At 39.2% G+C, this 131,331-nt stretch overlaps 2 protein-coding genes across 3 annotated transcripts; both read right to left on the bottom strand.

Annotated features, from left to right (window-relative positions):
* Nucleotides 1-8,546: 8,546 nt before the first annotated feature.
* LOC309598899 (macrophage mannose receptor 1-like) lies at nt 8,547-40,645 on the bottom strand (the record flags this gene model as incomplete). Its single annotated transcript, XM_082329926.1, has 30 exons — nt 40,572-40,645; nt 38,460-38,858; nt 37,047-37,220; nt 35,893-36,057; nt 35,095-35,211; nt 34,033-34,176; nt 32,652-32,834; nt 32,315-32,469; nt 31,320-31,433; nt 30,477-30,592; nt 29,444-29,596; nt 28,825-29,020; nt 28,314-28,435; nt 27,468-27,555; nt 26,616-26,760; nt 26,204-26,239; nt 25,946-26,115; nt 25,030-25,097; nt 23,221-23,321; nt 21,842-21,984; nt 20,180-20,294; nt 18,836-18,984; nt 17,165-17,267; nt 16,086-16,318; nt 14,295-14,460; nt 13,121-13,273; nt 12,747-12,863; nt 11,140-11,307; nt 9,210-9,251; nt 8,547-8,791 (listed from the first exon to the last, which is right to left on the bottom strand). Exons 1-30 carry the CDS (start codon nt 40,630-40,632, stop codon nt 8,547-8,549), a joined length of 4,341 nt encoding a protein of 1,446 aa, XP_082186052.1. The 5' UTR covers nt 40,633-40,645.
* Nucleotides 40,646-47,148: 6,503 nt separating this feature from the next.
* LOC309598910 (macrophage mannose receptor 1-like) lies at nt 47,149-111,405 on the bottom strand (the record flags this gene model as incomplete). 2 transcript variants are annotated; one of them, XM_082329937.1, is made up of 30 exons in its annotated part: nt 47,149-47,399; nt 47,779-47,832; nt 51,434-51,601; nt 53,543-53,659; nt 57,914-58,066; nt 59,011-59,176; nt 60,245-60,474; nt 61,355-61,457; nt 63,194-63,363; nt 65,281-65,395; nt 66,147-66,289; nt 66,798-66,898; nt 68,742-68,809; nt 69,953-70,116; nt 70,238-70,279; nt 71,863-72,007; nt 72,940-73,027; nt 74,199-74,323; nt 74,824-75,023; nt 76,569-76,717; nt 78,063-78,178; nt 79,536-79,649; nt 86,703-86,860; nt 90,746-90,928; nt 95,844-95,990; nt 98,360-98,473; nt 101,624-101,788; nt 105,297-105,470; nt 107,069-107,470; nt 111,275-111,405. In XM_082329937.1, 30 exons carry the CDS (start codon nt 111,333-111,335, stop codon nt 47,149-47,151), a joined length of 4,386 nt encoding a protein of 1,461 aa, XP_082186063.1. The 2 variants fall into 2 exon arrangements, with proteins under 2 accessions (XP_082186063.1, XP_082186064.1); XM_082329938.1 differs by lacking the exon at nt 111,275-111,405 and having other exon boundaries at nt 107,356-107,374.
* Between the last annotated feature and the right edge of the window lie 19,926 nt (nt 111,406-131,331).

Raw genomic sequence — 131,331 nt, 5'->3', positions numbered from 1 at the left:
CGTGAGCCATGCCTCACACCCGCTCTGCGGCTGAAGGGGCTGTGAATGTCCGTGCCTGGTCTCATCAACAGACTCAGAGTTACAGCAAAGTCACTCACTCACTAATCAAGAGCAGCCCATGACTTAAATGGACAGACAGCTTTCCCTGAAACACAGTAAAAATCATAAGAATATTTTAAACCATAGGGTAAGGAATTACTTTCTTTCACCACTATGTCTGGCCCTTTTTTAGCAATCACAGGACTTTTCCTAAAGCATTACCAGTGGTACGAGATCTTTAGCTCATGTTATCTACAGACAAATTTACAAAATAGGCTGGCTCTTCTAGATATGATTCCAAATTTCTGCCATTCTTATTCTTTATCAGTAAATATATTTATTACTCACACTGGTATGAATGTGGCAGTTTAATTTCAGGTATTTTTACATATAAAAATGTATGAGGACTATTTTCATGAATATTCAGAAGAGGTCCTGTCCTGCACTTTCTGGGCACGTACATTTCCTGATGAAGCCCGAACACTGGGGCACAGAGGCACAGCAGGAAGCATCCATAAACTAAAATGCAGAATGAACTTCATAAAGAATATGCAGTAATTGGCTTGTGAAATGAAATGCAGAATTGAAGATTCTTATGCAAAGAAAGACTGACCAGAGAAAGTTTCCTTTAACGAAAGCAATAGTAAAGGGTAATACACACACACAGAGCTACCACCGTTCTTCATGAAAAGGTGTGAATCTATGTTTTAGTTCTCTGAAGTATATCAGAATAGTCTACCATTGGGCTACTTACAAAAAGAGAAGTATATTTTGCTTCAAAGATGCTTTCTTTTAGAAGTCATCAATTGAAAAACCATGAGTCATGCTGTGTTGGCATGAGAACGGGAATTAAGCAGGATTATAGAATGTCTTTAACTCTGAGGAAAAAAACAATATGTGTCTTCAAGGACACCAGATCTCTGCCCTCTGATGTACAGACCACTAGAAGAATCTTTTCATATTTTGACACTCTCTAAGTTATGCTCCACTGCCCTAAGCTGTTCATTCTGTGGGACATTTAATAGGATGAATTTTTCAGAAAAGAAATTAAAAATTTGAAATGGTAAGAAAAACACAGTGAAGAGTACTGTTGTCAGAAATTATCTTTATACATGTGAAGTATCAGAACATCCAAAGGGATTCAATAGGAAGAAAAAAGAAGTAAGCATGCTGAAGAAATACTAAATACTTTACTTTTTCCAAGAAGTATTGCAATACTATATTTTTTCCTTCCTGGCTTTCTGGGGGCTTATTTATATAGGAAAATAGTGTAACAGTATACACTGAGTGTATTAGCTAGCCTGTTGATAAGTCCCTGTGGATTTTTTTTCCTATTTCATGCAAATCAGAGTAAATCACCTCACATTTACTGCACATCATTAAAATTTGTCTGTTTGAGGACTTACTGTGGAGTAGCTAGAGTACTGTAAAATTCAAACCCAACCTTTAAGGTTTTTGATTAGCCAAAACCACCTCATCAGCTAAGATAGGCTGACAAACCCAAGGCTCTGCCCATCATCCTTAATGGGCAGAGCACAAGACCAAACCTGTTGCTGGGATTTGCCATTCCCAACAATATGTCTTGAGCAGCCAAGGACACATTATTATCCCTAGGCTGTTGTCCTCTCTCCCAGGCAGCTGGTTTACTGGCCTCTCTACCCCAGTAGGAGTTCCTCTGGCCCAGGTCTTGTGCCATATATCTAATGCCTACCGAGAAGGCGGACCAAACACCCTCAGTGGTTTTCTTGGATCCAAGAGCCTATTTTGTGGTTACCTACAGCTAGGAGGGAGAACCTATGCCTTTGTCTTTTCTAATTTGGCATGGCATGGGGGACTGCTACAGGGACATGATGGCTGGGACTGAGTGGTCCTGGAGCGTGTCGTCTTCTTGCTCCCTTTGGTACAGTCCCTGCCATTGTGCTACCCAAGGCTGGCAGGGACAGTGAGTGACATCGGTCCACTTCTGGACAGGGATGAGGACAGCAGAGAGGATAAACCACAGTTCTCAAGCTGGTAGCACACGATTAGACACCACAAAAATGATGTTGATGGAGGGTGCTTGTGATCTCATGTTAGTGGAAAGCTGAAGCCTGACAGTGTTAGCACTGCCCATGTGGCCACCAGTCATGCAGCCAGGAGAGCGGTGCTGCTTCCTACAGTGTTGGCTATGGCTCTTCCCTGCCTCTGCCACATTTTCTGCTCACTTTCTTTACTTTTTTCAGCTGCACAGGCTTTAGCTCATCACAAGTGCATAATCCTGTACGCCATCCTAAAGGCATAATCCTGTATACCACTACTGACCACAGAATTATAGAATAGTTTACACTGGAAGAGACCTCTGGAGGTCATTTCGTTGAACCCCCTCAGAGCAGGGCCTCAAAGCTCTATTCTGTTTCAAAGTTTGCTCAGGACCTTTTCCACCTGAGTTTTCAGTATTTCCACAACCAAGAATGACATTTCCATCGAAAAAATTGTCTATGTTGACACACTAAGTGTGAGAACAGGCAAAAACTGTTTACAAAGTTCACTCTGAATGAGACTTTGTTTGAGCTATCAAAGCCCATACGAATAATTGAGAAAAAAAAAAAAACTTATGAACATTTGGAGTGAATTATGATAAAAAATTAAACTTCTGGAACGGAAATGTTTCTAGTATCCTGTGCAATTTCAGTCAAATTATAAAAGTGCACAAGAAGCAATGGAAAATACTTAAAGGAAGACAATTCGTAGAATATGCTTGTCTCTTGTGATTCTTTAGCTGAATGCAAATAGCTTTCATGCAAAATTTAAGGATTTCCTTCCTTTTTGTCTTATTTCTAGCTTCCTCATTTTTTTTAAATCCCTTCCCTATGTTGTATCATTATGCTAAGTTTTTATATCATTAAATTTCACATCTTCAGTAAAGTAATTATAACATAGCCAGTTTTTAGTGGCATAATCAATTCCCTTTCATTTTTAATCCAACTAAGAATGAACAGCTTCACTGTTATGTGCTCTAAATGTAGCTGCTTTGACAAATAATCAGTCAAAAAGCAAAATGGTCTCCTTTCCCAAGCGTTTGTTATCTTTGTAATGTGTGGAGATTGCACATTTCTACTTTCCCATTTCCTGTTAAAAATTTGTTGTAAACAGATTTAACTCTGAATAGATGCTAAATTTTGCTTGTTTTTAAATGCATCATTAAGTCAGAGTACACAGCAAACTGTGCTTTAACAGAAGCTTACTTTCAGATAGCAGCCTAACGACCATCACCATCCCATGTGGTAGCTCTGAAATTAAAAGTACTATCACCAGGAGCAAAGGTTGCTGTTCCCACCACCTGGTAATAAAAAATGATTTTCTTACAACATGGGGTGCAGGAGAAATCTTTGGGAGGATGGGAGGTGTGTAATCAAGCCTCATTACTATTCCACCTGCCTCCTGACAGCTGATTCAACCCCCTCATTCCCTGACCCGACCGCAGGCATCGTACACCCAATATACCGTTTCTTCTTCCTGTTTCTCTTGCTTCCCGCCACCCCGCCGAGAGCAGACCCCAAGCTGGCCAGATCCAGCAGGTGGAATTATCGGCACCTTTTCTTCAAACTGAACATGTCCCAGGACACCAGAGGCGGTTTTGTTCTCTAACACATTGCTTAATAACAAATGTCTTCACTTTCCACAGTATCTTTGCAGCGAAAGTGCTTGCCTGTAAGCTTTCTCTCAGTGGCTTCTTGGGTTGCAGAACAGCCCATACAGTTCCTCTGTACCTCTCTAGGAGAAACCCTCTCCTTCACCCCACAAGCGGCTTCCCCACAAGTCCACTTTCTGTTCCTCTTAAGAAAACCCTGGTTTCCTTCCCATCCTCTGCACTCCAGCACAATGCCTCAAAGCATCCCCCCACCCTCTGCACGCTTGCCACTCTCAAGGAGGAAATCATCTCCTCATCTTTCTAGACGGCTCTGGCCTGTGGAAGACAGCAGGAGCCAGAGCAAGGCAGAGAGGCAGCCTGCCTTCTTCCCTGATCCCTAGCTCTGGCCTTTCCAAAGAACACAGAGTACCTAGGCAAATAGGAACAAACATACAAATATCTTACACCCTCCATCCCCTCCCTGTCCACACATACCCTCTTCCCTGGTCTGAATGGTGCAGCTGGGCTTCTGGGCCAAGAGTTCGCTTCAGCTGTCTTTTTCTCTTGGCCCTCTCCGATGCAGAGCACGCTCACTCCTCCATTGCTTCCCCATAACCAGGAGTCCTCTCCTCCTGCAGGAACCAACTGTCCCTTGAAGCTCCTGCACATCTCCCAGCAGCATCTGCATTTCCCAGACCTCTGCTTTGCTGAGCCATTGCTGACTGGCCCAGCCTTGCCTGGCTCTGCCAGGAATGGTCAGCACTGCTGGCCCGATTCAAACTTTGGCCTTTCCCTTCAATGTCCTTTTGTCTGGACACCTCACACTGTATTTTTGTACCATCCTCTTACCAGCCTCAGTCTATGTTTCTCACTGCATGAGCCCCTGTTCCTCCCATTACTGAATATTATTTCCTCCTGTCTCCAGAACCTCGGTTCCATCACTAGCCTCTTCTGGTGGGCCACGGAACAACTGCAAGTCCTACATGTATATTCCTAACTATTGACTATAAAGGAGAATTATGTCAACTAGTTCTAAAAGTAGGTGGATGAATTTCATCTAGCTCTCTCGATCAAGAGACTGGATAAAAAGGCAGTATAATGGTTGCACTGTGTGCATCCTCCTGAAATAAGAGCAAATTTTTCCTCAGAGGAGCCAGAACCGCTAACCATATCCTTAAAATGCTTTAGATATTATTTAACAGATAGTGAATTAAGAGTTGTGCCCTGCAGAATGTCATAGAAGGGAGAAAGCTGGATATATCAGATAAGGACACAGCTGAGAAGAGACAGAATGAACCCTAGCTGTCCCTGTGTCCGGATACGGTGACGTCAGGACAACTTTATGCTTATGGAGCAGTTCAAACCTTTCCTATTGACCCCGGAAAATCTGGCTCTTGCCCATTGGAATCTGGCCTGAAGGCACTAGTTCATTTCACAAGTATCTATCTATTCTGTTTTTATTTATAGATCTTTTTTACATTTTTTTCCAAATTACTCTTCACTTCCTTTTTCAGTCTCCCAGTTTCAGAAACATAAATGACAAAATTAAACACTTCTAGTTCATAAACTTCTTTTTAGATCCCTGCTTTAGCCAAGGAACTGCAGCTAATAGTTTCTTTTCTGTTCCAAGTAACTGGTACTGATATTGGCAAATAGTTTCTCTGTAAATTGGTATTCTTTTGGAGGCGGAGGATGTTCCATTCTTCTTTGTACATCTGTCTGCCATGTCTGTGTCACTATCTGACATTACAGAAAGTTACAACGGTGAATTCTTCCACAGCTTTTCCTTCCCTACAGGCAGTTACTACTTCTTACATTGTAATAAGTTCAAGTTGAGAATCAATTACTTTTTCAGCCATGTTATAGTTATAATTTAGGGATATAATGAAAACAGTGTGAAAAGGCAGGACGTTCTCTCTAAAATACCACCTTAATATAGAGAAAGAAAGGGCAAGCAACTGAGAAAGTGGGTCTCCACATCTTGTCTATGTGGAGAGGCATTTCATAAATGCTGTTATGTTGCATGTAAGCCCAAATCCAGAATCTATGTGGAAGCTGGACAAATAGACAAATTGTGGTCCCCCAAACCTCTACAGCAGCTTAACCCTGAAGGTTCCTAGGCCTGGTAAAAAACTTGCTTTTGGCACTAAATTTCCCCCATATCTGTTTCTGGGTAGGTGTCCAAGCACCTCGATGAGCACCTATTTCATACCTCCATATAAGTAGTGTCTTTCAACTAGGTACTAGATCTGTCTCATCTGAGGAGCATTCTTGGAGCAGGTCTATTAGCTAGGATTTGATACGAAATACAGTGGCAGCCACAGCTTTCCTTCAGAAAACTAGCTGCAGGAGATGAATCTGGAATCAGAAACCTGAGAAGAAACATCAACTTTGAGAAGAAAAAGCATTGCACCGGTATGTACAAACCAAAGTTTCTTGTAAATTTCCTTTTCACTGATAGGGGATCAAGATGGAGGGAAATGCAGATCATAACCAGTATTTCTTAGAATGAGTTGGTTTTTTTTTTTCACTAAGCTGTTATTACTAACAGAATCAAGCTATTATAATAAATAGCAAATAACTATTCACAGAACACATTTACTTCTTCACTCGCAGAGTTCGCTCGCAGACAGTCACTCACAGCTACCTTGTTTGAGCAACATTTGGAAACCAATCCCAGCTGTTCACTCAGTTGCAGAGAGCCATACTGGCACTCCAGGGGATTCTCAGGAGATGTCTGGAAAGTCCCTCAGGGGGTCCTCTTCATTAAAGTCCCTCTTCATTATCAGATAGCAGCCCCTGCTGTCTTGGATGTGGTCCGTTATACAATCCTCTGCTGATGCTTGTGTGTGCTAGTAGCCTTGTACAGTCCCAGCAAACTCTTGGTTCAGTTCTCACAGACACAACAGTCTATAAAGCTTATCAGTCCTTGGAAACTTTCACAAACTAACTTCTCATTAGGCACCTTTCCTGTCTGTGGCCTACAGTTTTCTGGTAATCATTTCTCTATCTAAACCTATAGATCCTGTAGAACCAATTCATAGAGAAGGGTCCTTTATGGCAAGTGTTACAATGGTGGATTAATCTTTTTGATCTGCTCAGTGTTGTTAGGATCTCACCTGAAATACCTTATCCACTGGTGCATTGTACTGTCAGAAGGACCTACATACCACAGAGCAGGGTCTAGAAGGGAACAGCAAAAAGGATTAGAGATCTAGAAGACATAGCCAGTGAAGTAAAAAGGAAAGAACCAGTGTTGCTATCAGAAAATATGGAGAGGAGACGTGACAAGAGCTATCAAACATATAAGAATCTGTCTCAGAAACTGCTAGAGCAGTACAGCACATAAGTAGTCTTAAATTACAACACTTTCATTAGACATTTATTAGGGTAAACTTTCAAATGTCAGGGATAAAGAAGCAATGAGACACACTGTTTCATGGGATGGTAAAGACAAATCGCTACTGCCGTTTAAGAACATGCTAGAACAGGAAAAGTGAATGCTCATTTGTGTATAAAAATTTAAGAATCCCATCCCTCCTTCCTGTTATTTTTACTTTTATGATAAATTGTTCTGTTTAAGAAGACACACAAACATTTACTTAGAACCAGCCTTTTAATGGCCATTTAGTGAACCAATGTAGAATAAAAACTTATTTACATGTATTTCATACACACGCAAAACATTTTAATTTAAACACAATTAAAATATGTCAAAAGATTAAAATATCAAAAAATATCAAATTAAATAAGGACCTTTTCTAGACGAAGAGCTTTGAGTCATTTGATTGTTTACATTTGGCATAAAATACACTGGAAAAGTAAAAAAAAAATAACCTGTATGTGAGCTTACTTTTTAGGGTTTATGAGCCCAGAGAATATACCAGTAGACCAGTATGACATGCAATGCTATCAGCTCCATCATGATGGAAGTCTGGAATGGTACTCAAAGAATAAAACAGACTTGGTGGAAAAGACTTTCTAATGATAAGTTTCATTAGGCTTTGAAGAAATGGCTTAAAAAGGTATGAAATCTTCACTGGTATTGGAGATTTCAAGAATAAATTTTATGTAATTTTTTCTGGTATGAATTAAGTGTAATTCATACTGCCTATTCCCCGCCTTTTGCAGAATCCTTTGAGATCCCTATCCTATTATTTAAATGATAAAGTATTTCTATTCACAATACATTCCAACCTCTTATTACAGTTGATCTTTCAATGCTTATGTTACAGGATTACAGCAGAAGAAAAACAATTTACACTTTCCTTTCTACCAGTCATATACAGAGGAGGAAAATGTGTTAATTCAGATATTACAGGCAACATGTAGGATTTCTGTGGGTACCTCAGTAGCAAAAGGAAGATGTGGACCCACAGCACTGGAGCAGGCTGCCTGGCTGAGGCAGGGAGCTGTGGTCCTGCTTCGAGCAGAGACCTGTGCCAGGTGAGCTTGGAGGTCCCGTCCAACCTGTGCAATTCTGCCAGTCTGCGCTGGAGATCGGGGTGGCATTTTCAGGATACCTACAGATCTGGATATACTTTTTGGAGTGTGCTAAGGAGCATATTCTCACAGTTGCCTGTGATGAGCATGGTTCTTCTTGTGCCTAATAGTGATGCTGGACCCATGCAGAGACTGGAACCACTTGAGTGTTCACTTACACAGCGTAGCTCCAAGTCAATGTGTATGCTCAACAGTCCTCCCAGGTACTACAGCTTGTGAGCAGATCTCTGGACCTGCCTTGCAAGATTGCTTGTTCCTGCTAGTACAGAAAGCAAGAAGCATCCTGTGCAAGATGAACTAGAATTTCCATAGGAGAAAATTGCTTTGCCTTAAGAATTCTTGTATTCCAGAGCTTTAATTCCTTTCAAAATCAGGCCCAAGATTACCCTGCTTATTAAACTGTTGCCTGCTCATTTTGTTCAATATTGGTCACAAGACAATTTGATTCATGAGTTCCAGGGTCAGCATCACCACGGTATATGGCACTGTCAAAAGTGGCTGTAATTGCTTGTCGATCACGTCTTTTTTTATAGAAGAAATAGAACGTAAGGCCAGTTCCTGCTAGCAGAAGGAACATCAGTATAACAATCATCCCACCTAAACTATTTGCAGATGAAGCAGCAGCTTCATTTTTTGATGCTGTGAAAGACAAAACAGAACAATTACTAAAAATGGCTAGAGACTGCTATTGCATACAACATCTCCCTAAGTAAACCAAGTGAACTGTAAAAGTACTGAACAACCATAATAGCAGTTAAAATTGATGCATGTTCTGGATGGACAATGCAAAATTGGGCTCAAACTCTTCTATGTTCCTTTTAAAAGGAGCATTATATTGTACTACAGTATACCATTCATAAAGCAAAAAATAGTGCCAATAAGACATCCAGTTTGAGAGAAGAGCTCTCCTTTTAAACAGATTTAAAATAAAATAATCTGTGACAGTTAAATGGGTATTTAAATGAAACTTTTCTGGAAGCAATTTTACTTGCAAATAATAAATGCCTACAAACTTATTGAAATTTCTGTTTAATGGGCTTGTAAGAAACCAACTTACCTTTATTGACAGGTGAATCATGGGTTGGCTCAACTTCAATAACTTTAAAATTAAAAAATATATATATATTATACTCAATTTGCAAGCAACTATTCAAAGATTAAATAAATACTTCATACATAATTTGTACTTTGCATTTCTATCAAATTTAAAATAATCATAGTTTGGAAGGGACTTTAAAGATCTTCTACTCCCAGCCCCCATACCATTGGCAGGGACACCTTCCACTCAATCAGGTTGATCAAAGCCCCATCCAACCTGGCCTCGAACACTTCCAGGGAGGGGGCATCCACAACTTCTCTGGGCAACCTGTTCCGGTGCCTCACCATCCTCACAGTAAAGAGTTTATTCCTAATATCTAATCTAAATCTACCCACTTGCAGTTTAAAACCATTGTCCCTCATTCTCTCACTACACTCCCTGATAAAAAGCCCCTCCTCATCTTTCCTGTAGGCCCCCCATTAAGCACTGGAAGGCTGCTATAAGGTGTCCCCAGAGCCTTCTCTCTAGGCTAAACAACCCTCTCAGCCTGTCGTCATAGGGGAGGTGCTCCAGCCCCCTGATCATCTTCGTGGCCCTTCCCCAGACCCACTTGAGTAGGTCCATGTCTTTCTTGTGCTGGGGGCCCCAGAGCTGAACACAGTACGTGGACATGAAAAGTATACGAAAACATTTTCCCTGACAATTCAGGCTGAATCCATCAAATATTCTTGTTAAAAATATTTGTAAAAAAAAGCCCCAAACTGCTATCTCACTATTAATTGCTTTGAACAGTTTTTTTGGTAGGGGAGACAGATGTTAAAAGTTTTTACACTTCCACAGTGTGAGGCTTCACACTGAAGAACTCAATTTTTTGCACTTGCAAAAGTGAAAAGCACATGTGTACTTAACAGCATTTAAGCTGTATTTTTAGGCAAGTTCCTTTTGCTCCCTCCATTGCTTGGGGAGTATGATTCAGTTAATTGCTTGCAGGACTGGCTGGCTGGGCCCTACAAAGCTCATGGATGACTCCATTGCCAACCTGCCAACATGTGGAGATCCACAAGCAGGAAACTCAATTGATTCCACATTGCATCTATTATATTTGTGCAGTGGATCTGTTTGCCAATGGCAAATCTGGCCTATTTCATACTGTCTCCCAGTTGATGTGTGCAAATACAGCTGAATCCGTGTGTATATGGTGACTCACGCTAGCTGCATGTGTGCAGATTTACATCCTTCACGCTTTATACAACACTGCTGTGCACACAAGGGGGACTCGCCCCAGCCTGTGACACGTTCAGATTTCGTATGGGTTGACATCCAAAAAAACCACAGGGCCACAAGTAACCATTACAAATGAAATGTACTATGCTGTTTGGTTGTCTCGGCATGTCTCCCTATGCCTGTGTCAGCAGAGAAATGAACTGGGGCCCACTGCCCACCCTCACTTGACTCTTTCTGCTTGGTCATCCAGCAGATCCCAGCACACTCCACTGATACTGACCCCACCAGCAACACCTGGTGTTCTTTCTGCAGGAGCTAAGTGACTTTGCACTGCTGCCCCTCAGCTTAGCTACCAGAAGAGTGTCTGCCTTTCTTCTCAGCACTAGTTTAGTCATCTATTCATCATCTACTGCCCCTTACACTCTGACCATAATGATTATGAATTTTCTCCACAGTCTCAACGGGTAACATGTTCTCCCCTACCCCAGGATACAGCAAATGCCAAGAAATCAGTGTTTTCAAACTGAGAGGAGGAAACAGTGACCCAGGTCCTTCTCCAACATAATTCCTCATTGTCCTTAAGAGAAGTTACTCTTGGCTTTGATGGAGATACACATGCATCAGCATTAATGCATAAAGCGTACCCAGTGCATAAGGAGTTTGGCTTGATGTATATTAACCACTACTTCTAAAATAACCCAGTGCACAAAAATTTAGAACTTACTTTTTGGGATTTTGCAAATAAAATTCTGGTCAACGGAGCAGTAATAGTTCCTCCAGGTTCCACTTGAGACATCCATGTCAACACAGTGTTCATCAAAAATTACCGTAGGCTCTCCTTTCTCCCAGTTGACAAATTCTACAGCACTTCTGTCTGTCCATATCCATTCCCCTAAAATTAAAAGTATTACCTGAATGAATGAATGAATGAATTCACTTGAGTGAATGAAGTGGGGAATCATTTCTAGTCTACTGGGCACAATGATATCAGATATGGAATTTATTAGTTGATTAAATTAGCATCACAGAGGGCTCATTTCTCACTCTTTTGACAGCCAGTGGCATTCAGATGGGAGTGTACCAAATGTAAATGCTCACAGACAAAGTTAACTCCACTAGCCTTCAGGGCCATGACTGTCAGTGATGTAAGGAAGACATGCCCAGGCTACCCGAGGACTTTTAGCTGAAGCCTGTGCCCAGGACTCACCTGTGCCTGGGAGCCTTAAGAAAAGCAGAGCACCTGTGTGAGCCACACTCTGCAGTTTAATGATTCAGATTGCTCAGGAGATTTTCTTTACGTGTATATCCAAGATCAGTGAATAGATGCTTTATTAGAGCTGGATTAATCAATTATCTTTACAGACTGAATCAGCTTTCTTTAATAATAACTCCCTGCTCATCTCCTGCTGAGGCCCATCAAGTAGGAATAATTGCCATCTCTGCTCCCTCAAGGGTGTGCTTTCACGGCAGCATATCCTGATATAACTCGCAACTGCCTCAATGCCACCTCCTCCATCCCTGCGTCTGCAGCTGCACTTCCCTCTTGCCTCTGCTTGCACTGCATGTAGGAGTGTGGCAGTGTAGGAACAAATCACTGCTTTTGTACCGCTAGTTTTCAGCTAGAACAGATGAACCTGGCCCACCATGCAACAAGGTGCCTGCCATTGCTGCTGGTGAGAGACAGGGACTTGGCAAGCCATGGCCAAGACCACCCACTGCAGCCCAGTCTAGACTCGCTCTGGAGATGTACCCTCAAAGTCTGCCATGAAAAACAGGTTTCAGAATTACAATGACAGAGAAAACAGGATCAAATTTTCAGTTAAAAAAAAAAAAAAAGCTGAAATATTTTTGGATGAAAATAAAAAGTTCCACCAAAAAATTTATGAAAAAACCCTGAAATTTAGATTAAGAAATGTTGCTAGGGAGCTCATATAAGCTGCTATCCCCTGTGTTGTTTAGAAATAAATTTCAGTTTAAGGCTGTCTCAGCTTTTAATTACAAGACAACATTTTTCTTAAAAGACTAACACTTGTTAAATATCAAGCAATTTGAGTAAAAAAAAGCAACAGGAAACATTTTAATCAACTAACGCAGTGCTAAGCTAGAACCTTTTACAGACTGAAATATACTCTGATTACAGTAAAGATTCAAAAAGCAGAGACCCCTTGGTGCTTTATGTTTTAAGTATTTTAGCAGAAAAGCTATTAAACATTTAACAGTTGATATCTCTCTAATTATTTTTTTAATATGTAGTGTATTAGTATTAATATTTAGTATGTTAGTGTTATTTAGTATTTATTTTCATCTCAATATGCATTGTGAAATAATTACCATCGATATTTTTGAACAATCCTATCCAAAACTTTCTGAAGTCACTTGCAAGGGGAGACAAATAAAGTAAGAGAAAGTTCATTTCGGCTGAATCTTCTATGGAAACCAGAGAAGCACCTAAAAATATCAATTAAATATTATATATAATTTCAGCAAGATTTTCCATTAGAAATGAATTATCTCAGTAAACAATCATGACATGTTTCATGATCGGCTTTTTCATATAATAGAAAAGCTTGATAATAAATTTAAATTAGCTGTAGCTTATAATTGATATACATACACACACATCTATGTATGATCTCTTGGTTCTGGATTAAAAAAGCAAACACACAAACAACCTGTAAAATATCCTAATAAAAAAAGGCACTTACCCATTTGGATACACGTCATGGAAGCATCAGGCCAGCTTTCCTCAGAAGTGGTGTGAACATAGTAGCAATGGCCACGGAAGGGAATCCAAGATCTACCACGCTTCGGTTCAGGACACTTTCCAGGAAGCTGTGGTGGTTCACTAGGGATTAACTCTATTAAGACACACAGGTTTCAGTGGGGTCTTAAAAGCCAAGGGAAACATGTACTCCTGCACCACACATCAGCCTTAACAATTTGACAGTGATTCCAGGAAAAGCAATATCCCATAGACTTAACTAATGCTAAAAGATTGAACTATACACGGTAAACTAGTAATAAACTATACTGGTTGGAGCTGGTTCTCCAATCTGATAAAGAAAGCTTACACCAGTCTAAATGCAATCGTTTTCAGAAAGGCAACTTTTACTTAAAACCTATGAAACACAATGAGGAATGAGTCAGTATATATAAAGGATCTCGGCACCACCACTGCAAGCCAGTGGCTTGTGTCCAGCCAGTTTGTAGCAAGGTCAGTCAGAGAAGCTGTCTGTACCTGCCCTTGTACACACATCCTAAACTATGTAAAGGTAGAATTAGTAGCCTGTTGCATCACCTGATTAAAGCCAAAGCAGAACTCAAATGAATATAAATTTTCTGTGAAGTATGGTGCAGAGATCATAAATTTCATATGTAATTTAAAATACATTTGAAAATTATGTGCAATATTTGAGCTCTAAAGTATCTCAGCAGAAGCTTCCCAGGATCTTATACTTTTAACAAATATGAATTAATCATTTTGGTTGCTACACTGACAGAAGTTTCTTATCTCCCAATATTACAAAAGATACTTTTAAATGTAAAAATACATAATTAATATCTTTATAGTTAGGCTGAAGTTGATCAATTCTGCAGTTCTTGACAAACAAGGATGCAGAAAAGAACTATTGCACGTGGCATGAAATATTGCGGTTGTCTTTATGATGTGCATGTGTTGACTGGCCTGTGAAATGAAATGTCCGGAAATCACTCAAGACAGACTGGATCTGAGAGTTCTTCCTTAATAAAAGCAATAGTTTATGACAAGGCATACACCATCTATCAAAAGCTTTGCATATGTGGAAAAGCTAAATTCAAATAAAGACATTAATTTAAATTTCAGCCTCCTAAATCACATTTCTCCCATTCACATCTTACCATCAGATTGTTTACAGAGAGATAAAAATGTTTCGTTGCAAGATGCTGTCTTCCAAAACCCATCCAAATCTAAATAGACACAGGCTGTGTTCTTATTTGGTTCTCCACTGGCCCAGTTATGATACCTGCTCCTCCTTCTATCTGACCATATATAACGGCCACCAGACTAAAAGCAAATGACAACAAAGATTATGTCACATACAAGAATTAGATTGAAGGAACATTAAGATTGCACTTGAAGGTATGTAAAAATTAGGAAAAATCAGAATCATGGTTTCTTGCACAAAATTAATTTGTCCTCTGTCATGAATACATAACAGTCTGGTACAGACTTCCACTCTCCACAGCAGTTAGGGCAGTGGGCCTACAGATGTTTATTTAGTATGCAATCTATGTTATTCAATTCACACCATCCGTCTCATGCACTAAATGGGCAAAGGACCTTGCAGTAACAAATGTGAATATATAGCTGAAGATTTTATCAAAGGAGTCTATGTATACACACAGATCAAATAAAGATTGCAGAGAAACTATTATTAGCAATCCTCTAACACAGGCTTCTCTATATAGTTAGAAAGCAAACAGAAAAAGCAGAAGTTCCACTGGAGAGAGGAATACTGATGACGTTTTTCATGGGGCATGCACCACAGACCTCTGCCACCCATGCTAACAGAGCTTGTGATAGGTTTCTAGTTCTTGCAAGGACGAGCTCCTAGGAATGAGCTAAGCATGTATTTTTTCAGTGGATTTCCCCACTATTTGCAGAGGATGACCAACATTAGTCACATACATGGCTTCTGTCACCCTGTCCTGTGCAGCCTAGCCCCTTCTTCCTGCGATCTTTGGAGGCAGGCTCCCATCCAGTTCTTTGTGCCAGTTCCTTTCCTTTCCTTTTTCCTTTGAAGTCCTTGGCCACGTTTCATCCCAGATTCCTTTCTAATCCTGGTTTTCCAGTGCCTGCTCTCACTGAAGTTTGGCTCTGGTTCCTCTCACCTCGGCACCTGTGCCCTCTCAGTCCTGTGTCCCACCAAGCTCCAGTTCTACCTCTTTCCTCTTGATTTCGTCACAACTCTGGTTCCACAAATATCCAGCTACATCATCTTTTTTCATGTTCTTTTTACGTGCCTCTAATAGATGCTTACGCTTTCAGACCTTTCCACTCTTCGCTGATTGAGTTTGCTGGCAGTTTTTCAGAAAGCATTGGCTCCAGCTCCAAAAACCAGCCTAAGGTGTCCCCATTGCCAGAGGCCTGCTCCCGCCTCGACACTGCACCTTGCCATTTTCCCTACTGCCCAGCACAAGCTCTTGTAGTGCTAGGCTGTGAGTTAAAACAAAACTTAAAATAACCTCATGAAGAAAGAACTATTTTTAACCAAGGTTGTTTCAGTGGTGTGCTTCACAATGTGTCTTCAGAAATGGCAATGCTCCCCGACATGAGCTTGTGGTAGACTGCGGCGTAGGAAGTGGGAACTCCATAGCCACTTTTACCGCTGAATCCACTGTCTACTGCAGCTACATCCTTGGTGGCCTTTGAAATGCAGGCTGTGGCAGTTCTCACTTACATTATGGCCGAACATTTAGATGTGTAAAACCCCTGAAGTGGAGGGAAGTCAGGTATTTCAGCAAGGTTTTGATGCCTGCCACACGTTCACGGAACTGACTGATAGCACTCACATGGGAGCACACAGTGCCCACATCAGTGGATACTGTCAACATCCGAGCAAGAAATATGGCTGATCTATGCTGATCTAGAGTAGCAGTATCATTGTCACAAGCATTTGAGGGACTCACCGTGTTACTGTTAAGACCAATCCATGCAGGCTCCCCGTGCTTTACTATTTGTAACCACAGGTAAGATTCAGCATAGGGATCCAAAACGCTGGCGAGTTCTGCAAACTGGTCTCTGCAGTTCTTCTGTGCTTCTTCCCATCTCATTTTGTAGTTGATGACTGCATAGCGGTCATCACCATAATTGTTAAAGCCAAACATTGGAACTATGGGTTGAGAGTTTTGCAGTTTGGGGTCTGTAACGAGCAAACAAACAAAAAGAAAAATCATACGCTTTATATTGGCTAGACATATAACACCGAGAGAAAATCTCGTGTACTGGAGTAGCCACGTAATTAAGAGAGGTTGGAATAACAAATTAAGATGTGTCCCAGCTGTCACTGTAGTGATGAAAGCCCTGTTTTCATGTTCTGTGACAAAATTTTCTAATTCTTGTCAGAATGATCTTTTAACATAAATATCTGTATCACCTCCAGAAACAGGCCTTGTAAGCTCTAGACCTTCCCAAAGCATACTGTAATGATGCAGGGCATTAAAGGGAATGATTCCTCCACTTTTTCCATGATATATTAGCATTTGTTGTATTTCTGACAAGGAACAGGGTACGGTAAGCACACCATGAGCAAGCAGAGGGATATAACTGCTGATGATGAAATTGCGTGAGTAAGACTGTAAAGGAAATCAAGCAGGGGAGCTTTTCAAAATAAAGAAGTTTCAGTGCTTTTAAGTATAACAGCAGAATTTCAGTTTTGAAGAATTTACCCATATAAAGACAAAGTACTGTTCTCTCTCTCTCTCTCCCACCTGATCACCAAAAATAGTAAAATACATTATGATCCATAGGTTTGGTTTGTTTGGGTTTTTTTATTTAGTGGTCTAGTCCTTAAAATAGAAAAGGTTAAGAGTTTTTCTGCAAAAAATAAAATGTGTGCTCGTTTTATTAAAATGGTCCATAGTGCATGTGATACTGTCAGAATAATTTCAGTTAAAATAGGGTTGAATATGGCAAAGTCACTTTTAACACCAGTTTGACATAACCACAATAAATCAGCTGTACTAGAAAGTGATGAAAGAAAACTCACCAGAATTTTTCTGGCATATGTAGCTTTTGCTTGTTTTACATTCTTCATCTTTCCATTTCCCTGCCTGTTCAATAGGGTTCTTCATCATAAAGACACAGTCATCCTTCAAGGGAAATGAGATTAACAAGAAAAAAGTGTATAGATAGGAAACATTCTTACTCCTGCTGGATATACAGACTCACCTGTCACATGCAAGCGCACATAGATGAATAATGTGAAGGTCATATACATGAACTCATACAAGGAATGGTCAGGAGCAGTAATATGACAATAAACATTTACAACTCAGCCCTAGGAAAGTTTGTACTTGGATGATGGAGAGAGTTGCAAAGCACAGCACAGAGGCAGGAAGAAGTGTCTGGGGCTATCTGTATGTATATAAACTCTATGTGTGCACGTGAGGGGGGGGGGTGTGTGTGTGCAGGTAGACGTGTGTGCTAGGTCTCGCCCACGGGACATTTCAGCTTTGTTGCTGTTTTCCTGGAGGTTATGGGGAAACTCTCCTCAGCACTGAAGCTTGCCTGGAGAGCTGAAATCCTCTTCCTGCCCCGATCCAGCACTAGGATCCAAAGCTGTCACCACAGTGCAGTAACGTAGAGGTAGTGATCAGAAACAACCTTTTGTGGGGGACACCTCCCAAACCCTTTCCACTGCAACGTGGGCTCTTTACCTTCCTCCTTTTCCTCCCACAGCATGAGGAGCTGCTGCTTGGCTTTCTGCAGCAGGAGGCAGCAGCTCTCCCCGCCTCATATCAGCCTAACCTCATGCTACCTCTGAACCCCCTCAGGGACAGTAGCCCAGATCTTGGCCGCAAGTGAAGGAAGGTGTATGTGGAGCAACTTGTGTAGGGAAATCGCCATAGCCTTCTACAGAAAGCATGCACATGTGTGAGATGGGGAAGTCCTGGAGATCCCAAAACCCAGCTCTAGGCTGGATGGCAGCAGAACTTTTTCCTGGGTTAGCTGGACCCAAAGCAATTCTGTTATGAAAAAGAGAGAAACTTGATAAAGCTAGCACAGGAGTACAGACATAGTACGATCAAGCACAGTATTCTACATTAGCCATTTTTCAATTATTGAATAACACTCAGTTTTGTCTTGCAATTAAACACACAATGGTATAGCAGTGCTGAAAGTTTCAAAGCATGCAGAAGAGATCTTTCAGAAGGAAGATTTGTTAGAAAGTATAGAGGGAGAAGATAAGAATGAGAAAGGAAGATCCAGAGTCTCCTTCTTTTGAAGACTTTGTTCAACGCATTTATCTTAATAATCTCACTGCCAAGAAATGTAAATATACACAGTTATCTGAGTATTTTCATCAAGTCTGAATAACATTCACTGTATCCCAAAATTATAGTTACTGCTATGCTATGGTTTATTTGAGTCTCCTGATCTGTCACAGTGAAGTGAGGGAAATGTTCACTTGTGTGAGTTTTGCATAATGTTTCCAAACATCTGTATGTTTTTTTCTGTCATGAAAAAATTCATGACAAAACACAGAAGTTGAAAAAAATGTGTGAAGGTAGATCTCCCACATGATTACCCTGCTTTCAAAAGCAAAAAAATCACTAAAAATCTTCATAAAGGAAACTTTACAGAAAATACAGTTGTATACATACATTCATCTACCAAAGTCATAATCTTTGGGTGATAGCCAGAAATTAATGTTTACCTTACTATAATAACTTCGGGAACCTTTTGCCCAATTTGTGTAGTAAACTGGGCTTCCATCTGTCCATAAGTATGTGTGCTCCTGATTTATGTCATTCAGTCCAATCCAAGCATCAGTTGCAGCATTTTTTAAGAGAGACATGAGAAAAGCTGAAGGAAAAAGGAAAAATTTTACACGCAGGAAAACTGAATGCACCTTTCCCAACACTGCAGCCTCTAGAGTGCCTGGGACCAGGATGATGAGTTTTGGTTTTCTCTTTTTTAATAAGGTGGTAATCTTATGATAAAAATAAAAAGAATGGATAGTCATCTAATGTTAAAGTCTGAAAAAGTAGTTACAAACTCAAAGATGGGCAAATTTTGATACATAAACTTGTTTTCAACATTTTTAAGGAATTTGTGTGTACAATCTTCTGTGTTGTTGATCATCTGAGGAAGCAGAGAAAATGTTTTAATGGTATTACAGAAATTAACATGAGTACTCTACACCTTGGCACATAGAAAATGAGTGTGCACACTGTGCATTCCACTTTCTTCTTTGGTAACTTCTTTGTTAACCAGACTTAATAACCTGGTTTCTAAACGGGCATAACACAAACAAAACTACTTATTAATGAAGTATATATACTGAGACCTCAGCTTTTTGGAAGCTTAGCTTCCCTTAGCTCCTGCCTAGACTGACTTTCCACTAAAAGACTATCGTTTGACTGTCCTTGCTCTGCTATAGAAAAAAACATAAACATCAAGCAGTGACGGAATGAGCTAGGAGATGGTCCATGTGCAGCCCTCGGGACCGTTACATTTTCTGAGCAAACATAAGGCCTCACTAAAAAACCTGCAACATTCTGAGCAGCAAGACCGGCAGGCTGAGGTCCAGCAGAGCAAGGGCAACAGAGGGAAGTTGGAACTCCAGCATTGGAGCCTTCTGCTGCCTGAGGATACATCCTCCACTGACACCCACAGCATTTGGCTCAGCAGCTAGGTGCACGGTGATTTGTTTTGGATGTTACTCCCTTTGTGTGCTATTTTTACCTGTACACTTAAAAAAATCAAAATATAGACATTTTATATTTGACAAGACCCTAATACAAAATCTTAATATTTGAACAGAATGAATTCCTTTGTACGTCTTATATTAGCCCCAGAGCTATGGTTTTAAAAGTTAATCAAGACACTAAAACCTATGCAAGCATTTTTCAGAAGGTGCAATTTCTCATTCAACATAACTTGATATTAATATTGCATAAATAATAGCATGTATTGAGAAGCTATAACATCTGTTTTAATCTGTTTATTGGGAATTACTCGATGTCTCATCCAGTATCAAAACATTAGTACTTTATACCTTGCGTTTCCTTTTTTGATATAGTAGCCAGGTTTCCTCCAAAATCAATACAATTGTTCCGTGCAGCATGCCATGTCAATGTATCGTTTTCATTAAGGCCAAATACTTTGAAACACTGAAAAAGAGAAGTGTGCCAAAGTGGTAACTGAATGGCATTTGAATTTCCAATGAAAGCATCTCTGTTTGTAACAAACAAGATAAGCTGGATATTTTAAGCAAAAAGGGAGATTAGCTGATTTAACAGTCCTTTCTAGCTTGTCTTCAGGTCTGTCTTTATGAAAGAGAAGATCTATACTAGAAAACTAGCATAAACTTCAATATTTTAGCATACACTTAGAATAAGGAATATGTCAGTCTAATGATTTCAGTAGAAATTATGTTAAAGCTTCTGAGCATACTTCTGAGGTGTGACTTTGTGGGAGGAATGCCTAAGAAACCCTCAGAAAACAAACAAGGATAAGACATGTTATTGAAGCTAAACATCTCAACTTCTGTTGCCCTGTTTGTCATACCAGGTTTGGTTCTCACAGGATAATCACAGAAAGAGAATGATTCTGACATTACAAAGAAAACCGTGAATTTACCATTTCTTGTAATATGATCTATGAAATTTAACCAAGATGTCATTAGACAGCTTTGCCAGAGTCAAGCAACTTAAATGTGCTAATTAAAGCATGCAACTGAAAACTTAGTCAGGCAATTTGGGGAAAAAGTTGGGCAAAAGGGAGGTAGCTCCATGACAGTCAGAAGTGGTGTCTAAACACTTAGCGCAGAGTCAAGGATCGAACCTCTGGAAACTCCTTTTCTAGGAAGTGAGGAAGAAAGAGACATTTTTAACTTGAGAGAGCACTATGAAATGGAAAAAACTCTGAGTTTGTGACTCTTTTCCCCAGGGCTGACAGAGGGAAGGAAAGAGGAGACAGCAGCCAGTGTGCCTCAAAGGAGCTCTATCAAACCAAAATCATATTTTGGCTTAGCCAGAAGAAAGAGAGTGGGAGCTAGATGAGGCAATGTAATCAAGGATTATCTTCATTGCTAGGTGTGTTCTCAACAGTGTACACTGTTATTTTTTAGCTTTTATCACTTCATTGCTGACAATCTATGGAATTTAAATACATACACTCTCTTATCCTGAAATTTTGTGTTTTCAGAAGGCTAAGAGTAATCTTACATAATAAAGCATGGTGAGGCTTATAACTGAATTACTTAAAAACCTTAACAGGTATTTGATTATATAAAAAAACTGATAAATTTGCTCAGGGGAAGGTGCTTTAGTGGCTTAAGAGCCAGTGCATAGTAGGCAAGGGACGAATTGTCCAGGCAACCTGTGACGGCCAGATAAGCTCAGCATAGTAAATGAGAACATACAACAACTCCACACAAGAAGAGTTGCTCAGCCATCCTTGGCAACACTAAAGACTAGCAAAAATACAAGACAAAGCTTTCTTCTTCTATGTCTCATGACCCCTCTCATAACTGCTGTGATCTCAATAGAGGCTATAATTCCTATTTCAGGAATCATATCTTTAGAGTCTTTAAATATACACAATCAGAACATATTTTGTGATAACCAAAAACCCTGCTACAACTGAAGAACTGAACCAAAGATGGTTATTATTCTGCTCTTCTTAAGATACAATATACTGACATTTCATACTGCACCTTGTTATCAATGAGGAGCCAGTCTTCTGGACACCCGCCCTTTGGTGGTGGTGAAGTGGGAGCAACAGTTGGACGAACAGTATTGTTAAGCCTTTCACAGATGAATAACTCAACGCTGCCACAGTTGAGATCATTCCATGTACCTGAAAGCAAATTAGAATAAAAGAAAAACTAAATGCAACTGAGACTGGGATAAAAAGTGTCCTTTCCTAAAGCAAAGCTACCACAGAAAGTAGAACTAGTAACCATTTTTGTATTTATCTCCCCCAGAAATAATGAATATTTTTTATGTATGTTCCTTAGAAATATTCAGGTCTCTAGCAAAATTCAGAATACAAATATTTTGTCTGAGAACAGAAATATTTCAATATTGAAAACCCATAGCATTGCCAAAGGGGAGTTTTAATTCAAATGCTTAATTCACCTCTCTAAGATCACTCTGTCTGTATAAGGTGCTTGGTCCTTGTTACCTTGTTACCTTATTACCTGAGTCATATAGCCTTTTGGGTATCATCCTTTCTCCCTATAGGAGTGTGGTGTAAGAATATAACATTATCACCATCCCGATATTACAGATCAGGAATGAGTAAGAAAGTGGCATTCATTTCATTAGCTGCAGTCAGTTACAAGGTAACTATCTACAGCAGAGCTAATCACATGTTTAATGGAGATATGGTCATTTTAATTTAGTGAAGTTAAGGACATAATTCATCTTATCTTAAAGAAGCTCTCCAAAACAGAACATAGTATTTACTCCCCAAAAGTGTTCACTTCCTCCCACTGACCTCTAACAGAGCCTAGGAAGATTACCTCAGCTATAGATTTTGAGACTAAATATGTTTAAAGTAGAAGAGATTAACTGCTCCAGAGGAGACTAAGTGCTTGGCTAGTGTAGGCACAGTTATTTCCAACTCTCTGTATTAAAGGATATTTGTATTTATTTTAATTAAAATAGTGTATTGCATTGTTTAGTAAGAATCAAAGCCATGCCCAAGCCCCAGATTTTTAGGAACTGCACAAGTGATAACAGAAAGCTGATGTCCTCGAGAGGCAGTCATAAAATGGACAGAGGTTAGAGGAAAAACAATACTGACTCTGTCTGCAGATGGTCTGATACTTAACTGACCTGTTCACATATTGAAATTTTCTGACAAAGCTAGGAATCAAATTGCAGATGTAATCCAATGTGGTAGCTAAGTAGAGTTGAATTTTTAAAAAGTGCATAAATGGAAGAAGACAACATGATTTATTTTCCTATTCTTTTTAAACACTCTATCAAACATCAGCCTGCTCAGTATTATAACTTACCCACCCTTGTACATGCAGCCCTCCCAAGGCTGTGCCACACCATGCAGACTGAATGTTGTTACAGCACCCACCTGTTTGGGTATACATGACCACACAGTTTTCATCATTATTTGCAAAATTGGGTTCATTTGGAGCCCAGGCAACATAGTTCACTGGAGTTCCGTCCATCCATCTGAAAGAAGTCGTTTGGGGGAATAATAATTCTCAGTTGAATTAGTTAATATTTCTTTGTAAAGGACCTATTAGAATTTCCTATGTCCTAGCTTACAAAAACATGTTCTCTGGTGAAAGAAAAACAAGACCTTCCACTTGGAATTAGTAAAAAATATCTTTATGTCAACTGCCTACTCTGTTGACCTGGGCCAGGTCTGAACTAATCATCTCAACTGGTGGTCCCAGCCTTTCTTGGTCTCTGAGCATTGATAGCCTACAAGAAACACCAGTGTAGCACTGGACCTGGCTTTCGCTGGAGCACAGAAACAGAAATCTGAGCCTAGTTTAGTAATTTCTTGGGTCCAAAAGCAATAATATAACATCTCATAGGGTAAGAGAGAGCCTTAAACGACCTACTGGGGACCACTGGGAACCATTTTGTTAAAAAAAAAAAAAAAAAGAAAAAAAAAAGAAAACTTCAATATTATACAGCTAGTACTTTCAGTTGTGCAACAATCATTTGCTAATTTGGTGATTCACAAGTTTATTCTCAAAAAGTAGACAAGAAAAAAGTGAAAAAGCCTCAGTGTGCTGGAAGGAGGAGAGTCAAGTGAGGAATCTGCCAAGAGTGAGAGCCTTCGGACAACATCAGCTCCAGGGCAATTTAGCGTTTTGGAGACTAAGCAACTGTATGTGTGTTTTTGCAAGTAAACTACAAATAAGAAATTCAACTAGCATGCCTAGCTGCTCCCACTTGCAAATCTTCCTGACCTAAATAGGAAAAAACAGTACATAATAAACTGGGAGGAATAGTATAAAGACAAATAGTGGCACCATCATCCAACAGGGAGGAGGATGAAACTAGTGAGGGAGCAAGGGAGAACTGGACAAACAGTGTTTTCTGAGCAGTGGATGTGATGTAGAAAGCAGGAGCTCCAGGAGGTGAGACCATCCAGTCTCTGTAGCTTATGGCCAAGAAAGACATCTTGAGGCAGCAGAAGAAAGACTGAAATGAAGAGACTGAGATTCATCTGACCAAGCTTCAAATCGCAGAAGGCAGCATTAGAAAAAGAGGCAGGGAATGGGGATAGGGGTGGGGATGGGGAGGGGAGAAGAGTGCCACAGGAGAAATACGTCCATAACTCATCTAAGGTGCCGGGGAACGTTTAGGACATTCCCAGGGCACTTTGTTTCTGAAGACATTTGTAGAAGAATAATGACTCCATATAGCCTGAAGCTCTCCTGCCCTGGGCTCTGACAGTACAACCATCTGGAAATTACCTTCCAGACAAGGGCTCTCCAGTATTGATATTTCACCTCTGAAAACACCATGATGCCTCTCACTGCTGGTTTTGAGGGTTCTTTTGCTCTGATCACTTGAATATTCAGTAACATCTGCAAGTACCATCTGAAGCATCCTAGAGACCCCCAACCAATTTTATCTTTCATCTAACAAGGAAAAGGGGATGACACTGCACTGACTGTAAGTGAACATCTCAGCCTCACAATACAAAAGCAGAGTATAGAACCAAAAGAAGGGGGAACAAATAGTGCAAATATTATGGGAGAAGTGCTCCCCTAAGGAGCAGAATCGTATTTCAAAACTTTATGTCAAGAAATGGCTGTAGACAGATTTTGTCAGTCATTGAACTTCAACAGTCTCTTACAGACAATCATGCCAAATATTCACATTATGAGTCTGACAAACTTAGTTTGTTTTTACTTACCGGAATGTCTTGTCAAGGCTCACACTTAAGCCAATATAAAAGCTATTTCCCCAGTCTTTATAGAAAGTCTAAAATACAAAAAATAAGAATTTTAATGAGCTGTAAGAAAACAGCTTTCAAATAAAATAAGCAAGCTCTCAAAAACCACTTTAGTTTCAGTTGTACAATTGCATAGTATGCAACGTGCAGGGAGTTGCTGGGATTATGTTCCTGAACTGCAAAATGCAAAATTTTTCTCCACTTCCCAGTATTTAAATTAAAAAAAAAAAAAAAGAAAGCAGAATGGGATGAAAAAGAAATGGAGCAAAAAGCTATGTTAAGAAGATAAGAACAACTTCTTAAGCAGGCTATAAAACAAAGCAATATTTTTAAGAGTTTTAGGAAAGCATAGTGAGCATTTGCCAAAAGGCTACAAGTAAATGGTAGGGTTTAGTACTTAGTCATGTGGAGGAAAGGATAGAATCATATTTGTTTTTAATAGTATGAAACTATTTCCAAAATAGTATATCATCATCAGGTTATTCTCTTCCTATTAGAAAATATTCTGGCTTAAACCTTTTACTGAAAATCTGAAATCTATTTTGACAAAAAAAGGGAAAAAGCTTTTCTTGAATTCTGTGAAGAGCATAAGTTAGAAAACAAAACACACCCAGTAACTGTAGCTTTCAGCTAAACAGAGCAAGGGTTTTGAAAGTTGCACCCTGAGAGTGTTTTTGAAAGCTGAGGATTTGTCTACATGTAGCAATTTATCAAAATAATGATTAAGGGAAAGCTCCAAAGTAGATAAGCCCATGAAAGGTGGCACTGATTTTTTTTTATGATGGGGACTACTTTCTAGTATTTCATAAGCCAGCTGAAAAAGATGCCTCAGTGCAGGACAAAATGGTGCATTTTTGAAGTAAAACATGTTTCTTACATATTTCCAAACAAAATTTTTTTCACTTTCACTCTCAATGACAGCAAGATCACCACCATTCTTCTTGCAAAAGTCCCTGGCTTTTTCCATAGGCATTGGTTCCTTGCTGAAGTAGTATTCCTTGTGATTATGTATTATCCAGTCATCTTCACTAACAATATATTCATAATCTGCAAGGTAAAATATTAAGCAGTCTGTAATAGAAATTACCATCATTATATGTTAATTTATTTCTGTTATTGGAAGTACAAGACTTACTGAATGTGGAAGTAGGCTCTGGTTTCAGTGGTGCTCCTGCAATGTAAATCAATATCTGAGTATATTATGTTTCTCAGACACCCCTCAATTAAATATATTTATACAGTTGTTAGCATTTTAATTGTAAGGGATAAAATGAGTCTTAAGGGTTACTCAGTATGCTTATTTTTGTCACAGAATTTCTCAGAATATCTGAAAAATGGTGTTACACTCAACAAAATACCATGTTAGAGCTAATCACAAGTTAAGTTTACAGAAACTATGTGTAACTTTATGCTGCTGGATTTCACTTAAAAGCTATTAAGTTTTTCATTGTGCAGCTGGGTCTAATACATGCAGATAGTATGATCGGACCTGGAAAGGATGTTCTTATCTGTCTCTAAAAGTTGATCAAGGAAGAAAGTCATCCCACCTTTTTTTATTTGGCAAACATAGTCCAGCATATGTTCACAAAATAAATCATTCCAGTTCATATTATTGTAGCCATTAAACACGCCACATTTTTCATTTCCATCATAATTATTCGGTTCTCCATGCGCCCATTTTTCAAAATTTACCTATAGTAGAAACACAGCTTTGTTACTATTTTCCTTTTGAAGTGAAAAAATTGTCTTATATCATCCTGTTAAAGAAGAATGTACTTCATTTGATTTCATGGTCTCTCTTGTGCTTTGGTACCAGACCTTGTAAGGAGGACATGACCCTTGCATAGCATAACGGTTTGTCTGTGTATTTGTAAGTCATGTTAGTAAGCCAAGAAGTTGTTGCCCTCTTTGTTATCAGGAGAGATTAAGTTGTCCTGTCAAGCTCTAGAAAAAAAGTATCTAAGTACCTTCCTCTGACCCCTGGGTTGGCGATACTGCTCTGATGTTTCAGACAATCCATCAGTTTTGCCATATGGACTTGGGCCTTGCAGACCTTGATCTACTTAAGATGGTGAGGGCAACAAAGCCTAGCTTGTGCAGACATACAAAATTATTTCTAACAGTAAATGACAAATGGGAATATAGAGATTAGTACAACCAGATTTGCTTAAATCAAGAGAGATATTCCACTACCTTTGGTGTTATTTCTTTACTCTAAATATCATATTGTTATCTATAACTATGAACTATCAAAAGATAAAAACTAATTCCTAGAGTGGAATTGGGTAATAAAGACTTAAGGTCACTTGCGGCTTGTATAGGAGGAGTTGTGAGAGCTGTCTGCCAAGAGGTACATGGAAAATTAGACAAAAAGCTGGAACAATAAATTATTTACTCACTGGTGAGCCATCACTCCATATAAATCCACTGTCGGAGTCCAAGGCACTTAAACCCATCCAGTAAGATAAGTGAAGATAATCTCTCTTTCTGAGTGATTACAAATATAGACAACCAGACACGGTGTAAAATAGAGAAGGAGAATATACATAACTACATTATTGTCAGTGTTTTGATGCTTGAAGTATCATTTGAGACAGTCATATAAAGTAATCATTCAATTAGCATGTGGGGAAAAACATCCTGGCACTGCATGTGGCAGGAAGCAGTGAAACACAGAGCTTCACGGGAAGGATCACAGATGTCATGAGACTCAAATACTGAGTTAAATGAAAATATATTTTAAGGTCTTGGTTTGACCAAGTAGCTTAGGCATCCAAATTCAGACTTGTCTGTACTCACAGGCTATGTTGCTTTAAACATTTATATAAGCACATCAATAGGTCAGGCTTTCCTCAGCCTCCCAATTTTTCTGCTTAACTAAGGAAAGAAAGCAGCACAAACTATTCCTTTAATCAAGAGTATTTCATCTACTGATCAACTAACTACAAATGAGCTAAAAAGGTTTATCCCTTTGAACTAAACTCAGTTGAAACCAATTTTGATGATCCTTTTTTCATTTTTGTGTATGTTCAGGCTACGTCAATGCATAGCACCACCTGCCCAGAGGCCTGTCAAGAAACTCTTTTGCTCACCTATTTCTACCCATTTCCTTCTGCCACTTTGCAAGGATATACACCGTCTTTGCAAAGTGGCAACTGATCACCAGAAATCCTTTATGTCTTTCAGAAAGACCATTTTTTAAATGCTTTTTTTTTTTACAAACGATGGACTGTGCAGATACTTACAAGCCAGCTATTAAGTTTTGTTCTTCTTCACTGTGGATACACGCCAGATCTCCTCCAATGGCTCTGCAAAAATCTCTTGCACCAAACCATGTTTGCATTTTCTCCCTTCCTCCCTGAAAAATCTATAAAAAGTGGACAATCAAATACTGTGTTGGGTATTACAGAAATTTAGAAACAGCATTCTAAGCTTCTATCTTTCTCCTGGTCTCGTGGTCTCTAGTTTTATCACTTACTATTTAATAGTGCAACCATAAGTCTGTGGTCATCTATCAAACTTGATTATTGCAACTTTGCTTTTGCTAACGTCTCAGAGCCTCTGTGACTCCAAACTTCAGTTCAACCTACATACAGCGCTTTCCAGCACTTCCCCAACACACCACCTGGGGATGGCTGGAGACGTTACTGCAGACTACCTAGCAGGCAGGTTGGGTGAAATCCACATTCCATGCATACACAAAACATATTCCCATTTGAAATGACAAGCGTTTGCATTCAGAAGTTAAACACGTACTTTGAAGCAGGAGCTGCTCTGAGGAATGGACTGCCATCCCTCTGGGCACGATGGGAGAGGGGTTGTCGTTGGAGGAGGAGGGGGGGTCACTCCCTCCACCAGCTGCTTGCAGAGAAACATGTTTGTTTCTTCACAGTTCAAAATATCCCATAATCCAGCTGAAGTTCCTGTTATCATGGCCACGCAGCCTGACTCCCTTCCTTCATGAAACATAAAATTTTTAAACCTTATTGATAAATAGCTGCATCTTCTCAAAGCATATGCTACTTAATTATATGTAACCTGTCCCCACTGTGTTTGAATGCCAATAGCTTACAGTAGCTCACGTGCATTGCAATTAAATCATAAATAAATTTTATCAAATTCTTTTTACATTACACTATGAATCACCTATCGAAACCATCAAACAACAAAGAGTGGATGATACCAACAGACACATGCAGTCCCAGGTGGTCTACTGGAAGGAGCTACCATGATGTCTGATTTAATCCCTTGCGCAAACGGAAAGTTGCAATGATGTTTTTGCCATTTTATACCAGCAGTTTCAAAACCACTATTTAGCTTCCAAACCCTCACTTCTTGGGTCCCCAGAGCAGAAACTCACTGGCCCCTGTGGCACATACCGGGCATTCCTGCATTCCAGTGAGTGAAGGTGACTGCATCCCCGCCAGCCCATCTGAACGTCCCCTGCTCCTCCACATCTGAGAGACCAATCCAGAAATACTTTGCTGGATTGAATCCAATTACAGAAGTCAAAAAAGCTTGTTCATATCTGTGAAGAATAAGTACCAAACTGATGTATCACATTTTATCGTAATTTGTTCACTTCAAACAGTTCATTGTAGCAAATCTGGTAAAGGTGATGTGGGAAAAGATAACTATGGATTGAAGCAAGGGTAATGATCTTACTGTTATAGTTCTAATTGTCATATAAATTAATTTTTATTTTGTATCTTAGTAATGTAAATCATGTTTAGAATTTAGAGTGATTCTATTCTCCTTTTGTACTGCACAATGAAAAACACAAGCCAAACAATACTTGTGTTAATGCATATATGTTATTCATTCTGTATAAATAAGTGCTACAGTGTTTTACTGAGCTTTATGATAAGGTCTAGATCTTTAAATCTTGTTACTCTGGGGAAAAAAAATCTACTTTAATTCTAAAAAGGGTAAGTTTCCAGATCTGCCTGTTGCAAAATCCAGAAGAAATAAATAGTTCCATGTTTGTCTGTTTATTTTTAGTTCAATAAGTTTTAAAACAATCTGGTGATTCAGAGCTGTTGGGGAGTTGACTCAATTTTTTAATTCCTGGGGTCAACAATAGTGTAGGTGTGTAGTAGCAATGGTTTAAATGTTTGTATTGATGACATACAAGCCCCTGATGTGGACTTGATGTGTCCACCCCTGATGTGGTGGACTTGGCAGTGCTAGATTAACAGTTGGACTTGATGATCATAAAGGTCTTTTCCAAACTAAATGATTCTATGATTCTATGTATTTTGTAATACTTCTTCAGCTCTACCATAAATTTTCCAGCAAAGGAGGGGTGTCACATGAGACACTGAAAAACTGCAAAGTAGGAAGAGATTTCTGTTTGGCCCTTCCATCCTGGTTGCACGTATGAAAGGACAAGAATTATGTTTCCATACCTGTCTCTCACACTAGCCAGGTAACTTTTGTTTTCTTCACAGATTCGTTTTGCTTCTGAAAATGTTGCTGGTAACTGCCCCACAGAGTAGCAGTAAAAGCCGTGCTTCATCCAGCCCTGGCAGTGTCAAGAGCAGAGATGCACAGAGGGGCTGTCAGATTGCGCAGCACAGTACACTTCCAAAAGCCACGTTAATACCACACCCCAAGTCAAAATTAATTTCAGAAGCCATGAGAAGAAACAAAGAGGATAATCAAACACAGCTTTTGTAACCACAACTCTGGGTCTTGCCCCTTGACAAAGGACACACAAGGGGTCTTTGGGAGCAGTGAGCCGTGGTTATGACTTGGAGATGGCAAGCACGTTCACAGCCGCTTCGCAGCTCCTTGTGTAAAGCCTGCTCTGCCTTCTCATTGTGTAAGTGTAGCTGTTGCAAGAGGCTACAAACAATCAGCAAAACAGTCAGCTCAAATATTCCTGCCTCCTATTGCAGATGGATTGAACTGAGAAGACTGCGTGCAACCCAAGACCAGCGAGTTACAGCATGTGAAAATACTGACATGCTCTGCAGAGAGTGGCTTTTATGGGTGAAGTGACCAGTTCTGCACTAGGAGAGAGATGGCTGAAGTGCACATGTAAGGGAGGGAAAAAATAAGTCGCCCTACATTTTGGTTAAATAAATAAAAAATTTCCCCATTAGTCTGACAAGTATCCATACATATGAATTAACAGTTTTCTAGGGCTCCACCAAGAACAGTAGAAGTAATTGACTTCTGTGGTGCTCACCATCATGGGAATGAAAGTAAGATGCAATGACCTTTTGCTGCTTTTGTTTTACACTTACCTTCTGGCAGCCTGGGTAAGTAACCTCGGCTTCCCCTGCTTCTTCTGCCAAAGGCTTCCTTTTACAGATGTAACCAAGTTTAGTTTCACAAGCACTGTCAGCCCAGGATCCATCCTGAGCATGGTAAGAAGAAATGACAAAGAGAAGTGAAATCTAGAGAAAACCCTGATCCAACAGTAGTATTCATCATCCTCAGAGAGAACCCTTCTCCCTTCATATGGCTGAGGCTGTTTCAGCTCTCTTCCTTGCCCTGATGCTTTCTCCAAAACTCCCAAATAGGGAACACAATAAAGACAGTGAGGGCCACATTTCCTCAGAGGCGAGAGAATGATGGTTGCATGTATTAAAGGTTCAGTGGCTGATGAGAGCAGGAAGGAAACACGCTGTTCCACTTTATTCTCACCAGCACAGTATTTATTATGTTCATATAACCAGATGACAATAGCAAGGAAATGCTGGATAAACTAAACATAAAATATGAAAAATGTATTGTTTAAGTCTTTTTCCGTAGTATTATGATATGTCATTTTATGCTGAGTATAAAACAAGATAAAACTTTTTGTGCCTAATTTTTTGTGCCTCCAGTAATATGAGCCTCCAAAGTAGCTCTAATAAATGTATATTTTAAGTGTTTTGGGGGAAACATAAGAAAGTCCCTGCTCTAAGAATCATACTATGCAGCTATGATCAGTCATGTTGAAGGTGGATGATGTGATACTTCGACCAGTTTCAGACAGGAGATTTGCTGTAACTGTTACAGAGCAGACCAAGTCTCAGTGCAGTGCACTGCTTCTGGTGCTCCACCATACACCTTCCTAGATCTGGTCTCCAGTCTCCCTCCACACTAAGATATTCTGAATTAAACCAAGTTCATAAAAACCTTTAAAACCCCTGTCCCTTTTTTTCTTTTTTTCTTTTTTTTTAGTCACAGATGTTTTCCTTTTTGGGGGCACAAGGGACATAAGAAAGTATGAAAGTGGGAGAGTGATTTTTACCTCTCCCTTCATAACAATGCAGTCTGCCGTATTCCGTGTGTGGGTTGGCTCTCCATGATGCCACTTGGTATAAGTCACAGGTGTGCCATCACTCCATTCGAAATACATTTGAACCCTGAAGTCATTTAGACCAATCCACAGCTCGTCATCTGGCTCTGGGAACAGAAAGGTAATTGTAGGTATGGGTATGTCTTAAAATGGAACAATCACATCTCACACCCACTTTTGACTGAAGAAGGGCTTTTTAAAAAACATTTAAGATCATGGTTATGAAGATTAAATGAATAATAGCAACAGTATAATTCCAGATAAAAAAGTGACCTGCAGGAATACTCACTGTACCCAAGCTGAGACACTGTAAAACTGTACTCCTCAATATTATGAATACTCGCCAGTTCTCCATCTTCTTTTCTACAGGAAGACTGGGCTTCTTTCCATATTTTGGGTGTTCTGTAAATTCTATAGCAGTGACCTGCATAGGCCACCCATTCCCTGGGGCACTTAAAAGTCTTTAAGTCACCTAAAAGAAAATATTTCAAACAATTAATGAGCAGTCCTGTTTAGTGATTTCTTTTACTCAAGAAGAAAATTACCTATACATGAATTTGAAATATTGGAGTACATACTGGCAGAGGAGAGAAGCAAAAGTCTGAGGATCACAAAGAATACAAAACAGATTTTTCCATCCCAGTTATGCTGGGAGCTACCAAAAAACTCTTTTACAGAATTAAATAAATACTAAGTAGTTGGAGCTCCTGCACAGCCCAAATCATGTATCAGAGAGCCCAGACACATTTATGTTATACCACACATGTCAGAAATCCCAGCTGCACAGAAATGCTGCACGCTTTGTTCAGCAGCTATTTCTTGGCATGAATTTCGTATGGCCAACCATCTTCCACTGCTTTGTAGGTTCACATGGTCTGCTCCAATAGAGTAAACTGAAGAGGGCAGGATGCACGCCCAACATTGGCGTGTGACCAACCACATTGTTCAATGCTCCCTGAACATGGTTTTGACCTGTGCAAACTTGCATTCCCCTAGGCAACATCCAGGCACGGCTGGGAGGTTAGCATGGGTCAGAAAACATTCCCAGTAGGCTGTCTGGATGTAGCCAGAATGTACAGGATGCCAGCTATGATGTGCCATTCATCCCCCCTGCCAGAGAATAATCTTATATACTAGTATATACCTAGTTGAGGGAGTTACTGTAGAGTTAGTAGCATGCTGGGAATTCCCAAGTGAAGTAACAGCACACCATTTTCTTCACATAGATAAGACCTAGTTTGCCTCAGGTGGAAAGGGAACTCAATTGGGAAAAGGTGCCAGCCCCATATTCTGAATTTTTCTTTTCAGAATAGAGCAAAAGGGGCCAGAGAGAGCAGGGGGAACATGAACTCTGGCTCACATCTTTTTGCAGAATACATCTTTAGTATATTTTTCAAAGCACAGGATATTCATCAGTATTTTATGGTCTGGATAACATGACTAAACACATAATCCTGCCTTCTTTAGTACCCTGGGATCTTTTCAAAATGATGAACAACATCTAGACATCATCTTTAAAATGAGCCAGAAAATTAAAGTCTTCTTAGTGTTCGACCCAGGTCAACAAGTGTAGCCCTTTTGTTTTGACAATACGCTGTCATTTCATATATGGCATCCTTCCAGTATTTCTCAATCACTGCAAAAATAGCCTTATTTTTTGACCAACTTACCTGAGGCAATAATGAGGGAATCTGAGGAGGAGTTTCTCTTTTGGCAGATATATCCCAGTTTCTGATCACACACCTGGTTTTCCCATTTGCCGTTCCTACCTTGGAAGGTCCCACATATTTTTGCAGATTCCGCAGAGGGATTTCCTTTAGGAAAGAGGCACAACATACAGAGAATCCCTCTGTTAACACTGAAAATTTTCACCTTATCAGTCTTTTGCAGCTGCAAAGCTACTGGTGTATTATTCTTTAGAGTGATAATTCCCAAGAGAGGAGATGAGGGAGCACCACTGGCATAGCCAACAGGGCCAACATTTCAGACATGAGACTTGCTCTTCTGCCATGCACTGTTTAAGCAGAAATTCAGTGTGTTTGCAGTACTGTAGCATACAGAAAAAAAATTTATACAAATAAAGCTTTTATATAAATTTCTTATGGGGTGGTAGTATTGCAAACAACTCAACATCCTTTACTGTTAAACACTGGACATGAAATGCATCTTTAATGCCACTGGAGTCTTCGCCCTTTGGATTTCCCTGTAGTCACAACAGCTATTATGAAAATGTGTAATATGGCAACGTGCAAGATGGTGACTTAGATCCTAAGAAAAGAGTGGAAACTTACTAAGATAATGTACATCAGATAAATGTCATAAGCAATAACTGAGAAGAACAATTGAAAATGTTTTTTAAGCAATGTTTCTCTTCATTTTTTTCCCCTCTTTTCTTTACATTCTCTTTATATGATTTTTCATGAGTTTTTGTTTGGTTTGAATAATATGCCTGATGAGAAAATTGTGGAATGAAAAAAATGTAGAGTGAGCTGTAGATATTTGTTTTTAACTGTTTTCTTAAAGATGAGCTATCTACTTTTTCTGGGAAATTCAGAATTAATGGCGATCCATCTCTGGTGTGATCCCTATTACTGTAATATCCTACCTTTCCCATAATCCTCTGTAATCTGTGAAAATTCTATGAAACCAAAGGAATTAGGTAACAGGAATTTGGGGAAGAGAAGAGAATTTTGGCCCAGACGCTGATCATCGTTTCAGAAAAGTGTGCTTACCTGGAGCCCAGTTTAAGTATCTGAAAGGACTGCCCCCAGTCCACTGCCAGCCACTGTCAAATGCACTAAAAAGACCAGTCCAGAGCTTCTCGTTGAGACCCAGGTCACTAGTGAGCCCTAAATGGCCAAAAGAAACAAACAGTCAAGTTACTAATCATAGAATCATAGAATCACAGAATACCAGGTTGGAAGGGACCTCAAGGATCATCTGGTCCAACCTTTCTAGGCAAGAGCACAGTCTAGATGAGATGGCCCAGCACCCTGTCCAGCTGAGTCTTAAAAGTGTCCAGTGCCTTATTAATTAATTAGTATTAAATTAATTATTAATAATAATTATTATTAGTATTATATATAATACTAATATATTATATTAGTATTATACGGATATATTATATAATTATACTAATATATAATACTAATATATTATATTATATATAATACTAATATATATTATATATAATAATACATTATATTATATAATAATTAATAATATTAATTAATATTAATAATAATTAATTAGTATTAAATGATTTTGTGAGTTATTCAATAAAACTTGAAATAAAATTTTAAAGCATGGAAAAAGAAAAAGTGTCATAGTAGATTTTTTTTTTTAATATAGGTTAGATTTTTTCCACTATTCTAATACATTTTTTTGTGAGAAAGTGACAAACTTTTTTAAGAATGTCACTAGGACCTATTTTCACAAGGTAAATATAAGTATCATGTTAAAGCTCTTGGAGCTGACCTACATTTTAACCATATGCATTGATCTGTTTGTTGTTTTTTTTTTTACTTTACCTAATAAATACATTTCTTCACGAAGATCTGTGATACTTAATAATTCCGCATTCTGCTGCTGGCAGCTTTTTCTTGCTTGGTGCCATGTCAAAAGCGACTCTGAGTTTATCTGATAGTGGGTTTCTGTCACAGGATTTGTTTTCCAAAGGTCATTGTGGATGGTGTCTATAAAACATGATAACAGCAACTTGACAAGATAATCATACTTGCTAACACAGAAAATAAAATCTTCATTGCAGACTAAAACTATGTAACTGTATGATTTGCTAAATTTTTACACATAATTTGCCCCACATATATACTTTGTCCATTCAATATTAATAATACATTAATAACATAAGGACTTATTTCTCCTTACAAACCTAATTTTTCTACATTCACCCTTTTCCTTTTTTATTTATATAACTCATACACTTCTCTCACAATTCAGTCCACATTAACCCACTCACTGATATATTCTACTTTTACACACACATTTCTCTCTTCCCTATACAGAAAATCTTGGTCTCCACATCCATTTCTTACCTTGGGACTCCTCTTACACTCTCCCAGACCTCTCAACATGACAGAAATGATCATTTCCAAGCAGATGGGAAGTGGAGGTGAAGGGGTACAATATTTGTGCTGGGGTAACTGGAAAGCTGTGTTGGGTGATTTTTGGGTGTCAGGACCACTGGAGCTCCAAAGGCAGGTGAAGGTCACTGCCCACGTCCTGCACCCTTCCATTTGCTCCAGCCCTCCTGTTCTCTGCTCCAACCTATGATACGCCACTGTCTCCCGCTTCCCTGTATCTCACCTTCCTCATCCATTGCACTTTCTACCTTTCATTTGCCCTGACTTTCTTCTCACCTAGTCCTAGGGGTTTTCTCTTCCTTTTTCCATCAGTCCCAGTCACCACCCTCCCCCTACTACAATAATACAATTACATCTACCACTGTCAGTAACAGTGTTGGACTACTCATCTCTGCTGGAGAAAGAGTGAGAGTGGAGAGTAGATGCCTCATTTTATCACTGCATAGCTCACCAGTGAACTAGGCTAGCCAGAATCCAGCTCACTGTCCGATGTTACTTCCACATCCCAAGGAGATTATGACCATGAGAGTGGATGAAACTTTTGCTTAATGCCTTTCCTGAAATCTTTATAAATAAATTACCTTTTTGTGGACAATTTCCGAAAAATTGGTCTTTATCAAAATCTGAAGAAGTTGCACACCAGAGAGAGCCTGCATCATCACTCCGAGGGATGCACTCAGCATACCATTTACCATTGACCTTAAAAGGGAACACGCACGGTGCACCAAAGGCATTTCCTCCCAGTGTATAGATATCTATGGAGAGAAACATAGGGCAATAGTAGACAGTTGGTATCAAATGATCACCACAGTGTCTGCTCATAAGCAGGTCTCCATGGACATAGTTGTGTTGTGCAAGAGCTCAACACATCAATACTTCATTACTACAAAGCCTTCCAAAGCTGTTGTGCCAATTAGATATGACTATGGCAAGATATTCAGAATTAAGACTCTCAAACAACCCTTATTTGGCCCTCAGACTAATTTCTGTCTAATTTTTTCTTTTGATTGCTATCTGGACTACTGTGTCAGAAGTGCTCATGACTCAGCTTCTCCCATTGCATACATACTTCTGTCCTTGGATGATGTTCAGGATCTTTTCTTTCCTTGTATGGTTAAAGAGACTTGGAAAGGAGACATCAGAATATTTTATTAGTCTTCTTAAGAGGAAGTTTTATCTTAAATTTCCAAGTGACTCTGCTTGGAAGTGACCCTCTCATTTCTATGCAGTCTAATTTGCTGCTATCTGAACAAAATTATGACAAACTTCATTCCAGCTGGAACAGTTGTAGGCCGTGGCAAAAATTTCATCCCTTATTATTTAACTTCCCACCCTACCAGTGTCACAGTAGAAAGGAGGTTGAACACAAGCCTGGATGCTCACTCTACATAGCCCAAGAGGGTTAATAATGCAGGAAAAGGAGATCTGACTCTCCAGTGTTCCTTTGTCAGGGTGTTAGACCTTATTGCATCCTAAACCATTAAAGCACTGTTTTTTCTTTTGCTTTTTCCTACTTTTTTCTTCTTGCTGGGCCTGGGAAACACCAGGTGAACACTGTTAAAAGTGGATCACATCTATGTTAACTAGAAATTAACTTCTTAGAGACAGTACATGGTCAAACCAAGTGATAGCAACAATAAATATTTAAATATAGCACAATCACCACTGCTTCTACAAAATGATCAGACGTATTTTGAAGCAGTCATAGATTTCCTGTTGTTGTTGCTGTACAAACAGAATTCTCATTCTCCCTTATGATTACGTCATAGGCCTTTGTCATTTTATTCTATCATTTGACAGAACTGCACTTTCCGAGTTATTCAGAAATATATACAGTCATATGTGCCTTGCATTTCTAACCCCTACTTGTAGTCAGCTCTGCTACTGACGTCACTGTAAGAAAAGGGTTGCTGCATGACAAGCAGGCAGTGAAATGCTTTGTAAATAGGGGCAGACAAGTTACCTAGAAATAGAGATTAATTTTTGGTACTCACCCTCATAGCGCTGGGAGCACATGCTATCTGCAGTTCCATAGATTGTCCACTTGCTCCCTTTGCCTGATCCTTTGGACAACCTGATTTTCTTCCCCTTCCCTTTGCCATAGTTGAAAAATAAATCCTTGCCATGGGTTGCAAGCATCTCATTTCTACATTCCCACCACTGGAGCTCATTTGTCCTGTTACAGGATTCCAACGTGATGGCAGCCTCATCGTCCTTGCTGAGCACTCCCAGGCACAGCTTGAGTGCCATGCTCAGCAGCTGCGTGGCAGAGACCCACCTGAACTTTTGAAACTCATTGTGCTCATCACAAGTGGTAGTTATGACCGAGCTGGAGTTTTGAGCTTGGGCACAGAGCTTGCTATCTTCATTATAGATTGAAAATATTCCGCTATCTGTAAAACAAAATGAGAATGCAAACATCTGAGGAGATATTTCATAGGAGATAAGTCAGTTACTTGCTATTTGACAGTCTGCTACAACAAAAAATTGAATATATAGAGTCCATAGAGAAAGAAATCAAGGGAGATTAATCATCAGTATGAAGGATATTCATCAAAATGTTCTTAAGATGCAAGCAACACAGAAGCTGAAAATATAGCTCTTTCAAGAGAAATTGCTCTTCTTCACATCCCTCCTTAAAGCACACTGTTCTCGAAATACCATTCAAAAATGACCTTTATTAAATTTCATGAGTTCTTCAAAGTGTCACCACCACACAGCATATTAAACAGGCTTTAATTTTGCAAGTAAAAGGACTTTTTGCTTTAGAGCTATCAGAAATGGTTTACATACTCAAAATTCAACCATTTTTATATTTGGCCCAGAATGACATTGTGGTTTTCAGCTCATCAAGCAAGTGGAGTATTTTTCATTTTTGGTTAATTATTTTGGAAATTTTGGGCAACTGTGCAAAAAGTCATTTCTTCAGAGAGTTCAACTTGTGAGTTTCTCAGGAGGGAAGCCACAACTTGCAGCATCATCACTTCAGTTCTGAACACAGTTAAGCTAAGTAAGTATCCTAAGTGCCATTAATAGCTACACTTGCAAATAGAAATGTGAGACACTGCACAACAGGATTTTGTTTCTTAAGACCAGCTTCAAAAAAGTGGCACAACTTCAGCCTGCTCCAAACCTTGACCATTTTTGCAGCTCGCCTTGCATCCCTTAGCTCCCTTCTAAGTGACAGCAACATCAGCCAACTCGCTCTGCTGTGCCATTGAGTTTTATTGCCACCCAGGGTTTCTTGCCAGGGGTGGAATAGTTAAATGGGGCTTCATAACCCCCCCACATCCCAGAGCTGCCACGGAGTGGTCAAACAGCCTCCGTCATGTTTCTCTGAAAGGCTGCAGACCTGAACAAGCCAGATGGCATTTCCCCTGGCACAGCCCTCCTGCTGCAGTGGTTCTTGAGAAGGTTAGCAGAGGATGAGTTAGAGCCAGATTGGTCTCACTCAAAAACATGCACAGAAGAAATTCTCCTGTAGTGGATCAGATCAGCATTGGCTAGTCCCTGCTGCCATTCAAGCAACAGCACTGGACTCCCACAGTTCTCTAGCTGGGAGCTTTGTGCAGGAAAGAGCCGCAGACAGCATCATTTGTTTTCTTCTCAGCAGTAGGAGTGTCTGAAATCTCACAGACAGAAGCTTTTAAAGTCCTTCCTAAAGCTGCCAGCTTGGAAACAGGATTCCAGTATGCAACAATCAGTATGCCATAGTCTATATGACCTGTCTAAGAAACTCAAAGCACACATCAACCGGTGATTCTGTGCATGCTGAGAGGACACTGCCCTGTACATCTGAGCCGTTCTACCCTCCAGTGGAGTAATTTCAGGTCAGCTTTTGTCTGCATTCAACTGGCTGATTTTCAAGAATGCGCACTGTCTAGGTTATGCCCACATCCATTGGCATATTTCTTTCATTCATAGACCACCTTGAAAACTGGGTTAAGGAAACAGAATGCCTATACAGATGCCACCAAATTTAAGAGTTGAATAAAACTGTTTCAAATTACATGCTGTGACTGGATCTAAATTCACTGTCCACCAAGGAGGGCATCAAGAAACCATGAGAAAGAACTTGCAAACCTCCATGCTCAGCAAAGACTTACCAGACATTTGAAAAGGTGTAGTAAAAGAAAAGAGAAAAATCAGGAGCAGGTACACAGCCATGGCCAAACGTTTCACTCCCTTCTCCCCTTCACTTCGAATGGATGCTGAAGATCAACTCTGTGCCTTGCAAGAAAACCCTTCTGCACTGAACCAGATTAACAAATCCTTCTCGGTTTTTAAGACCTGGCAGATACGGGGAAGTTCTGAGCTGCAAATAAGGAACTGTATCATGTCACATGAGTAATTTTGAAATAATACATTAATGAATAAACTTTGCTTTCTAAGCTAGTTTCTCTACTGTATAAAAGTTTTCTCTTCCATGGAAATATGAGATCTAAGAGGTAACATTTTAGTGAGGATTTTTGGAGACATACCTTACAATTCAGGTCCATTATTTTTATGAAGAAGGTGACATGAATGTCTCTTTACCGGAATAAAGGAGAAAGGTAAAAAAGAAGAGGAAAATTTGTCTGTATCAATAAATGATGAAAAACGCCAGTGTGCAATACAGTACTGTGAAAAATGGGTTAGGACACCATGCAAATCAAGTAACTATGACCTTGGAATCAGAGAGAACCAGAATTTCCCCATGTCTGTAGTTCTACAGAAAAAAGCTGTAGAAAATAGGACCTGTGCTCTTCAGGAGGCACCTGCCCCTTCTTTTGCTCCGTTCCTGACTATATGCAGGAGCAATATACCCAAACTGACAGCAACAATTGAAGAAATTCTGAAAAGAAACCACACAATTCTAGGAAGAAGAAAACCTGTAACTGGAAAATGATGGATTTTCAATTCTTGCTAGAGGTGAAAACTAAACTGATAAGGAATACTGCCACATTTTTCATCCCACTAGTCTGTGAAAGTTTGCACCGCCTAAAGTGCACACCCTTCAGGCATTCTGACAAAATTTTGATTTTTACTTTGAAAAACCTCTCTCCTTTATGGTAAGTAAAAGAATGAGAAACACATAGGGGTAGGGAAGAGAAAACACACTCCCAGGGAAGGTTTACATCCCTTTCTGCATATGGCCTTTGAAAAATCCCAGGTCCCATATCTTCAGGAGAGGCTGGTTTGGGATAACTTCCCCAACATTGTATTTGCATCAAGTCTTTCCCTGAAAATTGCTGCTGTCGTAGGCAGTGAGAACCCTAGACACCTCCATGAAGATGTGGGATCCTGCTTCTATTGTTCTGACTCAGATGCAGATGGAGGACTCATTGGGTCTAAGAAGGTACACAAGGAATTAGAGCAGAAAAAGAATTACAACAGTGAAAGAAAATAGTGGGACCTGAAGGCCAGCAGGTACAGCTAGACCAAAAACATGGAAAGCACAGGAGCCTGAGAAGGACACTGAGACCTGAGGGAAGTGGGGAAAAAGAGAGGGCTGCCCCAACAAAGCAGCAGGTGGTCAATTACTCAGTGAATTGTGATGCATATGCAGATAGCTGCACTGAGCCTGGAGTAAAGCATTCTGGTACTCCCCAACACGGGAATGCTCGACTCTGCAACCTCTACTTTCCAACTTTCCTTGCTTACTTGTTCAGGACCTCCAGATGTGCGGAGGGAAAAAATATTTATTATTTAGGTAGGAGAAACGTAATGCCTTGTGGTTCTGCTGTACACAATATCTCAGCATGTCCAAAGCTACTGGGAGGCAACGAGTACGATTACAACCGAGAAAAAAAAACTAGTTCTGATCTGAAGAAAGATTGGTGTTTGGTGAAGGACTGTTATCAATGATCTGCTGAGAGAGGCTGAAAAAGAGTAAAGCATAGCAAGGTCAGCTTCACCTCTGTGTTTGTATGTTTGTCTGAGCAGACCCCATCACAGCCTGCAAAGTGGCAAAGAAAATCAGAAGGTTGCAAAGATGCACTCCAGCATCTTCCCCTTGGCAAGGCGCAGCCTGAAATTTTAGAAGTGGCGAGGAAGAAAGGCTGCTGGGTTTTGTGTTGAGTCAGCATTGTTCCTGTGGCAATCTCTGCTCCCGGGCAGGAAGTTACACTCACAGCGTGCAGATTCACCACCTTTTCTCTGAAGTCTGAACTCTTCTGGAGAAAAGGGGAAATGAAAATTAAGCACAAGGGTATCAAGAAACGTAGCAATGTGCAAAGAGACAAACCTTTACACGCTATCAAATATTGCCATCAAGTCATTCCTCAGCTGCCCACAGCAACGCATGGGTGAGTCCATCCAGGTTCAACCAGATGCTTCCCTACAGAATTTAAATAATTCATTTAAAAAAAAAAAAGGTATTAAAATCTGAAAGGAATTTTGTGATCATTTAGCCTGCTCCAACTTCATATAGGATTTCAACCCAGAATCCCCAGTATAGCACAATTTCAGTTTCCAATCGAAAATACATTTAAAAAAAAAAAAAAAAGACATACTGTAAACCTCAGTAGAAACATTCTAGCCTAAAAAAAACCCGGAGAGTGAACAACCTTTCCATTTCTCTAGACAGGCTCAAAACATACTGAAAGAGCAACATAAGGTACTTTCACGCTATATTTTCATGCTACATAAATCAACTTCTTTTTTCTTTTATTTATCTAAACCACCCAGACCAAACATAAGAAATGTTGGCAGAATCAGAGGATTATGGATATGAACTATTAGTGATCAGTTAAAAATTTCCTTTGCTTTTCTACCCATCACTTATGTTTCATCTTGTTTATCGAGAAATTTTCCTTTTTTTTACAGCAAGAATATTTCAGAAAAGCAAGATCCCAATTCCTCCATGAATGTACATTTATGCAACATACAGCCTGAAACCTCCCCTAAGTAGTGGCATCTACTCAGGAGACAAAATAAGAGATCACAAGAGCAACAGGGCAGTTCTAAGGCAACTGACTGATCCCAACAGGACTAGCAGCCAGTAGTAGAGAATGGCTGAAAGAATTGGTGATGGATCAGAATACATTAAGTAACAAATTACATGGCATCCATATGATAATGAATCATTTCCAAGAAGATACATTGCTTTTTTTCAGTCAAATAGAGCAACCTGGATTATTTCCCCAACCCAATCCTCGAAACGTTTTTTATGTAGTTCATCACTTGTTAGGAACATCGCAGCTTAGCAGCAGGAAAAGAGGACATAATGCCAGATCACCAAACGACCTTTGATAAAACCATCACACGACAACTCAGTCCAGGGAAGACGGAAATAACATAAGGGTGTGGAAAGAGAACGCCAGTTTGCAAACTACTCTTTCAGTTTTTCTAGGAATATTATGATCAGTTTTGTCACAAGTATGACCAAAGGAATGATGACGTTTGTTTGTTAAAAACCTGGGACTGGACTCTGTATTCAGACAGTCTCATAAATGTGTTGCCATCACTGAAAGCTACTAGCTGGGGAAAAAGACAACCAACCAACCAACCAACCAACCCCAACAACCAAACCCAAACAACCAAAATACCTCACCAAAACAGAAAGCCAAGAAATCCTATTTTTTATAATTACAAGTCCCTAGGTAAAAGCCTTCCATTTAAGCTTGTATTAATTAGATGTTGTTTAAAGTGTTCAAGGTTGTTCGTTTTGCTACATTCCGTTCAAAAATTCCTATTAGAGTTTGTGTATTGTCGTGGATTAAGCCCAGCTGGCAACCAAGCACCATACAGCCGCTCGCTCACTCCCCCCCACCAGTGCAGAAGCACAGAAGTGACAAAACTCGAGGGTTGAGATAAAGACAGTTTAACAGGTAAATCAAAAGCCGCAGGCGCAAGCAAAGCAAAGCAAGGAATTCATTCACTGCTTCCCATCGGCAGGCAGGTGTTCAGCCATCCCCAGGAAAGCAGGGCTCCATCATGCGTAACAGTTACTTGGGAAGACAAATGCCATCACTCCGAACATCCCCCCCTTCCTTCTTCTTCCCCCAGCTTATATACTGAGCATGGTGTTATATGGTATGGAACAGCCCTTTGGCCAGGCTGGGTCAGCTGTCCTGGCTGTGCCCCTCCCCCCAGCTTCTTGTGCACCCAGCAGAGCATGGGAAGCTGAAAAGTCCTTGACTAGGGTAAACTCTACTCAGCAAGATCCAAAACATCAGTGTGTTATCAATCAACATTATTCTCATCCTAAATCCAAAACACAGCACTATACTAGCTACTAAGAAGAAAATTAACTCTATCCCAGCTGAAACCAGGACATGTATAAAGTATCAGTACTCATCTTCAGCTTACCACATGCAACTGTAATGATTTCCTGTGCTGTAAATGCCATTGCTTCCATGTTTGCTCTTTTTAATGGGAAATTTGCTTTAATTCCATTGTATTGCACTAGGATGGACAGGAAACCATGCAGCTTAAATTTCCTCGTCTTCTGAAAATCTTTCAAATCTTTTTCACTCACTCTCTGAAATGAGCAGGCAAGTAGATCCACCTTCAGAGTAGAGCTTCTGATTTGGAACCTCCTCTTTTTGTTCTGTACCCATTTGGACAGGAGAATGGAACAGACACAGCATTTCACGGCAGCAGCTACACCTACTGCCAGCTATTAACGAGCACAGCATTTTTAATTCCCTTCAACTCAGAGATGATGCTGGATTTCAGGCAGTATAAATGGGTAAATGAGTCCAGGACTATCCAGGCTCCAGTAGCTGGGTTCTCTCCCTGACACTCTTTAGCTGTAGAGATGTACCTGATAAGTATGGCAAAGCACCAGAAATGAGACATCTCCTCAATCTTTATTTTCTTTCCAATCATACATTTGCATATACATGTGATGAAATGTTATCTGGAAGAATCTCTCGGTGTGCAGATACTGCCTTAAGATTGTGCAGGGCCCCAGAACAGGACTGAACTTCTATTCTAGGTAGAAACTGCACCTATTTCTTGTTTGCACAACAGCCAGGGCAGTGAGGCTGGGATCTCAGTCAGGGCCTCTTGACCTTTCACTGGCCATTTCACATACCTTTCTAGCTGGCACCACTTCTCCATATAATTGAAACAACATCATCCTTTCCTTAACATCATAAACCATTCAGGCAGGAGGTTTCTGGCACATAAGCCACATCAGATGGCAGGAAGAACCATTGGAAGTACTGCTCCTTGAAAAGACATGCTCAAACAACCCTGCATTAAAAATGGAAACAGCAGTAGGAACAGAGACAAGGAGATAACTGGGAGAAAGGGACCAGAGCCAGAGGAGAAAAGGAGTTCCAGGACAAATTTCCCCATCTTACCTACATGCATATGTAATTCAAGAGTTTTACTAAATAAGTCAGCTGACATTTTTGGCTTGGTTTTAAGCAGACAATCCCTGGACAGATTCAGGAAAATACGGTCAATATATTACTTGATCACAACTTTGGATGGAGTGTATCCACGGTTGTATCATCTCCTTTTTAACTTTATCCTGTTACAGAGTCTTATGTAGACAAGACTATAAAATGAAAAACTATTTAAAAAATCAAAGCTAGTTACTGTTTATTTCACAGAATAAAATCTGAAACCACAAAACCAAACCTTGCAAACCTTTGTATGCGAGTGAGGAATCATGCATGATTTACATTTTACAAGATTTACAAAAATTAGGAATATAAACTCCACCTTGGGGAATCTAAGATTTCCATAAATGGTAACTGATCTAGCCATTTTAGAAAGGAAATAAAATCAGTAGTAACTAATACATTGGTAAAGCTAAATTGTTTTTGACTTCCAGCATACACCCCACAAACCTATGCTACTTATTGAAAGCATGTAGGAGAGCAGTATCAACTTGTGATCACCATAACAGCTATCCAGTGCTCCTATAAACCTGCAGAACACGTATAGGCACCATTCCTCTCATTCCTCAGTGACTGTCATCCTGATAAGAAGGAAGTTTTGCCATAACCTTCATCACCTCTCACAGACAAAACCCACCTGTGGCCAGCCAGAACGCTGGCAGTTAACGCCAACTAAGCTTTCCCTTTCCAGAGGCCTGCCCCCAGATTTTACCTGATTAAACCCTAGAATACATAAACTACAAGAACTACACACCTGGTTCTCTGTGTTGTGTGAAATTGTGGGAACTGAAATTATATCATAAAAGTATTTTTTCCCCACGTGGTTCAAAGAGGATGCACCTAAATACAGACTTGTCATCTAGGAACTACCCCTGTAGTTAAGTCCCTAGGAATACTTGAAAGCTGTTAGAATTAGAGAGGTGTTTGCTGAATAGCTTGGAGAATCTCTGCATTAGCATGGTTTGAAATAAATCTGGTGCAGAAACTTCAAATCTTGGGAGACTGCTCAAGTGGATCTATCTACATTTTACTTCTTATTGCATCCATTTCTATTGTTCCATTTAATAATTAGTCAACGTTATCTCTTTTCTTAAGACCCACACTCACCCGTGTGGGTCATCAAATCGTGAGATCTGAATTCTCACACATTATACAGTGGTTACAAAGTAAAGTAACTGCTGTACATAACATTACGCACACACTGAAACTGGCTACTGCAGTATTTGTACATGAAAGAATAGCTTTGGCTTAATTCTAATTGCATAATTTTATTAAAACAAGGCACATTTTATTTTATTACATTACATTTTACATTACATATTACATTACATTTCATTTTATTACATTACAGTGTCGCATGTTCATTCCGTTCTATGTTGGTGACAAGATCCTTTGTGTCACTAGTTGCAGGAACTGCATCACTATTAAAATACAGATTGTTCTCAAAGCTGTCATTTGCTGACAAGCGATTCTTTCTTCTCTTGTAGAAGAGATAGCCTGCAAGGCCACTTCCAACTAGGATGAGGATGACAACAATAACGACAACTCCTGTTTTACCATGGTTCAGAGTAGGAGCCTTCTTGTCCTTTGTCATTGCTGAAAACAAGTACAAAGAAATCAAGAGAATGATACATACTCTTTATCTGGAAACAATTTCTTTAGAAAGCATGATGTTTTAAGCAAAAATATTCCATTTATTTCAAAATAATGAGAGACAAAGGTAACAACATAAAATTAATTTATTTTAAAATGCTAACATTGCATGCTATATCACAAATTATTATTTTTTTAAATCTGCATTTGGACACTTAATGGAGTATATTGTATTCTACTAGGAAATAATGTGCCCCTAGGAAACCGATACGGTACTCAGGTGTATCAGAAAGTGTAAGCGAGATAATACAGAATATGATTTGTTCTGTTTATGATCTTACATGAGACTAGTTTTTGTCTACTTGAAAGACAATATTCTTACCCTTTGTAGGCATTACAGCTGGTGGCATTTCAGCTGCTGGCGGCTTTTCAGTTGCTGGCATTTCACAACATTGAAAAAGAATTATGTTATTAGATTATTCTGCTATTTATTTCTATATTATTTATTATTTATTTCTATATTTGGAACATACTGAAAATCATATTCAGAGAAATATATGGTAATACATACCACTAAATACTGAAAACACTTGAGTTTAGTCCATACAAAGCTATATACACCTATCAAAAGGCATAGCACAATGGTCAGTTGTATTCTGGTCTCATATGAGGGTATTTACATAAACTAACAGAAAACAAGAAACAAAGAGCCCCATGGAGACAGATCCTGACATCGGTGTAAAACCATAAGAAAATCTACACAGCATCTTCAGGACAGAAATGATCAAACATAATCCTCAATATAATTGCAAATTCTTGCAGTATTTTTTATCTTATGTAAACATAGCAAGTGTAATAAACTTGGTTTGCCAAGAGACTTTAATGGCCTACCTACACAGACAATTGAGATCACTCATGAACTCCAAAGTGTTTTAGCACGTATCACATCCAAACTAAAATGTTTGCAGCTCATTTAAAATTTAATATCTGGACCACAAAATCTGGCTTGCTGGGAAAACTGGGCCATCATTTAAGATGAAGATCCATATTTTGCCATGTGGACATAAAATCAGTCTGTAACTAAATCTTGAATCAATGCATTGTGTTTCATTCTGAAAAAGGTGAGCCCAGGAAGTTAAATTGTTTTACCGATTTCCCCACTTACATTGCTTGATTTCATTAATAATCCAACAATCCCGACTTCCAAAGATTTTCCAGAAATCTGCTGGAGTGTCTGTTAGCCCAGCTAGTTTTACATCTAGAGACAAACATTACGCTATATCTAGCTCTTCAAAGTAAAACCAGACATGATTATTTGGATGTTTCCAAGAGTTTCTATCAAGAAAAGTTTCTATTAATGCTGTTTACAATAAAAAGCAACTTGTTACTTGTCTGCCCTATACCAGCATGCAAATCTATGGAAAACACAGAAACTGGGAGCTTTCTAGACTTGCACACATTTGAAGTGCTTGCTGGAGGCATTGCATGTTTGCTACATTACATGTCATGTCCAGTGCTGGGCTCCCCAGTCAAGAGAGACAGAGAGCTACTGGAGGGAGTCCAGTGAAGGGCCACTAAGATGATGAAGGGACTGGAACACCTCTTACATGAGGAAAGGCTGACAGGGCTGGAACTGTTTAGCCTAGAAGAGAAGGTTCAGGGGGGATCTTATCAATGTACACAAATAACTGAAAGGAGGGTGTAAAGATGATGCAGCCAGGCTCGTCTCAGTGGTACCCAGTGACAGGACCAGAGGCAGTGGGCACACACCGAAACACAGGAGGTTCCCTCTGAACATCAGGAAACACTTCTGAGCTGCAAGGGTGACTGAGCGCTGGCGCAGGCTGCCCAGGGAGGTTGTGGTGTCTCCATCCTTGGAGATATTCAAAAGCCATCTGAACACGGTCCGGGGCAACTGGCTCTAGGTGGCCCTGCTTGAGCAGGGGGGTTGCAACAGATGACCTCCAGAGGTCCCTTCCAACCTCAACCACTCTGTGATTCTGTGAAGATAATGCTACCTTATGTCCAAAAGCACAGTGTAAAAAACAGTCTCAGAAATGTAACAAGGAATAGGAGGAAATAATTTACATTATGCAAATTTGGAGAATAGTCTTCTGGCTGCATTGCTTCATTTGGCTGGAAAATTTTTGGAATATAGTAACCTAGACACTTTTTCCTTGTTCCTCACCAAAAAATGTTGACTGACCAAGTTTTGTATAGCACTGATCATGCATATTATGCACATTACTGCTGGTTTTTAGTATAAGATGACTGCATGATAAACCTTCCTACAAGCAGTTAAACAAGCAGTATATTTAGTGATATAAATCTGCTATTCCTGAAATGTGAGAGTGAGATGCCATGAACATAATATACCTAGTCACTATTTGTCACACAATCAGCTAGCACCTGTTGAACTGTTGAACAGCTTTTTAGAGTACCTCCTTACTTAAGAAATAAAGTTAGATTGTTTATGGAATAAACCCACTACAGAATTTCAAATTACTAAGGTAAAAATTACCTCAAAAAGCAGAACAGAAAATAAAATCTACTCTACGGAAAGACTTCAGTCACAGGTTTGCATTTGCAGCCTCTTCAGAAAACAACAAACGTAACAAGCCATAGCAAGTGCAACTAAGTAAAATCATGCTTCTTACACCCCATTTATTAGCCTATAGCTATTTAATACATTTTTTCAATTCTGCAAATGGAGCATTATCACAGCTTTGCAAAACTGTGCCAAGCCAAGCTGCATTTCTACAACAACGTAGGATTCAATTGCATCCTGTTCCTGAGTGCACAACTATATCGTCCTTGCATTGACACCGGCATTTGGCTGACTCCATGGCACTCCAGCTCAGGAGGCTAGACTGGCTGAAGCTAATCCTAAAAAAAAATAACTAGCTTTCATCTGCTTCAGCTCCTTCAAACGTCTTCGTATCAAAACAGGTGAATACCAGTACCAGCACAAACAGATGAGTTGAACAGTCGAAAAGAAAGTGTGGCCATTGATTTTAACACTTGTTACCTACATCTATAACTATTCTGGATAGCAAATGAAAATAAAGTGCCTTTTTGTTTGTCAATCACAATGTAAAATGACAGGTAAGTAGGCTCTGAATGGATGGTATGTCTGACAGTTCTGCAGTATTTCCTGTAGAAGACACAGTCATCATTCCAAGTATCTGAGTAAGTAAGAATAATTTTACATGAAAGCAAATTTATAGAAAGGATAGCAGAATTTCTCTCATTTCCAGTCTTGTAGAGGAAGTGAGCATATTTCAGCTACTACATGGATTTCACCCTTCTCAGTAAACATTAGTAAGAGATTTTGATATTGCAATACATGCTGAAAGAAATTATTAGGATGACTTTTAGGAACACATATGCACTAGATGTCCTTACTGTCAAATCTGCACATTCAATTATTTCAGGACACTTCCAGTTTAGCACATTCAGACTATGCTATTTGCTTTGCTTTTCATTCATTCATTCATCTTCTCAAAACAGGAGAACACAGAGACAAAGGTCCGAAACTGTTCATTAATTCACAATTCATAAATACTCAATTCACAGAAACATTACTTCCTACTCAGAAAATGCATGCACATGAGACTTCCAGAGGGAAATAAGCAAAGGGTATTCCTCGGGCTGAGCAGAAGGGATACCCTAAGGAACATATTTTCAAATAGGTGAGACAAATTTGTGTATGCAAATCACAGTACTAACTTCGTGAGTACTCAACAATTATCAGTACAAAACAGGCAAACTTGTTAAGTATATACACTATGTACAGTTAAGATAGGAACACAATCTTTTTAAAACAGTTCTGAAGGGACTTGAGCACTGATCAGCACTTCTGCTTTCTGACAAGAGATATTCTTTCTTTTTGTTGGCATGCAGATGTGCATCCCTTGACATTTATAAAACCTCAAAACACCCAGCTAAAACACACTGTGTGTAACAGCCATCTACTAGTACTAGCACGCAAGAAGCATACTCCATACATAAAACAAATTCATAAATGCAGCACTTACTTTTTGGCTTTTTACAAACATAGCCTTTGTAGGAAGAGCAATAGATATTATTCCAGTACCCAGAGTTTGCGTACATTTCAACACAGTGTTCGTTTTGTTGAGGGGAAGGTTCTCCTACATTCCAGTTGACAAAATTCACTGCAGTGTTGTCTAGCCACAGCCATTCTCCTAATTGGAAAAACATTGAATATGGAAAAACAAGATAGTATTCATTTCCATCTTGACACCTCCTCCACATTTATTGCTTTCCTGAGAAATCTACTTGTGGCCACTCTTGGAGACAGGCCACTAGACTATTTAGATTTTTGGTCTGACACATCATGTTGCCCTTAAGTTTTTATGCAAATGATACAACATCAATTTTTGGAAAACGGCAGGCCAATCTGGCGTATGATGTTACAAAGGCAAGAAAGTTTAAAGAAGTATCTATCTCCCCCAATTTATTGCAATGGTGCAGTGTCAATTATTTATTCAGTTTATAGAAATTACTAATGTCAAAAGATAATTTATCTTCAACAGAATGCCCTTTATTTCAGTAATTTGTAGGGAGGTTTTGTATCAGTCTTTTCAGAGCCCCCACTGAAGTCTTTCTAAGTGCAGTTTTCTTCTGTTTGTTTTTCAGTTTCTGCTCCTTCCCACTGACTTTACACACACGATTTTCCTTTTAAAGATCTGCTTCAGAAATCTTGTGATCACTGTTGTTCAACTACGCTGGGACTTTGTCTCTTCCTTCCTGTTTCTTTTTTTCTTTCTTTCTTTTAATAGTGCTATTTATTTAGAATAAATGTGCCCCTTGTGACTCCTAAGTTGTACTCAAACAAACAAATTCTTAGACTCAGCATGAAAGCTATGTTTTGTTTTCTTATAAGATTCTTCATATTTCGGTTGTTTTGTTTCTTTTTTTTTAAATACCTGCCACCCTTTGTGTCAGGGCATGGCATCTGGATACAATCACTTTTCCAAAATATGAAATTTAGTTATGCGGTTATGCTGAAATCACCGCGATCACTATCTAGTAATACAATGACATGTACTTGCTGAAGCAGCTCTTGTCTTTATGATCACTGTAAGTACTGTATTGTTCCGCACCTGCTCTGGAACCACTTCAAAAAACATTCCCTGTATCAATTAACCACAAGTAAACATCAACTTTTCTTTATGTGTTATGCTTATAAATCATTACTCTCTTCAAATTCTTTCCTCCTCTACTGAAAACTTCCCCTTTTCCTGGTTAAGATTCAAGTAATGTAACTGAATACTTGTCTTCTCCTCAACTGATTTGTCATTGAAGTGGTTGAGCAAGCAGTTGTAAAAAAAACCCTCCAAAACTCGAGAAAACCCCACCCCAAGTCACCTGAACCATTCTGCAGTCCTGCCTCTGACATTTTTATACCGGAGCTTTTAGTCTGAACAGCACAAGACTGAAGTAACTTTTAGATCTATTACAAAGACAGAAATATCTATTTAATTGAATACTAACTATATTAATTAAAAAGTAATAATCAGCAAATTTAAGATTTAATTAAAGCAGCCTGTTGCCTGTAGTCTCTTACCTCACCTTCCTTATCGTGAGGCAGAAAATAGAAAAACTTGTGATACACAATTCCAAAGACACATACAATTTCAGCTTCAAAGTGAAGCTGTTCTGAGGGCCAGCTGTAACTAAAGATTGGTGACTGGTCATTCCAGGATGATGATTCCAAAGACTAGAGGTGATGTTAGACACATCATTGTGTAGCTCAAAAATTGGAGTATCTCAATGACAAGCATATCAACCCAGGGCCTCTCCACATTTGAGAAGAACCATTTGACTTTGGCTCAACTCCCAACACGTCCTGTCTGTACTCTGGTATATGCACCTTTGTGCCTGCCTTTGTTGTTAATTATTTTTATTGCTTTAAGATGAACTTTCTGTGCCTGGTCTTTCTGTTATATATTACTGATTATTGCTTGATTACAACTGACCAGCTTCCCCCATGATGATAATATAATACCTTTTCTAATTTCACTTTTTATGTATTACAGACGTAAAACATGACATTTTCAACACAGAAACAGTTTGTGACAATTATTCACCAAACAAAAAGATGTGAAAAGTAAAGAAATTACCATCCACATTTCTGTACATTCCTGTCCAAAAAGTTGATGTTTTCCCTTCAAGTGGTTCAATGGTGTATGCCAGAAAGTTGGCTTCAGCTGAGTCTTCAACCGATACCAAAGAGGCACCTGGAAGACACAGATAAAAAAAAACGTCTTAGAGACCTAAGTTTCACAGTGGAAAGCATTCTCATTGTCCTGTCAAATGCCAGTCTTACTTTTGCCACTAATTATCTGTGCCAAATTCCAAAAGGGTTTGAAGTTCAGAACAGAAACTAACTTTGGATAATATCTTTTGAAGGTCTCTGGCATTGTTGCTGATGTATTTCTTATCATTTCCATGACATTGCACTAGCATTTTGTCTATTTCCTCATCCACTGGGTGGATAGCAACATAACTGAAAAACAACTCTAGGCAAAACACAGCATGCCAAGAAGTTATTGAGCATAAATTTCTACTGATGTGTTACTATTTAAAAAAAAAAAAAAAAAAAAAAAAAGAAAAAAACCAAAACACGCTAAACAAAAAGTATGTATAACTTCAGTCTGTACACCATATAACTTCGCGTATTAATGATTAAATGTTTTCTGAGCCTTTGTATAGCTTGTGTACAGCACAGACTTTGCTGACTTTCTGAAGCACAGTCCTTAGTGTAACTCTTTAACCAGGTCTTGTTTATTTTCCTACGTTCTCTTTGTAGCCATCAGAGAAAGAAACATCATCTTGGTCATCTGTTGCCCAGTTAGTGTAGTACGCTGTTAGTCATCCACATAACACTAGGCATTCTGCCATAGTGATTTGTTCTGTGTGATGCTCTAGCAAAGTCACGAAGTCACAGCATGGAGCCAGCAGACAGAATGAGCTAGACAGCTTTGTATGGAGTGGCATTAAACACTGGAGAAAGTGCATCTTCAGTTCTCTTTAGTGTGGGGCTGGAATCCAGTCAACAGGTGTGGAGCAATAGCTGTGTTTGGCACTTGACTGCTTGGATTTGGCTGTTGAATTTTTGAAGGTATTTTTTCACAGGTAAGGAAGGCACAGTTACAGAGATTGAAAATATAAAAGTCATTTGAATCACTGCTGAGCTACTGATAAATTCTACTATGGTTCAGAATTCTGCTATGGGTAAGATACAATTGGAAAATGTCCAACTGCAAACAAAACCCAGAGTGCAAGCAGGGACAGCAGAATATAAGAGAACATAGAACGTTCCTCTTTTTTCACTGTAATCTTTACGTCTTCCTAATTGTTCCTCTTTTGCTGAATGGTATCAGATGTTTGGTTACTGTTAGGTTGTGTGATAAAAAGCTTCACTGCACATCCACAGGGGAGCACAGAAAGACAATGGCAGATAGGGGACCCCTTCCCTGGCTACTCCCAGGCCCATCACAGGAGCCATCAGCGCATCGAAGGCAAATCTCCACAAGCCCAGAGGAGCAAAGACACACAATGGCAGGGCAAGAACGCAAATTATGGGCTCAGAGGATGGGACATCCTGCTCAGGCCCCTCCTAGGGCTGTTGCAGGACAGCCTTAGCCTTAGTGTCCAGGTGTGAAACCCATCAAGACAAATCAACATCAGAGTACCTTTCAGACTGAGGGGAGTTACCTACGGGTATGGGACACATGATGGGATACAGAAGAGCATTTCAAGATTGCACAAGACTTATTATGAGATGTTCAGGGAAGGAACCAAAAGCAGGGAAAAGAATGGACCTAGATGATTTGGGAGGAAGAAGCATGGGAAAATAGAGAGATAAGGGGATAAAAAGACTGGTCATGTGTAAACAGTTTGCTGGTCAGTATGGTTGTCTGGCCACACCTTGTGCGTGATCTGGGTGGAGAGTCCCATCTTCTTATTAAACTTTATTTCTAACTGTTTTCATGGGTGAAAGACTCTTCTACTCTGTATGCATGTGTGTGTGCATGGGGGTCTAAGCACCAGCAGCTGGAGCGGGACCATGAGTCAGAGACCCTTGTGTCCGTGGTGCCAGCAACTGGAGTAAGTGCAGGTACACAAGTGAGTGTGTGATCACTAGGGAATATCAAGTTAGTCTAGCCAGCAAGTAGGTGAGACAGGTGTGTTTGTGCATCACCAACGGTGAGACCACAAGCTGAGCTGGCTATCAGAGGAACCATAAGGGCTGTGACTCTCTAAGGATGAGACCCGCTGGTGTACGTGCATCTCTAAGGGAGATCAAGGAGGGAATGGCTACTGAGGGACCAGTGGAGTTTCAGGTAGCTCTGTATGTGTGTGTGCCCCTGTGTGTCTCTACAGGCGAGACCATGGGGGATTGACTACTGCAGGGACCTGTGTGTGTGTGTGTGTGTGTGGCAGGGATGGGGTCTGTACCAGCAACAGGAGCCAGGCTGGTGGCTGTGGGGGCTCATATTTCCAGGTCCCAGCAACTGAGGACACTGAGATCCATGGGCCAGCTATGGGGCAAACTGAGTGTCTGAGTCCAGCTGCTGGAGCGATTCGCGTTGTACTTCTGTATATATTCCCACTAACAGACCTTCATCCTGATCAACTGGAGAGGGGACTGCAATAAGGGTGCTGGGGCAGATTGTGTGAGTGCTCTATGTGTCTATCTGTGCTGATCTGTGTGGCCAGCCATGAATATACATATAGATGTGTTGTATATGTGTGTGTGCACCTACAAGGAACACATTCTCAGCCTTGTCACTGGTTGGACTTGGCAGTATACAGCCATGGCAGCCTTGCCTCTGCTGGGCTGCTGGATTCAGCCTGCCCTAACAATTACCATGAAAGATTAAGGGTAGCATTGAAGGGAAGGGGATGTCAGTGACATGAAGTGTTAAGTATACTAGCATTCAAATTTTAAATTCCACATAATGCCAGTCTTTTACCACACACGCTGAAAAAAATGGTCAGTGTCTTTTTTCAGGACTCAGTTCAACAGAAAAAGGCAATTCTGATGTAACTTCAGATTCCAACAACAAAGATGTGGGACAGCTGAGGACAACCTGTCAGTGAGTGGAGGCACCTGCTATCACATGCAACATCATTGTTCAATTCCTCTCAAACTTCACCTTAAAACTCTTCCATTCATTTGCCCCACTCTTCTTATTGAAAGTCTGTTTCAGAAACTCAGTCCTCCAAAGAAAAGAAATGTTATTTTATTTCTCACACAAGCTTGTTCAAAATTGTAATCATTCCACTTAAAGCAGAGAACTGCAGATTACAGATAACAGCTGTTATGTACACAGCTGTCAAGGTCCTTTTGACTATGCGTAACTAAGAACATACATTGCAGCTTTCAAAGACTGAGCATCTGTCGTGTCAACAAAAGAACTCAGGGGACTGTATGGGAATGGGTCACACTGTAACAATTGTCATAGTCTTAAAGACTGAGCTACAGCAAGACTGCTGTATTATGGAGGCTTTTCTATATTAAAAAGTATATTGTCAAGTAATTTCACCCAAATGTTATGGAAATGTTGATGTGGAGAATATAGCAAGATTTAAAGAACATGTACCAAAACTTGAACCTTCCCTCAAAAATACCAGTTTCTTGAACTAGAGCTGGCAATGTACTAGTTCATGAGAACCCAAGAATGAAACTGAGTACCAGCAGAAAGAGTGAGATTCTTCTTACCCAGCTCTAGGTGTCTATATTTGACACAGGTTTCACTGGTAGGTTTATTATCAGTGGAGACCTAATCAACCCAGTCAGTGGAGTTTAGGGTGCAATTCACCTGACCGAATGTCAATATATACTTCCAGTGAAGATAAATCTGTATTCAGTTCTACTGACAGCATGAACAAGATCTCTGCATACTGTAATGGGAGGTTAGACACCCAAGTCACATTGCCATCAATGCTATAGACACCAATTCTATAGACACATGAAGTCTGGCATAATAAGTCTTACATCACTTTCCCAGAGAAGGAAGTTGCAAGAATGAAACAACACAATAACCCTAGTTTGCTAATATATTATCCAGCCTAGAGAGCTGTAACTTTCATTCCAGTGGCATAAAACTGCAATAATCAAGGGGCAAATTAGATCAGGAATACAAAACATATAAAATGCCATTAAGATAAGATTTAGTGACTGCTGTGGATGAGGTTGACTACCTCCTAGCAGGGTCAAAGGACAAAGCTTCTACTTTTGTGATCTCCATTCCATGCCACACAGCTCCTCTAATGTCTGTCCCACACACGAAAGACAGTATGTGGCACTGGCAGACAGCTATTTTCCATCTCCTCGCAAATTAAGGCAATAATTGGATGCAACTGTCTTGTCCAACACTTGGACCATCCTTGAAATCACAAAAATACATAGCACATGTTCAACTTTCCACAGAGGGGAGAAACAAGTCAGAAAGATGTGTTCTTTGATTAAGGAGGATACTTACCTAGTCGAAGACATTCTAAAGATGCCTGGGCCCAGTTTCTTGTAGATGAAGATTCAATGTAGTAGCAATGACCTCGGAAAGGGATCCAAGACTTGTGTCCTTCTGATTCAGGGCACTTTCCTGGAAGCTGAGGGGGCTCAGTGGGAGCTTGAACTGTTTAAAAAAAATAAAAAAATAAAAAAGCCCACAAAATTTAAAGAAACATCTTCTTATACATTCTTTTATCATTAATAGATTATTCTAACCAAATGTTGGAAAACTCACTCATGTCTTTAAAAAATGTAATCTTGGTAGCCTGTACTGCTTACTACATCACAATAATGGGAAAAAGTCCTAAATCTATGAACAGAATGTACTGCAACTGTAGTCTCAGGAAATCTAATTTAGCAAAGAATCCAGGCATACTTTTATTTTTTAACACATTCTTAAGTTCAGCTCAACTCTATTCACAAATGTATTTTCACATTTGACTGCTTTACTGAATTAGGGCCCATATAAACTTGGTCATATGCGCTGTGACCTAGTATCATGGAATGCAGAAGGCATTATCAGATGATAGTAACAGGAGTTTCAGGTCAAAAACGTAAGAGAAGGCAGCCTGAAGAAGTATGCTTAAACATTTCTATACCACCTGTAGTTTGTTATTCAGTTACAAAAGGAAAATCTGGAAAGCTGTTAAAAGTAAACATTCCTTGTGACACTTTATGGCTTGGTCATTCAGCTCTTCCCCCTTCAACACAGTACCCATGTGACTACTACCTAACATTCATTACCTTTTGATTTTTGAGGTTTTTGGTCTTGCATGCTTACTCAATAACAGAATAAACAGCAGAGTAACATGAGTCGAAGCTTTGCAAAATATATCTAACATTATTAATGTAAAGTGATGGCTATTCACAGTCACACTATCTCTTTCCTAATATGTGTCAGCCCTCATTTTAAAGCAACCCCATTCAACACAAGTAAATTTTAATGATTTCATCTATTTCGCTCTTGAAATAAAAAAAAAGCATCTAAATATATCAGCAGACCACCCAGCACAATGAACTCTAAAGAGAGAATCGTTGCAATTACAATGGTTAGATTCAAGTTCTTACCATCAGGTTTTTTGCAAACAGAGAAGTAACTTTCATTGCAGGATCCTGTCTTCCAGGCTCCAGCAATGTCTAGATAGACACAGCCTATTTTCTGCTTTGGCTCCCCTTCAGCCCATTTAGTATACTTCATTCTCCAGTTATCAATCCATTCATAACGCCCATTGGTCTAAGAACAAAACAAATAAACAGGAATGATTAAACATTAACCATTCCTTCGTCAATCAAATGTCCGTCTATGCAGCACCTTGTGCTAGAAGGTTTTTTTTTAGAAATCAATAGCAAACAAAAATGGCTCAAACTTTTAAATTTATGTTGTGACAAGCAGCTATTCATTGAGAAATACAGCAGCACAACAAACACTTTTCAGCGAAAGGAAAAGCAGAGTAAGTGACATCGAATTAATTTTGAACTTAACAAAACTATTCATTTGGGACTAATAGAAATTTCATTTAAAATAATTTGTCTGATGACTCATTTTTGTACTATCTGTTTCCCTCCAAATTTCAAGAAATGTAGACTATTTTAACGTAAAGTGTATTTAAAAACTTCATCATTTCCCACCAAAGCTGGTGAACTCAATGAATCATCCTGTTGATTAAGTTAGGGGAATCTTTTGGTTTTTAGGAAGTGGTGTGTTATGTTCACTCATTTGTATTTCTTTGATGTGCTCAGCCAAATGGACCGAATGTGGGACAAGTGTCTGTGCCAAGAAGAAAGGGTGGTGTATTTTAACACCCAGAAAGTATCAAAATATCACAGAACTAGGAGAGGGGAGACAAATAAAATTAAATTAGGTAAACCAATTAATTATTTGGCTAACTATCCTCAAAAATGTTGAAAGAGTCACAGCAACAACACTTTATTCTACTTCTGAAAATTAGGTATTGTTATTTGGAATAAATGCTTTCCACTGTACATCTTAAGATATGTGGATTTTATCTCAAATACACCATATAAACAGAGAGATATTTCAAGATGTTAGCCTAAAATGTCTTGTTTGGAAGCACACAGAGTGTAATATGACAGAAAAAGTGTGAAAACGTGTAATATATACAATTTAATCAGAATAATGGAAGAGGATGGATTCCTACCGGTAAATCTGAAAGCACATAAAAGTATTTAGGACCAAGATGTAAACTAATAAGCTAAAGTAAAGCGAGATAATAAGACTTTCCAGTTCCTGAGTTGTCCGTTAGAGAAGCAGCATCACGTTCAATTAGTCTGATGTTCTTACCACATTACTGTTAAGACCAATCCACATAGGCACCCCATACTTTAATAACTTCAGCCACAGGAACGAATGACTGTAGGGGTCTAAGACGCTGGAAAGGTCAAATTGATCACGTTTGCAGTTTTTTCGTGCATCCTCCCATTTCATTTTGGTATGGATGAACAAATAACTACTGTTACCATAACGAATAATGCTGGATGGTGATGAACTTATAGAAGGCAGAAACTCAGCATCTGTAAAATAAAGGATGAAAAAAGACTCATATACTTGTTCTAAAGGGGGTTATGATTTCACTGTGCTTGCAAATAGAATTAAACAAAAAGCCTTTTTTCTTGATTTCATATTTCCTGACTTTTGATCAGCATGGGTTAGATGCGCTATTCTTTAAGCCAGCATCAGTAGTAAAAATCAATTACAAAGCTGTAGAAAGGAAAAATGCTGCTTAAAGCAACCTCTGACAAGGAGTAAAGGAGCATTCTGTATAATCCTCCAGAACAGTATTTACTGAAATGAATTAGGATTACATTAGGTCACAATTTCTTTAATAAAATACTTTTTCATCAAAAGAAATGTTTTGCAGAGACTGTATTGTTTTTCAGGGATTTTTTTGCCAGAGAAAAGGAAAACTCCACAACAGATCGGTCTTTAAAAATCAATCAGATATTTAAATCCAGGTTTTCACTGCTTTTTAATGTCCATTTTGGAGGTGAATTAGCTCAAGTTCAGTGTGGGTGAGTTACATTCACACTCTAGACAGTTCATGCTACATGTACAAGCCAGTATTTTCCAGAACATGTTTTGAAAGCCAATGTGTTCAGAAAATGACAGACAAAATCATGGATCAAATATCATGTCAAGGGTCATACTAAACACAAAGATGCAGATACAAATTCCAGTTCAGGAAGTAGCAACATGGCAGTTAGAGTCAGCTGAGAGCACCCAGAGCACTGACTCTAACTGGACCCCGATACATATGATCCTTGTGTTTCTGCCTGAAAAACAATTTGTGGACGTATCTTTATTGAAAGTGAAATGATGTTGAAATCCACACACCTAAGTGATTCCCTGAAAAACTATAGGGTTTGATTGTGTTTTAACTAAAAAGACAAGTACCTGCATTAATTTGGCATATGTATCCTCTGTTGTTATCACAACTCTCATCAGCCCACTTCCCTGCTTCCTTAACAGGATTGTTTCTCATGACAACACAATCAGCCTCGAGGCAAAAAGATATAAAATCAGTTACAAATAGCTAGAAGAAGCAAATACAAATCTTTTGTCCCTCTTTTACATCTTCAGACACAAGCCATGCTGTAGTTTTATTCTCATATCCTTGCAACATTTAACAGCATAAATTTTATGATGTGGAGGTTCTGCTCCTCTTGCACTTCACAAATTTCTTAATGTTGCTCTCTCTTGTGCAACATTGGGGTGAATAAATAGACCAGAGAAATTCCGGTATTCTCATATCTCCAGGCATGGAGAGAAGGAAAGCCACAGACAATTTAAAGAGAAGTGAAATCAACTGTTGTAGAAAAGACAGGTTAATGTTGCCCCAGAAAAAAAACTGGACCCTCAATGGGCAATGCAACATTTCTGACATATCAATCTCCTCAAATTTATTGTTGCAAGCTGTAATACTACACACAGCAAAATTAGAACTGGTCCTGCCCAAAGGCAGCCATTCATCTGTCAGTACCACCCTTACAGTGACATTTCAACTTCTCTGACATGGACATGATAGCTAGAACCTGTGTTAGCATATATGAAACAAACAGTGATGAATGCAAAAGGCTGCATGTGTACAAATGGTTTTGTGCAATGAAGCATCCATATTTATTTTATTCTATTTAATTCTTTGGTTTTGCTGTCCAGGAGGAGATGCACAGAGAAACACTTCATTTGTGAGTTAAATGCATTAAGATTTAAATCTTTCAAACTGAACAGTTGCATAGTATTTTGTATTAACTATGATAACTTATTTTTTGCTAAGGTCAAGTAAACTTAAATCTGAAATGTATAAAATAGGGACTTTATAAGTTTTCACAGAAGACTTCATAGAAAACCTACTACTTTTCATAAAAAGACAAAAATATATATTGTTCCTCCCAGAAGTAACATTTTAAAGATGCTTTCTCTTTTGAATTCCGAATTCTCCCAAATTTTCTTCCTCCATTAGAGATAAGAAGCTGAGAGGTGCTACTCTCAAAAACAGGAAAAAGGACATTATACATAAAAATAAGATTTCTACATTAAAAATGGCATTCAAGAGAAATAGAGTTAGTACTATAATGTGGTGTAGTTCCCTAGCACAGAGCTATCTAAACACATAAGATCAGAGAGAGGAACTCTATGACCTATCAGATCAGTTTGTATGACAGAGAAATAAGGGAAGTGATTTTTTTTTTTTTTTTTTTTTTAAATGAATGGCTGTCTTTTTATAGAAGCATGTCCTTTCTGCAAATGTGACTGACAGAATTTGCTTCTATGCAAGACATGGCTGGTTGAGGGGAATGTTTGTAAGTGCCCCTTGCAAGCCACATGCCAACTGAGAAACCTGCTAAGTTCAGGCACAACTGTGGTCAGAGGACTAGGAGGATGTGCTCATTCAGTATGCTTTTGGGGCAAATGCCATGAGGCAGGAATCCCACTGTCCCCTTTACCAGAGCCTATGAGAGAATGCAGGGTGAACACAGAAGCAGTGTAGCCTTCAGGGACAAAGAGAACGGAAATCTGAAACCAGTCTTTGTATAAGCACTCCACAGATCCTGTCACCAGCTAACACAGCAACTGCCCAAGGGCTCAAAACCATTCACTCTATTTGGATTTATATTTGACATGTATAAAAGCATGAAAGTAATAAGTCAAGCAGTAACATGTCTCAAATCCCAACAAATGCGTAAATGCAATCTAAAATCAAATTTCAGTGAACAATTTGTGATTGCTATTTACCTGGCCATCATATGAGTATAAATCCATATGTCCTGATGGGAAGCCTTTGGCCCAGTTTGTAAAGTAAACTCCTGTTCCATCCGTCCAGAGGAACCTCTGTTCATGATTTATATCATTTAATCCAATCCATGTATCAGTAACAAAATCTTTCATATGGAAGGTGAGGAAAGCTAGAGTAAAAAAAAGGCAAAGAAAAAGAAATACTTTTAATGAAGGACAATTGAAATGTCTGGCCTCACTGAGATTGGTGATATTAAATATTTTTTCTGAAATACAGAACAATTCATTGTTGACAACACAAGTAAGTAAGATGAAAAGGAGGTGACTTTTGAGTTTAATGAACAGGCAACCAGGTATATAACTGTGGCTTTAGGCAAAATCTTTCAGCTAAGTAGCTAACCTAGTACTGGGATGAATCCCAAAAGCATGACAGAAATGCTTTTTGTAATGTCTCGAGACATTTTTGAATCCTAGTCCCACAATTGACTTAGAAATATACAGCCATGTAGAGCACATACATTTTTGATAATCCCACCAAGAGTGGTAACCCCCCAATGGCATCATACAGACAGCACCATCAAGCACCTACAACTTGTGCATCTGCACAAGTAGTGCTGTTATAGAACTGCGAGAGTGTTTCTTCTCTCCCTAGAACACCTGGGCACCAGCCTGCACTGTCTCAGCAGGGATCAGAATGCACCAGTGACATGCTTAAAATGAGTCTCAGCAGAATTATTCATCACAAGCAAATCAATTACCACAGTTTTGCACAGTCCAGGAAGGTACTTGTGTGTCTTAGCTAGTGTGGCTAGCTCACAAATAGAGCAGGCTAGGTCAGCTGGCATTCATTAGCCCACTAATCCACAACACATCAAACACTGTGATAAAATGAACATATCGTGGCTTTTTGCAACTGCTACATTGTTGTGAGTTTACTTTTCCCTGCAAACAATAGATGAATTTCTGTCTGCTCTATCAACCATTCACCTTCCTTTAGTCTTTCAAAATGAACGCAACTTACAATTCCAGAAATGAAACCTGTAGACTTCTTTGCCAAATGTTAGTATTGCTGTTCTGCCAGAAACTGTAACAGGAACTCAAGCCTTTATGCCTACGTTGCCAGCAATAACAATAGCTTTGTGCTAATAGCTTTATTGCTCATTTCTCTTTTATCTAGAATTCAAGCCCTATGCATGAACCACCTGAAATCTGTACTGCAGAAATTACGTTGGATAGGAATCTAACTATATTTGAAAAGTGAAGGTTTGATTCTTCATTTCTTCACATGTGGAAAACATAAGTAGTACTAAGTTCATGTCAGCAGTCTAAATTTAAACTATTTAATTGCTCAGACTACAACACAGACTTGCTTTAAAATGGTTGCTTTTTCAGTATGCTCTTTTGAGTTCATAAATAGTATGTGTTGTGCAGCATCTGTTTCTTATCACTGTAGTATAAAACAGTATTTCTAAAAAGAGTGTGTTATTAACATCTATCAAAATCTTCCCCGATTTTTAATTTGAATGTGAGCCATGTTTATTCAAGCGTGAAGTAATTTCCCTCTGCTCATCTCCCCCAGTCAGGGATGCAGCTCTTCTTAGGTTCATTAAAATAAGCTCCTCTAGTGAAAAGAATGGTGCATCTATGTGGTGAGTTGTGGGTAGGTGTATGAGCAGTCAAACCTCTGCCCCAAGCTGCCCAGAGACAGCAAATTCAGATCCTAAAGGTGTTCTGCTTGAGTTAATAGGAAAGCCACGCAGTGAGTTAATGCCACCTAGTGAAACTACATCATTTGGGATGGAACTTTCTTGGTTCAGCTGGCATCATGTGTAAGCAGAAAAAGCACTACTTTGGCTGCGAAGACAATATACATGTATCTCCCTCTCTCTCTCTCTCTCTAAGCCAATATTAAAATTTGGCAGATTCAGGTGAAGACTTCATTGTAAATTTCCAAAAATTATATGTTTTGGAACAAAAATCACATGTGCAGTCATTATTCAAATCCTGTCCATATTCACACAAACAACAGCCATCCTGTAAAGATTAAATGTCATCTCATCTAGTTGCTATAAAACTATACACAGTACCTTGCACTTGTTCATTAGGGATAGTGGCCAGGTTTCCTCCTAAATTCATGCAAGCTGTTCGTGCAGCACGCCAAGTGACACGTTCATCTTCTGTAGATCCAAATATTTTGTAACACTAGAACATGAACAAATTCTGTCTATATTATGTTTACTCCAGTATCCCTCACAGATTGAAAACCACTGCTTTAAGCAAATCAGGATGGAGAAAAGGCGGTAAAATAATGCATCTATCTGAAAAAAAACCCCACATTCAGCTTAAAATGAGCTTTTTGTGCTGATCCTTGTTCTATATAAAATTGAAGGTCTCAAGAAAGTGTTTTGCTCAACAAGACACATACTGGATTTGATCTGAAATCCCTAGAAAATAAGCAAAAACTGACTTTTTATAGACAGTCAGCTAACAGTGGCAAGTTATGCATGACTGATGTTAGTCTGCCTGTTTGTTTATTTGACTCTACAAAGCATACCACATTTGTAAAGTTAAGGAAAACAAAATCTATTCAGTACGTAAAAAGCATTATGGTTTGGTTAAAAAACATCAAGATCAAAGCATCAATACTTCAGGAACTGTGTCTAAACTCTTTAGGAAATGCATATCAAAAGGTTGGAAGAGATGACTAGAGAATGACTTTCGTTAGCTGCAACTGAATATGCTCATCTGCCACTTCATTAGAAGCATGAAAAAAGCACCTTTCCTGCAGAACAGTGGATAGGCAAAGAAAGAAAAGCAGGCACAGGTCAACCAGCTCTCTGCAAAAAAATAATAATATTTTACTTTAATAAGAAACAATGTTATTAAATAATTCCCTTGCTTTCTATTTAGTGCTTTGCCAAATATCCAACATGTGCTGTATTTATTATGGTACCTTATTATGAAAGGAAAGCCAAGTTGGATGACATCCTTTTGGAGTTGAAGGTGTTGTTGGAGGAACAGTTGAATTAATGGAACTGTTGTGCCTTTCACATATGTAGGGATTTGGATAACCACAGTTTATATCATTCCAAAATCCTGCATGTAAGATAAATGGGGAACTGTATGACACCACATGCAGAGCAGGTTAAATGGAAATCAATTTCACTCATTCTTACACAAAGTGCTTTTAGCTGAAAGATCAAATCCTCAGAGTCTCTTAGTTTATTATCATTCTGTATCATCATCTAGGATAAATATGTCACTTTATACACACTGTAATTACAGAATGTTAAAAGCAGTATAGAACCAGGCACTAGAAATATCAATTTTATAGTGCCACATTAGGTCAATTTTAATAAAAAATATAAAACAGTTGTATAGCAATCACAACCACAGACCTCTATCAGAGCTTCCCCATGCTAGGCTTAAGGTAAACACATGAGCACAAAACTATGAAGTCCTGAATATAATACTATGGTCTACTTCTATAACATTTTGCAAAAGAACAGAAAAAAGGGGGGAAGGGGTGCCTCTCAGAAGAAAAAAAGAGTTGTGACACAAACACACAAATAATGTAATTCAGGAACAAACATACAAAACTCACCTAAATTCTTATACATAACTACACAGTTTTCATCATTATTTGCAAAGTTAGGTTCATGTGGTGCCCATGCCAGATAATTCACTGGAGTGCCATCCATCCAGCTTAAGAAAAACAATCCAACAAAACACTTCTTTAACATACAAATAGAATTGGTTCCATGTTACAAAAAGTAATTTTGCAATATGTTTAATATAGCCGTTCATAGTTTAATACTCAGAATAATCATTCGAGCCAACATGAAAGCCAGACATTATTTCAGCATGAGAGAGCCCAGATGCTCACCATTTCCCCCAAGTCATACATTCCCTGTGCCTGTTACAGAGATAAGAGATTTTATTAGTAACACTGGTAAAATGTTTGATCTTTCCCCCATGCAGAGGAAAAAGGCATGACAAACCACCTACAAGGAAATTCCTGCGACAATGTGCTTTACCATAAGGTAAAATACCAACATCAAAAAAGTTGTACATCCACGTAGATTAAACAATAAAGAACAAAATCATAACCAGGCAACCAAACACTTACTAGGAGACATATTCCTATTGGACTGCAAGCGACAGAGGTGCCCAGGTTCGCCCTTCAGGCACATACACAAGGTACTTCACTTAAAGATATATTAATCTTAGGGTCCTTACAAAAACAATAGAATGGCAGAGACACCTCACGTTCAGAAGGTCATCTGGCCCACCTAACATCCTACTTATCCTCTGAAAGGTCCTCATTGTCACTGTGGACTATAAGGAGAACCAAGAACTACTAGGCATCTATTCAGGCACTTCAAGACGCAGACTGAACTGAATCCAGGCCTAAATTAGCATTACGTGTAAAAATCAATATGGTGGTGCATACTGACATTCAGAAAAGCTTGCAGAAAACCTGCTTATCCTCACAGTGCACCTGAAGTTATATAACGGCAACAGTTACCTTTGTTCTACAAAAAGAAAATAGGTTGCATTTTTCCCTTTATTACAGTCTGTTCCCAACAGTTAAGGAGGGGGGGAAAGAATGCTTTTACCTAGAAAGATCTTATATATTTTGAGTTGGGACATCTACTTATATTTTCAATATAAATCATGGAATAAAAGAAGCTAGAATTCCTGAATAAAAATTCAAAATACATTATCTGCAGTGTAATTTTTCTACTAGCTTTGGGTGCATTCCGTTTAGGAAACATGCAGTATTTCTCCTGGATAATCTGGAGCTAAATTAATATCGAATTAAACCACTTGAGAATACAACCATGTTTAAATTAAGACCCAAAACTAGGTATGTTCTTTGAAAATCCATGCCCTATTGAGTTAACTTGTTTAGTCCCACAAACTACAAAATCTTAAAACAAACAGTAAAGCAGAACTTTCCAAATCTAATAGACCTGATGTAAACTTAAAAAAAATTAATGCTTTTATATTGTTAAAGAGTAAGTCAAATTTTAGGGTTTATGGATCTACTCTAGCTTCCAGTGGTATCAAGGAGAAATTCCACTTACTCGAAAAAGAGTTGGTCTTCTAGAAAGAAAAAATTTCACCAGTGTAAACAGGAAATACTTTTTTTAAAATTCCTAATATTAGCTATATTTTATTGGACTATGGACAAGGCAGACAACAGCTGAGGGCAAAATTCAAATCAAGCTTTTTCTCCTGCTATAATCAAATATAGAATAACAGTAATATTAGTAGGGTTATACCTAACAGCAGAAAGGAGATTAAAAAAAAAGTGGATTCAATGTAATGCCACATTGTGGTATATTTACTACAGAATACATTTTTACAACCTTCATAACAAAAAACGACTAAGTATGAAAGTCCCACAGAATTCAGAGGAAAAGCATTCTTATCTGCTTTGATAGGTCACAATTTCATTCAAGCACTTCATTACTTTTGCTCTGCTCAGTAGATTTCATTATTTTAAAGCACAATGCAAGCCTGATGGTTCTAGTTGGCCTACCTTGTCCGTTGGTCAACACTCAGTTGTAAACCAATGAAATATGAATCCTCTTTGCCATTTTTCAAGATCTAGAATGTAAATATTAAAATTGTATAAATGTCCTCTTTTTATCATAGAAATCTATTATGCTAATAATGAGTAATATATATCTGACTGACAGAGGATATGAATTGCTATATTCTCTAGCTACAACATTTAAGTTAAAGCAGCTCAGGTGACAGTTCACAGTGAGACTTCACCATTGGCCAAAAGGTGTGGTCATTATATCAACACTTCTCACAGTCTTACTTGAAAGTCACTGAAATCAGCACCTCTTGCACAGTCTCTGCAGTGGACATCATCTGACAAATTTCTTGCAAGGGATAAACCTTCCTACAGTTTGGATACAAATTGGTATAGGCCCTTGTGTCATCTCACTGCCACTCTTCAGCCAGCTCAGGAAAAGTTTTATGTAGTTCAAATGTGACTTTTAAGCACATTCTTGACTAAAAGAATTTGGCCTCAAGACAGTATAAACAGGCAACCAACCCCAGCCACCTAGGAAATTTAATTTAAAAGCTCTTTCTCATGGCATAATCCATGCTTCAAGCTGTTCTTCCTGCATAATTATATTCTCCCCACAAGGAGAAGGAGGCAAAGGGGCAAACTTGAGGACCAAAAAGAGGCTGCTAGGGAGACTACATCCCAGATACACTGACAAGATCAAAAGCCAATGTTCTGAGGGTTACATGTAAGCCAATATCTGTTTTGATCCACTACTTAAGATATCTTGAGTTTATCTGTTGATAAACTTTACTTTCAGTTAACTCACCCACCTTACGGAATCATAGCTCACAAATATAAGACTTCTTGCTAAAATGAAGCCACAGATCAATTAAAAGTAAGCATTAAGATTTACCTTGGCACGTTACCAGTTGCAGATAGATATAATGTGGTGTAACTGTCACATTGAATAGGAAAAGCAGACAATGATCTGTTTAATGCTTACTATGCTTATTTCTACACAAAATACCAAACCAAAATTGTCTTTGTCTCAGCTATGAAACAATCTAAAAACAGACTTGAGTTTGTTCTTCATATTAATCTGGCTTAATGCTACTGGAATTTCACTATCATAAAACTTGTAGGGAGAACACCAGGGTGAAAAGGATTAGTGCCCATGCTCACTTGTTTTGGATGATTTATTCCATACTATTAATGATTTTTCTTACATATCGCCAGAGGAACTTTCTCTCAGTTTCACTCTCAATGACGGCAAGGTCTCCAAAGTTCTTTTTGCAGAACTCCCGACCTTTTTCCATAGGAACACTCTCTGTGCTGAAATAATATTGTTTGTCTTCATGTATAATCCATCCATCCTCAGTAGTCTTGTATTCTGTAAGATAAATGGTAAGCTAACTATATTGTTCCCGAGATACAAGACATTCTCATTAGTAAAATTTTAAAAATGCTTTTAGACATACACACACGCAAATAGTAACAGCAATAACACTTACTGGGTGCAGGAGATTCTGTTGGTTCAGGCTTTACACTCGCCCCTGTAAGAAAAAAAAAAGAAATTATTATGATTGTACACTTTCCACTGTAAGAGAAAATACTTACTATGATCGATAGGCATGTTTTTCTATTGACACTGAATTTTATGGTTAGCAATGGATTTAACATCAAAAACTAGAAGGAACTAAATAGCCTAAATCTCTGATTTTTGGTACACTATGCAATTTAAAATACATATTCTTGTTCCCTGAGGCGCTAGAATTAAGCTATTCTTAATGTGCAAAGTATTATAAAATAGCTTGACATTGACCTGAATTAAGTAATTATTTTGGGTATTCGCTGGATGCAGAAAACCTTATGTCCAAAAGCATTAACTCTATTAAGACAGTCCTGTGTCTTCCTCTCCCTCCTTTCCTCAGGTCACTTATACATTAATTCTGGCTTAAACCAGAGGTAGCAGGAATGCAGGCTGGGTTATCTTCTTCCATGGTGCCCTAGCTACTACAGAGTGAGGTTCTTTCCATCTGTATCTGGTTGAAAAAAATTTCTACCTGGATTTTAAAAATTTCCCTGGATAAAATCTCATTGGAAAAGATACCAAGAAATTAACTGGTCCTTTCTGTAAAGAAGACTTCAGGCTAAAGAATTCCTCTGTTTGTTTTTGCTATGGCATCATGGAGATGGCATCCTGGATGGCATCATTAGGATCTCAGGAAAACAATTTCTAGTACAAGAGATCTCTGTCTTTATAGGTTTACCAATTTATTTTGTGCTAAAATATATTTAATCTCACAGATACTGGCATTTAATAAAAAATTCTCTGCCTAAGAAATTCTTTTACTAGTATAAAGCAGAGCTGGTACTTTACTGTCAATAATCTAATGCAGCATTTTTATTTTGCTCCCCTCCCTCCCAGTATAACAATCTGATAAAATGTTGAAATGAGCACTTTCTAAAATACTCTAACTTAGGTAGATGCACTGCTTGTGGAACTCAAGGTTTCCCGAAATTATAAATTTTGTCTTGATGTCTTCAGAAAATAAAAAGCTTGATACTCAGATATCAAGAGAATTTAGCAAGAAACAAACACATGAATATAAAAACCAGTCAAAGCAAGAGAAAGTATCTTGAAACCAGGCTCCATCTCGCAACTACAGATTCAATTAGCTGACAAAACAGTACCTGAACTAAGTAAAGGAGGGAGTTTTCACACATAAAAATTCAAGTACGTGAACTGATTTGCAAGCTATTTTCTAATAACTTGAAACCCAACTCAGAAAAAAAATTCCAAAATAGGATTTGTTGGAGAAGGCATGAAATTCTCTAAATGAAAAGTCAAAAGTGAATGTGAATATTCAAACTAACATTTCTTATTTTTCAAGTATCACATTCTCCCTTCTGAAATCATACAGAAAGATCAGTGAGAAGTCCCAGAAGGGCACCAAAGGCTCTGTATCTTTAAATGTGTTGCAGACATGGAAATCCTTATATCAGTTTGATATTTCACATTCCACAGGGAACCATTCTGATAAACAGGTTTTGAAATTTTTTATTTCTTAAAGTTAAGGAAAAAATCAATTGAGAATCTTTTCTTATTATACTAATACATAGGAGTAAGAGATACCTTTTCTTATCTGGCAAATCCATCCATATAGATAATCACAGTGCCTGTCATTCCAAAGCATGCTAGAATCACCACTGATCTCTGCACAAAGTTCAATTCCTTGATAATTATTGGGTTCTCCAAAGCCCCAGTTTTCATACCTCACCTATGACAGAAAAGGTTTTGTGAAGATTCTGTTATATAGAAAGGAAATAATGGAGAGAGGTTGGAGACAGCATCAAACCACAGACCTACAACTTGTTCCTACTGTCAGTTTAAAAACTTAGAGAAGATGAAACCAGAATCTCCCCCTACAAATGCTGACATTGCAAACTTTTTTTCAGATTGCAGCTGGACTGCAGCTTAGATAACAGTTGGTTTTGATCACACTTGGAAGAATATTGACATTTTTTATAGGATGTAAATTCTGTAAAATTCATCTAATAACAATGATGGGGCATGCTACATGCTGATATTAAATAAGTATATATCCTGTATAAGTAAAATAGTATGACGTTATTGAGACACAACAAAAATGTTGGCATTTTTCTCAGAAAAATATTACTGCTATTCTAATTTTCCTGTATAAATTCCAATTTTGTTTTTCTGTATGGTAAACTTCCATCAATATATTTTGACCAACCTTGCATGAAATACATTCACACCTCCAAAATCACTTTTGTTTCTACAGTTTTATATCTTAGTCTAAAGTACAGTCAAGTCACACTGGCATAAAACAACTGCCTTCAGCTCCATGGAGCATAGGTCAATTCAGATAAAGATTTAAATAGCAAAGAAGATAAACAGTGAAGATGGACTATTTTACTCAAAAAATCCTTGCATTTTTAAGAACATTCCTTTAGTCTATACGAGTTTAATTTTCTTGTTGATTCAATGCACATTTTCTTATCAAAAATCAGTATGTCTCAGCCAAAAAAATCAAGCCACGTAATTGCTATTCATAAGCTTTCCTAAAGAGAGCATGACACAGTAGAGGGTTATGATTAGGCATAAAATTACACAGGAACACATACACCACACACACTTGAGAAACACAGGGAACGCAAAATAACAGCTGTGCAAAATTAAATCACTCACTGGAGAGCCATCACTCCAAACAAAGCCATCATCAGGATTCAAGTAATATAAGCCCATCCAGAAATGCTGGTGGTAGTAGCCATTGTTCCTAAAAAAATAACCAAAATAATAAATGTCCCATTTATAAGAAGTTTAAACATAAACCCAAAACTAATAAGGGCATCATAATATTTTTAATAATCTAGCATTCACAACAATTAAGCTTCTCTAAAAATAATCCTTAAAGCTGTTAGAAACACTAACAACCAGGGTGGAAATTCATTAAAATGCAACCACTTCTAGCTGTTATCATTATACATCAACTCAGACAGATTGAAATACTGACCAAGAAGATGTCCAGATCCAATTCAATTCCTGAAAATAAGGTGGCTTAATACTTTTGTATAATGGTTCAATAGCTACTGTTGCTTCATTTATCAACTCTCCATTTCCTCTGTAAAGGCACTTACGGTTTCCAAACACAAAGTTACTTGCTGAAGTTGAATCTAATTTAAAAAACAGCACCTTAAACTAATTATTGTCTGCAAGTAGATACTGATTTATCTGAATTTATTGACTCAATTTGTGGTAATGCAGCATCTGAGACTTCTTCCTTCCTATAAGTACATAGCTGGGATTCTAGTACAGTTGTAGCATTTTGCAAGGCTGTCATGTTTCAGTCTTGCTTCCTAGTTAGACAGGGATGTACAAGTTCATTGAGCCCAGTCTATTCAGGTCATATCGCAAGTGTTACCTTTTTAAGAGTATTTGATCTCATTCAGAAATCTCACACCTCCTTTTTACAGTTCAGGGACATACAACCTTATTTACATTCCCTGTGTAGGAAAAAATGAATCTCAAGTTGCTTCTGCTTTCTAATAGGTTCATAAAAATGAAAAACAATCAACACATTTACCAGATTTATATCACGACTGTTACCCTATTTGCACACTTGCTTATGTGAAAATAACTGGCATCTGTGGCAATTTTATTATATCCCCAAATCCATAGTAAATATTTTTACATCAGATGATAAATGTTGCCTCAACTAGATATCTTGCCAATCTCATTTTAGCATTAGCTTCTGGGGTGATTGCCACTAGTCCTACAACTCCTGCTATTTCATCAGCTCTGCTTTTTTGTTGTGTGTTTGATACAGATGCAGATAATTACTCCAGACTGGCTTATACTGAAGTAAAAACATACACCTAAAATGAAATATTTCAGAAAAATCAAAAGGTTAATTCAAGTGAATGGATGACCACACTACAGATACTCACGCAATAGAACGCCATATCACATATTGTTCTTCTTTACCATTAATGGAGGCCAGATCTCCTCCTATAGCTCGACAAAACTCTTGAGATTCAAGCCATGTTTTCTTTTGCTCTCCTCTTGAAAAAGGCTAAAGAGAGCATTTTGCAATCAGACAAAATAGACCATATAGATCACAAGATCAAGAAACATCAGCTACCCAAAAGCAACTAATTTACAATTAACTTGTTCTGTGGGGATTACAGAAACTTTGAATATAAGGTTTATGAGCGTTCACCTCTGTGAAACACAGGCTTGGTATGAGTGTCTTTAAGCCAAGCTAGCAAACTGCATTGCTGACAGGAGTATCTGCTGCAAGAAAACAATTAGGAGAAAGCCACTTTTAATCTTAAAAGTACAGGAAATTCAATCTTAAAAGAATGGGAAATTACGGTCAGAAGATCAGACCTGAAGATCAGACTTTAACAGAATAAACAAAACCATGAGCATTTCAATAGAAGGGAACAAGACCTCAACATATAATCTGTAAATAAGCTTATGAAACAGTAAGACATATATATACCAACTTTTATTGCATGTATGTGCAGCAAATAGAAACTACCTTAATGCAGAAATAAGCAACATACTTACTTTGAAACAGAAACTAATACGATTGTTTGAGTCCCAACCTTCTGGACACCGGGGAATGGGAGTTGTTGTAGGAAGAGGTGGAAGTGTCACTCCCTCTGCCCACACTTTGCATAGGAACTTTGCCTTTTCTTCACATTTTATTACATCCCATAATCCACCTGCAATTCCAGTCCTCATGGCAACACAGCCTGGCTTTCTTCCTAGTTGTAAACAGGAATGCACAAAAGCAACAGTCAGGGGGTCATGAGAATTTAGAAAACGTCATATTCTATTCTGACAAGAATTATGTCTTTTTACAGAGTCAAAAATGTTTCTAATGCTAGAGCAGGTCCAGAGGAGGGCCACGAAAATCATCAGAGGGCTGGAACAGCTTTCCTATGAAGAAAGGCTGAGACAGTTGGAGTGGTTCAGCCTGGAGAAGAGAAGGCTCTGGGGAGCCCTTACCACAGCCTTTCAATGTATAAAGGGGGCTTATAAGAAAGATGGCGTGAGACTTTTTACTGGGGCCTGTTGTGACAGGACAAGGGGCAATGCTTTTAAAATGAAAGAGTAGGTTTAGATTGGACATAAGGAAGAAATTTTTTTATGATGAAGGTGGTGAAACACTGGAATAGGTTGCCCAGAGAAGTTGTGGATGCCTCCTCATTGGAAATGTTCAAGGTCAGGTTAAACAGGGCTTTGAACTAACTACCTGATCTAGTGATGGCAGGGGGGCGTTACTAGATGATCTTTAAATGTCCCTTCCAACCCAAACCATTCTGTGATTCTATGATTCTAATTCATGAAGAAAAAAAAAAAAAACAAGCATGTGGTTCATCCATATCTGAGATACTGAATTGTACCTCAAATCAAATCACCTCCAGTGGCTGACTCTAGCAACATCACAACCCGTGATGCAACAAATTCTCCCCTAAAACTGAAGATGTGGTTAGAGCTAGTTTCTCAAATTTGTCTAATTTGACTACAATTTTCAAAAATGAACTTGCTATATATAAGCCTAGTATTTGCTTCATGGTCTACATAGCCTTACCACTCCAGCTGACGCATTCAAATCAGCATTTAGGCACTGAAATTAAAGAGAATCAGAGAATGTCCTGAAAGGCAAATGCAACACGCCAGAACCTTGAAGGTTGATGACCATCCCCTTTCTAATGTGATCATGTCAGAGATGAAATGACTTCCCACCCCCATAATCTCATTAAAACAGAAAAAAATACCAAAACTGAGTAAATAAGGAAATCACAATTAATCTAGCAAAGATATTAACTAAAAAAAAGATTAAACACAAATCTTCCCTTGGCCCTCTTGTCCTTTCCTACAATCCCATTTTCTCTAAGACCAGAAATGTTTCATGCATGCTGTGATCTCGCGCACCTCCGAACATGCAGTGAGCAAGTGTACTATGAGATATGGCTGAACAGGAAGGACTTGCAATCAGGGCACAGTATGCCTGCAGGGATTGTTCTTCCAGAGTAGTACAGACACAGACTTTCCCAGAACATATACAAATCAGAAACTTCATCTCAATTTAAAGTTTCTTCCCAAGCTCACGTTAAAAACTCATTTCAGGACCAAGCAGGAAGCTAGCAACAGCACTGCATGCTTGAGAAAGCAGCCAGATACATTTGAGAGCAATTAGTCATTATACCACCAAGTGAGGGCTAAGGAATGAAGTGAAAAAATTCAAGTAGTGAGCAATGTATTTTGGGCACTGGACTCATTAAACAGTATAGAGGTATACCTACCAGGCATTTCGGAATTCCAGTGTGTAAATAAGACAGATTCGCCATTAGCCCACTTGAATGTTCCCTTTTCTTCTATATCAGAAAGTCCAATCCAAAAGTATCTTTCTGTTCTCAGCCCAACTAGGCTAGTCAGATAGGCTTGTTCATATCTGTTCAAAAGAACACAACCATTAAAATAATACTGTTAAATTTATTTTTAAAAGTTCTAAAAGGCTTGTTATTTTCCCAGAATTACCACTGTACCTTCTTGAAAGTGTAGCTTGGATGGATTTACTTGAACAAAGCACATAACATTACATAATAGATTCTTTGTAAGCTTGAATACCAGAATATTCTGCCTTCTCTTTGGACGTCCAGTAAAGAAAGTGACATAATCACAGACTGACATGAAATTGGTAGGAAAGAAGAAACCTGACATGACTTATCTGTTATACCACCGTATTTTTTGAGAGTTTCTAGTACCCTTGTATTTTAATGACTTCTTGTTTCAGGCAAATCCAAAACTGGAAAAGGAATCTCAGCATTATTGAAGAAATATACAAAAGCAGAGGCTAGAGTAGCATGATACTAAATTATCAAACTAAGGAACACTGCAAATTAGATCCAATGATCATGCAGGAAAAGCTATGTTGGGGAAACAAACCTACGTAGAGGTAAAGCCTGTCATAGTTCATTACGATGTTTAAACAAACAGCTCTTAAGAAATTGAAGCAAATAAAAGAAGTCTCCCCTTAACAAGGTATAGTCTGAAGACCACATTAATGTTAAACCATTTTTATGACAGCTGCAGTGCTACCTATGTTTAGAGAGCTACCATCCGTGACAGCTAGAGCTTTCACACTAGAACACATCTATTTAGATTATTATATAATAAGAGAAAGTGTGAAGCATCAAGTCAACTGCAAATGAAATAAGCTTTGTTTCTTAACCCTAACTTTCATTTTCCCAATATTCCACATTCAATAACGTGCACCAGTTGTTCAGAAATTTAGCACACGCTGAACCCTGGCTGCATTGTGATGGATTTTCAGGTACCAAGCACTTCTATCATCATTTGGTTTGTTATTTAAATCTTTTAAAAGTAGTTCAATTCTGAGAAGACCAGATAGGTGAAAATTATATCCTCTTGCTCATTTAAACTACCTTTTGAAAGGAATTCAGAGCCATACCTCTTCATTTAATAATCAAAATTGGATTCTGTATCCCTCAACTCAAGTAAAACCCATCCTCAAGCCACTAAAATTAAGGAAATAGAAGACATAATTCTATTTTTTTCCTTGACATAACCTTTTATATCAATACTGATTTCATAGCCATCACCTATTTTTACTATAAACTATATACATGCAAAAACTGTGAGAAGTTCTGTATCTACAGATAGCTGTCCTCTCAAGCAAGGTTTTTGCCCAGATCAGAATCTTTATTTTGATATTCAGATGACGCTAGATGTTAACTCCTCATGCAATCCCCTCACACAAGTAGACTTTTACATACCTGTCTTCAATAGTTGCTAAAAAGGCCTGATGCCTTCCACAGGTTTGATTTGCTTGAGAAAATGATACAAATGTATTTCCAATGAAGTAACAATAAAAACCATGTCTTTTCCAACCCTGTCAAAATAAACATTAAGTGATCACATATGTTGCAGCTTTTCTAAACTTCTTTGAAAAAAAAAGAAAAAAGAAAAGAAAAACAACAACAAAACAAAACTGATTTATACCACTGTCAGCTAACCATTAGACAAGGAACAACTGAACTGAAAAAGCCAGACTGGAAACAGGCAGGATCAAAGCTTTTTGAAATTTTGTTTCATGAAACAATTTTTCACATATAATGAATCTGTAATCAATGCATTCCGCTCATGAAGGCATGAGAGGCTTTGCTGTGCACCTTTAGTGCTCGGTATAAGATTATAACTAGCACATAGGCATCATGCAATCATGAGAATGGTCTCGAGAAGCAAATTTCAGCTTGGCTTTTCAGGAATGACACCTCAAACAAGTTTGTTTATTATTAACTAGCATTAACAGTCTCTTCTAATGTTTTGTCATTCAAATGTCATTAACTCAGGAATATGCTAAGAGAGGAAGAGTTTGCTGTGACCAGCCACACTTCACACAAATTTTCTTCTGATAGTTTTCAATTTCTCACCTATGAAAGACTTTTTTCTACAACCATGTACTTAGTTCTCTGGGCAAGGATAACACCCATAAGCATCAGGATCCCTTTATCTTCTCCAACAGTTGAATATTTGTAAGGTTCCCAGGTACTCTTTTACAAATACTGGGAATAAACATCAAAGACTGCCTCCACAACTGTGTAAAGCACACTTAGGAGAAAAGGCAATTTCTTCATGGAAGACAAAAACCCAGTAAGATGCCCTATGACATAACAAATTACAGGAGGTTTTTTGGAATTACTGAGTGTTATGTTACCAGAAGGCAAGGATTACCAGATAAACAATAGATCCTCTGGCAGTTCAGAAGGAGCACAATGGATTCATTTTGCTCAGGCAGTCGTAACAAATTCTTCAAAGAAGAGAGCACTGCCAGAGACCACAGCAAAGCCTTGAGAACAGTATGTAGACAAGCACACCCTTCCTGCTGTAAATAATTTTGAAGAAAATTGTAGGCAGAGCTGAAGAGCAACTGCTGGTACAGGCATATTCCTTGGGAAGGCTTGAATGCCAATCAAGGAAAAATGGCCCGCTGCAGGGACTACAGGTTTGAGTTTTAGTTTAAGTTCTGGAAAAAGAAAGGGAGCATCAAGAACCAAATGACAGTCAGATCCTAGATTTATTCATATGTATCACCTATCCCATCTGCCATGGTAATGAGAAGGCCAACTGTTCTGACGAAGACAACACAGAACCCATTTTTCCTGTTTTATCTGTCGCCTAGGTGGCATTTTCACCTCTTAATCATTCCTAGTAGCCTATTCAGATCAGATAGTTTTTTCTCCACTTACTCTCTGGCAGCCCATGTCAATAGTTTCCTCTTCTGTCGGAGCTTCTGACATGGGTTTCCTTTTACAGATATAGCCAATTTTCTTTTCACAAGAATGGTCTGCCCAAAATCCATCCTGAACATAAGAACAGATTATCACAGTCAAGTGGGGTTTAGTCTTCAAAAAAGGTGCTTTACGCTTTTAAGTATTTAATTTTTTTTTTCTAGCTTTAAAAGAAGCAAAACTTACATCTAACTTCAGTACTTAATTCCAACCTCATTCCAGCCTCACTTCTACTGGCGCTGATTCACCATTGACTTACCCTTCTTTGGTTATTTATCCTTCTGAAAAGCAAACCCTTGGAGGTGACAGCAACACATCATCTTTACAAAGACGATTGATTTAATAAGCACGCAGGAGTAAAGGGAGATGTCATCTCACCCCAGAAAAACCCAATTGCAACAGAAAAAAAACCCAGAAGACTACATTCCTTAGTTAATACTAATATAGAACTTCAAAGATGCAAGAAGTCCCTTGTCAAAGTTAGAATTAACTGTGTTACTGCTCATACTACAGATTTGCAGAAGAAACAATGACATTCAGTGGGAGCTGTACTGAAAGTAAGAAACCTCGCACCATGTTCCCATTTTGGTTCAACAGGTGAACTAAGGTATTGGGAGAGGAAGAGAAAGCCCTGTGCAAAGCACTCTCTCACCTGTGCCTTAAAGACTACAATTTTGTAAAAGGAAAACCAGAGCAGTTGGTGGCAATTTCTTTCTTTTTTTTTTTTTCCTTTTTTTTCTCCCCGCCCCAAAATGTGAAATAACCATCACGGTAATACACAGTCCCTTGTGCCACAATATGCAAAGTCCCCAAGAGCCTCAACAAACCCTGCTTCCAGCAAAAGCTCTCCCAAAGCTCAATGCTACTGCCTACAACAATGAAGAACCCTAGGATGTTCAGCTGGTGCTTGTGTCTTCTGTGTTCTATGCTGATTGCAAGGCAAGTCCATTGGTGGCTGTCTCATCATCTCCTACCATTTCTTTCTCAGTCTCACTAGGCTGGTAGGCACTTCAAAAAAACACCCAAAACTCTGACCTTCTCAGCCTGGAAGAAATTAGGACATCTTTCACAACCTTTACACTTCTTCAACACAGGAAAACTTACTCTGAAGCTTCAGGTCTCTAGCTGCAGGAAGATCCTTTGCTGTCTTCCCATAACTGTGTCTTCAGTGGGAAATTCATGCAGTAATTTCTAGGGACTTCTTACCATGTCTTATGAGCTGCCTTTTGCAAATATCTCTCTGCTCTCCTACTTCCTCATTAACTAAACCCAAACACTTCCTTTAAAAAGAAGGTGGGCAAGGGCAGGTTTTGTTCCATGAAAATAAATGATGGATTGAGATGACTTCAGCCAAGGAGTGAACAACCCCAAATAATTTGCAATGGAACCATATTTGTGCTTAGGTAGACAAACCTCAGCAAAAACCAGGGAAAGTCAAATTGTAATTATGCTTTGTTTGGTCAGTTGATGGCTGATCCCAAGAGATACTGAGCTAGTGCAACTTCCATGGACTCTGAAGTTACTTTTCCTACTAAGATCAATTATTTAACAGATACGTATTGTTAAAGAGTTCAGAAGAACAAACAATAAAATTAGCTTTCCACACAAAAGCCACTTACATGAAAAGTCTATATAGCTAAAATGTGTTGTGTTATTTTAATCTATAACTCTCACAACAGAAATTGTTGACTTTTGAATCCAACAGAAAACCTGGTCTGATGGCAAGCATCAAGCCCTTAAAATTTAGCCTTGAAAGACATATTTACCGGTCTGACTTACTACTTGGTATAGAAAGCAAAAGAGTATTCCCATCAAAAAGAATGGTAGAAAAACTAAAGCATAGCATATGTCAACAGCTCCCCTTTCAAAATATTAAACTGGACAAATGGTAGCTTCTTTGAATCACAGCAAATTTGTATCACATTAATTTCCATCACTGACCATAAAGTTACAAAGTCAAATTATAATGAAAAGTAAAAACAATGTAATGAAGGAGGAGCTCAAATAAAACCATATCTACAACCACCAAATTCAATGAAAAATAGGCAAAAAATCATAACACAATGAACAAGCATGTTATAAATAGAAGTCCTTTTTGATGGCATTGTTGCATGCCTTACTGTTATAATTCATAGAATCATAGAATCATAGAATGCATTGGGATGGAAGGGACCTTTAAAGGCCATCTAGTCCAACCCCCCTGCAATGGGCAGGGACATCTACAACTCAATCAGGTTGCTCAGAGCCCCATCCAGCCTGGCCTTGAATGTTTCCAGGGATGGGGCATCTACCACCTCTCTGGGCAACCTGTTCCAATGTTTCACTACCCTCATTGTAAAAAATTTCATCCTTATATCCAGTCTGAATCTACCCTTTTCTAGTTTAAAACCATTACCCCTTGTCTTATCGCTACTGGCCCTGCTAAAAAGTCTGTCCCCATCTTTCTTATAAGCCCCCTTTAAGTATTGGAAGGTTGCAATAAGGTCACCCCGCAGCTTTCTCTTCTCCAGGCTGAACAACCCCAGCTCTTTCAGCCTTTCCTCACAGGAGAGGTGTTCCATCCCTCTGATCATTTTTGTGGCCCTTCTCTGGACCCTCTCCAACAGGACCATGTCCTTCTTGTACTGAGAATTAATTTCTAACTTTCCATTAGTGGCCTGAGGGCACCAATAGACCTAAACAGCCCCAACCATCTTCACTTGGGGCCTCCACTCACCTGCCTGCCCATGGGCCCTGTGGCTCCACTTCAGCTCAGACATGGGCCTTCAGTCCCTGTCCATGCTGTAACAGAAGTACTTGTCTCCAGCTCCAGCAATGTCTGTACCTGGCTATGGGCCTTGTTGATCCAGGTGCTGACCTTTGGACTGTAATCCTGGCTTGATCTTGGACTTGCCTTGTCACGATGGACTTGCCCAGCAATCACTGGATTGTGTCTGACCCTGGTTACTCTCTCCAGACCTGATCCTGATCTAGCTACTTGGCTTGACTTCGGACCCACCTCATCATCCCAGACATGGGCTCTGGTCTGCCATCAGCTGCCTACCCTACCTGCCCTGCTGCCTTGCTGGGGACAGTGGGACAGGCTCTGGCTGGACAGGCTCTGTCCCTGCAAGCTGGGCTATTACTCTTGGCTTGTGGCTCCCCACCTATTAGGAAGGAGCTGATCCTTGTTGCTCCCCAGTGCTTCCTTTTTTTCATTATCCTTGAAGGCTAATTACCTGCTGCTACATATATGAGCAGCAGAGAGACCAGCCGCATAAAGTAATGGGTACGGAACACTTTAATAACCATTCACATTCTCTGAGAAACAAAGAAATATTTAGTTAGAAGACCTCAAAACATCCTCTATTTCAATCCCTCAAAGTAAGAGAGGAAGTAATTTTTTTCAAATATACTTGCTGGCTTCCAGCAAACCTGTTCTTAACCACACAAAAAAAACTACCCTAAGTAGCCCATTCTGCTTTTTTATTAAATAAACAACTGGAAGAATTGACTGCAACCTCTGTAACAAGCTGTGTATACTTGAAGACTTTTGGTCTTTTCAGATTTCTCTTTTACAAATCAAAGCCCCCTTTATTTCTTCAGCCAAAACCTACATCATGCTTTCTGTATTGCTTTTGAGCGCTGATACAAATGAGAGGATGACAGCTCTTCTAAAGCAGCAGAGTGGAACAGCAAGCTGCTACTTTTATTTATTGCTACAGCCATAAATATAGCTGTCTATTGCTGTTGGAATTAAAAGGGCCTCTGGGGCTTAGATACAAGTCTCACTTAATACATATTCAGTGCTGGAGGACCCCAAGATCCTTCTGTACTGACAGACACTGTGTTAGGTGAAGGAAGAGAAGGCTTGGTCTACCAGAGGACGGAGTCTTCTGCTTTCTCCCTTCCCAAAATCAAGGCCCAGCAGCCTGAACTGGTATTTTCAGCTGGTTCTTGACCATACTATTAAGCATGCCAGCCTACCATCAGAAACTCTGCTTCTGAGCGATGATCATGTGTTATCTGGCTGGACTGAATGCTGCCACTTTTAGCATGGCACACATGACATGACTGGTGAGTCCAAATCTTAATACTTTAAGACCCTGGCCATTGAATTAATTTTATTTTAATACCCAACCAAATGTTAGATCCCTTTTATATTCTTAGGTCATCTTCTATCAACAGATCCACCTAGACACATACAAGTAATCACGTCACTGCATATATCTGTAACTATTCTTGCCTCCTTGTAATTGAACTGCTTGTGTGTTCCAGTGGTTCAGTCTGGGCATATACTTCAGGACTTTATTGACCATACAAAGTGAGGGTGATGACATGAATAGGAATGACCACTAGTTTTCCATCCATTTCCTTATCCAGTAGGCTTCAATGAATGGCCACATGGAGGGTGGAAAAACATTAGGTAGACGAACAGTGGTTCTTTCAGGGCTTGGCATTGTGGAGCGGCATGCATTTACTCCAGACCTTGCTGTTCCCACCCTGCACTGGAGGATAATGTTAGGTCTAGTTGCAATCTCTCCCTGCCTCGCCTTTCTCCTAAAGTCTTATGGAATTAACCAGATGTGCCTTTCCTCTAATCCTGCAACAGGACCTGAGGTAGCTGTCTCTTTCCTAGAGAAATGCAACAGGTGCTAGAATTCAAACTATCTTAAGAAGTGATTTGCTTAGATTTGCAGAAAATTAGAATCTAGTGGATCTCAGCTTCTGTACACAAATACAGATTTTTAACCTGAATCCAAGTCCCCAAAATTCTATACCACTTCACTTGGCTTGGCCAGAAAAAGCCATCCAGATCCTCACAGAGCCACAAAACAAATTCTGCCCCTTGCTGTTTTTTCTTGAAACTCTTGGTTTGAAGGCTGTCACATCATTCTGATAAAAATCATGGCTTTACCAATGCATTTAAGCTGCCCTATATGTTCCAAAAGACTGTAAAAAAAAGGTAAATTAAAAAAAAAGATTGCATCAAGGAACCATGAGTAACAAGAGCAATCTTAGTACTTTTTTTAAACTACTAGCCAAACTATGAAATGCTTGTCAGCCCCTAACCTCCTCTACTACTTCCTGCACCAATACTTCCATGTACAGTACCATAAAACCCCAAAGTTCACACCAACAGATGAGGGTAGCTAAAGGGCACAGGATGGTAGATGAGACAAAACCTCAACTATGTGTTCCTTGGAACTCACCATCCACATGCACCAAGGCCAGCTACCTTGCAAACCTCCTGTTCCTGAGCAAGTTCTGCAGCCTTGACCAGTATAAAAGTCCTTGAAGCAGCTGCCATTTACAACCTCAACTGACTGACCCTCATGTTTGAGCATGCCACTTCCTTCCACTGTCTGACCCTATAATTCTGTAAGTTAGACAAAAGATCTACTTCATCCTCAACCAGCACTGGCATCGTCACTCCACAGACTATGGAGCACAAAAATCCTCAGGCCCTTAAAAATCTGTTTGTTCAATTACCATGTGCACCATGGCCTGGTTGCCATGGAAGAAATATGCATTTATGTTCTTCTCACCAGAGCATGTCCACTAATATAATGGAGAGGAGTTCTTAAAGGATTATAATCTTACCCATGCTTCTGACCAGTGAAAAATTCTTCACTAAAATACACATCAAATTCTAACCTTTCGGACACATCTGACTGCACATGAAGTTCCTTCTCCCTGCTGTACTCATACAGGAATGAAACTGTTGATCTGGACTTTGGCCCGGCCACAGAACACCTCCACAAACACACATAGCTCTGCTCAGTTTTGGGAAATTAATATGCTATACCCTACGCAGGCTTTCCTCTTCCATGGATACTACTGTGGTTTTGCTCTCCCAAGGATGCTGTTCTAGTTCTCTTCCTCATTCCTTCCTGGAACTGATGATGTGGTCACCTTTTCACCTTCTTCTAGTGCTGCACCTGCTAACTCCTCTATGTCCCCTACAGCTTCCTCCTGCTGCAGAGCTGGCTCAGCCCTCTCCCACTGCATTCAATCTCAATTTCTGAACTCGAGTGTTTGTGCACCAGAATGATGGAGACACATGAACCAGCCGCATGCATACATGCCACTGCTGCTGTTGATCATTGTACCTAAGTGAAGCAAGTTAGAAAACTAGGCCTATTGGGGCTTCAGTGTGGGCTTGCCCTATGAGGCAAGCTCTGTAGAGTGTTCAGGCCAATTGGGAAAAAAAATTTAGTTCTCCTCTTCAATTTCTAAGTATGCTCACCAAAAGTACAATCCTCAAGTTTTAATTTTGCAAAATAAGAAAATGCATTTGTTATGGGTAAATATTTTTTTCCTCCTGATAAAATAGGTAAACCCTAAAGGAGGTGATAAGTTTAATATTTTTAATTATCACAAAGAGGAAAAATACCATTTTCCAACATCGCACACAGACTGACTTTTATACCAGGTATTATTTCAGTTCCTCTACTACACCTAGGTCATTGATCATTGCCATATTCCAAAAGGCAGCCTTTTCAAAGCAGCCTTTTAATTGTAGATATACAGTCACTCAGTAAAGGCTTCCACTAATGCCATTGCTACCACTTCTCTCACAGCTCTTCATGTGCAGTGCAGATACAAGCATAACATCTAATCCACCTAGACCCAAGATTTACAACTTTGCCTAGAAAAAGAAAATGAAGGCTTCTTTTTTATTCTAAAGATGATAGTATTTCCTTCTAACATCATTAAAAATTGGTAGTGCCATTTTTTAAGGTAACTGTATATCCTATATTCAGTCAAAGCAGAAAAAATCCAAACATATGAAAAAAGTCTTTGTAGCTTCCTGAAGAAAAGCATTTACATGTTTGTGTGTTTCACAGTGTAATTAAAAGTTTCTTCAAAAAAGCCTATATGCACAAATTGAAATCCAGAAATATGGATCTTAGGGGGCAGTTGCCTTCAAGGAAAGCCAGCACTTGCCTGCTTCTCAGGGAAGACAACAAAAACAACATTCTGGCAACCAGGGATCCTTCCTCAAAAAAGTAACACCTATAAGACTCTCAAATAGGCTGCTTCAAACAGTAAGACCCCCTACTTTTGTGCTCTTGCATAGAAAAAAGCACAAATGAAAAATGAAATTACAAGATTATTACGTCAATAGCTACATGATTTTACCTTTCCCTTCATAACAACACAGTCCTCTTGCCTGTTGTTTGCATGAGTGGGTTCTCCATGAAGCCACTTGGTGTAGGTGACAGGTGTCCCATCGCTCCATTCAAAATACATCTGAACCTTGAGGTCATTCAACCCAATCCACAGCTCATCAGCTGGCTCTAAAACATACGATTAACAAGGTTGATAACAGTCCTTTTATATTATGTGAACTTTTATCTTCATGGAAGAGAAAATAATTTATTCTTAGGAAGTTTAAAAGGCAGTCAGAGGAAAGTAAGGCTCCCTGTTTCATAAAGAGGGCAGACCATTCCTCATATGTCCACTTCAGTCATCAGGAAAGGCCACTCACTCTAGTGGCAATACAATAAGAGTGTTTAACTTTGTATAAAACAGCCAAAATACTCTATTATTTGTTGAATTATGTTGCAACACAACTAAGTTCATTCTTTTTTTCCAGCTCAAAACTCTTGTAACAAGATATGAATAAACACCTAAATAAAATGCTACCTCCCCTTTTCCTCCTACCTTTAGTATAGTGAAGAAAGAAGTGCCTTCTTTTCTAACGGTCACACACCCAGTGCTGTCTTTTAGAGCTGACAACCAAAGTACTTGTAAATTTTCCCATTACATGTGGTCATATATTTTGTTTTATTTCAGAGCAAAAAGAAATTCATGTAGTCCTTGGACTTTTTTTTCAGTTTACAGTTAACGGAGTTAACTGCTGGGTTTTGGCTGGCAGGAAAGTGCAGGACTGATCAAGGATGTTACTTTACAACAGCTGTTTCTTAGAGGTTTATCTGTCCGTGCTTAAAATCTTTCACTCTAACACATTGCTACCAGAATGTTCATACCTAGTTTTGTTCTGAATAAGCTATTTGAATAAGGAGGATTAAAAATTTGGGCATTTATAATCAATCTGAACTCCATCATCATCAAAGGGTATTCCTCTCTAGAACTGATTTTATGACTTTGTTCAGTTCAATGGGAATTTTTTTAATTAATATTTAAAAATTTATTTATAGCCTGTCATCCAGCCTATGCTAAAGGGAGCAGGTGTTTCCTTCTGTCCACAACACTATGACTCAGATCACACTGACCAACTACATACACAGTCCTGTCCTTAGACAGCAGTCTTTCCAAGCAGAGTATGAACAACTTGGTTGCTAGATCTTAGTCATTATGAGTATTTTTCACGAATGATAGGAAGACTACTTTTTAACAGTTTTTTCCACTACTTACGACCCTGCATTTCTACAATCCATCTACAGCACTCAGAGGTTTCTCCTGTTCGCTTTGTTATCATTGTTCTTGCCTTCTTCCATGTGTCTTCCTCTAACATCCTCTATCCAGACTGTACACAGTCAACCTGACAATGAAATCACCCCTGGAAATTCAAAACGGGATTGTAAGCCCACCCAAAAAGACATCAGCTGTGGGAGTGGGTCTCTCAATGGAACTGGATCTGTTTCTTTTCTGTTGCTGCTGTCATTAGCAACAGAAGTGCCTGTAAAACAGTTCAAAGCCATTGCCCTCAAGGCAATCCTTTCTGATTAACACATTTCAGATGGAGGTTTTCCTAGATACCCCCACAACTTAAAACTCTCCTGTGACATTTCTCCCATCTGCTAGTTACGGGAACATGGAGGCTTCCCATTTGGACCAACCAAGCTGCTGCAAAAAATCACCCTCCCAGCCTGTCACTTTTATGGAGTCAGCTCTCTTTCCTTTCTCTTTCCCTCCCTTGTTTCTCCCATCTTTCTTATACCTAAGTATGATCAGCCCTCATAGCTCATCTATACTGTCCTTACTATTTCTCCCCCAATAAGAAGGGCTCAGATTCACAGGACATCAGGCTCCATTTTCAAACAGGCACCTTTACCTCTTCTTCCAGGCAGCTCTTCGTGTTCAGAAGTCCCCCAACGTCACATCTCAGTACCCTCCTTTAAACTCTCCTCTGCTACCAAAATTGAAACCTATTCTAATTCCACTGCCCATTCTGCTCCCATTCCCTCCTTAGCTACTGCCATCCATGCTCTGTACTTTCTCTTTTGTTTAGTTATCTATTAAAATCTTTCTGTCTGTGTTTCTAGAGCACCTAGCACAGCAGAGGTCTCATCCATGGCCAGAGATCCTACTGTGGTGGGCTCACACCATGCTAATACAAACAATAAACAGCATTCTTTAACAAAATTATTACATCAAAGTCATCTAAATAAGCCATGCAAATCAGAAATGGCCAGGAGCCATTTCTAGCTCTGTGGAGCCTCTTCCTACATAACATTTTCTCCTCTGAAGAAGAAATGCTGTTATAAAGTTTTGCAATCATCTCTAAAGCTGGGTGACTAAATACCAAGATTTTTTTTTTCCCCAGCCACTTGTAAATAAGCTGTTTCCCACTCTCTCAGACATGCACTGGGCCACGCTTGTGCCATATCACATGCTGGACTGCCGTGTAAACATCCAGAATGCACTTCTTTATTCTTCTTCATGTTCCTCTCTAAAGTTCTCCTTTGTGGGTGATGCCAACAAAAGCTCGGCTACTGTGACAATACCCATCTCATTGTACCCCTTCCTTTGTTTTAGCATGGGACTGTGAACTGTTTGGCACAAAGATAGACTATTGTTCTTTCTGCACAGCACTTATTGCAGCAGAGTTCTGATGCAGACAAGATTTTCTAGGCAGTGCAATACATGGTGTTCTCATCTCAGTGGTGAATAAGGGTAATCTGATACTGTCATAAACTGCCTTAAAAGGCTTCTTTAGCTGTTCCAATTTTACTCCTCTGAAAAGAATGCTTTCAAAATAGTCTGTTGCAGTGAGTGTGCCATATGTGAGAAGCCTGGTTTCCTTCAGGACTATTTGCCTTTCAGAAACACTCACTTCTACAAAAACAGTCAGTGCAGTCAGTTCAGAAAAGGTCTTTGGAGAAGGCATTAAACTATGAAATAATTTACTGCCCAGGAGTAAAGTGAAAATACAACTAATTTCCTTTAGAGCCTAACTTTTTTCAAATGTCCTAATGACTCATTAAGAGGTCCCACCTTTCCCAATAATCTCCTTTGAAAGAGGAAAAGTTTCATGTTGTTCATGAAAGAACAACAAATCACTCTTTCAGGAATGTGAAGACAAGCACAAGTTGCCATGGAGTTGGCTAAGATAAAAAACTGAAGCGTATCAGCTATTTTATGATTGCCACTCCAAGATTGCTGATACGCTGCATCTCAAAGCAGCTTACTGCATTTTCAGTGAAGGATAAACTAACTCACGCTTACCTGGCACTGAAAGCACACATAGGATCAGTTACTGCAAAGAAGCATACATAGGTGTGAACATGCTCCTCCCATCAAAAAGCAGTAACCGACCCTACATACAAAATCAAGTTCATGTAAAGCAACAGCAACCACAAAATTGCCTCAGTGTCAGCGTGGTTGCTTCTCCTGTAATGAACACACAGCTTCTGTAGCCTAACTTGCCTTGCAACAACTTGAGTGTGTGCTCAGAAACCAAGCACCTAAGTACCGTATTTAATTTGGGACACATCTGAATCCACACACTGCGACAGAGAGCTTCCTTTTCAGAAGAAACACAAGCAGTGTGACTTGAAAAATAAGGACATGGCAGTGCTGGTAATAGGACCCAGATCTTCCCAAACTGTCTTTCACCAACAGACTTTCCTTCCCTTCATCTATCTTTGCAGACCAATCGTAAAAACCCTTCCAGCTTCTGAAAAGCTTGAAAATTGTTTTAATGTGTACAAAAGGAGGCAGAAGCAGACCTGAAGAAATAGGAGTTTGGGGTTGATGCAATTCACAGCATTGACCACAGCTTTTCTGTGATGGTATAGTTTGGTTTTCATGCTCTTATTGTGGTATTTTTCTTTGAAAGATTTTTTAAATTTAAAATTTAACTCCTTCTGCACCCTGTGATCAGGACAATTAGTTTTTTAAAACAGTATCCCCCTTTTATTAATAGGTAAGACATATTCAAAACTCTTTATTTTCTTGGTATATATATATATAGGTTATTGTAAAAAAATACTCACGATACCCAAGCTGAGAAATAACAAAGCTGTACTCTTCAACATTATGGATGCTCGCCAGATCCCCGTCCTCTTTCCTGCAAGATGTTAAGGCATCTTTCCATATTTTGGGGTCCCTGTGAATTATGTAACAGTGACCAGCATACGACATCCATTGATCAGGACATCTAATAGGCACATTAGTCTCTGAAAAGAAAAATTACCATGAAGAGTTTCACAATTCTATTCTTAACTAAAGACTGAAAATCACATAAGGAAAGATTTAACAAAAAAATTAATTATATATTTTCTTCATTAAGAACATCAGAGCGGAAAAATATGTACAGGGATAATAATTGCATACATGATTAAAAGCTGAGACTTCCACTTTTTTTTTTAAAGAACACCACAGTTGCAAACAAGTGCTTGCATCTTGTGAAAAGACAGAATTAAAAATTACCATAAAACACAGTTTTGACTTTTATATGCATACAAACATACTAAAAGGTAAGGTCTGCAGAGCTGTGCTTTATCATTTTTTTACACTCATGTCAGCATTTCTCTTCCTCCTCCATGCTGTATAGCTGTATGTTAAGAAACTGGGTTTACAAAAAATATTTATGAGGGTAATTTTTTTTCCCCAAACCTTAGGCATTTTATGGATTAGACCCATTTGCTAGAGTAGCAAAGAAAAAATAACTGGTTCTGCAGGACCATGAGAGAATCCAACTAAGACTACTGCTTTTAGGAAATCTTTTTAAAAGCTTCATTGAGAAAATTATGCTGTCAAAGTAAATGATTTATGCTTAAAACTTGTTTTTAAAAGTTCAACAGAACAGTACCAGAGTACTGCCAACACCCACACTGCTGTTCAGCAAACAATTCAGCCTTGGGAGGAGTGCCACCCGAACACATAATAAACAGAATATTGCTGTTGTAGAAACAAATCATAATTCTTGCAGCACTTTATCTATAATCAGCAGATGGGTTTAGCAAACACCAATATATAGAGTAGAACAAGGACAGCAGGTTTGCAGAAATTCTGTTGGCAAAAAAAACTTGTGTACGTCAGGGAAGGAGAAGAACTGTGTTTGTGTATGACTGTGAGGTACATTCTGTGGAAATACTTCAGTAGGTATCCAAAGTCATGACCAGTCAGGCCCAGGCTGCAAGCACATATCCTGTTTCAGCTGGAATACGCTGATTATTAGTAGGTACTTAGCATCACAACACAGATTTCTAGCACAGCTATGAACAGTCTGCTGTTTGCAGACCTGCCTCAAAAAAGTGCTAGCATGTTCTCACGAAGCTTAAGTAAAACTGAACTTTGTCACCCCAGGACTAGGGGCTCAGTGCTTGGTCAGAGCCCTGTCAATCTTGCTACAGGAGAGGAAGAACTGGAATAGAGAGTGGGGGAGCACCGGAAAAACAAACTGAATGCACATGGTCGTGTTGGGAGAAATGAGAGAGGACAGAGGTGGCAAATGCTCTTGTAGAGGTGAGTCTGATGTTTCAGAGAGCTCCCTAATTTGTCCTATGTCTGGTCTCAGCTCTGAGCATATGCATTTTACAGTGTTTTGCTATAACAGTCAGAGAACTGCTTTGAAATTGTTTGCAAACTTGTTTGTGAACAGAGAGGGACTTGGGGGTGTTGTGATGGTTGGAGGCGACAAGTAACAAGCAATAGGACAAGAGGAAATGGCCTCAAGCTGCACCAGGGGAGGTTTACAATGGATATTAGGAAGAATTTCTTCACTGAAAGGATTGTCAAGCATTGGAACAGGCTGCCCAGGGAAGTGGTTGAGTCCCCATCCCTGGAGGTATTTAAAAGACAGGTAGACATGGTGCTTAGGGACATGGCTTAGTGGTGGACTTGGCAGTGCTAGGTTAACGGTTGGATTCGATGATCTTAAGGGTCTTTTCCAACCTTAATGATTCTATGATTCTATGACTCTATTCTATGAAAAAAATCTAGGCTTATATAGACCTCCAACACACTTAGTGCACCCTTCTGCAAACTGTAAACACCGAACAGAACAGACATCAGCAGTTTAGGCATGGCTACAAAGACAGTCAAAAAGGTATATATTCCCCAGTGAGTCTGTGCAGTCTCTTTTTCAGACCAAAGGAGACTGTGAGACTCTTACTGTAAACACGAAAGCAACTACGGCAGGGTGGGAGGCTCTTTTGCTTGTAAATCCAGTAACACCAGGGAATTTGTTGCAGGCCGCAAAACAAGAAAAGCTGTTGACAGTTTAGTTTCTTTGGTGCAAGTCTTGTTGAATGACATAGCTGGGGATTTCTCGGTAGGAGAAAGTCTTCAGTTCTTCATTTCTAGTACTCAGCAAAAATGAACTCTGTGCTTCCCTATTTTCCTTTTAAAGAACATACATGACAACACAAAGCCACACAATCTATTTTTCATCCTAATGGAAACAAGTACTACTCCCTGAACTTCATTTGACTTAAACAAAAGAAGCAATGCAAATTAAAAGAAATAAGATGTAACAAAGGAAATCATATTAATGCGTAAAAAATGTTATCCCAAGTGTCAAGCTGATGAATTTACTGTGGAATAGATCAAGATACAGAAATGAAGTTTGTAAGCATAGAATGGTTATTCCTCAAATCGAGAGCAAATATTTTTGTAAACTATAACCTTGGCTTCCTAAAGTCTGAAGAACTCGCAGTGATTGACTTCAGTGTCTGAAAGGGTGAAAGCACTAGCTGAAGTTTGTCTCATGATTCAGGTATTCAAATTTCTCTTGCTCACACCTGTTCTCTGTGGTCTGATAAGAGAAAGCTCACACAGCAGTCACAACAGTGACATTAAGAGCATTTATTTCCTCTAATAGAATGTTTTATGAAACATTTGGAAACTTAATACTTTAAGTTCACCACACACTGTTGGATTGGGATGAAATCTATTTTGGCCGTCACTTGGTGGAGGTAGGCAGATAGCCTTTCCTTATAAAATTAAGTTAAACAATAAGCAAGTTTTGCAAGTGAAATTAACAGGTTCCTATTCATCCACTTTGCTGTATTACAGGGCAAATGTGAAGCCCTAAGATTCTGCATCACTTAGATGTATACAATGATGTGGCCCCCTGCTGGAGAAAGCACTTCTGCTACAAACAAAACTGTACAGCTGTTGGCTTCGTGAAAATCTTCATCTGGAACAAAAATAAATATTCTGTAAAGATTTTTCTCTATTTTGTTTTGGATACAAGCATGATTATATTCTGTTGTAAAATGTTTTTCTGTCCCACAGTCCTCGCATACTGCCTTGTTAGACTCAATTGTAACTTCTAGGGTTAAAATTTCAAAGGATTGTCCCTGTGTTTAATGTTAAGTGCACAACTAAGTACGTGTATGAATTTGCGATTAATTTATTTCTTGACTCAGGAGCCCTAGTCAGGAAAACATCATCTGCCATGAGCTTTCCTTTACATCATTAAAAGCTGAGGGCACTTAACACCTTGCATGATCGCATGCTTATTCCTTTTATGACTTCCCCCCACGGGACATTTTGGAAAATATTTTATGAAGTGAAACACTGCCAAACTCTGGTTAATCTGTCACCATGTTTACTCAGCAATTTCTGTAGAATTGAAAACTTTTGTCTCATTTCTGTTCTTCCTCCAAATTACTGGTAAACTGGGGCAGGGGGAGAATCAAAAGTCTACTGCGTAAGAAAGAACTTATCATTAGACTCCCCAAACTGAAACGCAATCTAAATAACATAGCAGCCAGTATTGAATTAATAGTATATTTAAAGGCATCAGTGTTTAAGAACTGATGTATGAAACCTGAAAAGCTGAGCAGTAGCCAACTGAACAATGTAAGACAACCGATATAAATTAAACTATCTGGTTATCAGCTATATACAAATACTAACAAAACTTTACATCTTAATTTAGGAAGAATTAAAATATGCACTCATCCTTCTCAGCTAAGGCAACAAATATGCTTGATTTCAATACTGAAGTATTAATTTAATTAGGTATTAAATATTTATTTCAATATTTAATTAATGAGACACTAGCTCATTCTTGTGGTTTTTTTCTCGTAACAATAAAGCAAAAAAAATTAGGCAGAAGTCTCTGTCCTAAGTGTTTTTGTCTGGACTGCTTATATATTGGCAAAAGCAGGAAAAGCGTTACAAAATATGTTTTTTAAGCCAAATGTCAAACACTGAGTTTCCAAAACATCTGGTTTGCCAATAATGCATATTAGTAAATGAACTGGAAATCCAGCAATGGTTTAGCTTTCTGCTTCTAAAACCTATACAAAATAATGTCAGTGGATTTAGAAGATACCTATATGTCCTGGAAAGAGAAAAAAACTTGGAAAGAACAAAAAGAAGGAGTGATGAAACAAAGGAATAAGTTACAAGGTTTTTATAGTACACAAAGAGATAATGAGGTAACTGGTCTAAATAAAGCTATGAAAACTTATCCCTGTTTTGTCTTTCTTATGTACATTAGGCAAGTGCCAGAATTACATTTCTTCTGAAAAAGTGTCTCTCTATATATAATTTAAATAATTTCATAAGTAAGTTAAATAGTTTTTATATATATGCAAATAAATAATTGTATATATCTATATATAAATATATATCTATTTATAAAATACATATATAAAAATTATTTAACTCTCTCAAAAGAATTTGTAAAAATTCCTCTAGTTCACTACCAACTTGCACTGGCAAACTCACTCTATTCCATAAGTAGTAAAAATGACAGCAAAAAGAAACAGATTAGTTTCACTGAGTACATGGGGCTTTAGATAATTACATCTTGTTTTTTAAAACATTAAATTATTTCTCTTTTTATTTTATGAACGAAATCTGACAGTTCTGCTTGTTTTTGGAAAAGAGAACTCCACCATTTCTGCAATTTAGGACTCAAAGCTACCGAAGAAAGATTACTATACAGGAAGTAGGGAAGCCAGAAAAAAAAGGAAGTACACACTGTTCGCTTTTACAGGGAATCTTGGTCAAGCCACAGTCTGCAGAGACTTTTGCTTGGTTTTACCATGTGCAATAACAAATACCTATTAGAACTACAGATAAGAAACGCTTGTCATTAATAATTTGTTGAGGATTTATTACCAAACCTACCTGTAGGAATAATGAAAGATTCTAAAGTAGCATTTCCTCGTTTACAAATATAGCCAAGTTTCTGATTGCATTCCCGATTCTCCCACTTAGCACCTTTGCCAGGATTTAACGCTGCACAGATTTTTCCAGGTTCTGGAGAAGGATGTCCTTTAAAAAAAAAAAAAAAACAAAACAACACTCAACAAAAACAACAAAGTACAAGCACATTGTGGTTACCCTCCCAATTACTCTCACATCCTTATCTGTTCCATGCTTTAATTATAAGATACATTACATATAGAGAATTGTGATTCTCCACAGTCCTTTAGACTGAACGGGCCGTTCATTCCCTTAAGAGATATTTTTTCACAACCACCACAAGCTGAGACATTTATCCAGTTCACAATTTAACAGCCTTTTCACAGGTTCAAAGTCTTGATTGAAGGTATTGCAGTGCACCTATTTTGTTCAGGTTTTTTCCCTTTCTACATGAAGAATGTCTAAACTTCAGAACGCAATCTTTAGGTGAAAAAAATGTTCAGTAAGCTAGTCAAATTCTGTACTTAGTGTAACAGTAAAGACAGAAAAATAATAAGAAATTATTTCACTAATGTGAACTGCTTGTCCACTTATCTAAACAATACGACAATAGCAGGATATTTGAATATTTTCAGTTGAAGATTAGCATTAGCACTAACAGTAACATCTAGAAGAAAAGTAGAACCTGTAGAACAGAACAAATTTCTGCCATAAACCAGATGAACTTTTCAAGATCTGGTCTAACGTGATTAAACTTAACATGGATTTTCTTTCATTCCTGAACACATGCCGCTATACTACATAACAAGCAAGTGTCAGTACTTTTCGGCAATAAACACAGCAAAACAATATTTTTTAGTGTGCAGGATTGTTCACTGAAAATTTTCTTATATCATTATGATTTCATTACCTTAGATTAGTCTTATATTTGAAGTCATGTTATATCTTCTTCCCATAGAAGAAAAAGATACGCTTACTTCAAAAATACAAATTTAAATTGTTTTAATGTACAAAAAAAAGTTCAGCTGTTGGCAGTTAACTCTTCCAAATGCCTAAACAGCATAATTTTAGTTTAAATGTTGATAACTTAGTTCCCATGTTTTTCTGTTATTTATTTAGAGCTAGTGAGATGGAAGAATATGAAGCTTACACAAATTATTTTAAAATATACTAGTGGAAGAACAGCCAGCTCTTGAACATCCAGGGTAATGGGAATGAAATAGAGGTAGGCTAATCAAAGTAAAGTCATGAAGGAGATAGCACAAATATAAAATAGGTTATACGGACTTTAGAGTATTACCTTTGAATGGAATTAAGAAACATAAAGAGTTAAAGATAAATGGAGCCCATTTTGGTTACACCAAAACCCATCTAATCCTTTACAGGACAACTGCGAATTGTCTGCAGTTTTAACAACCACGAACAGCTCCCCTTGCCACTTTGGCTCCACCTCACAATCAGTTTTCCTCCACTCTTCATTACATGCAGATCTTCATCAGTGCACTTGGATGACAGACCTATAAATACCTTCACAGCGACTTGCAGTTCAGTCCATCTGTTTGCCTTGTGTGCTCACCCCATTGGAGAGCTATTTATAAAATAGTTCCATTCACTCTTCAAAGCTTACCTACTCAAGAAGTTTGTCCACATAAAATGTGGTTTTGGCCTTATCTACATAAGGAAGCCATTGGATGATACAATGGAGCGTGCATTTATAGTTACTGCAGGTTAAATACATGTGACTTGCTCAATGAAGATACAGAAGAGTATTTACACTGCATAACTTCAGACATCTACTTTAAATTCGTCTCCAAAGGCTTTCTGAACAGCCAGTGCAAGAAAACAAGGGTCCTGCAAAAAGACGCCTTAACATAGGCACTCCAAATGGTAAACTGGAAAAACACCTCTTATTCACCATGTATACAGATGGCATAGGAGACTCGCTTTTTAATAATGGCACCAGGGTTCAACATTGCAACCACAGGTGTGAAGTAGCTGAGTTTGCTTTAAAGTAGGCTAGCCTAACATGTCCAGTTTGATATGTGTTACTGCCATGGGTGGGTTAATCCCAAATGAAAATGAAAGTCCAATCTTTAAGCAAATAACCAAAACAAATTGGAAAAGAAAGGAATTTAAAACAAACATACACTGACCAGTCTAATCTCACAAACGAAGACACCTATAGCATCAGATTTATTCTGTAGTCATATAGAAATAAAGTACATTAAGAAGATATACAAATGAAGTGTGAATAGATGACTTTTAAAACTTTCCTCTGGATTTTGAGGCTACCATTTCCATTGTGAATAATAAATTAACCTCAGCGTGTATCCCTAGCGTAAGGGCCATTACTCACAGTGTTTATAGCCACAGTCAGAACCTGTCAACATCAAAACAAGCTCAATAATTGCAGGAGACCAGAGTACTAGAAAAGAATCATGTTACACAATGACCAAATTTTTGCCTTTTAAACTGAGTAGCAACATATTTAACCTTACCTGGAACCCAATTTAAATATCGAAAAGGAGCACCACCAACCCATTGCCATCCGCTGTTGAAATTCAAACTGTTAAGACCAAACCAGAGAGCAGAACTCAGTCTGCCAGTCAAACCTAGGTAACAGAGACAAAGAGAGATACTGGAAGTGCACAGCAACAGCAAACGCTTTCTCAAAACTTGAGAGCTGAATTCTAGCTAAACCATCTGCTTCTCCTTTTTCCCAGTACAAGTTTTAACAACTTTTAACCTTTTAGTTAAGGTGGCTATGCTAAACCTGCAAAACATGTCATCTTACATGGGTCACCTTAGTTTTAGAGTTTTCACGTTTTTAGGTGTGGAAAATTTTATTACAATAGAAAACAAAATGACACTTCTGCATGCTCTTTGTAAACCGATGATCATAAATATGAAACAAATATTTTTTTCCAGAATTATAAAATATTAAATTGATAAAGTTGCACAAAAGGTCACAAAACCAAAAAACAGTTTTCTAAAATGAAACATGAATAGTTTCCTATTGTGTATTTTCTCTTCCAATAAAATTAACAAATGTGAGTTTCAAATTTACAAAATACTGTAAAGTAAAAAAACTGTTTGCATTTTATCAAACTACATTAAAATGCAATTATTCCAAACATCATCTTTTTAACAGCACATCATCTTGTAAATTTTTCAGACTCATCTGATTTCACTTCTTTAGCCAATGATAAGCCAGGCTGCTAAAACCAGTTCCAAATTAATCCTCCAGTTCTGCAAAACACCTAGAAATATCATGCTTAAGCATGGTCCTGCTGAATTTTCTAGCATTATTTATAGTCATTATTAATCAATTGTCCATTTCTGCCTGTTGTGTAAGACTTGGAAGCCCAGGTGGATGACTCCTGATTTTTTTGAATTAAATGTATTTCTGCACAGCTCGCAGAAAACCATTGCACAGCATATATTATTTATTTCAGCTAGTACCGATGGCATCATGCCAGTATGTAATGTTGCTCTATATATTTTACTTGTCTTTGACACCATGATTATGAGTAGCACTTGAAGCATGGCAAGGGTAAAAGGAGGGGTAGTTAAGCACTGGAAAGGACTGGAATGTCATAGTAGAGCCTGATTTGGCACCAATATGTTCCAGTACTTCTTCTATACAAAAAACTTGTTATTAAGACAGTCAAGAACTGAGCACGACAGGAAATCCTGGTTCTGCCAGGAGAGCTGTAGAATGAAAAACTGATTTTCACATACATTTGGCATCAATATCTACTAGTTTGCAATTAAAACACACCAACTAATAACTCACTTCTATACGTCAGTGCCAGATTGCTCCCTTGAGCATTAATTTCAACAATAGTTTCATCACACTCAGTAAAAAAAAAAAAAAAGACCCATGTTTTGACCAAACCCTTAAATTGAAAACAAAAGTTTAGACAGAACAGACTGTGCATAGCATTAAAAATACATTTATCATTCCTCTAAATTGGAAAAATATGGATTTGATGGTTGGACTATTAGATGGGTAAGGAATTGGCTGGATGGCTGCATCCAAAGAGTTACAGTCAATGGCTCAATGTCCAAACAGAAACCAGTAACAAGTGGTGTTCCTCTAGGGTCTGTATTGGGACCAATACTATGAAATGTCTTCATCAATGACATAGACAGTGGGATCAAAGGCACCCCCAGCAAGTCTGCAGATGACACCAAGCTGAGTGGCGCAGTCAATATCCTGGAGGGAAGGGATGCTACCCAGAGGGTCCTTGACAGGCTTGAGGAGTGGGCCCATGTGAACTTCATGAAGTACAACAAGACCAGGTGCAAGGCCTTGTGTCGGGGCAATCCGCAATATCGATATGGACTGGGGTATGAATGGATTGAAAGCAGCCCTCTGGAGAAAGACTTGGGGATACTGGTGGATGAAAAAATGAGCCAGCAATGTGTGCTTGCAGCCCAGGAGGCCAATCATATCCTGGGCAGCATCAAAAGAAGCATGGCCAGCAGGTCAAGGGAGGTGATTCTGCCCCTCTAACTCAGCTCTGGTGAGACCCCACCTGGCGTACTGCACCCAGTTCTCAGGTCCCCAGTACAAGAAAGACATCGACCTGTTGGAGCAACTACAGAGCAGGGCCATGAAAATTATCAGAGGGCTGGAACAACCCTCCTGTGAAGAATGGCTGAGAGAGTTGGAGTGGTTCAGCCTAGAGAAGGGAAGGCTCTGGGGAGACTTTATCATAGCCTTTCAATATATAAAGGGGGCTTATAAGAAAGGTGGAGAGAGACTTTTTACCAGGCCCTGTAGTGACAGGACAAGGGGCAACGGTCTTAAAATGAAAGGGGATAGATTTAGATCAGACATAATGAAGAATTTTTTTACAACAAAGGTGGTGAGACACTGGAACAGGTTGCCCATAGAAGTTCTGGATCCCCGTCATTAGAAGTGTTCTAGTTCAGGTTAAATGTGGCTTTGAGCCACCTGATCCAGTGACTATAGCAGGGGGAGTGGACTGGATGATCTTTAAATGTCCCTTCCAACCCAAACCATTCTCTGATTCTAAGAACTTACATAGTACAACATATGGCATAGAAAAGTTTATCTTCCAACTGATGTAACATATTAAAAATATTTTCTAATCTATTTAATAGGTGAATTAGTGGACTACTTCATGTGTGTACACAGGCTAAGAAGGCAATAAAAAGGAGACTGTCTCATTATAGAACGTAAATGTTTTCAAGCACAAATTCAGGACTGAATTTTTTCAGAGAAGTTTGGAAATTACTTCAAAAAAATGTTGAAGGAGATTGAAAATAAAACAAGCTATTTGTAAGTCCTTTTGTTTATTTGTTCTTTTTCTTTCTTTTCACACTTTAGCACATACTGATCATACGACAGCTTTAAAGAGACAGGCCCAAAACACTGACTAGTACACATAACAAGTAGAGCACAAAAATGATGCAATCTTGGTATCTGCATCTTTGGTTTACAAATTATTTTGCATTTTACTGCATTTCAACATTCATTCTTTATTGCTTGCATTACTTAATTGCTGTATTTTTTATGTTACTGTAAGTTTCTGGCAGTATTAAATCAGGACAAAATAATCATTATCTGTCTGATTTTTCCAGCTGAATCATTCAAGATAACAATTTAAATCTACTAATTACCAGAATTGAACAAATATCCATTTTCAGGATGGAACATGCTATATAAGTGTCACTGTTACAATAATGCACTTTTTAAAAAAAAAAAAAAACACTGATGGATATTACACTACCTGTCAGGTATGTTTGTTCATGCAACTCTGTGATGCTTAATAACTCTGCCTTCTGTTGTTGACAGCTTTTTCTTGCCTGGTGCCATTTCAGAGCTGCCTCTGAGTTTATCTGGTACTGGACATTTGTTAAAGGATCGGTATTCCACAACAAATCAATGCTATTAACTGTAGGGAGAAAAAGAAATGCCATAACAGATCATGAAGATGGAGCCAGAAAAAAATACAGAATAAATCACTTAGTAAAAATACACAAACCTAGCCACTGCAATAGAGAACTGGTTTGAAAGGAGTCCTGAAGCTCTCTAACATGTTAGTAAATCCAGGGCAGAGCTAAACCATGACAGCTGTGTTGGCCAGTACACAGGTAATGAAACAGTGTCACCATTTTCTCTGACATAACAAAGCTGCTGTTTAAGATAGAAGATGAGTGGCTACAGCCATGCTAAAGGAGCTGATTCCTCACTGTGGAGAAAAAGACTAAAAACTTCCAGACTCATGCTAGCTAAGGTATACATCAAGCTGACCACTTTTCTGAGACAAGAAACCCCAATTTTTTTACAAATTTTGAGTACTATAAAAAGTGGCTATGGATTTTCTTACTCTGACAGAGGTAATCAGACCCAAGCACTGAACACAAAACTTACATTATCAGCATCCATCTCACCCTTTCCTGCAATTCCTGATTTGTCTTATGCATGTATCTGACATACCACCATGCTTTCTTCTCTGCCACATGATCTCACTGTGATCTCTTTGAATACCTGAACTTGGCACTTTTAGGCAATGCCAAACCAGTGAAAACGTCATCCAGCAGGGCCCAACATTAGATGTGGCCCCAGAAGGTACCACACTCCTTACACTGCTGCAGCCTCTCCTGGCTCGTCTCAACTGAATCCTCACAACAAGCAACAGACAACAGTGTGATCTCCCTCTGCCAAAAATGGAACCTACAGGTGGCCCTAACACTGAGCTAACTATCACTCCATAAAGAGATTCAAGTTGCATGACAAAAGCAGAATATAGCAGGGTTCACTGTATGTCTGCTGACAATGGAAAATGACTGAAATTCCTGCAGCCTGTATCAGTTTCTCAAGTTGCAAGCTGTGAAAAATTTGAGAGAAAGAGGTCTTTTCCTTTTCCGAATCCAGGGAGCTCAGAAAACCTAAGTGTGCAAATAAGAGGAAAACAGTACAATAAACAAAACTCAGGACAAAGGATGATACATGTTAAATGTCAGCAGGTCAGTAACCAGTTCCACTTTTTCCTGTATTATATGTGATAGTCTATAGATAATATGAAGTGCTTCTTTTCAAATTAGCCTCAGAAAGCAAAAATCAAACATAACCTACTGTAATATTGACATTTGACTAAAAATAGGAACTTTCATCCAATTATCATTATCCACAAACTAACTTCTGTCCAAAATATTTTATGACTATCAGAAGGCAAAATTTCTTTGCTACACTATGTTCTACAAGACCATAAATTCCTATGCATAAGCACAAGCCTAGAATACAACAGAAATTGCAAAAATATTGAAATCTATAATTCAATAAAGAAAACTGGCTCTGACTTGATAGAAAGGGTTTTATAAGTCTTCTACAATTATTACAGAGGAAGAGGTAAACAAGACTATTTAAATATTTCCTCATTCTCTGCACTTTTCGTTTCCTTCGTAGTCAGCCGCCAGTTTTATGCATCACTTAGAAGGCTTTCTAAGTTCTTCACAGAAATTCTAGCTCTTTCATCTGTCAAGAAAGGGGCCTCAATGGACTTTTGCCCACTTGAATACAGCTATAGGCATGGCTCATGACTTACTCTCCTGATGGTCCTACATTCTGCAACCTGTTTTCTTCCCCAACACCTACTTCTACATTGCAGTGCAACATACAGCTCAAAAAGACACAGTGTAATCTGTAAGGAACCAGTATTTCCTAGGCTACTAGAAACTGATGTAGCAACACTTCTCAGTTTCTTCCTGTGGGATTTAAGTTTCTACTGTCACTGTATCAGCATCTCTTTTTAAAGCACCAAATAAAGGGTCATAGTCACAATTATGTCACGTCCACCGGTCAAATTTCTACACCTCTATTGAGTATAATAACTGTTACAAGTATAGTCTTATGCCCTCTTCATTTTGGAAAACATTTGAGCTGGTTTCGCTCACAGTCAAAAAAGTGACTGGTTCCATTATGATAATTTCACTGTATGACCAGGCCCCAGTATGAACAGCTGTAACAGTTTGCATCACACATTTTCATATTGGCACTTTTGCTCCCCCAGACAGTTTAAGGAACAACAAACACTTTAATCTTATTAAATAAACTTTAACATACAAAGACTTCAATGTTCTATGTTTAAAGGTGCTGTTGGAGTTTATTAACTTCTCATGCAGTGCATTCCTCTTTCATAGGGCTGACTAAAACTTCTGCTACCACAGCTTGTCTCTCATTAAAATATACGACCCAAACTTGAATATTTTATAGCCAGTACTGAAGAATCAGGAAGGAAACATGCAGGCAATCAGCATAAAGCAGCTTTTTCCAAAAACAATCACAGCCATCTGAATGAATTTCCTTGAATTGTGCCAAAAAATTAAACAAAATTTTAATGATGCCTCCTATTTGCTATACTCAAAGAATGCTAGACAGGTAGCATTCTTAAGTTGATCTTGCATGTGCTGTATTAATGGGATTGATATGCCCAACATGTTTTTAATATCTTGAAAATAATACTGGCATAGGAAAAAAAACAAACACACACATAATTTTTATTTGTCTGAAATAACGAATGCAACATTCATGGAAATCAGGCAAGAACACTAATACTTCCTCATCAAACCCGTTAAGATCAACCCACACTGTTTTCTTCACATCAGAGGAAAGACATTTTTCTCCTTAGCTCTGACTGCAGTCAGCTGGCATTTCACAGCAAAACACAGTTATAAAGAAGAAGGGAGGGAGAAGTGCTACCTCTTTCAGCATGACAGAAGAAGCAGCAGCTTGCAGACAAAATGCTTAGTACATATTTTACAGAAGTTCAGGAAAATTTTATTCAAATTTAAAAGAATTCAAATATATACAGGCATATTACTCCAATGTACTTAAAGTAATACCAACATTTCTAAATAAAGTTCTGTATATTCATAATACTACGGTTGAAACTCTAACTATACACAAACCAGGGAATTTAGAATATGAATACTTCTCATTGATTTTAAATACAGAACTACAACATAGCACACAGATTCGTGAAATACTGGGATTTAGTAAAAAGTTCATGTAAGTTCCTTGATGTTTGAGAGGCAACTCACTCTACAAAGTAGTCTTAATTTTCAATTAAGCTATATTCTAGCTTCCAATTCTGCTGCATAAACTTCTACAGGGCCTTTCGCATATACTAATGTAATATCTTTACACATAATTAACTTTGTATTTAAGTAAATGGTGTAATTACAGATTACAGCATATGATCAACACAGTTTCACCTGGATGTAGGTGGTCAATTTTTTTTTTATGCCAAGCCCTATATTTGCATATTTAAGTAGTGCATGGTGACAGAAGAATGCACCATTTCAAACTGTATTTTGTACAGTAAAGCACATGTTAAGGACACCAATATTTCCAGGCAGCTGAGTAACAGCACAGCAGAATCTTGAACATACAAAACTTACATTTCAATGGGCAAAATCCATACATCTTGTCAACATCAAAGTTTGAAGTGGTTCCACACCAGAACCAGCCATCTGATCTGCCAGCATCTGTGCAGTCAGCATACCATTTATCACCAAACTTAAAAGGGAATACACAAGGTGCTCCATTGGCATTTCCTTTCACTGTGTAGGTATCTAAGGAGACACAACAATTTAAAAATGTATAAGCAGTAATAAGTATGGGATACATATCAGTTCAGCTTTATGATCATATTATAGCATATTAGAGCAAGCAGAACTTGCTAGCTTAGTATACAAACTGTACTAGAAATGGGACATCATTGATAATTTTTCTCTCTAGTCCAAGCTGATACCCATGTCCACAATGAGACAAATTTTTGTTGCTTGAGGAGGCAACTGACCGGAACTGACTGAGCCAAGACAAGTACATTCCCATGTTAAATTTTACATGCATAACAATCAAAAGTATAAAATCCACACAGTTAAGCAATTTTCTTTTTAAGCACAAACAACTGCTGATTCTTCTGTCAATAACCCACTCAATTGCTGACCATTTCAGACAGCGAAGAGTACATACATATAAACTTGAAAGGTATATATCACAGAGTGACTCCAATATATTATGCCCAGATAAAATTTCCATTGGCATCTAAGGATAATTTTTGTTTCATCAGAAACGTGAGTCGATGAAACTTATCAAAGTAACTAAAGCAGTTTTCTGTGTGTGCATGTGTAATGTACACGCATTGATGGGAAGACACACAGAGGAACGCTACTTGACAGGGACTGCTAGAGGTGACGTACCAAGGTGACTGTCTCACAGAGCTGCTAGAAAACAAAGGAAGAAGGAATGGCAGGCCACCACTCCATCTTCCCCCGCCTCCTTTCACATAATTTGCTTTGCTACAGTTCTTTTATTCTGGCTCTAGACCAAGGACTAGTACTGTAATCAGCCTTTCTGTAAACCCTAGAAAATGTATCCTTACCTCTCTCTGTGCCCATTTATGTTTATTAAAGAACACTAAATGGGAAGCCAAATGTATTCCCAGATACTTATCATAAATATATGTATATATGTATGTATGTATCATACATAATTTTTTCAAATTTAACTATTTCCTTGGAGGTATTTAAAGGACATGTAGATGTGGTGCTTAGGGACATGGTTTAGTGGTGGACTTGGCAGTGTTAAGTTTACAGTTGGATTCGATGATCTTAAAGGTCTTTTCCAACCTAAACAATTCTATGATTCTATTTAAATTATCTTATTTCTTTGTCTAACACTTCAGCACCAGCTCTGAGACTCACTTCAAGCACCTAGGAAGGCATCTTCAGTGTGCTGGAACTGAAGATATCAAGAGTTAATTAAATCCTTGCAGCATAATTCATATTTGTTGACAAAAAAACAAACACATAATCAACAGACTATACAGTCACACTATGTCTTTCTGTACATATGTAAATAGTAAAAGCTAACTGTTGTGTGTTAGTTATACACATGTTCTGAATAACCATAGACTTTTTTTCCCCTCTCCAAATGAATCACTACCATGCATGGTTAATTATCTATCAGAACGTTGACAACTGACAAAAAAGCAAAATGAAGCCCTCAAAAAACATAAACCACACACTCAAGTATTGCTGGTTTCACCAGAAGTCACACTCACTGATCATTAATGAGATGAAGGAAATTCTCCTACACTTCTAAATATTTTAATTAGATACACATAGAAATGAGTTTGAAATACAGAAATTAATTTACAGAACTTTACCTTCATAGCCTCGAGAACACAGATCGTCTGTGGTTCCGTAGACTTTCCACCTACTCCACAAACCAGATCCCTTGTACAGCATAATATTCCTTTCCTGTCTGTTTCCATAGTTGAAAAACAGATCTTCCCCTTGGATTGCAAAAAGAGTCTCATTTCTGCATTCCCATCGCTGAAGTTCACTAGCTTTGTCACAAGGGTACAGAGTGATCGGAACCCAGTCTTTCTTCGAAGGCACTCCCAAGCACAATTTGAATGCTATGCTCATAAGCTGGTGATCTGAGACCCACCTGAATTTTTGTGACTCATTTTCTTGAACGCAAGGAGCAACAGTCACTGAATTAGAACTCTGAGCCAGTACACAGCGCTTGTGATCTTCATTATATATTAAGAAGATGCTAGTATCTGCAAGACAAAAAACACTGGAATCATTTGGTTTGAAGTATCTTACTTACTATCTAAACGAAATATGAATCAGGACACTATTCTTGGGGTTAAAATCTCATCATCTCTTCAGCAAAAGAAGGTGCAGTACTCCGGTGGCCTACACCTGCTAAAGTGACTCTAGAATGCAACTAGTTCAGATGTGAGTACTTTTCAACTATTTTGCATCAGTGAAAGCATCCACACTCACAAGTGCAAAGCAGCAGAGATGCAAATTAGTGTCTCCTGTAGCTTTAAAGCATGGGTTAAACCGAAGAGAAAAAACACGCTCATGGTATTATTCCAAGCTGCACCCATGGGAGTTGCTGAAACAAGGGAGCACACACACCGTGCACTGCAGATCCCAACACTGAGCACTCCAGCAGCACTGGCTCCTTGATCCTGGCTCCCAGGCATGAGGAGATGACAACAGCCAGTAAGTTTTTCCGGCTCCATTTCCCCACAGTGGGGAGTTCTGTTCCCATAAGGTCTGCTAAAATCCTTAAAGTCTTAACTGAGGGGAAGGATTTTTGGGCTAGAACAGCATATTCATTTTTCACTCAACTGCAGTAATCAGTGATTTCTTTCTCCTTTCTTACATGTCTCCATTATGAATGAAATACTGACAACAGTGGGATTTGCCATCATCAGGTATGCCTCTTAATGACTTATGGAAATCTACAAGGCTCTTCATAGGTCCCAAAGTTATTCTCCCTCTAAGTAAACAGTGTTTCACAGCATGCATTTTCATGTATTCAAGGTTTATTTCAAAATTGTAACTATTAGAAAAGTTTTTAGAATCTCTTACACTTGGACGTACTATGGAGTGTAACATTTCTGAGCTGGTCTTGCTCAAAGACTGAGAATTTCTCCTGTCTGATCCCCTTGAGATACATTTTAGCACAATAACTTAATAGTTCTCTCTGACACTGACATAATGTATCTCTGACATAATGTAACAGGATGCTCAAGGACTTAAAACTGTATTTTAACTGGGCTACAAGCTAGGAAAGAGAAATACTAATTTATGTGACTCTGGGGATTGAAGCTAATTAAAACATTATTTATTTTAGTGTATGATTACCAAATTAAACAAATTCTATAATGGAGAACTGTTTAAGAGGAAAACAGGTTAACTACAGAAAATTTTCGCTTCTCTGCGGAGGCTCGAATATGGAAATGATTATACTTCTCTGCAGAAGAACAACCTGGGAACAAATAACTCTCTCAGAGAAACAGCTGACCTAGACTTATCTCATCCATGGTTCAGCTTCCTTCTCCTGTCCTTTGGCTTCCAGCTCACTGGGAAGTAGTGTAAAACTGATGAGCACTGGAGACAGAAATCGTTGCCTTTTGCCAATCTGTTTTACTCACAGACAATACAAGGAAATGTATAATTATCACTGCTGGTGATAACTTTTTTTATTCTGCTTTTCTACTAGCATTTAGCACAATGTTATTGTAAACTGGTATATGCAATGCTTGCAACTCTCTTTTTCCTGAAATCTTATTTGAATTTTCTGGGTAAAAGAGATGTCACACATTTTCACATGTGTAGAAAACACTGCGTGATCTTTCAAAGTGCTAAAATTGTATCTGTGGCCTAAAATAACATTCCTTATTTTATGCAGCTTATGGTACTAAAGAGAGGATGGTATGCACGTGAAAAAGGTACCCCAGAGTCAAAAGCCTGGGTTGCTGCTCCCAAGCCTCAAAGGGTGCAGAGTTTGGGCTTCAGAAACAAGGTCAGAAAGCTAAACAAAGAGGTCTGGCCAGTGGGGGCGGGGGCAAGACAAATCTTTGGTCTTCTGCTTTTCTGACTGTGCCTTTACAAAGCATTAGCTATGTGTAAACGCAACACAGCTGCTTATACAAGGCCCCAGCACACACAGGGCTCTGACAGGGAATAATACATAGGTAAGCAGCTAAAGGGCCAACATAGCCAAGCAGGCACTGAAAATAAGTTGGCACCAAAACAGGAACACAGAACAGGGGGTAGCAGGATGCAGGAGAAACTGTGGCTGAGACTGTAGTTGCAGGATTTCCTTCCCCTCAGAGCTGCTCCTGTCTCATTCATGACCATACAGCAGACCTGTAGCATGGTCCTGTGTTGCTCTAGTTTACAGCTTTATTTCTGTGTTTTTCTGCCTGCTTGGACACCAAAGAGGATTCCCATACAACACTTTCCATGGGAGTTATTAGATAGCCTAGAAGAATATGAAACAAGCCAGGTATTTGTGCAACACTTTCTATGCCCTGCCAACTCTTCTCTGTAAACACTTGATACTGCTCCCGTCAACATCATGAGTTGTATCTGTAAAACGGGCTGAGCAGAATTACTCCTATAACCATTAACTGTGTTTCACTGTCCTGTAGCAACATTTGTTATAGAGTTCCCGTAACGGGTGCCATTCTTCATTACAGATGAACTGTAGGTGGTACACTTAAAGGTCCACCACAGTGTGATCATGAGTACCAGAGTCTTGGTACTTTGAATTACACCAATTTCTAACAGACTAATACATATTTTGAAAATTACTCCTGGAAGGAGGTTCTTTAAAATGCATAGGAACGTGCCAGGCATAGGAACCAACTTACCTCACTGTTATAACCCATCCAGGGAGATCTAGCGTATTTTCCCTCAACTGTCCCAAGTAGATCCTAATAGAATTTTTCTCATAGGCTTTCATTTTTCTTCACCCACCACACTGTGACTATTTGCCTATCTCTGGCCCCAGCTTACATCCAAAAAATTGTACCTCATGCTGTAAAAGCTCACTGGCCAAGTACCTTTTCCACAGTAGAGATTTCCAGCATGCCAACATAGCTTCACACTCTGCAGCATTTGCAAACTATCAAAGATTATGCAAGCGTAAACCAAGAAGTAACTCGTGAAGCCAGTGAAGCGTTACCAGCATTAAACAGTAATGGAGAGCACCAGAAGAGCACACCAAAATCCAGAAGTGAGAGATGGGGGAGCAATAAGGCAGCAAGCAGGTAGGATGACTCTTCTCCATACAGACTCTCGCTTACCAGATAGCCTGCAATGATTGCTGCTAATTACACAAAGCAAGAAAGGTTACAAGGCAGTGTGATAAAGTTGTGCTTCAGTAGACCTCAAACTGGTGAGCTGAGGATGCTGAGAGGCTTTCGGGAAGGGCAGATACAAAACTTTCACTGAAAAATAGCAGTGTGCTGGAAATCACAGTAATTCTCAGAGTGAGAGGGTGCAAGCTCCAGGTTTCACCAAGAAACACAGCTTTCGTCTGTTTTCACAGCTCTATTCCGTGCCAATACCTCAGCTACCTTAACTTCCCCCGAGACCTTGGCGACAAGGAGGCAGCGGAGGGAAAGCTGGGTGACGGTGTTAAATTGACCGGGGGCTGAGTCCCTTAGGCAGTGGGGGAAACTGAGGCACTGCCGCTCACGGCCATGTTTGGCTCCCGCGACACCATGGGCACCCAAAGGGCTGCCTCGTCAGGCAGCTTCACCCACGGGGCACCTCAGGGTGCGGTGAGGAGGGGGAGACAGTTGGGGCGGGCGGCTGAGGGAGGGCCCGAGGGGAGGCTGTCGCCTCCCCTCGGGCCCTCCCTCAGCCGCCCGCCCCGCCGCTTCGAGGTTCCCCTCAGGCAGCACCGAGGGGGTTAAAACGGCCGCGGGCTTCTCCACCTGGGCGGCTTTTTCCCTCCCGCCCTCAAGCCCCAGGTGAAGCTGGGCTCGGTGCCCGCCGCGACCCCGCTCTTTTCCCCGCACGCCTCATCCCCCACAGCCCCTGCGGGCACTTACCCAGCAGCGGAAAAACCCGGGGGAGAAGTGTGAGGAAAAGCAGGAGCGAGGAGGGAGCCATCGCCGCGGCTTCGCCCGTGGCGCCTCGCCGCTGTGAGGAGAGGGCTTCCCGCCGGGCAGGTCCTCCGCACTTGTGAAGGGCTGGTGGATCAGGGGAAAGCTCTGGGCTCGAAATGATAAGGAAATATCCTGTCACATGGGGCGTTTTGAAATAACAGGAATTCGCTGTTCAAACTTTGCTTTCCTAAGCTGATTTTTTTTTTCTCCCAGCGGAGGGAAGAGCCTCCTTCCAGCACATGCAGGTGATAAAGTGGTGATAGCTGAGAGGAGGGCTGGATGGTTGTTTTTTTTTTTTATCCTCTTTGCGGCCCTGACAGCTTTGCATGTGGGTCAGCGGTTGGTTTTTTTTTCAAGAAAACGAGCCAAACCCGCGCCGAGGGAGCAGGACATCCCCCTCCTCTCTTTCGGAAGCGAACCCAAGCCTCAAACAGACCCCCCGCTGGAACGGCCGGCTCTCTCCCGAGAGCGAGGACTGCAGAGGCAGCAGAGACCTACTTTTGGGGACCCGGGATTTGGGTTGCCCCCCCGTCCCCCATCACTCCGCCCCCGCGTGCGAGCGGGTTGCTCCAACAACCGCCGGGGAGCGGAGCCCGGGGCCGGGGCGCGGCGGGAGGCGCAGCCGGTGCCTGGGATGGGAGGGGACGCACGGGCTTAAAAACTCTAACGAGGCATTTTCTGAGTGCCAATAAACGAATTGCAATCGATGGATTGATTAATTGATTGATTGATTTATTCTTCTCGCTGTGGTGGCTATATCTGCTGTTAACAGGATTCAGATCTTGCTCACGAATCACAGCGTGAGAAAAACAGAACCCTGCTGGCTAGCTGGGTTTTCACAAGCTGAAACACCTATCTGGAATGAAATAATCTTTCTGAACAGGTGCCTTTAGAGCACAGTCTGCCTTGAGGTTTTTACGGCTTTTTTGCGTGCTGGGTAGGAGACCTCCCCATGTGCTTTTTTATGGGGAGCAGCATGTTATTCCTTAGAGGCCGTTATCAGTATATGGTCTGAAGGGTCCCAAATGGATGGAACAAGAGTCTTGCTTCTGTTTTACACATAGAGTCTTCTGTAACATATCAGACTTACTGAGCTTTGCTGTACAGCATACGCAAATTTGAGAAGCATCAAACCTGCTCTGTGTGAAGCATTGTTGTACAGCAGCTCTCCCTGTACTGTCATACACTCAGAAATCTCTAGGAAGTATTGAAAATCTTTGAAAGCCCCCTTGCTGAAAGTTCTGGGTGGAAAAGTAGAGCACATCCAGGGAAACAACAATGTGAGATTAGTATGGAAGGAAACAGGGCAGAGTGAGAAGGTACTTTGACAATATTGTTAGAGAAGAATCAATGGAGATGAAGTCAAGCTCATTTGAAGTCAAGTTCATTTGAAGGCAATGATGAAACTCCCGTTGACATCAGAGAGGATTCCAGCCAGGCACTTCAGCTGTGCTGGGCCCTCCTGTGGACTACGTGCGGGGAGTGAAGAGGAAGTGCTTCGGAATTTCTCTTGACATCTGTGGACCCAGGCAAAGGTCAGAAACAGCCTGGCCCAGGGACAGGAGGTGGGAAGTATTTCAGCCGTAATCAGCAAGGTTCTGTATCGTTATGTTGATGAACTCTCACTTGGAAAACTTCATCTCTTGCTGCAGTATATGGCAGGTATTTATTATTCAGTAACTATTTGCAATGGCCTTTATGCTGAACAACTAAAAGATCTGAGTGCTTGCACTGAGGAGATTATAGCTAACTCAAATAATCATAGTACAATTCAGAAATGAAGAATTCCTCCATATTCTAGCACTACAAACTTCAAAGGATTCAGGCATTCAAAGCATGTCTGAAAAGTGTTTTTAGAGGTGGAAGAAAAAATATTTTCCTAAGTCACCTTAATATTTGTTTACATATTTATTTTGCTAGCGGCTAGCAACACCTGGAAGCCCAGGAAACCATCTAGTGCTAGAAGGAACAAGTCAGAAGATGGAGAATAATGCTGCTGCCCCAGCAGAATACTGTTATTTGTAAGAAAGACCATCACTGAAATTTTGGGAATTCGTGGTATTCTTTTGGCCCAAGATAAACAGAGAAGGGAGACACTGTGTGAAGTGCAGTCTCAATGTAAGTAAGTACAACCGCCACAAATGTCTTTAGATTAAACCCAGATGATTCAAATAGCAACGGGGGCTGCATGTAACTTCAGGGCACATGTGTGTCACATAAATAGGCAGAAAAATGGAAGTAAGTAGATGAGTAGTTATGCCTATTTGGCAGTCAGTGGCTGTACCAGGAATGAGCTATGCTCTGAAGTGACAGAAGGAACGGTATTAGGCCATTCTTGGAGATTCTCAAAACTGAACTGGACAAGGAGTTGAGCAACCTGATCTAAATTTCAAGTTAGCCCTGCTTTGGGGAAGGGACCATGCTAGATCACTTCCAGAGGTCCCTTCCAACCAAAATGAGACATCAGAAGAGCTACTTCCAAGACGAGTATTCCAGCCTTTCTTGGGATCTGTGCCTCACTAAATTAGCTCCCTTCCTGATCTGAAAACTGCCTTTTTCTCATTGTCCCTTGCATACACTGGAGATATTGCCACTTCAAAGCCACTTCGAGTGTGGTGTGTGTATATATATATATATGTATATATAAATATACCCTGTCTAGGGCAGCACAGGTCTTGATGAGCTTATTCACATAGCCTCCATGTCTCATCTGCAGCATTCTCCTCAACAGTTATGTCTGGATCTGGCTTGCTCTTTGGGAATCACCACGCAAATACATGAATCGTATGTTCTGATCTGATATAGTCTAAGGGAAAGATTTTCTCTCTTTTTAGACAAATGGATTCAGGAAAGTCTCGGGCTATTGTGATTTGTAGGCAAATAGTTACCAGAATTCCAATCTGCTAAATAACTAATGACAGGATACATGCCCTAGATAGACATATGTTTCCAACTCTCTCTGTGGGTAGCAAGCCAGCTGCCATTTACATTTGGAACAGAAAGGCCTAAATTCCTCTGAAACAGGTCGGACCCTCTCTGCTTCTGGCACATCCAGTACTTGCAACTGGTGACTCTTCCTGGCAAAATACCCCGAAATCCTGAAGTTGCAGTGGCCTTTGACTTTGACAGTCAACAGGAAGATGGAAAGTTCAGTCTAAATGAAATCATATGCAGACCTGAAACATAATATGCCTATTTGGTTTTTGTTGAAGCAAAACAACTGGGTTGTTATCTGTTCTTTCACATTTGCATCCAAGATGTTTTTTGATGTTTTGTGTGGGAACCTGTATCTCTCAGATGGCATTCAGTAGTTTTCTATACATTTCTAATGTTTGCATGCTTATATATAATAAACACATACTCAAGAACAAAATGCGTGTCATTTGTATCCTCACTATTATCACAATACCTGTACTATATTAAGAAGCTATATAAACAAGACATTGAGCAGGGAAAAAAAATAGGAATTGGTAAAGTTAATATTTCCTTTTTATGCAAATCAGATTCCTCTGAAATGTTATTCAAAAATTGATTTCTAGGTTTCTGATTTCTAAAAATATAATAAAATATTTCAGGAAGAAGAAAAAACAAGACTTTAATATCTGTCACCAGAGAACCTTTACCTAGTAAAAGTCCCTTGAGGATACCATTAATATCATGTACAATATTCACGTTAAATTCAACTAATGCAATATTCTACCTGTTCTTTGAATTTAAAAAACATTAAAAATTCCAACATTCTGCCTTTACTACAAAGCATTGTTCCTTGCATATACTTTAATTGCTTGGTAAAGATACATGGCTATTGGGAATGTATGTACGCTCTCATGATTTTCAACATATCAAATTCAGTTTATACTTGACCCACACTATGAAAAGAAAGAGAAATGTCCACACCCTTGCATTTCTAGTTGCTTACAGCTACAAATGAGTGTTGCTTGCATAGTTAAAAGCCACAGTAAATACAGCCCAAAGTTTTTCAGATGCTCAGGCCAAGTAAAGACGTTCTGGAAGGTTTCTGGTTTCTGTCATCATAGAGGAGTCTCACGTGGCAAAGGAAAGAAGATGCATGGCTGTAGAACACCCAGTGTGCCTACATAGATCCTGTCATGTGCCTTTTATCTGTTCTAATTTTATTTTTCCATGGTATTCTACTATGTCATGTTTCAGAAACACAGCTAGATATTGGATTGTGGGGTGGGGACTGTTTCATATAAAATACATATAAGAGGTCCTTAGTTATAAGGTATTCACACCTTAAAATTAACATATTATGTTAGGGGCCACTTGATGAACGCAGCCAAGACTTACTTTCTTTTAATGAAAGGACTTCTCCGTAGACAAGCCACCAGTTTAGCATATACATGATTTTTTATCTCAAAACCACAAACTATGTAAGTAAGTTATATACATTTCAGAGAATAGCCTAGAAAGTAAAGATATTCTGCTTAGGGACAGGGAGGAATGTAGCCATAAACTGGGCCACTTTCTATCCACCCACCAAGAAAAACCACCTAGTTTAAATAGAATCCAAAGATACCAAAGATTTTTGTATTGAAAGGTTTCTTCCATGGGCGTCATGAAGCCTTCCAGCATTAAAACACCAATGGTTGGAAGTTCTGCAGTGGAAGATGCTGATGACTTCTCCCTAGCTTAATTCTTCTCAGTGTTTTTTCTTAAATGCTTGACATCACAACTTGCTTGTGATATATCAAGTTGTAAATGCTTTCTCTCTTGATGCAGACATTACACTCCTCTTATTCTGTGAACAGTGAGGTAGTTTATATGCAACCAAGCAAGGGGTTTTTGGTGCTACAATGGGTTACCCGTAATGGAAGCCTATAAACATTTCAGCATTTCATTAGTTGTCCTAAATTATTTAAACAACATTCTCACACTACTGAATGGTCTTGGAGAGTTAGTCTTCTAGAAGTTTGTATTGTAGTAAAGAGCTAATTAAAGTTAGACACTGTACTGGTTTTGGCTGGGATGGAGTTAATTTTCTTCATAGCAGCTCAGATGGTACTATGTTTTGGATTTATGACCAAAACAGTGTTGATAACAGAGGGATGTTTTAGTTATTGCTGAACAGTGCTTGCACAGCATCAAGGCCTTTCCTGCTTCTCATGCTGCCGTGTCAGCGAGTTGGCTAGGGGTGGGCAAGAAGTTGGGAGGGGCCACATCCAGGACAGCTGACCCCAACTGACCAAAGGGCTATTCCACACTGTATGATGTCACGCTCAGCAATAAAAGCTGGGGAAAGGAGGAAGAGGAAGGGGGGATACTCAGACTTACGGCGTCTGTCTTCCCAAGGCCCTGCTTTCCTCGGGAAGTAGCTGAACACCTGCCTGCCGATGGGAAATAGTGAATTAATTTCTTATTTTGTTTTGCTTGTGCATGCAGCTTTTTGCTTTACCTATTAAACTGTCTTTATCTCAACCCACGAGTTTTCTCACTTTTACCCTTCTGATTCTCTCCCCCATCCCACCTGGGGGGAGTGAGCGAGCGGCTGTGTGGTCCTTAGCAGCCGGCTGGGGTTAAACCACAACAGACACAGACTAAAACATTATTTATGAAGATCATTTCAAGAACTTTATTATTCTATACATTCTAATTAATATATAGGAGTCAGAGAATTTAGGTTTATTTAAACCAGAATCTTTCAGGGGTCAAAAGGAGTTAAAAGCTAAGAGGAAAATCAAAGAAAATGGACAGAAATGTTGAATTTTCTCTAAGAATTTTCGATGACAGACAAACTAAATGTAACTATCAAATTCAGGAAAAATTATAGCACTGTTGTGCATGAACTAAAAGAGCCAAGACACAAACCTATGGATGCTGACTAACGGTCATCAGAGCTGGTTTCAAAGGTAGCTAAGGCTGAATCAGGCGCCTTACCTCCCTGCAGAAACTAGTAGAAAGAAGGGTTATGAAAACTTTCAGCACTTTTTCATCTTATCTCTTGCTTTGCAAGGCTTAAGCTCATCCTGTTGACTTCTGCAAGCATGTAAAAATGAGACAGCTGGTAGGAACAGTGAACAAAACAGTGCATAAGTAGGATCCAGTTCAGCCCTTGTTTTACAATACCATTATCTCAACAAGAAATTTTGACCACTGGTGAGAAGAAAAAAAAAAAAAAATTAAAGCACCGCCAATAAAGTAGATTCACTGTCCTGTAATTACTTTAAATCCCACCAAAAAAATCTCCTCTAAATACCCAAATGTGTTCAGCCCACCTACACAACCCCTAAGACAGCAGTACCATCATCCTAAGCTCCCTTTGCTGTCACTGGAGAAAAAACCGAGGAGCAATTTGGGTCTCATACCCTTCCGTGAACACCTCAGATGTCCAGTCTTACCTAACCTGAGCCTGGGCCTGCATTCCTTAGCACAATGTTACATACATCATTGTGCTAAGTAGGGCAATAAAATAAATATTAAGTCTGAATAACCATTTTGTTTTTCTCAAGGCAACACCTCAACGTTTTATTGTGAAGCCCTACATGCTTTTCTTTTCAAAAAAAAACAAACTTTTTTTATTACTTTTTTAACCTTTCAGTTGTCCAGCATAAAGCAAATGGGATTAACTTCCTTTCTCCATCATCTGCCTACAAGCCATGGCAGGTATCTGTTGTACAGGAGGAAAATAGCTCACCACTGATCTGGGAGGTAAAGTACCTTAGCTCACTCCCAGAACAGAATTGCTCTCAAACATGAAATCCATGCTATGAATCCCCTCCAGCCAGGACACAGAAAGGGAATGCCGCTGTAGGGAGCATTGGTTGCTCTTCACAGTCTATTCATTCTTTTTCTCCCATTCTGTAATAATAAAGCACTTAAAGTGATAACTGTGGGAATTTTGTTTTAATTAGAGTGCTCTGCATGGCAAAGAGCTATACGCAACCAGAGCAGCGGGACCCACAGCGCTGTTATCTGCACGAGACAATTATAAAGCTCCGGACTGCCATTTCTCATTTATCTAGGTGCCCTAAATCTTTTGATAAGACTACTTCTCAATTAGCAAAATGAATATGCATCTTTAATCCCCCTCATAACTTTACAAGTACACCAGTGGCCTCTGTTTTCTTCATGCATAATAATATCCAGCTATGTGGATATTATTGCAGAGTCAAAGCTCAGCAAAATTTGGAACTCGGTGGGAGTCGAGCAGAGCACACCTTGAAATTAATGTAATGCCATAACATACTGATAACAGTTACTACCTTTGAGCTGTACGCTCAGTTCTAGTTATTTATCACGGTTAAAAGACGCAGCAGAAATGTGGCAGTTCACAGAGGAAACAGTATTTAATAAAGGATGAAGAGATTTTCTTACCAGGAAATAGGTTTTTTTAGAAATGAAAGGCAAAAGTTGAGACATGATAGAGAAAGCTAAAAGGATAAATGGTGCAGAGCTGGTTTGTCAGTCCTTTCTATTTGCCGTATCATGGTACAAGCACAAAAAAATCCAGTTTAATTCAAAAACAACAGTCTTCATATCCATTATCACTATCAACTCCAAATAAAACCATAGACATGAGCTGTCAGAGGTCCTTCAAGAACTCTCATCCTTTAGGACAGAAATAAATCAGTAGAAGACAGTATTTAAGAAGAAACTTCTGAGCAGGCTATGGGATCGATAGGTAACTGTCAGGTAGAGTGTCTGGCTTGGCTTTGTTTGCAGAGAAGAGGATTATTTTGGGGTTTCTTTGTTTGTTTGTTTTAACTTTACTTCAAATAATCTAATTTTGGATTAAATCATAGGTCACACTCCTTAACCATGGATTTGATCCTGTCTTACTGGAATAGGAATAATATGGCGTTCCTATAAGTATTAAGAGGATACCTGAGAAATCTTTAAATCATTCTTCTGGCAACTATTCTGTTGGGTAGTAGTTGAGCAACACTGCAATATTGTTTATTATAAATAAAAGTCTACATCTACGATCAGTATGCCAGTAGGTCTATGCTATCATGAATATTAATTCATGACGGTTATAGTAGCAACGTACTGCACACATGTGACAGAGGAGTTTTATTTGAAAAAAGAAAACAGGTTTCAGTGCAATTTCCCAAAGAACTATGAAATTTAACAATAATATGGGTAAAAAAAGGCACATTTTTTAAAAAAAATTGATACTCTCTCTAATATTAGTCAGATTGTTGTTAAAGAAGTTTAAACATATGCTGACCTTAAGTTTACAAAGTGTTACCCATAATATAGGGTTTATCCATGGGCAAAATATTAGATTTTTGGAAGGAAATATACCTAATTTCACTAAAGCCATTGAGAATTGCAGTTACATCTATGACTTAATGTTCAAACCTCCTGTCTTATTCAACGAACTCCTTAAGCCTGTGCTGTCTGGATTTTTTTTCACCATTTTTGCAGAATTTAGAAATTTTTTTTTTCGTCAGAAAATGAACTCAGTAAAACTGAAATATTATGAAGTACTATGTAAACTAAACAGTCACTGACTACATATTATTGCATTTTCAATATAGTAGGGGAAAAAATGAAATTTTATTTCACAGAATATTGTTACATTTCATTCTAATTTCAACAACAGGATTTTTCTTTTGGTAATATTTCCTGCAGAACAGAATAAAATTTCCACTCCTCAGTTCTGTCTGAGCCAGAAAAGACCGAGCGTCCCTCCCCGTGACCTCCCTTCAGGCCAGCACCAGAAGCGCGAGATGGCCCTCTGCCCCACTACAGCTCACCCTCTGTTTTGCTCATAAACGTGCTAGGTTTGTCTCTCCTGAGAATGACCGAGATTGATAATGATGGTTTTATCTGACATCATTTAGTCACCAAATAATGTCATTTTGATTAGTCCAAAACTGTATATGCATTCAGGCGCAGTTCACCAAGTTTGTTTGAAAAATGATTGTCATGCTGGATTCACAAGATGGGATGACTCATTAGACCACAGCAGGGTGCATTAGATCGGGGCACATGCATGGTGACGGAAGCCTCCCACAGTGGAGTTCAGATCTGCACAGCATGTGTCCTGTCACTGCAGTGTCACCCAGGAACGTCATCAGGCCTGATGAACACACAGTTCTCCATAAAGCCAGTCCTAAGTACACAACAGTGATCCTGTGTTTCGCTTTTTTCCTTCCTTCACTTCCTTACTTTTAAAATGAGGTAGTTACTACCTCCCTTGACTTACTAGAGGAGCAAATATAGTGCTGTGTATATTGAGTATCGAATACAGTGAAATTTATGAGCCAAAAAGTGGCTGAGACAGTCTCAAAGCTATTCTGCCCTCCAGGCTATTTCAAATGAAATAAAAGCTGTGTAACAATTTTGTAGGTGGTGGTCTGAAGGAGGATGACCTGTGAGACAGCGTAGAGGGAGGGAGGCTGGTACTACCTGGTGTGTGGGAGTAGCCCTGATGGAGGGAGCAGACCTGCTGGGGGGTGAGGAGGGGCTGGGAGGATGCTGAGTGCTGCTGTGAGAAGGCACATACTGAAACAGGAGGCTGGGACTGGTATAAAAGACACCTTGGGGCTTAATCCTTACCTGGATCTCAGGAGGCTGCTGGAGTTGCAGGAATGAGCCTTCTCACTTTTTCCTCCACTCCAGGAGATAAACACCTTACCACTTTCTTTTGATGCAGTGTCTCCTGTGGTAGGTCTTCGTGGGAGAACGATAAAGACAGACGTTTAAACAGCTCTCCTCCTCTTACAAAGTTTTGATGACGTATGCGGGGGTGAGTCTAAGTCTGTAAATCATCATTTCTGGGAAATTCAGCAGCCTTGCCTTGAATTCTGAGAAGTTTGGCAAGAGCTCCAAAGTTATTAAGAAATGTAGCAACACGTTAAATACTTGAACAGCACTACACTGCCCCAAAGAACCTGCCATCTGAAAACTGCTCAGTGAACCAGTAGTGAAACGATTGGCTTGGGCCAGAAGCATCCTGATGTAAGCCATCACTTCAGCTCTTCACTGGGGAGCATTTTCAGCAGAAATGCCCTGGCATGAAAAAGCAGAGAGACTGAATCACCTTTTTCTCTCCGACTGGGAAGCATTACGAGGAGTCAGAAAATCTCACGCCGCCTCAAAGCCAAGCTGTACCTGTTGTATACCTAAGGAAAACATCCAGTTTCACTGTTACTTGTCCAACTGGTTTCCCATTAAAAGAAATATTTTAAAATGTTGAGATTTAAGTGAAATGTCTTGTACCACTGTGTAACAGACTCAACAGGCATTTCCTTGAGAATATTTATGAATATTGACTTTGAAAAATCTGAAAGGGAAGTAGTCCAAATTCCCAGGAGCTATGCCAAGAGACTTTGAATCCAGGGAAACAGCACTCTCATGATGTGCAAACAGGACTAGAATCCAGAGCTCCTGGAATTTAACCTCAGCTACTGGTTTTCTGTGTGTTAGTGGTGCGCGGCAGTCACTGCATGCCACATTTCACCAGCTTAAGGCACGCTGACATAGCATGCTGTGTAGGGCAATCAATACTTGTAAGATGATGACCATTCGTAGGTGAGACTGCAATGTTCCTCATGATAAAACTTGTCTGCAGAGTGAGCAGTAAAGTAAAATCATAAAAGCTTTCCTCAGAACAGCAGGGAGCCAAATTCAAACGTGGTTCTGAAAACCATGTAAAAGACCAAAACGCTAGACAGCAGCACCCAGTCTGGGCCCTAGCCAAAAAAAGTCCTCCTCCTCAAAACACCTTCAAGTACCGTGCTATTTTCTGTGACTACTATCTCCTTTTTTGCACCAGCAGTGGGGGCCAGCCCTCACACATGGACATCAACAGCACTGTAGGGCTGAGGAGCCTCATACACTCTCCCTTTCTCTCCTATGAAATAGTCCTGTCCTCCTCCCTGGCCAAACAGCAATGCTCCTGTTACCAGCAGAGCCTTCATCTCCTGTTTTCATACAGATACAGGTTGTTTATGGGTGACCTGGACTCCAACTTCTGTCAGTAATTCCATAGATAGACAAGATATTTCTTATTGTCCTGGTTTCAGCTGGGATAGAGTTGATTTTTCTTCCTAGTAGCTGGCATAGTGCTGTGTTTTGGATTTAGGATGAGAATAATGTTGATAACACACTGATGGTTTAGTTGTTGCTAAGCAGTGCTTACACTGGTCAAGGACTTTTCAGCTTTTCCTGCCCTGCCAGCTGCACCAGAAGCTGGCAGGGGGCACAGCCAGGACAGCTGACCCCAACTGGCCAAAGGGCGATTCCGTACCATATGACGTCATGCTCAGTATATAAACTGGGGGAGTTGGCCGGGGGGTAGCGATCACTGCTCAGGGACGGGCTGGGCATCGGTCGGCGGGTGGTGAGCAATTATATAGTGTATCACTTGCTTTGTATATTATTATTGTATTATATTATTATTATTATTACTATTCTACTTCATTTTACTTCAATTATTAAACTGTTCTTATCTCAACCCACGAGTTTTCTGACTTTCACCCTTCCAGTTCTAGCCCCCATCCCACTGGGGTGGGGGGAGTGAGAGAGCAGCTGCGTGGTGCTTAGTTGCTGGCTGGGGTTAAACCATGACACTTGGGTAAGTCAAAGTAAAAAACAAAACAAAAACCCCAAACCGCACATGGGAAAGAACATCCAGTAAAAGGTAAAAAGTGCCTAGAGGAAAGGCATAATAATCTCAAAGCAGGCAGAGTTTGGGATTAGTTATTTGCCTTCCCTGGTGCCTTGGCTAGAAGCAAGAGATCAGCCACAGTTGTGGCTGGATTATTTTGATGCCTCATTTCCGTGGGAGTTAGGCATCAAAATGACTTTGAAAATGTGAAACCTAGCTGTTAGTTTAATCCTAAATGTGAAGGCTCAAAACTGATTAAATGGCAGTTAAATTGGAAAAACTCAAATGGAAACAATTACTCTGATAGGTCAAGAATAGTTTTGTGATAGAGTAGGTTTTTCCTTTTTTGGACACTCTTTTTGTCAAGACCAATGTCTTTTCTATAATTTGCCATCTCCACCATTCTACAGAGGATGTTCAAGCCTAGAGGTTTCAAAAAGAAACTTCTTAATATTTCAAAGCACTTTTGTCATTCCGAGTACTGTGAGAGTCTGTAGATAAATCATAGGTTTTTCATTGACTAAGAGTTGGTTGTGCTATCTGCGTTTAAACCCAAATTAGATTACCTCCGCTAGCAATCCCAGAAATTAGATATCTGCAGCATTCAGTTCAGTGCAAGAGATCCTCCCAGTCTGTTCGTGATATTTGTTATTTCAACCAGTGCAGTGTGTAACTGCTCGGGCAGACCCATTACGGCAGCTGCCAAGCAATCAAGTCAGCAATGACAGGACAACTTTCTCTCTTATTTCATTTCATACTGCCATTGGCATCTTATCTAGGCGTTCTGTAGAGCAATGGTTTGAAATCATGAACAACTTAAAATACCTGTATTTTCTGAGAACGGCTTCCTTCTGCAGTATCAAAACATGCCATTTGCTTTTTCTTCCTAAAATAAAACTACTCACTTCAGCTCTGTGCTGCATGGAGGATTTATATGGACTATTCTTCTTGGGAGTCCTGGCAGCTCTTCCTGCCTGTTATCTATGACCAGAAGTGAGCTGATGTATCAGTTTTTACAGGAAACCAAATCAGCAAATGTCCCACAGGCAGCAAAGCAGGATATAGTAAACCATGCTCCATATATACATCCCATGCTTCCTTTACACTCTTAAAGCTGAGAGCCAAGTGGCGAACAGCAAACGTAGGTATAGGGGGAAGAAAGCTGTAGTGCTTCATAAAACAAAATCTGATTTTCCCTACAAGCTAGTCAGTGCAAATGTAAGCAATTGAAGATAAACACTGAAATGCTCAGGATATCATGTGCCATAGGAGTCGGAATACTGTCCCAAAAGACTTGCCTGTATATCCTTAATTTTTGTTCATTTTAGTAATTCTCCTAGGTGAGGTACTTAACTACTGCACCCAAAGCAGGAAACTTCTGTAAGTCTCTTGACATTACAGAACATGCCATAATTCTGATTTCACTCACAGCCCTGGCTTACTTCACATCTTTTATAAAACAAAGAGGTTACTTTTTACACAGACTTAAAATATTACTTGGTTTGCAGACAATTGAGGGTTTCTGCGGATGAATCTTCTCTATACAAAGCATGTGTGTCCTAGAAACAAAGCTTTAATAACGAAAATTCATTTATTTGCACAAAGCCTTCTTCCTTTTTGTCTCTCCTGATTGCATCATCCACCTCAAGTGCTAATTTGCTGTTTTCCTTCATTCTCTCCACCACTCTTAAGTCCTTGAGACCCTGCCCCGCGTCATGCCCAATGCAAGTGAAGCCAATGCTCAACAAATTTGGCAGCGAAGTACTAAGAAAAGAGATGATTAAATCCATTTCATCATGGTCTCTTACTTGTCATTGCTATTCCAAAGTACAACATTACCCAGAGAGATTGACTACTGTATTCCACGTTTTACCACGGATACCTTCAACAGCTGCCCCTTCTGTTCTGCAAGACAAGCAAGTATTAAAAATAAAAAATAAAATAGCCCAAATACCTGTAATGAGATAACAAGTCTGATTTAGCTGAGGAATTCAAACAAAATAAGTATTTTTGGGTGATTATGACAGGCTAGATCTGCAGTCAAGATTCATTTTATGGCACAACATGCTTTACAGTTTTGCATTGGGAGGCACAATCAATGGAAGATCAAAGAATCAGTGAAGCAAAGGTTACTATCCATGTGAAGCACACACTGGAAGTGACATCTCTATCAATACCTGAACACAGCGTCCTCCTATCAAAAACACTAAAGATCCTCCCTTACCAACCTTCTCAAATGAAAAACAAACTGTTTAGGTTTACAATGCTGATACTGATCTAATGTAGGACTGATTTTTATTCTTAAAATAAATTAACCCAGGACTATTGCACCTCAGTGGCCAAGTCCTTTTTTTTTTTTTTTTTCCCAAGGGACAATTTAAAACTTTGCACCCTCAATGGAAATAGAAAAAGCAGGTGATCTTGATATTCCAGTAAACTCAGTGCACAAGGTGGGCTTAAATATTCCGTGAATATGTAGCCAGTGCTACAGCTGTCCTGTAGGATCCCAGGGCTTAGGAGGGAATCATGAAAGAGAGATTTTTTGCAGACTATGTTGATAAGAAAGATTCTTAAGCCTACAGAATTTACTGTTGTGAAACATGCAGTAGGGCTGCCGATAAAAACCAGTCTGGCGGTAATGAGCCAGGAGGTCATATTCCTTGAAAGGGCAGTGGAACCTTCAAAAAATAAAATTGCATATGTAGGAGGTCAACGCTATTTTTCCTGACTGCTGTCTATATGTGAAACTATATTGCAACTGTAATAATAACAGTTTTGCTATTAGTAAGGATACAGAAAATTAACTCCGCAGGCATCCAGCATCTGAGACCTTCCAGTCCCTCGTTTCGGACGAGTAAGCGTGCAGTGCCGCATTCAGTCTGGAGCACTCCTTCAAAAGGCTGATGTGGAGTCACGCCTCCGGTGTCATCCCTTTGCATACCAATACCCCAGGTTATGGAGGTCCCCGTGAGCACGGGTATTTGGATCTGGATTTCTCAGAACACATCCAGGGAATGTGTGGCGCTTATCCTGCTTTTTATCAAAAACATGACCTGAAAGTAGTTCTGATCAGAGCTGCTACTTATTTGGTTAAATCTTTGAGTCAAATGTCTTCCAGAAAAAAAGGAGGGAGGAGTTCCAAGGTCATAAACTGAATATAGTCAGCACCAGCATTATATAGGTAAGAGAAGAGGCTTTAAGAAAGTGGCTAAACTGACATTATTATACAAAATTCCAATAGATAATGGGGGCATTATCACTGTCACGACACACTCCGATTCAGCACACGCTCAAACTGTTTAAGCAAGACAATTATCTCTGAACTTGGAGGAGGGGGAACTGCAAAGTACCCATTAGCGTTCTGAAGCATTTTAAAAATCAGACTTAGTAAAGAAAACAGCCAGAAACAAATCAAGCGACCATTGATTTGTTGCGACTGCAACGATGGCAACAAGATTCCTCGCAGACCACAGGAGGATTTTGCAGCAAATCTTCAACAGTGAGCCGTTATTTCCAAATACTGAGGAGGGCTGTGCATCACACAACTGGCTGCAGCCTGAAAGACTTGCTGGGAATTGAGACCAGTAAAGTTGAGGTTTGGTAGGATAAAAATGAAAGGAAAATACAAACATAAGAAGGAGTAGGAGGCAAGACAGAAAATAGAAATATGTCGAGATCACCATGGTTTTGTGTGCAATAGTTATTGATTTATTTGAAAAAGAGACAATACAAATGGGAGAGGGAAAAGACTCACTTTTCCCACCTAATACTAAAATAAATAAAAAAAGAAAACCAAAAAGGCTCGGTGAAAGAGGCTTGTTAAATAGAGTATTTTGAAGACCAGGATGGGCACTCCCAACATGATTACAAATGTGCTGCACTTGGACCCATTGCTGACTCCATATTTTATGAATGTGATTCTCTTTTAGCTGGGAGTTGCCTTTATGTAAACTCTATTTAAAAAAAATCATTAAAATTACCCAAAATAATAATAGAAAAATATGAGGAGGGAACAGATTAATAGCTCAAATACAATGATAAAAATACACAAACACACTGGATTATGCTTAAGTGGAAACTCTTACAGGGTCTATTACAAATTCCACTTCTTAATAGGGTCAGCTAATGAGGCAGACAGGCATTTCCGTCAGAATATTGTGTTCAGCACAGTACGACACTTTAAAAACAACGACTTCGAAAGGAAAGCATTTACTTTTAAACACTTAAATCTATTCTATTTGCTCTACCTAAGTGGTACAATTAAAATAATTAGAATAGCCTCCTCCAGAGTAAAGTATGAGAACGAAATGAAGAGCTGATTATGAGATTTTCGTTGTTATCTTTAGAACTGTTCCATAACAGAATATTTTTTTAGCAGTTTATTTTCAAAGATGAGGCCAGGACACATCAAAGAGAATCATCCCAGCAGCACTGACTGACTGACTTATTCTTGGAAAAGCTTAGTCTTCATCTACCTGTGTGGTAAAAATTGCAGCCATTCAGTAATGCTTAAAAAGTTATCATTTCTAACTACTTGGAATTTGTGTGCACACATTAATTCACTGTAGAATGAAGAAAATATTTTGAAAGCAGCCCATGGTGTTCCAGAAGTACATCCCTATTTGTCACAGATTTAGAAACTTTTTTTTCAGGCCGTTGCAGAAACAAGCTATGCTCCTGAAGGACATGATTTCACTTTGCAAGATATAAATTAACACCTGAAAAATCTAGACACAAACTTTGATAAATACAGGGTTGGAATAGACTGCTCTTACACTATTAACAATCAACTTTCTCCTACGTTCCCCCCCATCCATCCATCATATGAAGTCCTTAGTGACAAACTAGAGTTCAAAGAATATACAAAGCCTCTAGCAGAGGGAAACAAGACTGCAAAAGCTGTTAAGTGCATCGTCTAGTTGGAATGAAAGCTGAAATCATCTCTGGGGTTGTGTAAGCATAACCAAATTCCTAAAAGCACCACTCAATGTATGGTGAACCACTCACAAAAGTTCATGATGGACTTGCCGCACATACTAAAGTGATTGCCTGTCTGAATCCTGTAATGGATAAAAATAGCAAATAGGCTGCAACTATCAGCTTGTATCATTAAACCATTTGGAACTAAACTTTGGTCCCCAAGAACAGAAGCTCTCTTTTCCTGTGTTGAAATCTGGCCAATTCCCTTGCAAAACTGTACCACTGATGAAATAAAAAATAAAGCGAATCAGAAAATGATGATCCAAAGTTAAAGGCAAGGTGCTATGTGTGAAGAATACAGTGTAGGCCAAAGCAACATTACAGAGACTTGAAAAATACAAAGCCCAATTACAGCAGTCGTGTGCCTGACCCAGTGAAGAGGGACAGAGAGGGTATTTCAGAGATTAAAGAGCAGGACTGCCTCCATTTCAGAAAACAACTTCAAGGCTCCGCAAGACACCTGTATTATTGTGGGAGCATATGAAAGAAGGAGATAACCATTAGGAAACACATATAGTATATGGAACTGATTGAATATCTGTATGTATGTACAGGAGAGTTGGGATTTGGATTTTTTGCATTGCTGCTGCTGAACTACAGGATCCCACTGAATGCTGCTCAGCTCCGTGCTGTTTACAGATATGCAATCAATTGCTTGCTACCTACTATCTCTCTACAACTACCTGAAAGGAGGTTGTAGCGAGGTGGGGGTCAGTCTCTTCTCCCTAGTAACAAGCGATAGGATGAGAGGAAATGGCCTCAAGCTGTGCCGGGGGAAGTTTAGGTTGGATATTAGGAAAAATTTCTTCACTGAAAGGGCAGTCAGGCATTGGAACAGGCTGCCCAGGGAAGTGGTTGAGTCCCCATCACTGGAGGTATTTAAAAGACACGTAGATGTGGTGCTTGAGGACATGGTTTAGTGGTGGACTTGGCAGTGTTAGGTTAACGGTTGGACTCGATGATCTTAAGGTCTTTTCCAGCCTTAATGATTCTATGATTCTATGATCTGTCCTGAATAAAGAAACCTGAGCAACACATCTGACGTCATTGTGAGCCTCATGGATACAGAAATTCAAGGGAGTCTAGTTCTCGAAAGAGGCAAAATTAGGGACTGGTTTGAGCAACCAAGGCAAATAGCTGCCCCCTGGAGCGGTCAGTGGGACTCCGAAACCGTGGAAGGAACAGCCGACATTTACAGGAAGCCTTGATTATCCAGAAGATAAGAAGTGCTCAAGAGTAGAAAGCGTGTCTGTTTTGAGAGAGAGCAAGCTTACTAAGAAAAATTACTAAATTAAAATTATCTATTGTACAGTTAAGTGAGCAGGAGGAGTTTTAAAAATTGCTACTGCTGAAGCCTGCTTGAGTGTCATTATCCACAAAATCAGATACTATAAATCACGATTCCATGAATGCTGCAAGAAATTTGTTACGAAGTGAGATTGTGGACTCTGTTAAAGGCAAAAAATTCCTCACTATTTGTTTTTCCTCACCGCACCAGGAAGAAAGAAAGCCCCTGAACAAACACACCCCTAGCAAGCGTCTTTTAGACAACACCTATGGTTTCTCTGAAAAACACCTATTTGAATGTTTCGACAGCACGTTTCAGTGGGGTGGTTGGTACCGACCGTGCGGTCTTACACAGTTCCAGAGAACCATGACGTCTCTGCCCTCAGCTGAGCTGAGACTTCCATTTGTTCTTATGTAAAACACCATATCTTTATGGAAATCATCGTATTGCCTATATTCCTCAGGCCACGTTTTTTGCTGCAGGCTTTGCCTAAATGAACTCTGCCACAATTCTTCAGCATCAGCTACAAGAGTATGTCACCAGGGGAGCAAAGAAAAAGACGAATTTGGGGAAATTTTCACAAGTCTAGAAGACATTAAAACCAAGGGATCGAAATGTTCACAGTCCTTTGTGAAGCACAGTAAATTGGGACAGTCTGACACATAGTTTGTGAAAGTAAACGCATCTGCATAATCCACAAATACCTGAGGATGCACGAGTCAACAGGGGCGAGCCATCACAACCGGCTAGAAATAGATTCCAGTGTGATTTCAGTAGCAGTCAGGGCAGATTTGTTTGCTTATTAGTGAAACAAGCTTAGAAAACCGTTATAGAATATACCGTATAAAATTATGTGGCCCAGGCATGGATCCAGTGAAGGGCTCCATTTCTTGATAGGTGTGCTTCCTATAGCCAAGAAGTGGTCAACAGAGCCACTAACCAGTCCAAGGAGCTTCTGCTAGCGAACGGTGTCACGCCGGTGACAGGCTTCAGCAGCCACACCACACGTTCCTGCTGGCTTCAGCACCTCTCTGAGGAGGGTCCAACGTACAACTGCCAAGGTAGTGGATGTCACCAATCTCAGGAACATGGAGCATAAACACCAGCCTGCGTTGATTTTAGAAATCAAAGGCGCATGCATAAGGACTCAAAACTCATGCTTAACAGGGTTAAGCAAAGTCAAAGCAAAAGATATGTCCTAGAATCACTACATTCCTTCTACTTTATATCAACTCAAGAGATTGTACTCTGAAGACGCTCTCAATCTACAAATGGCACTACATATTTGCCTTTTTTTCCCCCATATGATTTTCTGTATTATTGCATGTTGCCCATGTATACTCCCAACATTGATGTGAATTTTAAAAAGTGCCAATCGGCCTTAATCAGTGGAAGTTTCTCCACAAGTTCTTTCACAATGGCTTATTCCTTATTTCTCACTTTAAAACAGATCACAATCAGTGTTAACCAAAACAGCCTTGACTTAAAATAATCCAGATAATTTAAATTTACAAATATTGTGAAAGATTTACCCTGCAACAGAGTAGCATAAGATTTTGAAAAACAGCTACTGTAGTAAGACAATGCATAAAGGTCTCCAGCTTCGTAATGCAATATGCAGTGACTGCTGTGAAGATAGATTACATATGAACCAGTTCATCGAAAGGTTAAGTGAAGGTGGTTGCTTTGATCCCCTTAAACACAGACTGATGCTTATTTTACCTGTTGCTCAGATTCATGGCAGCAGATTTTACAATAAGCTTTAAATACTATGGAACAAACTCTCAAACTCTATTTTCATCATAGGCATCTCAACAGAAACATGCTTTCTGTCCAAAAGAGAGGGGCAGTAAAGCAAACTCAATATTAATTCCCCCTCCCCGTTCCAAATCAGAGACATTACATGTTTCACTTCTACACAATCTGTAGGACTTTTAATTCTGTCAACTGAATCAATGTTCTCTTGAAACACAGAAATTAGCGTACTGAGTTAACTCACAGTCCATAGAATCACTTACCCTAAGTTGTTTAGCTCACATTTTTAGGAAGAGACCCTAAGAACAGGCCAAACTGGTAATCCGCTGCTCACCGCTCCCAAAGTCCCATGGTGATCTCAGATACTTACATTGGTTTAAGCAAGAAACCTATAAA

Source organism: Platalea leucorodia (genome assembly GCF_965183815.1).
Source record: "Platalea leucorodia genome assembly, chromosome: 1".
NCBI lineage: Eukaryota > Metazoa > Chordata > Aves > Pelecaniformes > Threskiornithidae > Platalea > Platalea leucorodia.
The sequence above is the reverse complement of the archived record's forward strand: the minus strand, read 5'-3'. Positions and strand labels throughout refer to the sequence as shown.